The 144,179-nt window shown below is 42.8% G+C and overlaps 1 protein-coding gene across 4 annotated transcripts; it reads left to right on the forward strand.

Moving 5' to 3' along the window:
• The first annotated feature begins 49,020 nt into the window (after positions 1-49,020).
• LOC143782664 (uncharacterized) lies at positions 49,021-114,003 on the forward strand. 4 transcript variants are annotated; one of them, XR_013217016.1, is made up of 10 exons: positions 49,021-49,157; positions 49,244-49,329; positions 49,420-49,496; positions 58,452-58,527; positions 58,768-58,915; positions 85,840-85,971; positions 86,255-86,320; positions 86,653-86,707; positions 108,136-108,296; positions 110,040-114,003. XR_013217016.1 is itself a non-coding variant. In XM_077270380.1 (9 exons), the coding sequence occupies exons 6-9, from the start codon at positions 85,961-85,963 to the stop codon at positions 110,120-110,122; spliced, it is 336 nt and encodes a 111-aa protein (XP_077126495.1). In that variant the 5' UTR covers positions 49,021-49,157; positions 49,244-49,329; positions 49,420-49,496; positions 58,452-58,527; positions 58,768-58,915; positions 85,840-85,960; the 3' UTR covers positions 110,123-114,003. The 4 variants fall into 4 exon arrangements, 2 of the variants coding, with proteins under 2 accessions (XP_077126495.1, XP_077126496.1); XM_077270380.1 differs by lacking the exon at positions 86,653-86,707 and having other exon boundaries at positions 85,840-85,986; XM_077270381.1 differs by lacking the exon at positions 86,653-86,707.
• The last annotated feature ends 30,176 nt before the right edge of the window (positions 114,004-144,179 follow it).

Consider the following 144,179-nt stretch of genomic DNA (forward strand, 5'->3'; position numbering starts at 1 on the left):
AATGTGAGAAAATGTGGAAAAGTTCACGGGTTTGAACACTCTTTCAAAGCACTGTATATTTACAGTCTGAAGATTCAAAGATTTTTAGTCAAGGATCATGGCCATTATTACATTTTAAAGGGGACAATGTATACTTCATTCATCTGCTGGGGGAATGTGCTATGTTTTCTTAATTGGGTAGCCCTTTAGAGTTCAAGATAGATAAGCAGCATCATTGGTAGGAAATTTAGTAATATAAATTATTTCCAGATGCAAAAGAGCACAATCTGTAAAAATATAATCTTGTTATGAAGGTAGTTATCCTCAATGTAATTCAGCCCCATCTAATTATATGAATTGAGAAAGCAAAATTAGTTTATTAAAAAAAAAAAAGTAAAAAAGTAAGACAGAATATTGCAATTCTACTACACATGACAGTTTAATTTAGCTAAGAATGTGAATAGCAGACAGACTTGTGTCTTTATTTAACATAAAGATACAGAATACCGACCTGGAGGTGCTGTGCACTGAGCAAGTGATTTATTTGCCTGAGGGGTAAATTTCATAGCAACTTTATGGGTTTTCCTCTGTTCATGAATTAAACAATTTTGTATCTTGTGGGATGAATAAAGAACATACATATAACCCATTTCCACAGTTTTTTTTTTCATACACATAGCTTTATTCCTCAATATATAAACTGACTGCCATCACATTGGAGAGCATTACAGTCCAGGAACATAAATATATACAGTGTGATTTGCAATGTTGTTATTGTCTGTTGGGGAGTTCAGTATAGAAGTTTTGTCGATACCTTGCTTTTCTTGGAATGCCTTCTTGTACTAGGTGTAAGCCTTGAAATTTCAAGAGTTATATCAGCGACAAAAATAAAATAATCTAGTAATCCGAAAGTAGTCTTTCTATGGAAATAGCATAGATATGTCCGTTCAGCACCCAAAGGTTCCGAGGTAGAAAAAAATGAATTAATTTTAGCAATATTTTTACACGACTGTACGCCCTAGTATGAACAGCGTCTGACATGACACTTACAGAGCCTTTATGCTCATAACGGGCCTGAGTCGGGACTTGTTTTTGTGGGTTGAGTAAAAGAATTATTGGTGGCATTTTAAAGTACAGAACATTTTGGATCACATTTATCCTGTGCTCTATGCTGAGCACTTACATTGGGATTTCCAGCTAAATGTACAAAATATATGATTCAGGATGAAAGCCCCAGGGATCTATTCACTAATAAGGCAACAGAGTTACTATGAACTCCATCTGGCTTCTGTTCCACAGTATCCAACTTTTCAGAGGTACACAAAACTATGACGGACTGCGCTTTTATGCATGCCTAAAAAGACAGGCACCGCTGCCGGATCATAGGCCAGATGGTGTCCACAGTGTCTGCCTCATTATAGGGGATCTTCTATCGGGGGTTCTGTCTGAATCACATATTTCAGAGATTTACCTGGAAACCCCAGTGTAAGAGCTCAGCGCAGAAAAAATGTGTGCCGAGCCTTACTGTGATCAAGAAATAAATGAACAGCAGGTGAAAAATTGGTTTTATGTATTTCTTACGCCGTTCCACAAGTGATTAGATGACTTTATTATTCGAGTAGTGCGATTACAGCAATACCAGATTTATATCTTTATTTTTTTACATTTGGGTGCTGTCACACACTAAAGCCCTTTCACATGTCTGTTTTTTAAGGACCGCAAATAAGAACATATGCTCACCCATTGTATTCACTGGTGATAGGCACATGTCCGGTTTTTCATATGGACCGTGTGTCCATATGAAAAACCCGCAGACATGTCCTTTTTTGTCACGCACGATGGATGTAATGCATGCTGCACACGTGCACATTGATGACACACGGATGACGTTCATGTGTCATCAGTGTGACACATACTGACACCTGGGAAAAAGCAGTACAGTTATTGCTCTTCCCTGACACCGACTGCTGAATTAAACTCATCATTGTCATTTGGTCTCCCTGCAAGCAGCGAAACTAGGCGATGCTGATGGGAGTTGGAGTCAGCACCCACTGTGTGTGTATATCATGTATTAAAATAAAAAGGCGTAGTGCTCTTCATTTTCCTAACCAGCTGAGGAAAATTCCACAGCTGGGGGCTAGGGTTAGCCTAAAATTAATACAGTGAGAAGGGGAGATGGATATTGGCCTCCTCACAGACTAAGAACATCAGCCCTCAGCCACTAGAGAAATTGTGCATCTATTAGATGAGCCAATTCTGGTGCTAAACCTCCGCTCTTCCCACTTGCTCTGGTGCAGCGGCAAGTGGGGTAATAGTGTGAGGTTGATGTCAGCTTTGTAATGTCAGCTGACAATCAAGCCCTGGAGTTGATAATGGAGAGGCATTTATAAGATACTTCCATTACTAACCTCATAGTCAAATTTAATAAAGACACAGACAGTCTAAAGTCCTTTAATTTAAATAAACACTTGGTGGTCCTGTGTATTCATTTATTCATAAAAAAAGCAAAGTTATATTCACCTTTCTGCCGATAATCCATAATGCTCATGTCCCACGAAGATCCCAAACTCAGCTACATCCTGATGGTGTGCTGAGTGGTGACATCAGTGATGTGACTACTCACCATGCCAGCCTGAACACACTGAGATAAGCTTGATAACGCACCTTCCTGTGACCGGTGGTGACATCATTAAGGTTACCGCCGGTCACAGTGACAGTTTTAGATCATGGCAGACAGCCGAAATAACTGACACCCGCTCATGACATGCTATGTCCATCATTGGTCGTAAAGGGGTAAAATGAAAAGGGAAGAGGAGAAGTGACAGACAGGTAGGTAGTATTTAATACATCCTATCAGGTATTCAACCTAATTGTATATTTCTTAAAATCCACAGCCTACTAGTTCTACCATTGGGCACTGATTCTCATAGGGGAAGGCTTGGAGAACATCCAGGAAAAGGGAGAATTATTTCTCCTCTGTAGAATTTGGAAATTACTGTATGTGCAAATAACATATGATAAAAATATAGAAAAAAGGAAAAGGGCATTAATGTCAGTTCTCTCACTTTGTGCCTTTGAGAGTTAAAATGATGCATACAGTATGCGATTTTGGTGATAACAATGAATCTTTGCCTTTCCAATCGTGTTTTCTGGTCTGCATTGCTTTTACATTTTATATTGGCATTTAACTCTTTTAGCAACCTTTTGTCTGTGTCGTGCTTTATTATTATGATGGGAAGAGGTATTATCAGCAGCTTATGGGAGAGGTGACAGCAGCATTGAGTAGCATTAGGGGCCACTGTTCATAGCTATTTACTCCCAGCGTGCAGTGTTGTTGTCATGACAACTCCACAAAACATGCTGTTATCACCTCAGATGCATGGGGAGGGAAGGTAACTGCCTTTTGACTTCAGACATCTGATCATTCCTAAAGCCAAATATCTTTCTCTCAGCCTCCTGCAACAGAACAAGACAAACATGATAACAAATATTATCTGTAACATGCCCAAACTCAGCCCTAGAAAATGACTATACATCTGAGAAAAGTTGAAAAATGGATTTTCACCTTTGAATATTATTTCCTAATATTCAAAGTAATACCATTGTGCTTATCCAAATACAACTCCTACGTGTGCAAAGACTCTGCAGTAAGATGATATCTTAGGATGTCTATTTATTTCATAGCAGAGACTGACAAATATTGTGCATCTTTGAGCTGGAGAATTGGTAACTGAAGGCTAGACCAGAAAATGTGTAACCCTTCTATCTATAATCACATTTCAAAGAACACCGCTCATGACAATGACACTCACTTAGCCACAGGTTGTGTGGAGCCGTAGTGTGGCACCCATCAGTGTAGCCCATGGGCTCAATGCAAAATCCGTAAGGGCCCCTCAATTATCACATACCTTTAATAGGACTAATTTAAGGCAGGGGGATCTTCCTTAGACTGTATTCAACATTTGCACCTTCTTTGGCTACGCTTGTGGAAATCATTTATATGTATGCTTCTGATTACAGGCACATATAGTCTTTTTATCATGGATTATCTATCTATCTATCTATCTATCTATCTATCTATCTATATATACACTGCTCAAAAAAATAAAGGGAACACTTAAACAACAGAATATAACTCCAAGTAAATCAAACTTCTGTGAAATCAAATTGTCCACTTAGGAAGCAACACTGTTTGACAATCAATTTCACATGCTGTTGTGCAAATGAAATAGACAACAGATAGAAATTATTGGGAATTATCAAGCCATATTCAATAAAGGAGTGGTTCTGCAGGTGGGGACCACAGACCACATCTCAATACCAATGCTTTCTGCTGATGTTTTGGTCACTTTTGAATGCTGGTTGTGCTTTCACACTCGTGGTAGCATGAGACGGACTCTACAACCCACACAAGTGGCTCAGGTAGTGCAGCTCATCCAGGATGGCACATGAATGTGAACTGTGGCAAGAAGGTTTGCTGTGTCTGACAGCTTAGTGTCCAGAGGCTGGAGGCGCTACCAGGTGACAGACCAGTTCACCAGGAGATGTGGAGGGGGCCGTAGGAGGGTAACAACCCAGCAGTAGGACCGCTACCTCAGCCTTTGTGCAAGGAGGAACAGGAGGAGCACTGCCAGAGCCCTGCAAAAGGACCTCCAGCAGGCCACAAATTTGCAAGTGCCTGCACAAACGGTTAGAAACCGACTCCATGAGGATGGTCTGAGTGCCCGACATCCACAGATGGGGGTTGTGCTCACAGCCCAACACCGTGCAGGACGCTTGGCATTTGCCACAGAACACCAGGATTGGCAAATTCGCCACTGGCACCCTATGCTCTTCACAGATGAAAGCAGGTTCACACTGAGCACATGTGACAGATGTGACAGAGTCTGGAGACACCATGGAGAGCGATCTGCTGCCTGAAACATTCTTCAGCATAACCTGTTTGGTAGTGGGTCAGTAATGGTGTGGGATGGCATTTCTTTGGAGGGCCGCACAGCCCTCCATGTGCTCGCCAGAAGTGGCCTGACTGCCATTAGGTACCGAGATGAGATCCTCAGACCCCTTGTGAGACCATATGCTGGTGTAGGTGGCCCTGGTTCCTCCTAATGCAGGACAATGCCAGACCTCATGTGGCTGGAGTGTGTTGCAGTTCCTGCAAGATGAAGGCATTGAAGCTATGGACTGGCCCGCCTGTTCCCCAGACCTGAATCCCATTGAACACATCTGGGACATCATGTCTCGTACTCGCAGGAGTTGGCGGATGCTTTAGTCCAGGTCTGGGAGGAGATCCCTCAGGAGACCATCCGCCGCCTCATCAGGAGCATGCTCAGGCGTTGATTTTCATTGATGATTTTAGTGTGACTTTGTTGTCAGCACATTCAGCTTTGTACAGAACAAAGTATTCAATTAGAAAATTTCGTTCATTCAGATCTAGGATGTGGTATTTGAGTGTTCTATATATATATATATATATATATATATATATATATATATATATATATATTGTGACGAAACACTCCGGGATCGCCTTTGCTGGGGTCAAAGGTCACGTGGTTTGTGCATTGAACTCTGAGGCGACAGCAGGTTTCTGAGTAGACTGACCTCCGGTCAGATTTATTAAAGTGAAAGCAAATACAGAAAACAAAACATAAAAATAAATCCTTGCCTGTCCGGCGCTAACTATACAAATACGTTCCTATCTAACAACTGGGGGGGCTTCTCCCACCCAGCTAACATTACACAGATCACGAGCACAGCTCTCACTCACGTTGTCTCACACAGACAGGCATTCTGTGTGCCCCAGGCTGACACCTGAAACCTCCAGCTGGTCAGCCTTTATTCCTGCACTTATTAACCCCTCGGTATCCTGAAGATACTGAGCGGCCTAATTCACATAGGACAAATACCTGGGCGAGATATACCTGCCCCCGACTACCAGACCGACATGACTCTTACATATCCTCCCCCCCTGCTCAGACCACTCCGGTCGAGCAAAGACACTCCTGAAACAGTGCACTCGGGACAGGGCATCAGCATTCCCCATCTGTACCCCGGGGCGGTGCTCCACCGTGAACGAGTAAGCCTGCAGGGCAAGGAACCACCGGGTTACCCGACTATTATGGTCCTTGTGGAGGTGCATCCATTTGAGAGGGGCATGGTCCGTGACCAGCCTAAACTTCCTACCTGCCAGGTAATATTTGATGGAGTCGAGAGCCCATTTGATGGCTAGGCACTCTTTTTCAACCACGGCATACCTCTGCTCATGCACATTCAGTTTCCGACTGAGGTAGAGGACCGGGTGTTCGACTCCGTCCCTGACCTGGGAAAGTACAGCTCCGATACCAGTATCAGAAGCATCCGTTTGCACCACAAACTCGCTGCTGAAATCAGGAGTCACTAGTACGGGCTGAGAGCACAAAGCCCGTTTCAGACTGTGAAAGGCCTCTTCAGCCGCTGAGGTCCATTTTACCATGACGGAATCCCTGCCTTTGGTAAGATCCGTCAAGGGGGTAGCCATGGCCGCAAAGTTGGGTATGAACCGGCGATAATAGCCGGCAATGCCCAGGAAAGCTTGAACTTGTTTCTTGTTCACTGGTTGCGGCCAGCCCTGAATTGCCTGTATTTTGTCGATCTGGGGTTTAACCACTCCTCTGCCAATCACATAGCCCAAGTATCGGGCTTCTTCAAGGTCGATGTGACATTTCTTGGGATTCGCCGTTAAGCCTGCGTCTCTCAGGTCATCAATCACCGCCTGTACCTTCCGGAGGTGAGCTTCCCAGTCCACGCTGTAAATTATGATGTCGTCTAGGTAGGCAGAGGCGTACTGCCTGTGGGGCCTCAAGACTCGATCCATCAATCTCTGGAACGTTGCTGGGGCTCCGTGAAGTCCAAACGGCATGTAGATATACTGGAACAGCCCTTCTGGTGTAGCAAATGCCGTCTTCTCTCTGGCCACCTCGGCCAGAGGGATTTGCCAGCACCCCTTTGTTAGATCCAGGGTCGTAATATATCGGGCTTTACCGAGCCGATCGATCAACTCATCGACCCGGGGCATAGGGTAGGCATCAAATTTAGAGACCGCATTCAGTTTCCTAAAGTCATTGCAAAACCATATAGAGCCATCCGGCTTAGGTATCAATACGATTGGACTGGACCAGGCGCTGTGTGACTCTTCAATGACTCCTAAGTCCAACATTGCCTTCACCTCCCGGGAGACGGCTTCACGGCGTGCTTCCGGAATCCGGTATGGCTTCACATGAACTGTGACACCAGGCTCTGTGACAATCTCATGTTTCACTAGCCTAGTCTGGCCAGGTTTTTCCGAGAAAAACTGTTGGTTCTGTAACAAAAACTGCTTAACCTCAGATTTTTGTCGTTCAGAGAGAGTCTTGGCAATCTGCACCTCCGGTACGGTAGGTGAGCAAACCGGACGGGGCAGATCCGCTGTTAGGGCAGCGCGGTCTTTCCAGGGTTTTATCAGATTCACATGATAAATCTGTTCTGGTTTTCTCTTACCAGGCTGGTGCACTTTATAGTTCACTTCTCCAACTCGTTCCATGACCTCAAAGGGGCCCTGCCATTTTGCCAGAAATTTACTATCCACCGTAGGTATTAGGATCAACACCCTATCCCCGGGTGCAAACGTACGGACCTTGGCGCCTCTATCATAACTTTGCCTCTGGGCTCCCTGGGCCTGTAACATATGTTCCCTAACAAGGGGCATGACAGCAGCAATCCGGTCCTGCATTTGCGTTACATGGTCTATCACCGTTTTAAAGGGAGTGACTTGACCTTCCCAGGTTTCTTTTGCGACGTCCAACATTCCACAGGGACGACGGGCATATAATAGCTCGAAAGGCGAGAATCCTGTGGAAGACTGGGGAACTTCCCTAATGGCAAACAGCAAATAGGGTAACAAGTAATCCCAGTTCTTCCCATCTTTGTCTATCGCCTTCCGGAGCATCTGTTTTAAGGTTTTATTGAACTGCTCAACCAGGCCATCTGTTTGAGGGTGATAGACAGACATACGCAACTGGTCTATTTGCAAGAGTCTGCAGAGCTCCTTCATCACCCTTGACATAAAAGGAGTCCCCTGGTCGGTGAGTATCTGTTTTGGAATTCCCACCCGACTAAACACTTGTACCAACTCTTTGGCGATCGTTTTGGTAGCAGTGTTACGCAAAGGGATGGCTTCTGGGTAACGAGTGGCATAGTCCATGATGACGAGGATATGTTGGTGCCCACGTGCGGACCGGGGAAGGGGCCTAACCAGATCCATCCCAATTCTCTCAAAAGGGACTCCAATGATAGGGAGGGGTACCAAAGGGCTACAGAACCGAGGTTTAGGTGCCGAGACTTGGCACTCTGAACAGGACTCACAATAATTACGCACATCATTGTGTATTCCAGGCCACACAAAACAATGCAATATCCTCTCTATGGTTTTTTGTACCCCCAGATGTCCCCCCATTATATGTCCGTGGGCCAGGTCCAGTACCTTCCGCCGATAATGTTTGGGTACCACTAACTGTTGCACAGTGTCTTCCCCTTTTTTTTCTACCTGGTAGAGTAAATCATTTTCAAGAACCATGTACGGGTACGATAGCCTAGTGTCAGGTTCTACGGGTACCCCATCTATCATTTTTACATTTTTCCTAGCCTGCGTCAGGGTAGGATCTTTCATTTGTTTGCTGTGGAAGTCATCCAACTGGACTCCCAAATCTGGCAGGCCGGGTGCCGGATGGCTGTCTGCCTCCGCCTCTCGCTGAGTTTCCTCAGTTTCCTCAGTTTCCCCCGCCATAACTGAGAAGGGGAACTGAAGGTTAGATTCAATAACCTCCCCAGCAACATCTTCCTGTGGGGTCTCCTCTAGGAACTCGGGACCTCCAGATGGCATGGGGGAAGGTTCACAGCTACCGTGAAGGAGCAACTGACTTTCCCACAACTGCCAGAAATGGGGAAAATCCCTGCCCAGAATTACATCATGTAACAATGCGGGAACGAGTCCCACTTTGTGTTGCACAGACCCATAGGGAGTGGAAATCAGTATGACCGCTGTTAGGTACGAGCAGGTGTCAGCATGCACACACGTCACAGAGAATTTGTCAGACGAACCAGACGGAAGTGCCACCAGACTAGCTTTCACCAGAGTCACCACACTTCCAGAGTCTAGTAACGCCACAACACTTTTCCCATCAACAGATAATTCACACAGGTGTTTTGCTATATCATTTTGGCCCGCATTCACATTCACCAGCTGTGTAACCAAAGACATGCGTTTCTTAGAGTCTATACCATCGCACTGCATGGGTTCAGTGGTAACAGGACAGTTCGCAGAAACATGGCCCTTCTCACGGCAACGAAAACACCTAACAGGCCCCCTACTGAGACCACCGTCCCATACTCTCGGTCTCGGAGCGTGAGCAGTCCCGGGTTCCTCCCCCACAGTTTTTGGTGATTTTCCTTCACCCGTAATCGCTGGAACAGTCTTACCGGTTCCACGAGGAGGAGGCACAGACCGGGTGCTGGCGGTGTCATCGGGAAGTCCTTCTGCCACGGAATAACGCTCGACCAACTCCACAAGTTGATCCGCTGTCGTGGGATTTCCTTGGCTTACCCACTTTTTCAGCGCTGGTGGTAGTACCCTCAGGTACTTGTCCAAGACAATCCGCTGGATTATTTCGGGCGTTGTCAGTTCCTCGGGTTGCAGCCATTTCTTTGTCAAGTAGATCAGGTCGAACATCTGAGACCGCGCCGGTTTATCTTGCTGGTATGTCCACTGGTGTACCCTCTGTGCACGGACAGCCGTCGTCACACCGAGCCGGGCCAGGATCTCAGCTCTCAGCTTCTCAAAGTCCTGCGCGACTTCCGGGTCCAAGTCATGGTAAGCTTTTTGGGCCTCGCCGGAGAGAAACGGAGCAATTAAATCGGCCCATCGTTCCTTCGGCCACTTCTCTCTCAACGCTGTCCGCTCAAACGTTGTCAGGTACGCCTCAACGTCATCTTCTGCGGTCAGCTTTTGCCAGTATCGACTCACATGGATCCTCCTGGACTCTGCTTCCGGGTTAGCCTCAGGCATGCTCACCAAGCGCTGCGCCACCTGTTGGAGAAGCTGGCGGTCTGCAGCCGTCATGTCCAGTAACTCCTTCAGCTGTGCGGCCATCAAACGATTAGCTTCCTGCTGTACGGCAGCGGACTGTACCAGGGCTTTCACCACGTCTTCCATACTGTCGCCTGTGCCACGGAGTGCCCGCGTTCTCCACCACAATGTGACGAAACACTCTGGGATCGCCTTTGCTGGGGTCAAAGGTCACGTGGTTTGTGCATTGAACTCTGAGGCGACAGCAGGTTTCTGAGTAGACTGACCTCCGGTCAGATTTATTAAAGTGAAAGCAAATACAGAAAACAAAACATAAAAATAAATCCTTGCCTGTCCGGCGCTAACTATACAAATACGTTCCTATCTAACAACTGGGGGGGCTTCTCCCACCCAGCTAACATTACACAGATCACGAGCACAGCTCTCACTCATGTTGTCTCACACAGACAGGCATTCTGTGTGCCCCAGGCTGACACCTGAAACCTCCAGCTGGTCAGCCTTTATTCCTGCACTTATTAACCCCTCGGTATCCTGAAGATACTGAGTGGCCTAATTCACATAGGACAAATACCTGGGCGAGATATACCTGCCCACGACTACCAGACCGACATGACTCTTACAATATATATATATATATATATACATATATATATATACATATATATATATATATACATATATATATATATATATATATATATATATATATATATATATATATATATACAGTCATATGAAAAAGTTTGGGCACCCCTATTAATCTTAAGTTTAATGTTTTATAAAAATTGTTTTTTTTGCAACAGCTATTTCAGTTTCATATATCTAATAACTGGACACAGTAATGTTTCTGCCTTGAAATGAGGTTTATTGTAGTAACAGAAAATGTGCAATCTGCATTCAAACTAAATTTGACAGGTGCATAAGTATGGGCACCCTTATCATTTTCTTGTTTTAAATACTCCTACCTACTTTTTACTGACTTACTAAAGCACTTTTTTTGGTTTTGTAACCTCATTGAGTTTTGAACTTCATAGCCAGGTGTATGCAATCATGAGAAAAGCTACTTAAAGTGGCCACTTGCAAGTTGTTCTCCTGTTTGAATCTCCTCTGAAGAGTGGCATCATGGGCTCCTCAAAACAACTGTCAAATGATCGGAAAACAAAGATTATTCAACATAGTTGTTCAGGGGAAGGATACAAAAAGCTGTCTCAGAGATTCAACCTGTCAATTTCCACTGTGAGGAACATAGTAAGGAAATGGAAGAACACAGGTACAGTTCTTGTTAAGGCCAGAAGTGGCAGGCCAAGAAAAACATCAGAAAGGCAGAGAAGAAGAATGGTGAGATCAGTCAAGGACAATCATCAGACCATCTCCAGAGAGCTGCAGCATCAACTTGCTGCAGATGGTGTCACTGTTAGTGTTGAGCGATACCGTCCGATACTTGAAAGTATCGGTATCGGATAGTATTGGTGGATACCCGAAAAGTATCGGAAATCGCCGATACCGATACCCGATACCAATACAAGTCAATGGGACACCAAGTATCGGAAAGTATCCTGTAGGTTCCCAGGGTCTGAAGGAGAGGAAACTCTCCTTCAGGCCCTGGCAGCCCTGGCAGCGGCATATTAATGTGTAAAATAAAGAATTAAAATAAAAATTACTGATATACTCACCTCTCCGGAGGCCCCTGCACCTCACCGCTGTTAACCGGCAGCCTTCTTTGCTTAAAATGAGCGCGTTTAGGGCCTTCCATGACGTCACGGCTTCTGATTGGTCGCGTGCCGCTCATGTGACCGCCACGCGACCAATCACAAGCCGTGACATCATTCTCAGGTCCTAAATTCCTAATTCTAGGAATTTAGGACCTGAGAATGACGTCACGGCTTGTGATTGGTCCCAATCAGAAGCCGTGACGTCATGGAAGGTGCTGAACGCGCTCATTTTAAGCAAAGCAGGCTGCCGGTTACTACCAGGGCGCGTCAGAGGGTGAGTATATCCCTATTTTTTATTTTAATTCTTTATTTTTTACATGGATATGGATCCCAGGGCCTGAAGGAGAGTTTCCTCTCCTTCAGACCCTGGGAACCATACACTGGGAACTTCCGATTCCGATTCCCGATACCACAAAAGTATCGGATCTCGGTATTGGAATTCCGATACAGCAAATATTGGCCGATACCCGATACTTGCGGTATCGGAATGCTCAACACTAGTCACTGTGCATCGGTCAACTATACAACGCACTGTGTTTTTTTGCTGCCATGCATAACGCCTTTTTGTATTACTTACCAAACAACTCAATCTTGGTTTCATGAGTCCACAGGACCTTCTTCCAAAAATAAATTGGCTTCTCCAAATGTCCTTTTGCATACCTCAGCCGACTCTGTTTGTGGCGTGCTTGCAGAAACGGCTTCTTTCGCATCACTCTCCCATACAGCTTCTCTTTGTGCAAAGTGCGTTGTATAGTTGACCTATGCACAGTGACACCATCTGCAGCAAGTTGATGCTGCAGATCTCTGGATGTGGCCTGAGGATTGTCCTTGACTGATCTCACCATTCTTCTTCTCTGCCTTTCTGATGTTTTTCTTGGCCTGCCACTTCTGGCCTTAACAAGAACTGTACCTGTGTTCTTCCATTCTTACTTATGCACCTGTCAAATTTAGTTTGAATGCAGATTGCACATTTTCTGTTAGTAAAATAAACCTCATTTCAAGGCAGAAACATTACTGTGTCCAACAGTTATTACCGTATTTTTCGGACTATAAGACGCACCGGACTATAAGGCGCACCCAGGTTTTAGAGGTGGAAAATAGGGAAAAAAATAATTGAAGCAAAAAAAATGTGGTAAAATATTTAATAACATAAATAACATACTATTATATGTGGTGTTATTATGTATAATAGTATGTTATTATGTTGGAAGCTGCGGGACCAGTGTGGTGTCTGTGAAGTACGATATGAAGACGCTGGAGGGTGAGTATAAGGGCTCATTTCCACATGCGAGGCACACATCCGTATCTCGCATGTGGAAACCAAGCTCTGGCGCCGGCACTTTGGAGCGGAGCTGTGCAGCTCCATGTGTTCCTATGCGGCCGCACGCTCCGCTCTGGAGTGCCGGCTCCACAGCTTGGTTTCCACATGCGAGATACGGACGTGTGCCTCGCATGTGGAAATGAGCCCTAAGAATGGGTGCACAGGGCTTATAGTGAAAGCACCACTCCAGCACTGCAAAATAACACTGGAGTGCTGCTTTAAAATCCCATGGGAGAACTATAACTCCCAGCATGTCCTGCAGATCCTATGACATGCTGGGAGTTATAGTTCACCAAAGGAGTGGCAGAGTGCTTTATTGTGTTTTGTAAAGACTGACCTCTTAATTGTGGCAGCCAGCCACACTGTTGTGAGGTAAAAGCTGGAGCATCCCATGGCTGCACACACACAGAGCCCTCCCTGTTGTTGTTGCCTTTCCACAGCACAGGACATAAGAGGAAGCTGCAGATTCTAGGTGGGAGTCTGAAGGACCTGTGATGATGTCAGAAGAGGGAGGGCTCTGAGCTGCCATGTGATGCTCCAGCCCGCCCACTTCTGACATCACACAGGTCCTCCCTGTGCACCAGACAGCTCAGCGTCCAGCACAGGCAGGTAGACAGCGATCTCCTGGCCCCTGCTGCTGCCTCCTCCTCCCCCGGACACACAGATTCTCCTCGGAATCAGTGCTGGGGAAACTGTGTGTCCCTGCTTAAGTGCAGCATTCATTTGCTGCTCCCGGCTCACCGCTCAGCTGATCGGTGGGCGGGGAGCAGCTAATAAATATTCACTGCACTTAATCAGCGGGGCCATGTGCTTTCCCCAGCAGCTGATTCCGGGCAGCGGGGACATCCTGAAATGGGATAACAGTGCGATCCCACTCGCTGCTGCCCCCCTCCCCACATGCTATATCCATACTATAAGACACACCCACACTTTCCTCCCATATTTGGAGGAAAAAAAGTGCGTCTTACAGTCCGAAAAATACGGTAGATATATGAAACTGAAATAGCTGTTGCAAAAAAAAACATTTTTATAAAACATTAAGCTTAAGATTAATAGGGGTGCCCAAACTTTTTCATATGACTGTGTATATATATATATATATATATATATATATATATATATAATTCAGCACAGAACACCACTCTTTGGCACATGGATTTGACGTGTACTGTAGGGAGCTATGCAGTCTTTTAGGAAGCCCGCAAAGTGCAGGAGGGGAACCTGTAATGCTTATATAAGATGAACACCCAACTGACATAAAGTCAGCCATCAGTGATTCCTACAGCCAACACTTCCTTGTCTCCACGATAATGACTAGAGATGAGCGACCTTATTGGGAAACATCTGCCAATCTCTAATTTGCACAAACAGAGCTCATTCGGATTCCTGTATGGATTCCTGAGCACTTTCCCTCAAAATCTGCAAAATTCAGGAAACAGCACAGTTCAGGACATGATCGTGTTTTCACTAATGCTTTTGTCAGTACTTTGGCTAGGACAGTGGTGCTATATGGTGACCGGGGGGAGGGGACTAACTTAGTGTGTATATTCCAGCAACCAATCAGGGTGTAGAAACCATCCACAACATCCAGACAAAATGGCTTCTGCTATTGACTGCCAAAGTCACATATCCCTCGACATATAAAAAGTGTATATGTTATTTTGCAGTGGCCATTTTGTCATTGTAACAGCGAGGGAGGCAGCTCCTGCAGCTGCTGCAAGTTGTCATATATTTAGATAGGATCCTGTCCTGTGTGAAATTGACCTTCCAGCGTATTACTAGTTGCTATTAGTGTTATGCAGGCAGGGGTCCACATTTCCTAATCCAAATCGTTTGGGCTAATACTGTGTTGCAGTCAGGACTCATGAGGTCACATTTACTAATCACAATCATTTAGGCTAATATTGGAGTCCAGGCACCAGGCCCCATTTCTTATTCTAAATTGTTATGTCTAATATTGGTGTGTATGCACCAGGCTCTATTTCCTAATCAAAATTTTGATCATAAGACTTGATTAGATCCAACTTTTCCACATCAACAGATGACAGCAGCACATAAAGTGTTTTTAATATTTGAATGATGCTCACCAGTTGTTGCTTTCTATAGTCTATGGATGACTGGATGACCATACTTATATTTTTTAAATGGCTTTGCATTTTGTGGAAAGCGTTTATGAGTGTAGGATTAACTCAGCTATACTTTGTTCACAATATTTGTAATATTTTTAATTTTTTCCAGGATTTGCTTTTAGTGCATAGACTTTAAGAGTCTAGGATCAGCACTACATTACAATTTGAAAAGAATGTGTATGAGACCCTCCTTTATGTCTAATACAGGATGTATCTGAGTCCTTCTGAGTCCCTATATATTTTTTCAAATCTTTTTTGCATTTTGCCTTATATACAAGTTATTACACAGGTAAAATGTTTCTTAACTTTTTTCCTGTAAACTCCAATTTGTCATCGATTTTGACTGCTTTATCGTCAGTCCTTAAAGTGGAGTAAAAGTGTGACACCTTTGTTCTCAGCAGCGAACTGGGAGTCAGAAATGGTTCCAGGGATCTTCCCAATGCTGTTCTCATTCCATTCAGTGCATTTCCCATCAATTTCAGCATTTTCCATGCTCCCCCTGACCTCCTTGTAGGGTCTGTTGGAAAAATGCTTGAATTTCCCATTGACTCCCATTATACTCGTTACTCGAAATGAGGATCTGAGCATTAGATATTGCTTTGTTCAAGTAACGAGCATCCAAGCATTTTAGTGCTTACTCCTCTCTAGTCACAGTCAGTGGGCATGGGAAAATGCAGAGAAGCTGGAGAGCTGTAAGTGCAGGGGCCGCCAACTGCACTTGCAGCTCATTAGCATACAATTTCAATGATGGATTTATCTAAAATAGCTAATTGGATTTCTGCAAGAGTGGTAAGGATTCAGTCAGCATGAAAGTGCCTTTACATGCATGCCATTAGTTTTGGGAGTATAAAATCCTGATGACAGCATCTCTTTAAGCCCTGTCTAAATCTTCTGTGAGAAATAGGTAAAGAAAGAGAAAAATATTGCTCTTTCTTAGTAATTTTCCAACATAATGAAATATTGATGAATTAATTAAATTTAAACAACAAAGTTTACAGTGAAGAGCAAAAGGGTAGCAATGTTTTGAACTTTTGACTTTCAGGCTCCATGCCTCAACATCCATTACTGATTTGATCGTGAGACTACTATCATTTTATAGACAATCATCTTCTCTATCTAACATATCATACATAAATTTGACTTGCAACTATTTATCATATGATTAGTTATGCAGATGCTTGTCATGCCACTGCATTGTTTCTGTTTTGCTCCTTTGCTCCTGGTGATGGAAAAATATTTTTCTTCCTGAATACTACAAAATACAACTGGTTCTCACATTCCCTACTAGCTCAGCATATTACTAGGTTGATTCCCAAGTGAAAGGTCATTGGTTTGAATCGAGGAGCAGCCATGAATACAATTTCCCAAGAAAAGAGAAGCTGCATCATCCAGCTCATCGATATCGGTCTCTTGGCCAAGAAAATTGCCAAACTGCATCATGTGAGTGCCATGACAGTTGGAAGTATATGAAATAAAGTCCATCCATCTATTCAGAAGCCAAAATGTGGACATCCAGGCAAAATATCAGAGTCAACAAGTCAGCTCATCCCAAGGTCTATCGGTTTTGGTGTGACAAACACGGCAGTGGAGGTGGCTTGTTTGCTTCTTTATAGTGATATCACAAATGTCGATGAAAGCACCATGCGATGCATATTACACAAGTCTGGAATAGTGGCCAGAAAAAAGGTGAAGAAGCTTCAACTTCAATATTGTCATAAGAAGAGTTGGTTCGAGTTTGCAAATAAGTATGGAAATTGGACATTTAAAGATTTGAAATGGGTGATTTGGAGCGAAGACACAAAAGTCATTAGACTAGTCTCTGATAGGTGCAAATGGGTCTGAAAGAAACAAGGGAAAATGGGACTAGTGGATTGGGAAATTGAAGGAAATGTCAAGTTTGGTGCAAGAGCCTGATGATATGGGGTTGTTTCAAAGCCAAAGGCATTGGATAATTAACCAGGATCATTGGTGGTCTCAATGGTGCGCTATATGTGAGTATCCTACAAGATGAGTTGCTTCATACACACAAGTACTATGGGTATGGACAACATAGTGTTCCAAGAGAACGATAACATGAAGCATATGTCAAGACTGGCGAAGAACTGGTTCAATAACAATTAAGTAGAGGTGCTGGAATGGTCCCCATAGTCCCCAAACCTCAACCCAAACACTTGTGGGTAGAATTTAAAAAAGAACCTGTATTCATACCCAAGTGAGTTAACCAGTATGTACCAACTTTGGGGACGTGTAGATGAGACCTGAGAGCAAATTTTGGTTGACAAATGTTTGAATCTGATCAAGAGCATGCCCAGAAGGATTCAGGCAGTGTTGAAAGCCAAAGGTGGATTTACAAAATACTAACAAAATAATAAAAATTAAAATGTAGATCTTTCGGAGCAAAACATTAATGCAGTGACATGAAAAGAATCTGCATAACTAGTCATATCCTAAATAGTTGCAAGTCAAATTTTAGTATGAGATATCCAAAATGATTGTCTATAAAATAATGGCAGTCCGAAGTTCAAAGCAGAAGTGGATAATGAGACATGGAGCCTGAAAGTCAAAAGTTCAAAACACTGTCACCCTTTTGCTTTTCACTGTATTTCTCTAATTTGGAAGTTTATAGTAATACCATATAATACTTGTGTATAAGACGACCCGAGTATAAACTGAAGCATCTAATTTTGCCACGAAAAACTAGGAAAACGTATTGACTTGAATATATCCCGGATATGCATTGTTCCCTCATCCTCATCCTTGTCTGCATAGTTCCTTAGTCCAATCCTTGTCTGTATGGCTCCTTATTCCCATCCTTGTCTGCATTGCTCCTTATTCCCATCCTTGTCTGCATGGCTTCTTATTCCCATCCTTGTCTGCATGGCTCCTTATCCCCATCCTTGTCTGCATGGCTCCTTATCCCCATCCTTGTCTGCATGGCTCCTTATTCCCATCCTTGTCTGCATGGCTCCTGATTCCCATCCTTGTCTGCATGGCTCTTTATTATTATTATTATTATTATTTATTTATATAGCACCATTGATTCCATGGTGCTGTACATGAAAAGGGGTTACATTACATACAAATTACAGATATCACTTACAGTAAGCCAAACTAACAATTACAGACTGATACAAAGGTGCGAGGGCCCTGCCCTTGCGGGCTTACATTCTACCGGATGGTGGGGATGGAGACAATAGGTTGAGGGTTGCAGGAGCTCTGGTGTTGGTGAGCGGGTAGCTTCGGTAGTGGTGAGGAGGCAGCAGGGTCAGTGCGGGCTGTAGGCTTTCCTGAAGAGGTGGGTTTTCAAGTTCTGTCTGAAGGATACGAATGTGGTTAATAGTAGTCTGAGGTGTTGGGGCAAAGAATTCCAGAGGATGGGGGATATTCGGGAGAAGTCTTGGAGGCGGTTGGGTGAGGAGCGAATAAGTGTGGAGGAGAGAAGGAGGTCTTGGGAGGACCATAGATTACATGAGGGAAGATATCGGGAGATTAGTTCAGAGATATATGGAGGAGACAGGTTATGAATGGCTTTGTAGGTCAGTATTAGTAATTTGAACTGGATACGCTAAGGGAATGGAAGCCAGTGAAGAGATTTGCAGAGGGGGAAGCAGAGGAGTAGCGAGGAGAGAGATCAATTAGTTGGGCAGCAGAGTTAAGGATGGACTAGAGAGGTGCAAGGGTGTTAGCAGGGAGGCCACAGAAAAGGATGTTGCAGTAGTCAAGCCGGGAGATGATGAGGGCATGCACAAGTATTTTAGTAGGTTGACGGTTGAGAAAAGGAAGGATTATGGAGATATTTTTGAGCTGGAGGCAACAGGAGGTGGAAAGATCTTGGATGTGTGGTTTGAAGGACAGTACAGAGTCAAGGGTTACTCCGAGGCAGCGAACTTCCGGTATGGGGGAAAGCGTGATGTCCTTTACTGCAATAGATAGGTCAGGTAACGAAGATCTATGAGATGGAGGAAATATGATGAGTTCAGATTTGTCCACATTGAGTTTGAGGAAGCGAGAGGAGAAGAAGGAGGATATGGCTGATAGACACTTCAGGATTCTGGACAGCAGGGAGGTGATGTCTGGGCCAGAAAGGTAGATCTGAGTGTCATCAGCATACAGGTGGTACTGGAATCCATGAGACTTTGAGTTGTCCCAGGCCGAGTGTATAGATTGAGAAGAGTAGGAGTCCTAGAACAGCACCTTGGGGGACTCCAACAGAGAGAGGGTGGGATGAGGAGGTAGTGTGGGAGTGGGAGATGCTGAATGTGCGGTTGGAAAGGTATGAGGAGATCCATGATAGGGCGAGGTCTTTGATGCCAAAGGAGGAGAGGATCTGTAGTAGGAGGCAGTGGTCAACTGTGTCGAAAGCAGAGGACAGGTTTAGGAGGAGGAGTACAGAGTATTGTCCATTAGCTTTGGCTGTAAGTAAGTCATTAGCGATTTTGGTCAGGGCTGTCTCAGTTGAGTGATGGGGCAAAAACCAGATTGTAGATTGTCAAAGAGCAAGTTTGATGAGAGGTGGGAGGAAAGTTCAGCGTGGACCTGCTGCTCCAGGAGTTTGGAAGCGAATGGGAGCAGCGATATTTGTCAATAGCTGGACATAGCTGTTGGATTGAGGGTTGGCTTTTTAAGGATAGGCCTGATTGTGGCATGTTTGAAAGCAGAAGGGAAGGTGCCAGAAGTTAGTAATAGACTGAAGAGGTGGGTTAGGGATGGGATAAGAGTGTTGGTGAGGTTGGGGAGGAGGTGAGATGGGATGAGGTCGAGCGCACAGGTGGTGAGTTGCGATTTGGAGAGGAGACAATCAAGCCCCCCTTCAATGATGTTGGATAGGGAGGTTATGGGGTTTGGGCATTGGTCTGGTATACAAAGGGGTTGTGGTGGTTGAACAATGAAGACTTGCCTTGTTTGGTCGATCTTATTTTTAAAGTGTGTGGCAAAGTCCGCAGCAGAGATGAGGGAGGTTGGAGGGGGCAGTAGGGGGCGGAGGAGGGAGTTAAAGGTTTTGAATAACTGTTTGGGGTTGTTGTATAGGGAAGATACGAAGTTGTGAAGTAGGCCTGTTTAGCAGAGGTGAGAACAGATTTAAAAGCGGGTTTTGCCTGTTTGAATGCAGTGAAGTCATCTTGTAAATGTGTTTTCTTCCAATGCCGCTCTGCAACCCTGGACACTTGCCGGAGCTTTTCAGTGGTGTTATTGTGCCATGGTTGTCTATTGATATGTTGCACTCTGCCATGACTGAGAGGGGCAACCGTGTAAATAGCTGATGTGAGAGTGTCATTGTAGAAAGCAGTGGCACTGTCTGTGTTGTGGAGTAAGGATATGGACACCAGTGGTAGGATAGAGTCAGAGAGTGTGTGGGTGTCTAGGTATGCAAGGTTTCTGCGGGGGTGCGCATGTTGCTGGACATGGGTGACCGGTGAGAAGGACAGGGATGAGAAGGTGAGGAGATGGTGGTCGGATAGAGGGAGAGGGGAGGTGGTGAAGTTAGATACAGTGCAGAGATGGGTGAAGACCAGGTCTAGTGTATGTCTGTCTGTGTGGGTGGCTGCGGAGGACCACTGAGTAAGTCCAAAAGATGAAGTAAGGGACAGAAGTTTGGAGGCTGTTGACTGAAGGGTATCAGTGGGGATGTTGAAGTCACCCATGATGATGGTGGGAATGTCAACAGAGAGAAAGTGAAGAAGCCAGGTGGAGAATTGGTCAATAAAGGCAGTGGCCTGCCCGGAGGTCGGTATATGATGGCCACTTGAAGGTTGGAGGGAGAGTGGATAAGGACAGAGTGGACTTCAAAAGAGGGGAGGATAAGGGAGGGTAGAGGTGGGATTGGGTTAAAGGTGCAGTTTGAAGAAAGGAGAAGACCAACTCCTCCACCACGTCTGTTGCCGGGACGAGTGGTGTGGGTGAATTGGAGGCCGCCATAACACAGCGCAGCAGGGGAGGTGGTGTCAGATTGTGTTAGCCATGTTTCTGTGAGGCCGAGGAAGGTAACCTTGTGAGAGAGAAAAAGGTCATCATGAATCACATGAAGCTTATTGGAGATTGAGCGGGCATTCCAGAGTGCTCCAGAGAGAGGGAGCAGGGGGGTGCGTGTCAAGGGCATGGGTTTTATGTTGGAAAGATTGCGGTAGTTCATATTAGATAGGGAGCGGTAGGAGGGGGTAGTAATGGGAGGTATGAGCTGTGGGGGTTCAGGGTTGGGAGATATGTCGCCAGCAGTAAGGAGAAGCAGAGAAAGGGAGAGCAAGAGGGAGAAAGAGAGTGGCCGACTTGTTTTATGTTTTATTAGGACAGATTTGAGGTTGAGGAGCAGGTCAGCAGAGTTGGACAGATGGGGAGGAAAGAGGGAAGGGAAGATGATTATTTGGTTAGAGGGTGCTGGGGTTTGTGGATAGTGAAGAAGAGTGAGGATTAGTGGAGCAAACACTGTAAGGGCATATGCAAACATGGTGAAGGAGCAAGATGGGTTAATAGAAAAGCTAGATCCAAGTAATATGAAATTCAAGGGAAAAGAAAGCGGTCACTGGGGAGCGCTGTGAGGGTCACAGTTAAAATTAAAATTAAAAGCAAAGAGTCCACCGCAGCTTCAGCCGTTAGCCTTCTAGGAGGAAACAAAATGCAGTAAAAAATGGTAATAACGGTCCTAGGAGCGCTGGAAATGAGACCAAAACAAGGATTTTAGTGTTGAACCACAACGCGTTTCAACGGTTAAACCGTCTTCATCAGGTGGAAGTTTATTAATGGAGAACAGGAAGGGGTATTTAAACAAATAGCAACCAATAAAATTCAAAGTCAGCAGGTCACATGATAAGAACAAGTCACATGATAAAATAGTAAGGTCACATGGTAAAAACACAATAGGAACAAAATTATGTAAATATAAAAACAGATTAAATAAAGCCCCTAGACCTGATTAAAATATAAAACATGATAAAAAGCAGAAATAAGACAACATGTAATAAAATGACACTATAAAAACGACTTAAAAACAGAGAGATCACTTATTAACCCTTTCAATGGTAAGATTTAACCCTTCAGGCGCCAGAGTCCCCAACTTAAAAATCCAGAAACTTTCCCTATTAATCAAGCTCCCATACCGATCAGATACATTGTCTGGTATAAAATCTATAATCGTTAGTTTAAGAGATTCTAAATTTTTTTGGTGCTTGGTTAAAAAATGCTTTGATAGGCTATGCAACATAAAACCTTTCCTAATATTATGGCGATGCTTGTTCAGTCTTGCATGCATGGTCTGTATAGTCCGTCCAACGTATTGGAGCCCACATCCGCACTCTATTAGATATACTACAAATGAAGATTGACAGTTAACATGGTAGTTGATTCTGTAATTAATATTAGTAGTATTGGATGTGAATTTTTTAACACCATTTCTGATGGAGTTACAACATAGACATTTTGCAGATCTGCAAGCAAAACAGCCGGGATTTTTTGTTAGCTGGGTCATGGATATGGCACTGGTGCTAATAACTGTATTGCTGGGTGCAACTAGGTTGTGGAGTGTGCGATTCCGCCTATAAATTATTCTGGGGTGGGTAGGGATGTGACCTGAGAATATAGGGTCACCTTCCAATATGAACCAATATTTTTTCAAAAGTCTTTGGATAGTAGCATGAGATTGATTAAAAGTTGTAACCAAACTCCACTTGGCAAATTCAGAGGTCATGGATTTAGCATCCCTACTAGTTTTACTTTTAATTTTCTGTATGCATTCATATTGGGACAATATTCTTGTTTTAGAAAGGGCGTCTTGAACCAGTTTTTTAGGGTAGCCTTTTTGTAAAAAACGTTGCTCTAAGACTTTGGCTTCTTCAAAAAAATCCTTGTCTCTTGTGCAATTTTTTCTTATGCGCCAATACTGCCCATACGGGATGTTACGGATCCATTTGGGAAGGTGTCCACTATTAAAATTCAAGTAACTATTCACATCCACCTTTTTAAAGTGTGTAGTGGTGGAGAAACAGCCCTCAGTGTCAACAAGCTTACCAGCAGTCAGATGGGACTGCGCGATGAATGGGGGCTTTTGAGTCCGTCTTCATCGCGCAGTCCCATCTGACTGCTGGTAAGCTTGTTTTTTATCGTCGCTTCATAGACGATCTCTTTTTAATTTGGACAGGCACTGAATTGGAAGCCCTTGAATTTGTTCACAGTCTCAACTCTAATTCTTGGGGTCTTACCTTTACAGCTAATTTGTCACGCTCCTCAATTCAATTTTTAGATCTAGTGGTACATGTTGACACTGAGGGCTGTTTCTCCACCACTACACACTTTAAAAAGGTGGATGTGAATAGTTACTTGAATTTTAATAGTGGACACCTTCCCAAATGGATCCGTAACATCCCGTATGGGCAGTATTGGCGCATAAGAAAAAATTGCACAAGAAACAAGGATTTTTTTTGAAGAAGCCAAAGTCTTAGAGCAACGTTTTTTACAAAAAGGCTACCCTAAAAAACTGGTTCAAGACGCCCTTTCTAAAACAAGAATATTGTCCCAATATGAATGCATACAGAAAATTAAAAGTAAAACTAGTAGGGATGCTAAATCCATGACCTCTGAATTTGCCAAGTGGAGTTTGGTTACAACTTTTAATCAATCTCATGCTACTATCCAAAGACTTTTGAAAAAATATTGGTTCATATTGGAAGGTGACCCTATATTCTCAGGTCACATCCCTACCCACCCCAGAATAATTTATAGGCGGAATCGCACACTCCACAACCTAGTTGAACCCAGCAATACAGTTATTAGCACCAGTGCCATATCCATGACCCAGCTAACAAAAAATCCCGGCTGTTTTGCTTGCAGATCTGCAAAATGTCTATGTTGTAACTCCATCAGAAATGGTGTTAAAGAATTCACATCCAATACTACTAATATTAATTACAGAATCAACTACCATGTTAACTGTCAATCTTCATTTGTAGTATATCTAATAGAGTGCGGATGTGGGCTCCAATACGTTGGACGGACTATACAGACCATGCATGCAAGACTGAACAAGCATCGCCATAATATTAGGAAAGGTTTTATGTTGCATAGCCTATCAAAGCATTTTTTAACCAAGCACCAAAAAAATTTAGAATCTCTTAAACTAACGATTATAGATTTTATACCAGACAATGTATCTGATCGGTATGGGAGCTTGATTAATAGGGAAAGTTTCTGGATTTTTAAGTTGGGGACTCTGGCGCCTGAAGGGTTAAATCTTACCATTGAAAGGGTTAATAAGTGATCTCTCTGTTTTTAAGTCGTTTTTATAGTGTCATTTTATTACATGTTGTCTTATTTCTGCTTTTTATCATGTTTTATATTTTAATCAGGTCTAGGGGCTTTATTTAATCTGTTTTTATATTTACATAATTTTGTTCCTATTGTGTTTTTACCATGTGACCTTACTATTTTATCATGTGACTTGTTCTTATCATGTGACCTGCTGACTTTGAATTTTATTGGTTGCTATTTGTTTAAATACCCCTTCCTGTTCTCCATTAATAAACTTCCACCTGATGAAGACGGTTTAACCGTTGAAACGCGTTGTGGTTCAACACTAAAATCCTTGTTTTGGTCTCATTTCCAGCGCTCCTAGGACCGTTATTACCATTTTTTACTGCAGATCCAAGTAATAAGTGCTTACTCGGCAGACATACCCAAAAGAGACAGATACATAGAATGGGGTCCTGACTCCTGCCGCGACTAACTGCCGTTGAAATAACTGTGGCGTCCTGATGCTTAGCTGCGTGATGCTTTGCTGCAGGGATACGCATGCCTGACCCCACACCCTTCACCCTTTAAGATGCTACTAAGGGGTGAATGCGTCTTGTCTGCATGGCTCCTCATCCCTATCTTTCTATATGTGGTTCCTCATCCCTATCCTTGTATGCGTGGCCCCCACGAGAAAAGCATTAAAAAAATCCTCCTTCTCTTCCCTGCGCGCCCTTGCAGCATCTTGTTCTGGTGCCAGCAGCTCCTGCGGCTGGGTGATCACATGTCCCTGCTCAATAAGGGAATTAATATTCACCTCTCTCCATGCCTATGGGAGTGGAGGGAAGTGAATATTCATTACCTTAATGAGCGGGGATACGTGATCGCCCGGCAGCTTCTGGAAGCTGGTGGCTGCGGCTGTAACTGTGCGTGCTATAGGACAAAATGAATATTCATTGCCAGTGCAGTAAATATTCATTTCTCTTTAGCAGTGGGCACTTACAGCCACAGCTGCCGTCTCCTGCCTCCTGTGACCCACTGCTCCTCGGCTTCCCTCCCCCACCATCTTCTGTCACAATGACTCGTGTATAAGCTGAGGGGGGCGTTTTCAGCACAAAACAAAGTGCGTAAAAATTTGGCTTATACAAATTAGTAAATTAGACATATGCACATGTTGATGAAATAATTATAGCTCATTGGTAGCCATATTACTTATTATAACACATCTGTACAGATTTAAAGATTTCTAGTAGTGAGTTAAAGAGGACCAGTCACCAGGTCGAAAGTGGCAAGTGGTTACTTTTATTTGACTCCAGCTGCTCTCATACGTGTTCTGTTTTTTGCTGTTAATTTTAAATCCGCCATACAGTTCTAATGATACGGGCCCTTTTTTTAGCTTTAATTTTTATCACCTTTAAAAATATTAAATAAAAAAAGGGTGTCCAAGTATGGTGGTACCATAAAAAATGCAAATCAACATGTATTGTCTCTAATCAATCTACATAATGGGGTAAGGTATACAAAGATAGCCACTTTAAGAGAATTATTAAGAACGGAATACTTTATTTCATTAATATTAAAATCAGCAAAACATTTGGTAGTAATAAAACAAAACAGAAGGTGTCTCTTGTGTGAGGGGCTGCGCATCAGATAATCTCTAAATAAATTAGTAATAATAAAATGCATTAATCAGTAAGTGGATCATGACAGAGGATTCTTTTTTACATTCAATAGGTTACAGTATATATATATATATATATATATATATATATATATATATATATATATATATATATATAATATGCATAGTCACATGCTTGTTGAAATTAGCTGTATTGATAGTTCACAATGATTGGAGAGTGCAAGTGCGTATACTCCAATTGGCATTTTTGTGCTCATGTCCAAATGCCTAGAGTACCATGTCAAAAAATAGAGTGAAGGGTTTTTACCTATAGAAGTCCAGAATCGTGAAGATCCTTTGTAGTACTATGGGTTCTGACTATGCTTTCCTGTGCCCCAACGCACGTTTCGTGAATACTTCCTGAGGAACAACTCAACAAGCCTGTGACTATGCATATTATATATATATATATATATATATATATATATATATATAAACTCTTGAATGTAAAAAAGAATCATCTGACATCATCCACTCACTGAACAATGCATTTTATTGTTACTAATTTATTTAGGGATTATCTGATGTACAGTCCGTCACACAAGAGGCACCTTCTGCTTTGTTTCATTACTACCAAATGTTTTGCTGTTTTTAATATTATTGAAATAAAGTATACTGTTCTTAATAATTCTCCCTAAGTGGTTATCCTTGTATGCCTTTTCCCTTATGTGGATTGATTAGAGGCAATACATGTTGATTTGCACCCTTAAAAAATAGACTGTTGCTCATGGGATTCTCTGGGGTGTGTCTTTTGGATGCTCTGCATTATTACCATGTAAGAAATGCCCTCTTGGTGCTTGGCTTTTACTGGCATGAAGAGTGAATATAGTGGGGGCATGTAAACCTCACAACCACTTCATATAAATCAAACTCTGCAAAGCCCCATTCCCAGGATCAATGGAAGTCCCCACAGTTGATCCACCTAGGATTTGCAAATTGTCACCTATCAGTTGGATAGATGACAACTTCTACAATTAGAACACACCTTTGATTGAAGGATTGAGCTCAGCTTATCAGGTGTGGATTAGTATGATCTATTCAATGGACCATCTATATATATAATTGTCTAAGGTCCACTTCTGACTGTTTGTCTGTCTGTCTGTCTGTTTCTCTGTCACGGAAATCCTGTGTCGCTGATTGGTCGCAACCAATCAGCGACAGGCACAGTCCGGCCGTGAATTGGCCCCTCCCTACTCCCCTCCAGTCAGTGCCCCATCCATACTCCCCTCCAGTCAGCACACACATGGCATTTCAGAAATCCGTTAAATGGACTGCATTACACCGCGGCATAACGCAGTGTAACACAGTCCATTAACGGTGCCATTAACCCTGTAAGTGTGACCACCTCTGCAGAATCAATATTAAAAACATATAATGTTAAAAATAATAATAAAAAAATCATTATATTCTCACCTTCCGTCGTCCGCACCAGCCTTTCCCGCTCCTCGCGACGCTCTGGTCCTAAGAATGCAATGCGGCACCGACCCGGTCTCATGAGACCACACATCACGGGTTATTGCCGCAAGGCATTACTGGGAGCGAAGCGATACGAGGAGCATCGCTTAAGGCCTGGGCTGGATCCGGGGGCCGCCGGAAGGTGAGTATATAACTTTTTTTATTTTAATTCTTTTTTTTAACAGGGATATGGTGCCCACATTGCTATATACTACGTGGGCTGTTTTATATACTACATGGGCTGTGTTACATACTGTGTGGGCTATGTTATATACTACGTGGCTGTGCTCTACACTACGTGGGCTGTGCTATATACTTCGTGGCTGTGCAATATACTATGTGGCTGTGCTATATACTACGTGGCTGTGTTATATACCACGTGCGCTGTGTTATATACTGCGTGGGCTGTGCTATATACTGCGTGGACTGTGTTATATACTCCGTGCGCTGTGTTATATACTGCATGAGCTGTGCTATATACTACGTGGGCTGTGCTATATACTATGTGGGCTGTGTTATATACTGCATGGGCTGTGCTATATACTACGTGGCTGTGCTATATACTACGTGGCTGCGTTATATACTACGTGGCTGTGCTATATACTACATGTCTGTGCTATATAGTATGTGGCTGGGCTATATACTATGCGGCTGCTGTATACTACGTGGCTGTGCTATATACTATGTGCCTGTGCTATATACTACGTTGGCTGTGTTATATGCTACCTGGGCTGTGAGACTCTTTCGCCCAGGGCCCTCAAAAACTTGCAGCTGGCCCTGTCTTCACTGAATGGTCACGGCCGGCCGCGAACAATCAGCGACAAGCGCAGTCCGCCCGCGAATTGGCGCAGGATTTGAACCACGCTTCGCTAATTGGTCACGCCCGGCCGGCCGAATCCTGTGTATTCATTGCATTATTGTGAAATCTTCATAAATAAACTACATACATATTCTAGAATACCCGATGCGTTAGAATCGGGCCACCATCTAGTAGAATTTAATCAGTAATCACAGAACAATAGTGTTATGTTTGCTATGCAATAAATTATTTTTCCTATAAGACATTGCTAGTAAAAAAAATCAAATCATATTGAACACACATATATCTCAAAAAATAACTGATCACTTCTTCATTTTATTATCATGGACTTTACAGAAAGAAACATATATGAGTATCATGTTACTGGATATAGTTATGTAAGGAAACTGAAATGAATCCCTTTTTGGTCTAAGCCTTGGAAAGAGAGGAAAATATTTTTTTTAAAGAATTTACCTCTGTTTCTTTTTTGAATTAATGAAAGTTATTCATAAAAATGAGTTTTCATATAAATATACAACTGACAATTCTTTAAAAATGTAAATATTTAGAAAAGTAAGCATGTTTACTTTAAGGCCATGTTCACACTTTGCGGTTTTTACCGCGGAACCGCCGCGATTTTGATGCTGCGGGTCCGCAGCAGTTTCCATAGCGTTTCCATTTACATGTAAACGCTATGGAAACAGCAAACCGCTGTGCACATGCTGCGGGAAAAACCGCGCAGAAATGCAGCGGTTTAAAACCCGCAGCATGTCACTTCTTTGTGCAGAATCGCTGCGATTCTGCACCCATAGGAATGCATTGAACCGCTTACTTCCCGCATGGGGCTGTGCCCACGTTGCGGGAAGTAAGCGGCTAATGTGCGGGTGGTAACCGGGGTGGAGGAGAGGAGACTCTCCTCCAGGCCCTGGGAACCATATTTGGGGTAAAAAAAAAGAATAAAAATAAAAAATCATGTTATACTCACCTCTCAGCGCTGCACGCGGCCGGCCGGTCAGAGTTGCTGTGCAAGCAGGACCTGCGGTGACGTCGCGGTCACATGACCGTGACGTCGCGGTCACATGACCGTGACGTCACGAAGGGTCCTTCTCGCACATCATCTTTGGAACCGGACCGCCGGGTGCAGCGCCGAGGAGATCCAGACATCAGAGGGTGAGTATAACCAATTTTTATTATTTTTAACATTACTATTGATGCTGCATATTGCTGCATATGCAGCATCAATAGTATAGGCGCAAACCCGCAGCGGAAACCGCGGAACAACCGCGATAAATCTGCAGGGATAACCGCAGCGGTTTTGCCCTGCAGATTTATCAAATCCGCTGCGGGAGAACCCGCAGAGGGACGCCGCAAAGTTGGGCAACTTCCCTTTTTTTTCAATTTTACAGAGTAGCAAAATTACAACATAAGCTATATGGGTAAGATATACACAATTTTATATAAATATACCGGAATAATTTAATATGCATAAAATCTTAAATAAAGAATATATCCATGCTATGATATGTATTTTTTTTTTGTTTTCTGTATTTATCCGAGAAGAATCTAATTGTGTAAATTTTCTAGTGATAACATGTTTATGGTAACCTATTTATATTATGAAATTCCCATGTTTGTTAAATAATTCTTCTTTGTGCTGTTTTCTTCTTAGTTTGATGCTAGCAGCTGATATTGCTCCCAGCTTTTTCTTTCTATTTCCCTTTTCCTTTCTTGTCCATATCTAACAAAGAAGTAGTTACATTAACAGGACCCAGTGGGCTTTTTCTCTTCAGGCTCCTGGCAAAGCAATTCGAACAGAGCGCCGATCACTCAACTTTCTTTCCTACTAGACAATCTATCATAAAGAATGTGTGAGGAGAGTGTGGTTTAGCTTCACTTCTTGGATTTTTGCAGCTTAAAGTAACTTCTATCATCATTTTCCAGGGTGACAGTATTCTTATGAAAGCCACAAAAGAGACTTTTGCTGTAGCACAAAGTCATTCCATCAGGTTACATCATGACACTTTTGTTCGGAAAATAAATTCTTTTGTCTTCTTCTGAAAAGTGTATGACAATTGCATACTTTTATGCAATTTCTGTTACCACTTTCGGATGACCAAAGACATTGCTGAAGGTCTGAAAATATGTACAAAAATAATATAATATAATACAACAATGTTTAGTTATTGGTACACTTTATGAAAAGCTAAAATCTATATTTAAACAAAAAACTATAGGCGAAGAGGAAGCGCACATAGTGTCTTATCCGACAATTTCAGAATCTGTTATTCAGAAAACTGCTCACCTGCAGCCGCAGATCCACGGGTCAAGGATTGACCATATCAGGAATCATAAATAAAATAAATAAATAATAAAATCTATATTTAAGACACGATTTGGGGGATTTATGGATGCTCTCCACCAGAAACAGTGCAATACTTGTCCAAAATAAGTGAGTAAATTAATACGATGCAAATCAAATTCATGTCACATTTTTGAAAATTTGCCGCCCAGGCAAATCGAACAATTTGCGTTTTGTTTCTCTTCAATTGCCCAAAAAAAGTACACTGTGATTTTACACACAGAAAAAGATTGCATGAATCAGAGAATTAACAGCATATAAGTCAGCACATTAACGGAAGTGTGGCAGAGCAAATATCCCCTTATGCCTTGCAGCTATCACATCACATGATATGGCATAGCCAATCAAAGGGAACTATCATAGCTTGTATAAAAGACAAGGCAGAGAATGCAGCAGTAATTTCAGGGTGATAGTGAGATGACATCAGAACTTGCAGTTCTGCTATATTGATAGGGAGAGAAAGCCATAAAACATGGGACAAATGCTACAGTGTGTGCTGTACAAATGCAGTGGTGTAGATCATTACGCCGTTTATCAATCGGGTGAATTCTTTTTTGTATTGATAGATTGGGCAATTGTGAACACAGCAATACCAAATATGTGTATTTTTTATTTTTTATCGTTTTATTTTGAACAGGGTGAAAAGGGGGTGATTTGAACTTTTCTATTTTTTTTAATTTTTTTAACATTTTTTTAGAAACTTTTTTTTACTTTTGGCATCCTTCAAAAGTCTCCATGGGAGACTAGACACTGCCATAATCTGATCGGCTCTGCCACATACAGGCGATGATCAGATCCCCTGTATGTAGTAGAATTGCTCACTTGCTATGAGCGTCAATCACTGGGTGGCACTCATAAATATCCAGCAGTGACAACCATGGAGGTCTGCTAGAGACCTCTGGTTGTCATACAAACCCATCGGCGACTCGTAGTCATGTGACATGGGTGCCGATGGGTGAGATTTCAGTGCGCTTGCCATAAGCGCAAGTTAAATGCCACTGTCATAGCTTGACAGTGGCATTCAACTAGTTAACAGCTGCGGGTAGATCACGATTCCACCCACGACTGTTAGATGCACATGTCAGCATTTCAAAACCGCTGACATGTGCCGGAAAAGATGTGGGCTCAGCGGCGGAGCCCACATCAAGGGGAGAGAGTCTGACATCGGCGTACTATTACGCCCAATGTCGGAAAGGGGTTAAAAAAATACAAAAGAAAATTAACCCAAATTTTGATTTTAATTGCCTATCTCACATAGTCTACGTGTCACAAAATATTTGGCCTACTTGACCTACAACAAGTGTCTTAGAGGGGAGGAAATGGAGGATATTATGGAATGCATGGCATATTACTCATCTCAGTCACAGCGGGATGATGCTGCCATCAGTTTCAGTCGGTGTTCTGCTCAGTCTTTTCCTGCTCACAAACAGTTGGGCTAGTTTCACACTAGCGTTCGTCAGGGCTGCAGAGGGCTGTGGACGTCCTCCGTGAAACCCCGCCCACTGCCATGCCTCTTCATTCAGCTCCGCCTATGGCTGCATGCGTCCTGCGTACCCTATCTTTAACATTGGGTACGCAGGCCATGCCGATGTATGCGTAAGCCTCCGCATGCGCCATCTTGATGCTGCGCTCAACTGCATCAAACGCAACATGTTAGGATTTGTTGCGGTCAGCCCAGCTACAAAATTACACATGCGGAGGCATCTGCATACATCCGCATGGCCTGCATACCCAATGTTGAAGATAGGGTACGCATGACGCATGCAGCTGTAGGTGGAGCTGAATGAAGAGGTGTGGCAGTGGGCGGGGCTTCACTAAGAAGTCCACAGCCCTGCCGAACGTTAGTGTGAAACTAGCCTTAATCTGTTACATTGCAGACTTACAGTTCCATCAATGACATCTCTATCTTTTTTCCCATTAGTACACTGAGCCATAGCAGTCTGGAGAGTAAGCAAGATATTTCACAAGAAGAACTTTTGCAGTTGATATTCTGAATGTGATGAACAGCACTTGTACTTGGATGAGCTTGGTGTAAAGAAGCTGGAGGACATGGTTCAAATGTGTACCTGTTTTGGTGGTGGTGGCACTGGCAGTGGAAGCTGATGAGCACAGGACATATCCTACACTGAGATAACAGTCAGCTGAGTTAGGGATGATAATATTGATGAAAATATGATGGACAGTGCTTGGGATCTAGATCGAGATGACATGAAAATAAACTGCAGGAATTGGAAGAAAAGTGTTAAAATTGACTGGTTCGAATCCTTGTGTTTCTAGGTACTCTTGATCATTGAGTCACATGATGTTTTCACTGGTTGAAGACAACGATTGTAAGGATATACTTCTTGACATGTTTCTCCCAGATAGTGATTTCCATGTTTGCCAACTAAAGATCCTATTGGTTTCAAAATCTATGAGATCCCTTTGGTATTTTTTAATTTTATCAAGACTGATTTCTTTTCTCATTTTTCGAAATTAGACTAGTTATAAGTTCTTAGAAAATTTCAGTTTTCATATCTTGCTGTATAGTTTTCAAGCTTTCAATTTCTTCTATTTTTGTTAAAGGATAATGTGTTTTTATCAATAATGATTTGTATAAATTTCAACGAACATGTGTTGGCTGCTGTTCTCTGTCTTTTGGTGAGTATGTCATCTTCTAGATCAAATAATACAATTATTAGAAAATGAAAGAAGCACAAGATGATTGTCAATCTTCCTTGATCTTGAGCTCCGTTTAAGGACTGTTAAGCGAGCATGTGTATCGTGTACCATCTGTGCCATGGACCAAGGAGAGCCTGGTGGGGCATGGCTAAGCGAACACTCGACTCTTCACTAGAGCCTCTGATGTGGAGTTAGACTTAACTCCAGATGGACGCCAGCTGCTACTCCAGAGCAGACCTCGAATGCTCGGCAGCTGACCCCCAAAGGGACAGGAAGGCGTAATGACAGGTGCTGGCAGGAAACACAGGAATACTGGCAGGCATGGCAGGTGCAGGAAGGTGTAGCAGGTATACTGACTGGCACAACTGATTCACAGACAGGCAGGTACTGGTAGACATGGATGGTATACAGACAAGCAGGCATGGCTTCAGCAACAGGAAGGGACAGAATCCAGTTTAGATGGGAAGGACTGGGGCAGCTTCAGGGAGATCTAGGTCACTGGTAGAAAATGTTCCAGTCCGCAACATCTTCAAAATTTTGGAAAAATTTCCATTTTTTTCGTAAATGAATGCAAGTCATATAAAAGAAATTTTACTACTACAACCCCTGGCAAATTATGGAATCACCGGACTTGGAGGATGTTCATTCAGTTGTTTAATTTTGTAGAAAAAAAAGCAGATCACAGACATGGCACAAAACTAAAGTAATTTCAAATGGCAACTTTCTGGCTTTAAGAAACACTAAAAGAAATCAAGAACAAAAAATGTGGTAGTCAGTAATGGTTACTTTTTTAATCAAGCCTAGAGGAAAAATTATGGAATCACTCAATTCTCAACAAAGAAGAGATGTGGCACTCACCCAGTTTGCAATGAAATTAATGTCTTTAATTTACCATATTCCGGTTACAGACATTCACTTGGAAGCGGCAGGTAAAAGTGAGGGTGCAGGGAGTGAGGAGAGGACAGCGCTTCTATGGGTCCAGGCCGTCGTCCTCTCCTCACTCCCCGCACCCTCAATTTTCTGGGTGCAAACTGGGTGAGTTCCACATGTCTTCTTTATTATCTTTTTTGCTTTTGGGGCCACGGCACTGCCACATTTCTGTCGCCGGCATCCTGAAGAGGGGACCCTGCTCATGTGCACTCACTCTAACTGCTTTCTGCTGCAGAATCGCTACACCTCTGCCACAACCCCCCCGGTAAGCCTGCGTGCGCACTATAAGACGCACCCCCCAATTACCTCCCAAAGCTTTGGGGGGGAAAGTGCGTCTTATAGTCTGAAAAATACGGTAGTTTTTCTGTAGTACGTATAGTTTCCATGGAGCAGCATCATTATTCTATGGTATAGGAAATACTGTATACTGGTGACATTAAGAATACAGTAATCTACATATCAGAAAAAAATGCTTCGCCTTACAAAACTGTTTTTATTGAACCAAAATAATTTCACATGCAAAATAGAAACCAAAATATGAGCAGAAATTAAAAGTGCTTGACATTAGACTATCATTGATATGATTTTTCAGGGTTGTCCCTATATAACATCCAACTGTAATCTGGCATCATTGAGTCACTCCAAAAACCCTGGTGGTGGTGTTCCATTACTTTAATATCCTGATGAAAGTGCTCACCTTGTTCATCGCTTACATCCCCAAGATTTGGAGGGAAGAAATCTAAATGTGAATGCAAATAGTGCATTTTCAGAGACATGCAAAATCCAAGACACTGGTATGCATTTAACAGTTCCTCAACACCTTCAACATATTCTGGAGATTTTTGTTTTCTTAACGTTTTCACAGATCCACTTGAAACTTTTCCAAGATCTAAATTCCTTATCATTTAGACTTCCTTCAAACACATCATCTCTCATAAGCTCTCTGATCTGAGGACCAACAAATCACCCTTCATTCAGTTTTGCTGATGAAATGCTGGAGAATTTCTGTGAAATATACTGGAACCCTCGTGAATTTGTCTTTGCTTTCACATAGTTTTTAATTAATCCCAACTTTATATATAGTGGAGGATGAAAGATTTTTGTTGGAACAACTAAAGCAGCATAGATGTTTCTCTGTCCCCAATAACGACAAACATAATGCTCTACTGTGTTTCTATTGTCCCATAAACACAAGAAGTAAAAATATTTTATGAAACCTCCTTGCTTTCCCAGTAGCATACCAATCACTTTCAAATCGCCACAGATATTCCATTAATAATGTTTATATTGTATAGCATCCAAAAACAACTGACCGATTATCATAACTTTCATTTAGATGACATGAGTGAGCAATAGGGATTGATGGTTTCATATTTCCATTGCGAAGCAACACTGCTTTCAAACTTCTCTGGGATGAGTCAATAAACAATCACCAATCTGCAACAAAATACTCTTGATTCATTTCTTCAAAGAGGCCATTCACATTGTTACAGTACACCATTTGCCCATCAACTGTGAAAAATTGTGTTAAAGTGTTACTTTTGTTTCGGTAATAACACACTTTGACATCATCATGAAGAAGATTCTTCTGTTTCAACCTAGATGCAAGAAGTGCAGCTTTATCTTTTCACAATGAAAGGTCTTTGATGAAATCATTTAATTCATGTTGAGTAAACCGTTCTGGCTTGACTTGAGGTCTCCATGTCTTCGCAAGTAGCTTCAGCTCCATAGTCTTCGTATTCTACTTCATTTTCATCCAATCCAGACAACGGTGGTACAGGAACTGGCAAGGTAACATCATGTGGAACTGTCCTAATTGCAGATTGAAGTTCAGGTAATTAATCTTATGTTTGTTCTTTGTAGAAAAGCCCCTCAGTTTGACAAAACAAAAGTAGCAGTCATCACTATGATTTTTGGGCTCTCTCCAAATCATGCGAACAGCAAATGGCATAGCCACTTTCCTCATATTCAACCAGTCATGAAGACCATTTGAACAGCTTGAGCACATCACATGAGGGACCCAGCTTTTGTCTTGATCACCAAGTGGACACCACTTAAAGCACATCTGGTACATCTTTTTAATATCATGAGTGATTGAACGTACTTGGCCTTTTGGTATAAAAGAACCACACACATAACAGAATCTGTTCAGATGATTGATATACTGTTGAGGCAGTTTTCTCCTTTAAATCAGATCAAACAGTAGAGTAAGTTCAGTTCAATGGTGGTGACAAACTAAAAAAAATGTGATGTGCCGACCGACTATATGTAGATATTTCCCCAGAGATAACAGAGGCAGCTTGTATTTAGAACTGATTTTACTGATGGTAATCTGGTAGATAGCTATATGCAGTTGTGAGGTAAATAATGGATCAGCCTATTCCTTACAGATGAATATTTGCAGATAGGCAGTTTCTCAGTGTGATATTGGCTGCTTTCAGGTTCCCTCTCTGTGGAGACCCTCACTCAGTTACACCTCAGTGTTTGAGCTGTTTTCTTCCCTCTGAGGCAACTTGCCCTACCAGAAATGCTGTGAAAATCCCTCACAATGGCGACTGTCCACTGCCTTCTCTTCTATCTCCCTGTGACAAGGCTCAGATCCCTGTAGAGGCCTGTCTCCTGTCAGAGTCTCACATACCAGTCCTTACTGCCATCACCATCCTTTTCTGACTGACTCAAATCATACCGCCTCATAACAGATAGCTCCTCCCCATATCATGTGACTTTCCGAGAAGCAGTTATTGGTTGACTGCACTGTCAATGCTCCTTCCCTTAAAACTCAGTAAAACCTTTACTGATGTTGTATCTGCAAGAAAATTCACAATTAAGTAAGACAAGCAAAGAAATGGGAATAACGTAGGAAAAACCACATACATTGGAAATGCAGAAATAACGTAATAACAAAAATAATTCTATCTCAGAACTTTATGTGATAGAGCAAAACTAAGCATATTTTTGGAATTAGCACATCAAATTCCATAAAACAGACATATTACCTTTGCTGATAATTTTTTGTGTTGACCAGTGTAATAGCGAAAAGAACACATATCCCATATAAATGATATTCCCTAAGCTTTATAGGGAATATAACACACACCGGTTTATATGGAATCTACATTCATTCCCCTATTATCTACTAATATATTTGTTTAATCTCTACCTACCCAGCACAGGGAATGTAATATACACCTGTTTACATGGGATATGTCTTAATTATCCTATTATCCACATATATTTCATGTTCATTCCCAACTTATAAAGCTCATGGAATATAATATACACCTGTTTATATTGGATATGTGTTCATTTCTCTATTATCTACATATATTTCATGTTCATTCCCCACTTACCAAGTACAGGAAATATAATATGCACCTGTTTATATGGGTTATGTGATCATTACCCTATTACCTACATATATATAATGTTCATTCCCCACCTATAAAGCACTGGGAATATAATATACACCTGTTTATATGGGATATGTGTTCATTCCCCTATTATCTGCATATATTTCATGTTCATTCCCCACCTACCAAGCTCAGGGAAGATAATATACACTTGTTTATATGGATATCTGTTCATTCCCCTATTATCTACATATATTTCATGTTCATTCCCCACCTATCAAGCTCAGATCAGATAATATAATATACACCTGTTTATATGGGATATATGTTCATTCCCCTTTTATCTACATATATTTTATGGTCATTTTCCCCCTATCTAGATCATATAATATATGTTTATATGGGATACGTGTTCATTCCAGTATTATCTACATATATTTCATGTTCATTCCCCACCTACCAAGCACAGAGAATATAATATACACCTGTTTAAATGGAATATCATATATACTCGAGTATAAGTCGACCTGAGTATAAGCCGAGGCACCTAATTTTGCCATGAAAAACTGGAAAAACTTATTGACTCAAGTATAAGCTGGGTATGCATTGTCCCCTCATCCCTATCCTGGTATGCATTGTCCCCTCATCCCCGTCTTTGTATGCATGGCTCCCCATCCTTGAATGCATGGCTCTCCATCCCTGTAAGCATGGCTCCTTATCCCCTATCCTTGTATGCATGGTTTCTATTAAAAAAATCCTACTAACCTTTCCTGCGTGCCCTCACTGCATGTTGTTCCAGCGCCAACAACTCTTCCGGCCGTGCGATCACGTGTCCCTGTTCATTAAGGTAATTAATATTCACTTCACGCCTATGGGAGTGTAAAGGGGTGAATATTCATTGCATTAATGAGCAGGGGACATGTGATCGCTCGGCCAGAAGACTGGCACTGGAAGTAGATGCAGCGAGGATGCGCAGGGAAAGTATCTAAGCTTCGGCTGTAACTGTGTACGCTATAAGAGAAATTAATATTCACTGCCAGCGCAGTGAATATTAATTTCTCTTTAGCAGCTGGCACAGTTACAGCCGCAGCTGCCAGCTCCTGTCTCTGTCACCTGCTGCTCTGCCGCTCCCCCTTCCCCACCGTCTTTCTGGGACAATGACTCGTGTATAAGCCGAGGGGGCGTTTTCAGTGCAAAAAAAGTACTGAAAAACTCAGCTTACACACGAGTATATACAGTATGTGTTCATTCTCCTATTATATACATATATTTCATGTTCATTCCATATCCAAGATATATAAGAAATTTATAATTTTTCCATATTTCTGGACCTATAAGTTATTATGTTCATTCTTTTTATTTATTCCTTTTCTCATTCTTTTTAGTTTGTTCCACATTTTTCCCCTTTTTCTCCCTCATCCACCTGAGTGGGGCATGGTCTGACACTAATTTTAATTTTTGCCCTGGATAGTATCGCAATGTGTCCATCACCCACTTTATGGCCAAGCATTCTTTTTCTACAAAGGAATAATTTTTCTCACATAAAAGTTTCCTACTGATGTAGAGAACAGGATGTTCCTCTCCGTATATCTCCTCAGAAAGGAATACTCCTAATCCGACTTCAGAGGCATCTATTTGGAGTACAAATTCCTTATTAAATTTGGGGGCTACCCGCACACAAAGTGAAACATAAAGTAAACGGTCCATGTAATAGTGCAGGTTCGCCTGCTTGGCTTAGAGTCCAGATTCTTAGTCATTTTGCAAAGCCACACAATCCAAGAGGTCTACACACTTCCATACACAGAACCATGTGTCAAATAAACAGGTCTCATTTTACAATGTGAACCATATTCAGGGGGGTAGGTATGGTAAGCAGCCATCCCGCCCTAACTCTTCAGCTGCTTACTATAGGACATGGCCCAAACATGGCCAATTAACCCCTCTTACATAGGAGTATAAACAGTTGTTGCATGGCTCCCCAAACTACAGCACCAAGAAAATGAATAACTTTAAAATTAATTTGATCAAAATCTTAAAAATCTTGGGCAATTTTATACAATTTTTATCCAGAGAAAATCCCTTTTAATAGTCACTAATTTACAGTCATGTAACAGTAAAACATCTTATTGAAATAATTATCAAGAAGTATAAATGGAGTCCATTACAAGAATTATAAAGGTTGGGAATTTCTTTGCAGTTCTGTTCCAGTAATGAGGTAAGATAAATAGCTCATGCAGGTGAACAAAATATGATTCTCTATAGCACAAAACAGAAAGGAATAACATGGCCAGCCCAGGCAGAAAATGGCACTTATTCATACTATACAATCCATTAAATTAGGTCAATGTGCTTTAAAACTGAAGTGTAGCTCAGAATTATTTCTATACCACTGACAATGACATCAGTATAAGGCAGAAAAAGAACTTTATTTGTCTTACTTAAAATGATATATAGAGCACTTGTCTGTTTATTCCACAGCAAACAGCTCTGCAAAAACACCATCAATACCCCAGAGAGCTGCCAGTGATAGCAATAAGTTTCTTAAGTAGATCTCTCAAGTGAGCTAATGCCTACCAGGTATCCATTATTCTAAATTCAAAGAGCTTTCTTTAAATAATGTTACACAGAGTACGGCTCATTCTAACATAAATTGTGTCATAATAATGGCATTTTTGAAATAGGTAAGCATGTATTTCTAATACAAAGGGAAACTTTCTGAAAAGAAAAGCAATCGGTAAATTGGCTTCATAATCAAATGGGACCCCAGTTAAGATGAACTTTGATGGATTCAGCAGAGATCAGGTAAATCCCAGTTAACAGTATACTGGATAATAATGCTAGACTGGAATCAGCATCCCTAAAGTAGCAATTACCTTGTTTTTTAGATAAGTTCAGCTTATGTGGTGTCAACCTATGTATTACTTTGTGATGTCATTTTATCATATGGAGTCTTTTTATGTCTTGCAGTCTCTAGCTTTTATAAAGAAAATACCCATTCCTCTGTTACCTGTATGAAATAAATAAATGAAGCCGTATCAGTGAGTACTTGGGACACCATGTGCTTTATTAAAGTCACATAGAGAATACATTGATTTATGAATAGATTCCAAAGAGATGGACATGTTTTTATAAGAGCAAAATAACCTTTTATTTCACTACTTAAATACTTTATTTTCAGTTTCAGCATCCTGTTTTTCTTTAGTTTCAGAGTAGTTTACTTTCTTGGCATCCATTTCTTTCACAAGATCTGTTACAAAGCCATACATTTAGATGGAGATATTTAAAGATCAAGCCACTTTGTACGTTAATAACCCGGCCTCATTTTCCAAATCTGTCCAGCATCACTTTATGTGGTGATAACTCTGGAACGCTTCAACATATCTCAGTGATTCTGAGAATGACTTTTCATGACATTTTGTATTTCATATTAGTGGTAATTTTTGCTCACTATGAATTGTTTTATTTATGAAAATATCGAAAATTTGACAAAACAAATGGAATATGTCATAATTTTCAAACTTTTCTTTTCATGACCTTAAATCAGACAGTTATACCACACAAAATAGTTAATCAATAGCATTTCTTTTGTGTCCACTTTACATTATTAACATTTTTTAAACACTTTTTTTTGTTAGGAAGTTAGAAGGGTTTAAATTTATCAGCAACGTTCTTATTTTTCCAAGAAAATTTACAAAACCAATTTTTTTAACCGACCACAGCCTATTTTTAAGTGACTTTGAGGGGCTATATGACAGAAAATATCCAAAAATGACACCATTTTAAAAACTGCACCCCTCAAAGTGGTAAAAACCACATTCAAGAAGTATACTTACCCTTTAGATGCATCACAGGAATTAAAACAAAGTGTAAGGAAAAATAATGAAAATTTTACAATCAAGTTTTCAATTTCACAAAGGTAACCGGGGAAAATGGACCATACAATTTGTTGCTCAATTTCTTCTGAGTGCATCTATACCCCATATGTTGTGGAAATTACTATTTGCGTGCACGGCAGGGCTCAGAAGGGAAGGAGCATCATTTAACTTATGGAGTGTAAAATTGTCAGTGGGGTGCCATGTCGCATTTGCAAAGCCTCTGATGTGCCTAAAAAGTGGAAACCCCCAAAAGTTACCCCATTATGCAAACTACACTCCTAAAGGCATTTATCTAGAGGTGTGGTGAAAACCTTGAACCCCAATGTCCTTCACAGAATTTTATAATGTTGAGCCGTGAAAATGGAAAAATACATTTTTCCCCTAAACTGCTGCTCTAGCACCAAATGTTTCATTTTCACAAGGGTAACAGGAGAAATTGGACCACACAATTTGTTGTGCAATTTCTGCTGAGTAGACAGATACCCCATATGTGGTGAAAAACTACTGTTTGGGCGCATGGCAGGGCTCAGAAAGGAAGGAGCACTATTTGACTTTCGGAGTGTAAAATTGCCAGGAATAGATAATGGACGCCATATCGTGTTAGACGAGAGACCCTTATGTGCCTAAACAATAGAAACCCTCCCCCACAAGTGTTCCAGGTTTATAAACTACTTCCCTGAAGGAATTTTTTCTAGAGGTGTGTGAAGCATCTTGAACCTGCAGGCGTTTCACCGAATTTTAAAACATTGGACTGTAAAAATTAAAAATGATGTTTTTTCCCCCAGAAATGTTGTTCTATCCCCAAATTTTACATTTTCACAAAGGTAAAAGGAGAAAATGGACCACATAATTTGTTGTGCAATTTCACTTGGCTATAGGGATATCCCATATGTACGCAGAAACTCTTGTGTGTGCAAACTGCAGAGCTTGGAAGGGAAAGAGCACTATTTGATATTTGAAGTGTGGAATTGTTTGGAATTGATGGTGGATGCCATGTCATATTTGGAGAACCGCCAAGGTCCCAAAACAACAGAAACCCCCACAAGTGACCCTATTTTGGAAAATACACCGCTCGAAGAATTCCTCTAGGGGTGTAATGAGCATTTTAAACCCACATGTTTTTCACAGAATTGTATAACGTTGGCCTATGAAAATCAAAAGGCAATTTTTTCCAACAAAGATGTTTAAATCCAAGTTTTTACTTTTCAAAAGGAATATTAAGGGAAAATGGACAACAAAATTTGTTATGCAATGCAGTATGGCAATGCCCCATATCTAGTCAAAAACTACTTTTTAGGCACAGTGCAAAGCTCAGAAGGGAAAGTGCTACATACAGTGCCTTGCGAAAGTATTCGGCTCCCTGGAACTTTTCAACATTTTCCCACATATCATGCTTCAAACATAAAGATACCAAATGTAAATTTTTGGTGAAGAATCAACAACAAGTGGAACACAACTGTGAAGTTGAATGAAATTTATTGGTTATTTTAACTTTTTGTGAAAATTCAAAAGCTGAAAAGTGGGGCGTGCAATATTATTCGGCCCCTTTAACTTAATACTTTGTTGCGCCACCTTTTGCTGCGATTACAGCTGCAAGTTGCTTGGGGTATGTCTCTATCAGTTTTGTACATCGAGAGACTGAAATTCTTGCCCATTCTTCCTTGGCAAACAGCTCGAGCTCAGTGAGGCTTGATGGAGATCGTGTGTGAACAGCAGTTTTCAGCTCTTTCCACAGATGGATTGAGGTCTGGACTTTGACTTTGCAATTCTAACACCTGGATACATTTATTTGTGAGCCATTCCATTGTAGATTTTGCTTTATGTTTGGGATCATTGTCTTGTGGAAGACAAATCTCCGTCCCAGTCTCAGGTCTTTTGTAGACTCAAATAGGTTTTCTTCAAGAATGGTCCTGTATTTGGCTCCATCCATCTTCCCATCAATTTTAACCATTTTCCCTGTCCCTGCTGAAGAAAAGCAGGCCCAAACCATGATGTTGCCACATGATGTTTGACAGTGGGGATGGTGTATTCAGGGTGATGAGCTGTGTTGCCTTTACACCAAACATCATTTGGCATTGTTGCCAAAAAGTTCTATTTTTGGTTTCATCTGACTAGAGCACCTTTTTCCACATGTTTGGTATGTCTCCCAGGTTGCTTTGTGCAAAGTTTAAATTACACTTTTTATGGATATCTTTGAGAAATGGCTTTCTTCTTGCCACTCTTCCATAAAGGCCAGATTTGTGCAGTGTACGACTGATTGTTGTCCTATGGACAGACTGTCCCAATTCAAATAGATGACAGGGAATAGACAAAGAACTCTGTTCCGAAACGCGCATCGGGGCACTTGTCTGCCCATACTTACCCAATCGCACAGGTAACCATGTCTTAGGACATCATTCATTCTATTCCCTGACATCTATTTGAATTTGGTATACAGTGGACATACTAGCATTACCGGCTTGATGGTTTAGTAATTTCATTTTGTATTTAGGCCATTTCAGTCAGTATTTGGGACAACTCACAGTGCATGTACCTGAGATTTATTGCAGCGCTGCATACCGTCTTCTTAGGTCCTTATTTCTCTATACATTTCTTGTCCTTTTATGCCATATATATGTATCTTTACACCACTTTCCTTAGATATCATTATGATTACAATGGTTATCTGTTTTTTTGACCATTTGATCACTTGCTCTATTTTTGGATAAACTGTCACATATATATATATACATATATATATATATATATATATATATATATATATATATATATATTTCTCTATTTTAGGCATTTGCCAGTCATACCATTTATTCCAACTACTTGACAGTGCACTTGCTATACCCACTATTTAGTGCACTTTGCACTGCTATTTAGATATATACTCATACCAAAGTGTCTCATGCTACCATTGGATGTTATGTATAATTGTATCTACATTCATATCTACATGCTATATTTATTATTGGGACACATTCACTTATTGCATGGCGTACAGTCTTTTGAGTATTTTCTGTATAATACATAACTTCTTGGATACTTACCATATAGTGCACTTTTTTGATACTCTCATCGCTTTTGTGCATGATTTGTTTATTCAGTATCATGTTCAGTTGTCCATTATTTTATTATTTTATCTCTTGAGTGGGTTTGCATGGGCGGATACACACTGTGTGTGACCAGCACCGTTTTGCTAGCTTCTGTTTCCTTCGGTTGTTCTTATCATTAATAAACTATTTTTTGTACTGCCTATTTTTTCTATTGTTTATTTACTTTTTGACCCTTCAGTTCGGTGTTTTCTTCTCCTTTGCTTCGTGTATTTATCGAATGGGCTGCCATTCTCTCCACAGCAAGCTTTGTAGTATATATTTCTGAACTCTTACATGGGATATGTATACATATTCTCTTTGCTTATGAAGTGTGTAATCTTTCATTGTAGTGCCCAGTAGATTGCAGTTCCCGACCGTTGTGCCCAGCTTGTGCTTCTGGAGACACACACCCCGGAAATTAAGTGGGCTCTCCTCACTACAGGAATTCCAAAGATATGGATGCTAACTGCGGTTAATGCATACTATGAGGCTAAGGAGGGAGGGGGCATTTGTATTTGGTAGCAGAGATTTCTCTGGATTTCTTTTGGTGGGAGCTACGCCATTTTTGTAGAGCCTTTGTGCTACCAGTAATGTGGACACCTCCTATATTTCTGTTAACAGATGAAGAACCTGAAAAGGGATTTGTTTTTTTGTGGGTTGAGAAGAAGCTTTTAATAGTGGCATTTTGGGATACAGAACATTTTGATAAGTTCACATTTATCCTGTGCTTTACTCTGAGCACTTACATCAGCATTTCTATCTAAATCTACAAAATACGTAATTCGGATGAAACCCCTGAGGCTAAGTGTGAACAGGTGCTGAACCTAGAGTGGCTACCAGGTACACATAAAATTGGCCATTTTTATGTGCTAAACGCTCTCATTTTTCATATTTCTAGTGCAGTAATGCAGTTCAGTTTTCATGTTTGCATGTTTTAGCGCTGCAGTTGTACAGACAATAGACATTACAGCATAACAGAAATCACAGTTCAAAACAGATACCAGTAGGAATGAGGGCCCTGCTCGCAAGCTTACAAACTATGAGGAAAAGGGGAGACACGAGAGGTGGATGGTAACAATTGCTTTAGTTATTTAGACCAGCCATAGTGTAAGGCTCGGGTGTTCATGTAAAGCTGCATGAACCAGTTAACTGCCTAAGTATGTAGCAGTACAGACATAGAATGCTATTAACTGCATAAAGTGTATGAGAACATGATGAGAGGAACCTGATTATGTTTTTATTTTATTTTTTATTTTTTTGAATGGGCCACACAGGGATGGTTAGGTTAATGCATTGAGGCGGTAGGCCAGTCTGAACAAATGAGTTTTTAGGGCACGCTTAAAACTGTGGGGATTGGGGATTAATCATATTAACCTAGGTAATGCATTCCAAAGAATCGGCGCAGCACGTGTAAAGTCTTGGAGACGGGAGTGGGAGGTTCTGATTATTGAGGATGCTAACCTGAGGTCATTAGCGGAGCGGAGGGCACGGGTAGGGTGGTAGACTGAGACCAGAGAGGAGATGTAGGGTGGTGCTGAGCCATGGAGTGCTTTTTGGATGAGGGTAGTAGTTTTGTACTGGATTCTGGAGTGGATGGGTAGCCAATGTAATGACTGGCATAAGGTAGAGGCATCGGTGTAATGGTTGGTGGCATTGCTTTCCTCTTGGGGAAGGTGATGCCATGCTTGGAAGCGAGGTAACAAGTACATGCAATGCTGTTCTGACTCCAGGCCAGAAGGAGGAGCTCGAGACCTAGATTCAGGGGAACTTCCCTATATATTCTGGCCTGGGGGAAGAGTTAGATTGTGAGAGGAGAGAGGAAGCAGAGAGAATGTGAGAGAGGAAAGCTGGGGCCATGCAGACAAGTGGATATGCAGCTTCTGGAAGGAGAGAGAAACAGAGCAGTCTGTAGAAGACTCATAGGGAAGAGAAGCAGAGGAGAGCGAAGACCTGGAGGGGGGCTGCGACTGAGCTTCCTGCACGCTGAGGCATTTAAGAAAGTGTTAGTCCTTAATATTGCTAGAGAAGTTAACCCGTAAGGGAATTGAATAGTAGTTTATATATCAGACAGTTAATATATGCATAAGTAATATTTTGTATAACAGGGAGTCCTATATTTTTGGTAAAGTTAATGTTTTGCACTTTATATATAGTCATGCAAGTTTAAAGCAAAATAACCTCCCATAAAGGGAAGCAAACATTTTAGAATACCTGTTACAGTTTAAGTGCACTTCAAAAATTTTGTATGTCTTTAACCTGTTGTTGTTTTTTGCTTTCCCAGTCTGGGAGTACTGGATTTAATGGGGGGGGGTGTTTCACCCCCGGTAATCGGTTGTTACAGTGGCATTGCTTTCCTTCTGGGGAGGGTGGTGCCATGTCTGGAAGTGAGGAAGGACCCCTTTAACAGGTAACAAGTACATGCAACACTGTTCTGGCTCCAGGCCAGAAGGGGGAGCTCGAGACTCAGATTCAGGGGAACTTCCTTATATATTCTGGCCTGGGGAAGAAGTTATAGAGATTGTGAGAGGAGAGAGGAAGCAGACAGAGAGAGTCTGAGAGAGGAAAGCTGGGGCCGTGCAGGCAAGTGGATCTGCAGCTCCTGGAAGGAGAGAGAAACAGAGCAGTCTGTAGGAGACAGCTAGGGGAAGAGAAGCACAGGAGAGCGAAGAGCTGTAGGGGAGCTGTGACTGAGCTTCCTCCATGTTGAAATCCAGAATACCAGTGGCCGGAAGACCGAGGTTGTGGGTGTAACTGTATGCCCCACAGCAGAAACCGGCGGACAGGAGATTGCAGGTTGCCTGCCCACCATTAACACCCGAAGGCACAGCAGCACATAGAACCCGGAGTCATACTGAGAGACACCTGTAAAAAGGCTCGTGCTGCCTGCCATGCAGGTAGTGTCCTTCTAAAAGGAACAGAGAGAAAGTGAGGACCTTGTGTGGCTTGACTCGCGGCCGGGGTGCCGTTCTTGTCGCATGACCGCGATGTTCTCCCTGCCACTTGTTAGAGCGGGATGTGCCGAAATAGAGGGGCATAGCAAGATCCCTATATAGATTCAGCATATGGGACAAAAACAATATGTGCTAGGAAGAACTTTTTTTGTTAAATGAAGGGCCGTTACTAATGGGTGTTATGGTAACGTCTTAAATATAGATAACAAGCTTTTCCATTGGATAATGAATCTAAATATTGAATATTCATATCTCTTTTAATAATGTCCCCCCTATATACAGTTGGTTCTTCCACTTTGTAGTCTATCCTTCTATTTTGGATATGTAGTTCCGAATATGTCTATGGATATCTGACCATTTAGAAATGCTGTTAATGAAGTGCTTTGTGTTACCCATTCACTGATTGGTACCTGTGGATTATACAATCTTGATCTTGTTGGTGTGATGCCACCCCCAGAGGAAGGCGGATGTCAAAACGTGTGTTGGGGCTGGCACCATCACCCACAGGAGGTAATGTTTTTTTGCACTTGTTTATTTGGTTTATAGACTGTGTATGCACTTTCTGATAGGATACACCATGACCACACGGTGTTTCTGTTATTAGTGTTTAGAAAGAAACTATTGGATGTATTTATTATGCGCAAGCTCCTTATTATCCCATTGTGGGTATTGGTGCCTTTTGTGGTTTCCCACTTTTTAAACCTTGTCTGTTTGTTAAGTGTTTTTCATGTGTGATTTTTTTCTATTTAGTAAAAATAAATTATATGTTTTTCTTTATTTTGGTTTTCATGTGCAATTTTTTTGTTTGGATTATAGAGTAATGTGAGGGCCTACTTTTGGCGGGACGAGTTTACAATTTTATTTGTACCATTTTTGGGCACTTAACATATTTTAATTGTTTTCTATTCAGATTTTTGATAGGCAGAATGAACAAAAACCAGCAGCTCAGAGATTGTTTTTTGGATTTTTTTTTATGCCGTTCATCATACGGTAAAAGCGGTAAGACTGTTTTATCCTTGAGGTCAGTACAATAACAGCAATATCTCATTTATATATATATTTGTAATGTTTTGTCGCTTATACACAATAAAAACAATTTTCTAAAAAAAAATGTTTTGCATCGCTATATTTTGAGAGCTATATCTTTGTATATCTTTGTACTAAGTTCCTCTTTTCCCACTACATTGCCCATCTCATCAGGCATATGTATGTAAAACTACACCAGGAACAATCAGTGCGCTCTGTGCAAGCGCCGGTTCTTTGGGCTGCACGTACCAAGCATGAACAGCGCTGCCTTCCTATCCCCAACACGCACTGCGCGTGCGCAGACACACGCTGCGCTTCAGTAAACTCTGTACTCTCCTCCGATCGGCGCGTACTGCGCAGGCGCTGGCGTTTCACCGCATATCCGGTCATATGACCGGCTCGAGCCCTATGACAGCGAGATCGCTGTATTCAGTACAAGCTCCTTCATTGCCTAGACACAGTTTGTGTCGGCTCTTTCCACTTATCCACCAACGCCGGCTCCACATGCAGGAAATACAGCTACCTACGGATGTGAGATCACAGCACTTTAACAGATAAGTCACCCAACCTATTGTCTTGCATTACATCATAGCTCCATACTATTCTCTTCTTTGCAGCTCTATCCTCTCCTGTTACCTTGAGGACACACAAAACATCACAGGGATCTTACAACCTGATTTTGATTGACTCCATAGATAGACAGGTAGTATATGGCCACATAATACCTATACATTGGCAGTCGAGGGCACTTTACCTTTGGCATTTTATACTCTGAACATTGTTTTCATTACAGCCATATCTTCCAACCCTACATTACTGCAGGCCTTTAATTGTTATATACCTGGCTTCGGCTACATCAACAGTATACTGGCAAGTATAGTGCGACCTTTATGCTATTGGGTTATGACACTAAAGATTGTATGGCCTGGTTCAGACTTGATGACGATGTGATCTCACTATACCATTACATTGTTGCTCAGGTCAGATTGTAATAATTGCAATTCGCTATGCACACCCATATCTCAGGCACCTCTATGGCACCGTAACACCATTTACAGGGTGCAACAATAGCCAGTTATATAGTAACTAACTATTGTAAATATAGTGTGATTTTTTATTCTATTGGGTAATGAAAATAAAGATTGTATGGCCTGGTTCACACTGGATGACAATGTGATCTCACTATACCATTATATTAATCATATAGCAGGAAACTGGCCTATATATATGACAATTCCAAAAGCCATAGAGAAAATCTCAAAAATAGAATGGAAGCCAATGTCATAAGTACAAATTACAAAAAAACTTTATTAGATGATTCTTTAAAACAATTTTAAAAGAAGAACTCTCTTTCCTGTATCCACAATGGAGACACACATGCAAATAGGCTGCACATGCAGATCAAGTATCACATGCCATTTATATGTCCACAAGTTCTGATATACAAAGGGGTAAAATGACCATTCAAACGGATCAATAGTAAGGTTACTCACAGAGCAATCAACAGTGGTCAGAATATATTAGTACATTGACGGCTCACCAGGGAGCCATACCCCAAATCACTTACATAAAAATATCAAGGAAATGGAGGCAATACATAACCTGCACGTGCAGTCCTGAGCCCCAACGCGCGTTTCGGGTTAGCTTCTTCCGGGGGAACTGTATGTGTAAGTGTTAGTGTTGGAGCTATTTATAGCCCTATCCTTCATAGTTGTCAGCGGCGTGGTAATGGCGCTCACATCGCTGAGCCGGGCCCCAGCGTATGCGCAGGTCGGCGTCCCACGTCACTGTTCCACTTCCCCGTCCGACGCATCAGGACGGGGGGTGGAGTCAGCGACGTTACGGACGCGTTGCCACGGTAACGCGGTAACCTGGACAGCGATGGAGCGCTCTCACCACAGAAGGTGCAGTCAAGGAGAAGAGGGACAGGGGGACGGAGAGGGCAGGAAGGGGTAAGGGAAGAGGATGAAAGGCTAATAAAAGGAAAGAAAGAGAAAATAGCAAAATGTACGGGGATGGACAAGTATCAACTAAATATTTAAATTGTGATATATATTCAATACTTTCTTGTGATGATATGCAAAAAATCTTATTTAAGAACATATAAACGGGTAACTTAAAAGGACTGTGCTTAGAACTAAATACAGGACGTGCAGGCCATGCATGCCCTCTGCAGAAAGTCAAGTGAAACATACAGTAAAAATACATTAATTACAGTGACCATTAATAATATATATATAGAAGCCAGTAAACACTTACTATTAGTGTTGAGCATTCTGATACCGCAAGTATCGGGTATCGGCTGATACTTGCGGGTATTGGAATTCCGATACCGAGATCCGATACTTTTGTGGTATCGGGTATCGGTATCGAAACAACATTAATGTGTAAAATAAAGAATTAAAATAAAAAATATTGCTATACTCACCTCTCCGACGCAGCCTGGACCTCACCGAGGGAACCGGCAGAGTTCTTTGCTTTCCTCTCCTTCAGACCCTGGGAACCATCAGGAATACCGTCCGATACTTGAGTCCCATTGACTTGTATTGGTATCGGGTATCGGTATCGGATTAGATCCGATACTTTGCCGGTATCGGCCGATACTTTCCGATACCGATACCTTCAAGTATCGGACGGTATCGCTCAACACTACTTACTATTGTTACGTGTAAAACATAAGAATTCTTGTTACAATAAGTGAATCCAAAACTACCTGAGGTTCAGGTGTATCAAACACCGTGACAAATATTACAGTGGGTTGCATAAGTATATAGAGTAGGTCCAGAAGTGTTGAAATATACCTAGAAAAAGTGTATTACATACATGCTTATTTCTCTATATATAGACAGTTAACGATAAAAGATTTGGGTCTTTATAATTTCTTTTTCTTAGTTATATTCATTTATTTTCCTTAGATTAGGAAGGCTCCTCATCCACCAGTGTGGGTCCCCGACCAAAAACCACCGACTCCCTCGAAACCTACCAACACGCATAATCCTCCAAAGAATCCAGAACTCGGACCACCAAACAGACCATCACCAATCAGTAAGTATACTCAATCTAAATAGATCTGAAAGAGATCAGGGTTAAAAATAGACAACATATACTGTATATAACAACAGATTATATAAATAAAAAAGTTAAAAACAAACACAAAACACATATAATTAAAGAAAGGGGGCAAAACTCAACTTTTCATTTAACCCTTTTGGCTGAACACAGTCAATCTTCTTGATCCATCTGGTGTCCAACTGAGCTAAGGTCTTTTTCCAATTCCCACCTCTTTGATCTATAAAGACCTTGTCAATCCCTGATACCATTAGAAGTTTGGCATTACAATAATGGGTTCGCTTGAAGTGCCTGGGTATTGGTTTTAATACTGATATGTCAGTTACCTCTCGTGCATTTATAATGTCTCTATAATGTTGCCTGACCCGGATTTTCAGTGGCCTTGATGTTAAACCCACATAAATTTTGCCACAAGGGCAGTTAGCGTAGTATATCATGCCTACCGTATTGCATGTTATATGTTGTGTGATGGTAAAGTTTTTTGTTCCATCACTAGATTTAAATGTTGAGGCTTTCTGCATGTTTGGACAAGCAATACAGTCATTGCATGGGTACAAACCCCCATTTGGGTCCTTTTGAGCCAAAAGTTTTACTTGGATCTTCACCAGGGTAATATCTGTGCACCAACATATCTTTTAAATTCTGTGATCTTCTGTAGGTAATGGATGACGTGTTACTGATATGTTTAGTCAGAATTTGATCGGTTTTTAATATTGCCCAATATTTGTTAAGGGCCTGCTTCATATCAACCCATTTCTCATTGTATGTTGATATAAACCTGATCATATTGTCCTGTCTAGTTGTTTTAGTTTTTGGTTGGAGAAGGTTAGTCCGATTTTCAGCTGCTGCTCTTCTACGACCTCTGTTGTGGATTCTGTTTGTGGGCTCCCTCTGGTGGTTACTGCTGGTACTGGGTGACTTTGGTGGGTTGCGGCCTTTGGTTTCCACCTGTCCATCAGAGGCTGGGTGTTTCCTATTTTACCTGGTCTTTCTGTCATTCCCTTGCCGGCTATCAATGTATTCAGATGTGCTCTGTTTGGTTCCTGCCTACCTGCTCCCAGATCTTTCAGGATAAGCTAAGTGCTGATTTTCAGTTGTTTGGTTTTTTGTCCAGCTTGCTTATTATGTCTCTATGCTAGCTGGTAGCTCTAGTGGACTGAGGTTCTCCCCATGTGCCATGAGTTGGCACATGGGTTCTTGTAATCTCAGGATGGTTTTTTTAATTAGGGTTTTTTGCTGACCGCTCAGACCCCTTTTGTATCGTTCTGCTTTCTAGTTTACAGCGGGCCTCTATTTGCTGAACCTATATATCATCTCTATGTGTGTGCCTTCCTCTCATTTCACCGTCAATACATGTAGGGGGCAACTGTACCTTTTGGGGTTCATTCCTCTGGAGGCAAGTGAGGTCTTTATTTTCTCTGCAGTACTAGTTAGCTCTTAGGCTGGTGCGTGGCGTCTAGAACCAACGTAGGCACGCTCCCTGGCTATCTCTAGTTGCGTTTGTCAGGCGTAGGGCAGCGGTCAGCCCAGGTTCCATCACCCTAGAGCTCGTCCGATATTTTGTATTACTTTGCTTGTCCCTTGCTATCCCTAGCCATTGGGATTCATGACAGACCTCTTTTGATGCATCTGTTGGAGTATCCCCGATTTTTGAATTTTTCAGCTAAATCATCAGCTTGTTTATTGAATAGGTAGTCAATAGAGCAAATTCTTTTAATTCGCAAGAATTGACCCTTTGATATAGCGTTCACTACTTGCTGCAGGTGGGAGGAGAATGCATGAAGAAGAGAATTTACAGCGTTTTTTTTTGCGAAACACATCAGTTTCTAGGGAATTTGAAGGTCCCTTTGAGATGAGAATATCCAAGAATTCAATGTTGTTTTGACTGTACTTACATGTTTTCTTCACATTGATACTGTTGCTGTTCAATGTATCAACAAAATGTGATGAGATCTTGTTCCGTGTCCTGCCAAATCATGAGAATGTCGTCAATAAATCTAGCCCAAAATAAGACTTTTTCAATGTCCGCTATTGGGTTGGTAAAGAAAATTTTCCTTTCCCACGCCCCCAAAAATAAATTTGCATATGAGGGGGCGAAAACCCTAGAAACTGATGTGTTTCACAAAAAAACCGCTGTAAATTCTCTTCTTCATGCATCCTCCTCCCACCTGCAGCAAGTAGTGAATGCTATACCAACAGGTCATTTCTTGCAAATTAAAAGAATTTGCTCTAATGACTACCTATTCAATAAACAAGCTGATGATTTAGCTGAAAGATTCAAAAATCGGGGATTCTCCAACAGATGCATCAAAAGAAGTCGTAGGAGAGCAGCAGCTGAAAATCGAACTAACCTTCTCCAACCAAAAACTAAAACAACTAGACAGGACAATATGATCAGGTTTATATCAACATACAATGAGAAATGGGTAGATATGAAGCAGGCCCTTAACAAATATTGGGCAATATTAAAAACCGATCAAATTCTGACTAAACACATCAGTAACACGTCATCCATTACCTACAGAAGATCACAGAATTTAAAAGATATGTTGGTGCACAGCTATTACCCTGGTGAAGATCCAAGTAAAACTTTTGGCTCAAAAGGACCCAAATGGGGTTTTGTACCCATGCAATGACTGTATAGCTTGTCCAAACATGCAGAAAGCCTCAACATTTAAATCTAGTGATGGAACAAAAAACTTTACCATCACACAACATATAACATGCAATACGGTAGGCGTGATATACTACGCTAACTGCCCTTGTGGCAAAATTTATGTGGGTTTAACATCAAGGCCACTGAAAATCCGGGTCAGGGAACATTATAGAGACATTATAAATGCACGAGAGGTAACTGACATATCAGTATTAAAACCAATACCCAGGCACTTCAAGCGAACCCATGATTGTAATGCCAAACTTCTAATGGTATCAGGGATTGACAAGGTCTTTATAGATCAAAGAGGTGGGAATTGGAAAAAGACCTTAGCTCAGTTGGACACCAGATGGATCAAGAAGATTGACTGTGTTCAGCCAAAAGGGTTAAATGAAAAGTTGAGTTTTGCCCCCTTTCTTTAATTATATGTGTGTTTTGTGTTTGTTTTTAACTTTTTTTATTTATATAATCTGTTGTTATATACATGTTGTCTATTTTTAACCCAGATCTCTTTCAGTTCTATTTAGATTGAGTATACTTACTGATTGGTGATGGTCTGTTTGGTGGTCCGAGTTCTGGATTCTTTAGAGGATTATGCGTGTTGGTGGGTTTCGAGGGAGTCGATGGTTTTTGGTCGGGGACCCACACTGGTGGATGAGGAGCCTTCCTAATCTAAGGAATAGAAATGAATATAACAAAGAAAAAAGAAATTATGAAGACCCAAATCTTTTATCGTTTACTGTCTATATATAGAGAAATAAGCATGTATGTAATACACTTTTTCAAGGTATATTTCAACACTTCTGGACCTACTCTATATACTTATGCAACTCACTGTAATATTTGTCACGGTGTTTGATACACCTGAACCTCAGGTAGTTTTGGATTCACTTATTGTAACAAGAATTCTTATGTTTTACACGTAACAATAGTAAGTGATTACTGGCTTTTAGATATATATAATGGTCACTGTAATTAATGTATTTTTACTGTATGTATGTTGTCCATAATAACAGGGTCTGTACCACAGGACTGGCGTATAGCAAATGTGGTGCCAATATTCAAAAAGGGGACAAAAACTGAACTCGGAAATTATAGGCCAGTAAGTTTAACCTCTACTGTGGGTAAAATCCTGGAGGGCATTCTAAGGGATGCTATACTGGAGTATCTGAAGAGGAATAACCTCATGACCCAGTATCAGCACGGGTTTACTAGGGACCGTTCATGTCAGACTAATTTGATCAGCTTCTATGAAGAGGTAAGTTCCGGACTGGACCAAGGGAGCCCAGTGGATGTAGTGTATATGGACTTTTCAAAAGCTTTTGATACGGTGCCACACAAAAGGTTGTTACATAAAATGAGAATAATGGGGATAGGGAAAAATATGTGTAAGTGGATTGAGAGCTGGCTTAGGGATAGGAAACAAAGGGTGGTTATTAATGGAGCACATTCGGACTGGGTCGCGGTTAGCAGTGGGGTACCACAGGGGTCAGTATTAGGCCCTCTTCTTTTTAACATATTTATTAATGACCTTGTAGGGGGCATTCAGAGTAGAATTTCAATATTTGCAGATGACACTAAACTCTGCAGGGTAATCAATACAGAGGAGGACAATTTTATATTACAGGATGATTTATGTAAACTAGAAGCTTGGGCTGATAAATGGCAAATGAGCTCTAATGGGGATAAATGTAAGGTCATGCACTTGGGTAGAAGTAATAAGATGCACAACTATGTGCTTAATTCTAAAACTCTGGGCAAAACCGTCAATGAAAAAGACCTGGGTGTATGGGTGGATGACAAACTCAGATTCAGTGGCCAGTGTCAGGCAGCTGCTACAAAGGCAAATAAAATAATGGGATGCATTAAAAGAGGAATAGATGCTCATGAGGAGAACATAATTTTACCTCTATACAAGTCACTAGTTCGACCACACTTAGAATACTGTGCACAGTTCTGGTCTCCGGTGTATAAGAAAGACGTAGCTGAACTGGAGCGGGTGCAGAGAAGAGCGACCAAGGTTATTAGAGGACTGGGGGGTCTGCAATACCAAGATAGGTTATTACACTTGGGGCTATTTAGTTTGGAAAAACGAAGGCTAAGGGGTGATCTTATGTTAATGTATAAATATATGAGGGGACAGTACAAAGACCTTTCTGATGATCTTTTTAATCATAGACCGGTGACAGGGACAAGGGGGCATCCTCTACGTCTGGAGGAAAAAAGGTTTAAGCATAATAACAGACGCGGATTCTTTACTGTAAGAGCAGTGAGACTATGGAACTCTCTGCCGTATGATGTTGTAATGAGTGATTCATTACTTAAATTTAAGAGGGGACTGGATACCTTCCTGGAAAAGTATAATATTACAGGGTATATATATTAGATTCTTTGATAGGGCGTTGATCCAGGGAACTAGTCTGATTGCCGTATGTGGGGTCGGGAAGGAATTTTTTTCCCCATGGTGGAGCTTACTCTTGCCACATGGGTTTTTTTTGCCTTCCCCTGGATCAACATGTTAGGTCATGTTAGGTTAGGCTATGGGTTGAGCTAGATGGACTTAAAGTCTTCCTTCAACCTTAATAACTATGTTACTATGTTTCTCTTCACTTTTTGCATGGGGCAATGCATGGCCTGCACGTCCTGTATTTAGTTCTAAGCACAGTCCTTTAAGTTACCCGTTTATATGTTCTTAAATAAGATTTTTTTGCATATTATCACAAGTAAGTTATTGAATATATATCACAATTTAAATATTTAGTTGATACTTGTCCATCCCCATACATTTTGCTATTTTCTCTTGCTTTCCTTTCATTAGCCTTTCATCCTCTTCCCTTACCCCTTCCTCCCCTCTCCGTCCCCCCATCCCTCTTCTCCTTGACTGGACCTCCTGCAGTGAGAGCGCTCCATCGCTGTCCGGGTTACCGCGTTACCGTGGCAACGCGTCCGTGACGTCACTGACTCCACCCCCCATCCTGACGTGTTGGACGGGGAAGTGGAACAGTGACGTGGAACGCCGACCTGCACATGCGCTGGGGCCCGGCTCAGCGATGCGAGTGCCATTACCACGCCGCTGCCACCTATGAAGGACAGGGCTATAAATAGCTCCAACACTGACACTTACACATACAGTTCCCCCGGAAGAAGCTAACGCGAAACGCTCGTTGGGGCTCAGGACTGCACGTGCAGGTTATGTATTTCCTCCATTTCCTTGATATTTTTATGTACGTGATTTGGGGTATGGCTCCCTGGTGAGCCGTCAATGTACTAATATATTCTGACCACTATTGATTGCTCTGTGACCAGTACTTAGGACTCTTTACTGAAAGCTTTTTTTATGTGACTTCTTGAATACAGTTAGCTCTAGGACTCATTGTGTGGTGGACATAAATTATTATGCACTTTGCAAAGAGATAGCACTTAGCACTTTTTTGTCTCCAACTCGGGATCAGTCCTATTTACTGGGTATTGGGTGTAGAAACCCTTATCAGAAGTGACATTTGATCTAACAGTAACCTTACTATTGATCCGTTTGAATGGTCATTTTACCCCTTTGTATATCAGAACTTGTGGACAAATAAATGGCATGTGATACTTGATCTGCATGTGCAGCCTATTTGCATGTGTGTCTCCATTGTGGATATAGGAAAGAGAGTTCTTCTTTTAAAATTGTTTTAAAGAATCATCTAATAAAGTTTTTATGTAATTTGTACTTGTGACATTGGCTTCCGTTCTATTTTTTGGATTTTCTTTATACCATTATATTGTTGTTCAGGTCAAGTTGTATTAAGTGCAATTCGCTATGCACACCCATATCTCTGGCACCTCTATGGCACTGTAACACCATTTACAGGGTGCAACAATAGCCAGTTGTGGTCATTACCATAGGAACTTGGGGTATTATTTCATTGACTGCATGCCTTCCCAATGATCTATGTCTTCCCTGTATTGTATATACATCACCCACTATTACTCCTTTTCACCCTGTACAGGGGTATTCTTCCATTGACTGCATGGCCCTTCAATGATATGTGCTGTTCACGTATATGCTCTTCTATATATTTGATACACATCTCTTACTGTACATTACTTTTTTACAGGTATATAAAACTGTGCCCCTAATCAAATTCCCTCAGCCACACAGTATACCTTCTCTAGAAAAACTGCTGTATTAGGGTATGTGCATTTGTCCTACCAGTCTGAATGTCATATGTTCTGCCTTTGTAAACCATTTTCTCCAAATTATGTCCTTGTATAATGTAATCTCCAGAGACCGCATTAGTATGTATCTGTATTCTTGGATATTATCTTATCCTGGCAATTATCTTGACATGTATTCATAAATGTATATATGCTTAGGCAATTGTATGTATGTATGTGTTTAATTTTTTTAATTAATTTCTCTGTCTGTTACAGCGATATTTTGATCAAGGCCACGGGTTGGCCGAAACATTTTTGCCTATCGCTCCACTACAATTATTGTTTGAATAAACTTTTCATTTGGAATAAGCAACTTTCATGATACGAGTGCAGTGATTACTTTACTCTATGCTTTATCCTTCAGGTCAGTACAATAACAGCAATATCTCATTTATATATATTGTTAATGTTTTGTCTCTTATACACAATAAAAAAATTTTTATAAAAAATTTTTTTTGCATCGCTATATTTTGAGAGCTATATCTTTTGTTTTTGCATTGATGGAGCTGTGTTGCATCTTGTTTGTTGTGGGACAAGATGACATTTTTATTTATATATGTAATTAATCACTGTTTATTCCACTTTTTTCCAGCGGACTAGTAAAAAAGCAGTTATTTTTACACTTTTTTTATGGTGTTCACTGTAAGGGTCAATTAGTGTGATAGTTTTACAGACTGGGTCATTCTGGACGTGGCAAATCCAAATATGTGTATTTATTTTGTTTATGTTTGTTTTTACATAAATATATGTATTTTATGTTTTTTTGTTGTTTTGTGTAATTCATTCAATCTTCTTCTTTACTTTTTCTATTTTTTTACTTAGACCCTCTATGGCACATTAATTTTTATAAGTCTGATCACTGGTCTCATGCATTGCAATGTAGATATACTGTAGTGCATTAGACTAGACCTGTGATATTACAAAGGCATATCATCTGATAAACCCTGCCTATGGCTGGGTTTAACAGGCTGCCATACATGGTGCACCAGGAGGTCATTGTATGCCATGACAACCGGGTGCTATGACAGCCATCATCACTCCATGATTTTGTCCCAGGGGTGCCGATGGGAGTGAGAGAGAGAGCCCCCTCACTCTTACAACCTTCAAAATGTCGTTAATGATTGCGGAATCTGGAAGGTTGTTCAGCCAAAGGCGATGTGGGCACTGGCTGTTACCGCAGGAGCTCGATTGTCAACTTAGGCAATCTCCCGATGATGATCGTGCAGGTAACTGTTCATTTTTCAGCACCTCCCGCACAATCATTCTGTGATTCATCAGTTAGACTGACTGACCTATTACAGCAATCAGAGAGTGTGGATCTCTGAAATGGGTTCCTGCATTTCTGTCCATGCTGATCAGCTTTCAGTGACCTGTAACGCTGAGTCATTTCTCACAGACAAGCCATGAGTTGGGAAGTAAAAGGAGTCCGAGGTCAATAGCCATACGTCATAAAGAGAGGAAAGAGACAAAGGCGTAGTAAGGTAAAAGTCCAAGGTCAGAATACAAGGAAGATGGTGGATCAGAGCAGAACACGTAATACAAATGGGTAGTCAATAGGAAAGTCCAGAGTCCAGCAACAAAGAGAAAGTCAGAATGCTGAGAACTAGGCACAAAGGAACAAGTCACACAGAGCCAAAAGCTATGATTAGCAGCTAGCTGGGCCAGAAAGCTCAGTTAAGTAGTCAAGTAATCACTGAAACAGGGAACACCTGAAGGCCACTCAGCACCTCCCAGACTCAGATTGGACAGCTGAAATGTCAACAAAGACACAAACAACTCAGCACACCCTGGCATCTCACTGGACAATGGAGCTGTCAATCATAGCACAGACAGCTCAGCAAGCAACTGCACCAAACTGGATGACTGAGCTGTCAATTCCGGCACAAAAAGCTCAGCACACCCCTGCACCAGACTGGATGACTGAGTTGTCAATTACTGTTCCTAAGACACACTAGGAGTTATATCGTAACAGACTGTTGTTGGCACAGATCTGTCACTTTGCACTTTCACACAGTGACAGTTTAAATCCATGACAAACAGCACATCATGATGCGGGAACTGACATACAATATTGTTAAGGGGTTAAAGTATTCTTAGGAGTGGGGTCATTATTATTATATCTGGGAGGGACTCAGGGTTATTATTAGTATATATGGGGGGGACTCAGAAAATAATTGTCATGTCGGATGCTGTTCAGACCAGGTCGTTCGACAGATAGCGGTAATTCTGCTTTTGACCACTATGTGCTCATTGGCGTCGGCTAGATTTTATCTAACTGGTCCGGGGTTAATTTACCTGATGCTCGGATTAGATGCTGGGCCATGCCCATTGCCTTTAAATAGTTCTCCTGAACATTAGGCATCGCCGATTATAGCTTCTGTCTTGTGCGTTGTTATCTCGATCTGGAGTGGTGAGCTAGTAGTTGGAATATCGTTGCTGGTGGTGTATTTCCCTTTGACTTATTTTCTCCTTCCTATATTTGTATTTATTTTGCCCTGCGCATTTATAGTGTATTCCTGAGTGACTGCGGCGTGGTGTATATTTTCCGTTATCCTTGTCTGTGCTAACTGTGGGTATTGGCGTATTATCTTTTCACTGGGTGGTGGGCGGTGGTTTCAGCCTAGGGTTGAAACAGGAGACAGGGCAAGGGTCGAGGCCTAGACATGCACACCATCAGTGTAAACTCTAGGTAGAGGGTCAGTCAGGATTTCCCTAGTCTGAGGGAAATTACAGGGGCCCGGTTTATTAGCTCTTGCCCACCTAGTCTCCCCGTGACATTATAATAGGCCTTTAAAACAAAAAAAAAAGGGTTTCCTTTTTTTTGTTTTGTCATGGATCCCATGACTTCCATAACCCGCCAGTTGGAGGCGCTGTCCCTACAGGTCACTGAGTTGAGGGGGGCAGTGCAGCAACAGGGACTAGCAGTATCTAATGTGCAAGCTGGAGCGACAGGTAGAGTTGCTGAGCCTAAGTTTCCTTTGCCTGAAAAATTTGCTGGGGAACGCAGTAAATTTGTTTCTTTTCGTGAAGCTTGCAAACTATATTTCCATATGCGCCCGATCTCCTCAGGTAATGAGGCTCAGCATGTGGGCCTGGTGTTGTCATTGTTAAGCGGGGATCCTGTCATGATCTCCATGGCCAGAGAACTAGCATAAGCCTCTATAGGAACAAGCTCTTGGAAGATGTAACTGTACTGACCATGAACTAAACCTACCGCATCATCTAGAAGTAGCCAGGTAGCATGTCCTACTTTTTATCCCTATATGCCCAGCGCCGGCCGGAGAACTAAATAATGCTAGCAGAGGGAAATATAAGACCTGACTCACCTCTAGAGAAATGCCCAAAAGGAGACAGAAGCCCCCCACATATATTGGCGGTGATATGAGATGAAACAACAAACGCAGCAGGAAAATAGTTTTAGCAAATTTGAGGTCCGCTTTCTAGATAGCAGAAGACAGAAAGCATACTTTCATGGTCAGTAGAAAACCCTAACAAAACACATCCAGAAATTACTTTAGGACTCTGGCATTAACTCATAATACCAGAGTGGCAATTCCTGATCAACAAGAGCTTTCCAGACACAGTAACGAAACTGCAGCTGTGAACTGGAACCAAAATACAAAAACAAAACATGGACGAATGTCCAACTTATCTAGTAGATGTCTGGGAGCAGGAACAAGCACAGAGAGGCTTCTGATAACATTGTTGACCGGCAAGCATCTAACAGAGAAGCCAGGTTATATAGCGACACCCAGATCTAATCAGAACAGGTGAACAGGGAAGATGATGTCACAAGTTCAATTCCACCAGTAGCCACCGGGGGAGCCCAGAATCCAAATTCACAACAGTACCCCCCCCTCAAGGAGGGGGCACCGAACCCTCACCAGAACCACCAGGGCGATCAGGATGGGCCCTATGAAAGGCACGAACCAGATCAGAGGCATGAACATCAGATGCAGTGACCCAAGAATTATCCTCCTGGCCGTATCCCTTCCACTTGACCAGATACTGGAGTCTCCGTCTGGAAACACGGGAGTCTAGGATTTTTTCCACAACGTACTCCAACTCACCCTCAACCAACACCGGAGCAGGAGGCTCAACGGAAGGCACAACCGGTGCCTCATACCTGCGCAATAACGACCGATGAAAAACGTTATGAATAGAAAAGGATGCAGGGAGGTCCAAACGGAAGGAAACAGGGTTAAGAATCTCCAATATTTTATACGGACCGATGAACCGAGGCTTAAACTTAGGAGATGAGACCCTCATAGGGACAAAACGAGAAGACAACCACACCAAATCTCCAACACAAAGCCGAGGACCAACACGACGGTGACGGTTGGCAAAAAGCTGAGTCTTCTCCTGGGACAACTTTAAATTGTCCATCACCTGCCCCCAGATATGATGCAATCTCTCCACCACCGCATCCACTCCAGGACAATCCGAGGATTCCATCTGACCGGAGGAAAATCGAGGATGGAACCCCGAATTACAGAAAAACGGGGAAACCAAGGTGGCAGAGCTGGCCCGATTATTGAGGGCGAACTCCGCCAATGGCAAAAAAGCAACCCAATCATCCTGGTCAGCAGACACAAAACACCTCAGATATGTCTCCAGGGTCTGATTAGTCCGCTCGGTCTGGCCATTAGTCTGAGGGTGAAAAGCAGACGAAAAAGACAAATCTATGCCCATCCTAGCACAAAATGCCCGCCAAAATCTAGACACAAATTGGGTTCCTCTGTCAGAAACGATATTCTCAGGAATACCATGCAAACGAACAACATTTTGAAAAAACAGGGGCACCAACTCGGAAGAAGAAGGCAATTTGGGCAGGGGAACCAAATGAACCATCTTAGAAAAACGGTCACACACCACCCAGATGACAGACATCTTCTGAGAAACAGGCAGATCTGAAATAAAATCCATCGAGATGTGTGTCCAAGGCCTCTTAGGAATAGGCAAGGGCAACAATAATCCACTAGCCCGAGAACAACAAGGCTTGGCCCGAGCACAAACGTCACAAGACTGCACAAAGCCTCGCACATCTCGTGACAGGGAAGGCCACCAGAAGGATCTTGCCACCAAATCCCTGGTACCAAAAATTCCAGGATGACCTGCCAACGCAGAAGAATGCACCTCAGAGATGACTTTACTGGTCCAATCATCAGGAACAAACAGCCTATCAGGCGGACAACGATCCGGTCTATCCGCCTGAAACTCCTGCAAGGCCCGCCGCAGGTCTGGAGAAACGGCTGACAAGATAACTCCCTCCTTAAGAATACCTGTGGGGTCAGAGTTGCCAGGTGAATCAGGCTCAAAACTCCTAGAAAGGGCATCCGCCTTAACATTCTTAGAACCTGGTAGGTACGATACCACAAAATTAAACCGAGAAAAAAATAATGACCAGCGCGCCTGTCTAGGATTCAGGCGCCTGGCGGTCTCAAGATAAATCAAATTTTTGTGGTCAGTCAATACCACCACCTGATGTCTGGCCCCCTCGAGCCAATGGCGCCACTCCTCAAACGCCCACTTCATGGCCAAAAGCTCCCGATTCCCAACATCATAATTCCGCTCAGCGGGCGAAAATTTACGGGAAAAGAAGGCACAAGGCCTCATCACGGCGCAGTCAGAACTTTTCTGCGACAACACTGCCCCAGCTCCGATCTCAGAAGCGTCGACCTCAACCTGAAAAGGAAGAGTCACATCAGGCTGACGCAACACAGGGGCAGAAGAAAAACGGCGCTTAAGCTCCTGAAAGGCCTCCACAGCATCAGGGGACCAATTAGCAACATCAGCACCCTGTCTAGTCAAATCGGTCAATGGCTTAACGACATCCGAAAAACCAGAAATAAATCGACGATAAAAGTTGGCAAAGCCCAAAAATTTCTGAAGACTTTTAAGAGAAGAGGGCTGCGTCCAATCACAAATAGCTTGAACCTTAACAGGATCCATCTCAATGGAAGAGGGAGAAAAAATATATCCCAAAAAGGAAATTCTCTGAACCCCAAAAACGCACTTAGAACCCTTGACACACAGAGAATTAGACCGCAAAACCTGAAAAACCCTCTTAACTTGCCGGACATGAGAGTCCCAGTCATCCGAAAAAATCAGAATATCATCCAGATACACTATCATAAATTTATCCAAAAAATCGCGGAAAATATCATGCATAAAGGACTGGAAGACTGAAGGGGCATTAGAAAGACCAAAAGGCATCACCAAATACTCAAAGTGGCCCTCGGGCGTATTAAATGCGGTTTTCCACTCATCCCCCTGCCTGATCCGCACCAAATTATACGCCCCACGGAGATCAATCTTAGAGAACCACTTGGCCCCCTTTATGCGAGCAAACAAATCAGTCAGCAACGGCAATGGGTATTGATATTTAACCGTGATTTTATTCAAAAGCCGATAATCAATACATGGTCTCAAAGAGCCGTCTTTTTTTGACACAAAGAAAAAACCGGCTCCTAAGGGAGATGACGATGGACGAATATGTCCCTTTTCCAAGGACTCCTTTATATATTCTCGCATAGCAGTATGTTCAGGCACAGACAGATTAAATAAACGACCCTTTGGGTATTTACTACCCGGAATTAAATCTATAGCACAATCGCACTCACGGTGCGGAGGTAGTGAACCCAGCTTGGGTTCTTCAAAGACGTCACGATAATCAGACAGGAACTCAGGGATTTCAGAGGGAATAGATGATGAAATGGACACCAAAGGTACGTCCCCATGAGTCCCCTTACATCCCCAGCTCAACACAGACATAGCTCTCCAGTCAAGGACTGGGTTGTGAGATTGCAGCCATGGCAATCCTAGCACCAAATCCTCATGTAGATTATACAGCACTAGAAAACGAATAGTCTCCTGGTGATCCGGATTAATACACATAGTCACTTGTGTCCAGTATTGTGGTTTATTATTAGCCAATGGGGTGGAGTCAATCCCCTTCAGAGGAATAAGAGTTTCCAAAGGCTCTAAATCATACCCACAACGATTGGCAAAGGACCAATCCATAAGACTCAAAGCGGCGCCAGAGTCGATATAGGCGTCAGTAGTAATAGATGACAAAGAGCAAATCAGGGTCACAGACAAAATAAATTTAGACTGTAAAGTGCCAATGGAAACGGATTTATCAAGCTTTTTAGTACGCTTAGAGCATGCTGATATAACATGAGTAGAATCCCCACAATAGAAACACAACCCATTTTTCCGTCTAAAATTCTGCCGCTCGCTTCTGGACAGAATTCTATCACACTGCATGCTTTCTGGCGTCTTCTCAGTGGACACAGCCAGATAGTGCACAGGTTTGCGCTCCCGCAGACGCCTATCGATCTGAATGGCCATTGTCATGGACTCATTCAGACCCGCAGGCACAGGGAACCCCACCATAACATCCTTAATGGCATCAGAGAGACCCTCTCTGAAAGTAGCCGCCAAGGCACACTCATTCCACTGAGTAAGCACAGACCATTTACGGAATCTTTGGCAGTAAATTTCAGCTTCATCTTGCCCCTGCGATAGGGACATCAAAGTTTTTTCTGCCTGAAGTTCCAAATGAGGTTCCTCATACAGCAAGCCCAAGGCCAAAAAAAACGCATCCACATTGCGCAACGCAGGATCCCCTGGTGCCAATGCAAAAGCCCAGTCTTGAGGGTCGCCGCGGAGCAAGGAAATCACAATCCCAACCTGCTGTGCAGGGTCTCCAGCAGAACGAGATTTCAGGGACAAAAATAGCTTACAATTATTTCTAAAATTCTGAAAGCTAGATCTATTCCCTGAGAAGAATTCCGGCAAGGGAATTCTCGGCTCAGATACCGGAGCATGAATAATAAAATCTTGCAAATTTTGTACTTTCGTGGTGAGATTATTCAAACCTGCAGTTACACTCTGAAGATCCATTATTAACAGGTGAACACAAAGCCATTCAAAGATTATAAGGAGAGAGAAAAAAAAGAAAGACTGCAGCATAGACAGACTGGCAAGTGATCCAATTAAGAGCACAGAGAAAAAAAAAAAAAAAAAAAAAAAACTCTCAGCAGACTTCTTATTTCTCTCCTTTCTCAGCCAAGGATTTTAACCCTTTAGTGGGCCGGTCAAACTGTCATGATCTCCATGGCCAGAGAACTAGCATAAGCCTCTATAGGAACAAGCTCTTGGAAGATGTAACTGTACTGACCATGAACTAAACCTACCGCATCATCTAGAAGTAGCCAGGTAGCATGTCCTACTTTTTATCCCTATATGCCCAGCGCCGGCCGGAGAACTAAATAATGCTAGCAGAGGGAAATATAAGACCTGACTCACCTCTAGAGAAATGCCCAAAAGGAGACAGAAGCCCCCCACATATATTGGCGGTGATATGAGATGAAACAACAAACGCAGCAGGAAAATAGTTTTAGCAAATTTGAGGTCCGCTTTCTAGATAGCAGAAGACAGAAAGCATACTTTCATGGTCAGTAGAAAACCCTAACAAAACACATCCAGAAATTACTTTAGGACTCTGGCATTAACTCATAATACCAGAGTGGCAATTCCTGATCAACAAGAGCTTTCCAGACACAGTAACGAAACTGCAGCTGTGAACTGGAACCAAAATACAAAAACAAAACATGGACGAATGTCCAACTTATCTAGTAGATGTCTGGGAGCAGGAACAAGCACAGAGAGGCTTCTGATAACATTGTTGACCGGCAAGCATCTAACAGAGAAGCCAGGTTATATAGCGACACCCAGATCTAATCAGAACAGGTGAACAGGGAAGATGATGTCACAAGTTCAATTCCACCAGTAGCCACCGGGGGAGCCCAGAATCCAAATTCACAACAGGATCCCCAAGCATGGGCGTTTTCTTTGCCATCTGATTCTGCTGCATTTGACTCTGTGGAGAGTTTTGTTTCCTTTCTTGGAAACATTTACGATAAGCCAGACAGAATGGCTCTAGCAGAATCTAAGATACGCACTATTCGCCAGGGGGAGCGAGTTGCAGAGGATTACTGTTCTGAATTTCGTCGCTGGGCGATCGATACACAGTGGAATGATCCAGCGCTGCGGAGTCAGCTTATTCATTGGGTTTCTGGAAGGGTCAAAAAAGCCCTTCCGATGTACGAGACTCCTACTTCTCTAGATTCCGCTATGAGTCTGGTTGTCCGCATTGATCGCCGTTTGCGTCAGGGGGAGCATGAGACACCGCCTATGGGAGAGGGTTTAGGTTCACGTGAGGTTGCTGCAGATGAGCCCACGGAGCCTATGCAAATCGCAGGGGTGTCACATGTGAAGCATCGAGCCCCTGAGCTCAGGAAGCAGGGAGCCCGTTTTTACTGCGGTAAGACTGGTCATTTTATTAACATCTGTCCTCTGCTGTCTAAGAAAAATGCAACGGCGGAAAACTTCTAAGCTCAGAGGGTGTGGAGGAGACCAATCTGAGCTTATGTATATCCTCCATGGTGGTTTCTCAATGCATGCTCCCTGCTAAGGTTATAATCGCTGGCAGTGATCTGCCAATTACTGTTTTTGTGGATAGTGGTTCAGCCACAAATCTCATTGATGAGGAGTTTGCGCGCACAGCAGGTTTTAGGATTGAAAAACTGCCTCATCCTATCCGCGTGGTCACCATCAATGCTGCTCCTCTCTCGCAGGGGGAGATTACTGAATTTGTGGCTGAGGTGAAACTCCACATTGGGGTTCTACATTCTGAGCAGATTACATGTAAGGTGCTCAGGAATCTTCCTGCTCAGGTGGTTTTGGGTTTTCCATGGTTGTCTATGCACAACCCGGTAATTGACTGGAAAACTCAGGACATAATTCAGTGGAGCGAATTCTGCCAGGGGAATTGCCTGGCCACATGTGTGTCTGCTGTGACTTCAAGCGTTCCGGAGTCACTTCTGGATTTTGTGGATGTGTTCTCTGAGAAGGGTTGTTCAGAGTTGCCACCACATCGCCCCTATGACTGTACTATCAGGTTTAAACCAGGGGCCAAATTGCCTAAAGCAAGGATGTTTAACATCTCCGTTCCGGAGAGAAAAGCATTAAAGGATTACATTGCTGAAAGTTTGAGCAAAGGGCACATCAGGCCTTCATCCTCACCTGTGGCAGCAGGGTTCTTCTTCGTGAAGAAGAAAGATGGCGGATTACGCCCGTGTTTGGATTTCAGGGAATTGAACCAGATTACGGTTCGTGATCCATACCCTATGCCACTAATACCAGATTTGTTCAACCAGGTGGCAGGTGCTAAGTGGTTTACCAAGCTTGACCTCAGGGGGGCGTACAACCTCATAAGAGTCCGTCAAGGTGATGAATGGAAGACGGCTTTTAATACCCCTGAGGGTCATTTTGAAAATTTGGTGATGCCATTTGGGTTGACTAACGCACCTGCAGTGTTCCAACATTTCATTAATCATGTGTTTTCGCATGCTTTGGGGAAATTCGTTATCGTGTACCTAGATGACATTCTCATATATTCTTGCGACCGTGATACTCATTTAGATCATGTCAGGCAGGTGTTACAGCTTCTCAGAGAGAATAAGCTGTATGCTAAACTTGAGAAATGTGTATTTTCTGTTCAAGAGTTGCCTTTCTTGGGTTATATTGTGTCTGCTTCTGGTTTTAAAATGGACGCCGCTAAGATGCAAGCGGTGCTGCATTGGGAACGGCCTGATAACCTGAAAGCACTTCAGCGGTTCCTTGGGTTTTCTAACTACTATAGGAAATTTATCAAGGATTTTTCCATCATTGCTAAACCGCTAACTGACATGACTAAAAAGGGTACCAATTTCTCCGTTTGGCCTGAGGCTGCTGTGCGCGCATTTGAATTTCTTAAGAACAGTTTTGTTTCAGCCCCCATTCTTGTGCAGCCAGATGTATCAAAACCTTTTGTTGTGGAAGTCGATGTGTCTGAGGTTGGTGTGGGGCGGTTCTGTCACAAGGCTCATCTTTGAGTGATTTGCGTCCATGCGCCTATTTCTCCAAGAAACTGTCATCCGCCGAACGTAACTACGATATCGGCAACAGGGAGTTGTTGGCAATCAAGTTGGCCTTTGAGGAATGGCGACACTTCTTGGAGGGGTCGGTACATCAGATTACTGTTATAACCGATCATAAGAATCTGCTGTATTTGGAGTCAGCCAAGCGTCTGTCCCCCAGGTAGGCTCGCTGGGCATTGTTTTTCACACGGTTCTATTTTGTTGTCACTTACAGACCGGGGTCTAAAAACACTAAGGCGGATGCTCTGTCCAGGTGTTTTCCGGGGGGAGAACCTCGGGAAGATCCAGTACCCATCCTCCAAAAGGGTGGTTTCGGCTCTCACTACCGAGGTTGAGGCTGAGATTGCCGAGGCTCAGGAGGATGTACCATCTGAGCTTCCCATCAACAAATCTTTTGTACCGCTTCATCTCCGCTTAAAGGTTTTGGCGGAGCATCATGATGCTGCCCTGGCTGGCCACCCAGGGGTTAGAGGTACCTTGGAGTTGGTGTCACGTCGGTTTTGGTGGCCCAAGATCCAACAGGACGTGGTCTCATACGTGTCAGCTTGTACCACGTGCGCTAGGGCTAAGACGCCCCGCTCCCATCCTGTTGGCACACTACTTCCTCTTGAGGTACCTAGTAAGCCATGGACGGAAATCTCCATGGATTTCATCACTGATTTGCCGTCCTCAGCTGGGAACACGGTCATCTTGGTGATTGTTGATCGGTTTTCTAAAATGTCGCACTTTGTGTCTTTGCCTTCATTGCCTAACGCTAAGTCTCTGGCTCAGGTATTTGTGCAGGAGGTGGTCAGACTTCATGGGGTTACATCTGACATCGTGTCTGATAGGGGTACTCAGTTTGTGGCAAAATTTTGGAAAGCATTTTGCTCACGGCTGGGGATCAAGTTGTCTCATTCTTCGGTGTTTCATCCTCAGTCAAATGGTCAGACTGAGCGTATGAACCAAAATTTGGAACAGTACTTACGCTGCTTTGTCTCTGATAACCAGGAGGAGTGGTCTACCTTTCTTCCTTTGGCTGAGTTTGCCATCAATAATCACCGCCAGGAGTCGTCTGGGGAGTCTCCGTTTTTTTGTGTTTATGGGCTACATCCTCAATTTTGTACTTTGAGTCAGAGGGGCTCTTCCGGCGTTCCGGAGGAAGACCAGTTAGGAGCACAATTGTCATCAGTCTGGAGGAGAGTTCAACAGCGCCTGTTGAGTGTGGGTGCTAGGTACAAATGTGTGGCTGACAGTAGGCGTGTGCCAGGTCCGGACCTGAGTGTGGATGACTGGGTGTGGTTATCCACAAAAAACATAAGACTCAAAATACCATCCCTTAAATTGGGTCCACGGTTTATTGGTCCTTTTAGGGTCACCGCCGTCATTAACCCAGTAGCGTACCGATTGGAGCTTCCTACGGTGTATAAGATACACAACGTGTTCCACAGGTCTCTTTTAAAGAAGGTGGTGGGTTCTGTGGACGTGGCGCCTATGCCACCTCCAGTCTTGGTGGATGGTAATTTGGAATTTGAAGTCTCCAAGGTTGTTGACTCTCGTGTAGTGCGCCGCACTTTACAGTACTTGGTACACTGGCATGGTTATGGGCCTGAGGAGAGGTCCTGGGTACCAGCCTCGGACATTCATGCGGATCGGCTGGTCAGGTTTTTTCACCGCCGCCATCCGGACAAGCCAGGTCCTATAAGCCGTGAGGGCCTTGGGGTCCCTCATAGAAGGCGGGGTACTGTCATGTCGGACGCTGTTCAGACCAGGTCGTTCGACAGACAGCGGTAATTCCGCTTTTGACCACTATGTGCTCATTGGCGTCGGCTAGATTTTATCTAGCTGGTCCGGGGTTAATTTACCTGATGCTCGGATTGGAAGCTGGGCCATGCTCATTGCCTTTAAATAGTTCTCCTGAACATTGGGCGTCGCTGATTATAGCTTCTGTCTTGTGCTTTGTTATCTCGGTCTGGAGTGGTGAGCTAGTAGTTGGAGTATCGTTGCTGGTGGTGTATTTCCCTTTGTCTTATTTTCTCCTTCCTATATTTGTATTTATTTTGCCCTGCGCATTTATAGTGTATTCCTGAGTGACTGCGGCGTGGTGTATATTTTCCGTTATCCTTGTCTGTGCTAACTGTGGGTATTGGTGTATTATCTTTTCACTGGGTGGTGTGCGGTGGTTTCAGCCTAGGGTTGAAACAGGAGACAGGGCAAGGGTCGAGGCCTAGACATGCACACCATCAGTGTAAACTCTAAGTAGAGGGTCAGTCAAGGTTTCCCTAGTCTGAGGGAAATTGCAGGGGCCCGGGTTATTAGCTCTTGCCCACCTAGTCTCCCCGCGACAATAATATTATATATGAAGGAATTCAGCAGGCATTATTACCGTACCTGAGTGTTGTGGATTCTGTTTTTGGGCTCCCTCTGGTGGTTACAACTGGTACTGGGTGACTTTGGTGGGTTGCGGTCTCTGGTTTCCACCTGTCCATCAGAGGCTGGGTGTTTCCTATTTAACCTGGCTTTCCTGTCATTCCCTTGCCGGCTATCAATGTATCAGTGTGTCTCTGTTACCTTTGCTACCTGCTCCTAGGCCTTCAAGACAAGCTAAGTCTGGATTTCCCTGTTTCATGTTTGCTTTCATGTTTTTTTTGTCCAGCTTGCAGATATGTAATTCTCTGCTGCTGGTTGCTCTAGTGGGCTGAAATTACCACTCATGTACCATGAGTTGGCACATGAGTTCAAGTAATTTCAGGATGATATTTTGAAGGGTTTTAAGCTGACCGCGCAGTTCACCTTTTGTATCCTCTGCTATCTAGCTTTAGCGGGCCTCATTTTGCTGAATCTGTTTTCATAACTACGTTTGTGCCTTCCTCTCATTTCACCGTCATTATATGTGGGGGGCTGCTATTTCTGTGGGAATATTTCTCTGGAGGCAAGATAGGTCTGTGATTCTTCTGATAGGGGTAGCTAGATCTCCGGCTGGCGCGAGACGTCTAGAGTCCCCCCAGGAACGTTCCCCGGCTGCTGTTAGTTGAGTGTTGAGGTTCAGGATCGCGGTCAGCTCAGGTTCCATCACCCTAGAGCTCGTCCTGTTTTTGCCCGTGTTATGTGTTTAATTCCCTGCCATTGGGACCATGACACCTGAGGTAATAAGGGCCATTATTGCTGTAGGTGGAGGGAATCAATAGCATTATTACAATTATCGCCGAAAGTGTTGGCACCCTTGAAATTGTTTCAGAAAATTATTTCTCCCAGAAAATTATTGCAATTTTACATGTTTTGTTATACACATTTATTTCCTTTTGTGTGTATTGGAACAAAACTAAAAAACAGAGAAAAAAGGAAAATTAGACATAATTTCACACATCCAAATTTAGCAGGAGAAAATTGTTGGCACCTTTCCAAAATTGTGGGTAAGCAACTTTGTTTCAAGAATGTGATGTACGTTCAAACTCACCTGTGGCAAGTAACAGGTGTAGGAAAATCACACCTAAGGCTACTTTCACACTAGCGTCGTGCACTGCACATCGCTATGCGTCGTTTTGTAGAAAAAATGCATCCTGCAAAAGTGCTTGCAGGATGCGTTTTTTCTCCATTGACTTGCATTAGCGACGCAGTGCGACGCATTGCCACACGTCGCAACTGTCATGCGATGGTTGCGTCATGTTGCGTCGAACCGTCGCCACCAAAAAACTTTGCTTGTAACATTTTTTGTTGCATCGTTCCCGTCTTTTCCGACCGCGCATGCGCGGCCGGAACTCCGCCCCCGCCTCCCCGCACCTCACAATGGGGCAGCAGATGCGTTGAAAAACAGCATCCGCTGCCCCGTTGTGCGGCGCATTCACTGCTAGCGTCGGTACGTCGCAATGACGCAATTCGTCGTGCATCGTCCGACGCTAGTGTGAAAGTAGCCTTAAACAAATTAAAAGGGGAGAAGTTGACTCAATCTTTGCATTGTGTGTCTGTGTGTACCACACTAAACATGGAGAATAGAAAGACAAGAAGAACTGTCTGAGGACAGTCTGAGGACAAATTATTGAACAATATCAACAATTTCAAGTCCTTCTACAGAGACCTTGATATTCCTTTGTCCACAGTGGGCAACATAATCAAGAAGTTTACAACCCATGGCACTGCAGCTAATCTCCCTGGATGTGGACTGCAGAGAAAATTTGATGAAAGGTTACAATGCAGGATAGTCTAGAGAGTGGATGAGCAGCCCAAATCAAGTTTCAAAGAAATTCAAGCTGTCCTGCAGTCTCACAGTGTAGCATTATCAATGCGAACTATCCATTGATATTTGAATGAAATTAAACGCTCTGGCAGGAGACACAAGAGACCGCACTGCTGACACAGGAACATAAAATGCTATGCTGCAAAAACTATCCAAAAATATCCAAAACTTACGTGAGTAATCCAAAATCCTTCTGGTAAAGCATCTTGTGGACAAATGAGACCAAGACAGAGCTTCTTCGTAAGGCACATCATTTTACTGTTTATTGAAAATGTAATGAGGCCTACAAAGAAAATAACACAGTACCTATAGTAAAACATGGTGGCAATTCAAAAAGTTTTTTTGCTGCCTCTGGCACTGGATGCCTTGACTCTGTCCAAGGCATCATGAAATCTGAAGATAACTAAAGGATTTTGCATTGCAATGTAGTTCAAGGAGTCAGAAAGCTGGGTTTTCATCCTACAGGGTGGGCCATTTATATGATACACCTAAGTAAAATGGGAATGGTTGGTGATATCAACTTCCTGTTTGTGGCACATTAGTATATGGGAGGGGGAAAATTTTTCAAGATGGGTGGTGACCATGCTGGCCATTTTGAAGTCAGCCATTTTGGATCCAACTTTAATTTTTTTCAATGGGAAGAGGGTCTTGTGACACATCAAACGTATTGAGAATTTCACAAAAAAATCAATGGTGTGCTTGGTTTTTATGTATCTTTAATCTTTCATGAGTTATTTACAAGTTTATGACCACTTATAAAATGTGTTCAAAGTGCTGCCCATTGTATTGGATTGAGAAAGGAGTCCGAAACGTGCGTCGGGGCGGACGCGCTGTTGCGGGTATCAGCGGCATTTTTCCACCACGGTTTCCTTAAGGTAATTGTACTGAAGTGTCATTAATAAGCATGGTCTCTTAGGGTGTTATATTACTCATAGATAGTAGGGTGAAGCCATGGGTGTGTGGATATTCACAGGGACAAGCAATGTGTCAGTTACATATGAGTATTCTTTATGTACTTAAGTGATACTTTGTAGCTAAAGAGATCGATTGTTGGTCTATCTTGTTTCCTGTACTGTTATATATCATTAGCCACCCACCAAGATACAGTAGATCTATATGTGGTAGCTGTCTGTCATCTGCAGCTGCGCGTTGATTATGGGTGATTTTGACAAATGGGTTTGTCTGTCTTTTCTAACCTTGGTAGTATGGTTTTAAATGATGTCTTTTCTAATAGAAATGTTCTTCTTTTGATATTTCAACAATGGCATTGTGATCATCTTTTTTGCCCTGATCTATTATTATATGTGGTGGATAGAGATGGGCGGACACCTGGACGTTCGGGTCTGGTGGGTTCAATCGAACAGTTACAAAAAGTTTGGGTTTGGGTCCCAGAACAGTATCTGGACCTGGACCCCATTCACTCAAATGGGGGGCCATACATCCAGTGTTTGCCACGCTGTCATGTGCATGTCATGTGCACAGTATAACGAATCGGAGGCCTTTAGTGTTGATACTGGTGCGGAAGCTGAACTAAAAGCCCTTCTAAGGGCTAATCTTTTGCTTTGCTATTTGTATCACATACATACATACTGCATTTAGTTTATGGAGAGAGAGAGAGCCGGGAAAGTGGCTGAACACAATCAGTAGACAGGGATTAGGGTTGTTCAATTCATTGCCAAATATATAGCTGCATTTTTTTTTTTTGGGGGGGGGGGTTAATAATGGAATATATTTTGATCCATCCAGTATTACGTGTTGTGTGTTACTTTTTTGTGTTGTATAATACTAAAAAATATCATTGCGAAATTTTCCTGGATTAAATTTCTTTCCCAAACAGTATTTTGCGTTCTAGGGTAATTTTTTTGTATATACATTATAAGGACAAAATCATCCATGAAACAGACAACATACATATGCAAAAAATGTTAATAGGAGGAAATAGGATATTTTAACCAATGCCCTACACTATGCCTTATACTGCCACCTGCCTACCGGCGTCGCCCCCGTTCCTCAGCAGCTCTCCCTGTTGCCCTAGATGACCCTTCCAAAACTCGGGGAAGGAAAGAAAGGATGGAGGGAGAAGAAGGTATGTTTGTTTTATCCCCCAGGCCACCTGTGTAGCACCTGAATCTAGATGTCCTCACAGATAAGCGCATCCGACTGTCCCTTGAAATTGTAGACCACCTAACTTTTATGAAAATTAACAAGTCATGGATTTCTAATGATTTTTGCACCCCAGTCACAGACTTGACACACTAGGTAAACTAGCTGATGTTGCTCCTGCTGATTTTACAAACTTTTTTTGAAATGTGGAGACTCCAAGTTGGATCTCCATGTGGTGGGTTGCCTGTAGTGGAAGGTGTGTCAAAGGCTTATTAGACAGTTTATACTCTGTGGACATTTATGCCACTTTAGTGGTATGTGACAATTATTTTTGAAATGTGGAGACTCAATCTGGTTCTCAATCTGGTGGGAGGCCTGTAGTCGAAGGTGTGTCAGAGGCCTATTATATTATTTCTACTCTGCAGAGGCCTGCAGCTTACAAATGAGAATGATGCACCCCACAACAGACAGCACACTGTGAGATGAGCACTCTTTGTCTGTAAAGTGCCAGAGCATAACCGGACAGCAACTTGGTCATGACTATCTCTCTGCAGCACTTTACAACTGTGTGGCACTTTTTGCTCTTATTTTATACACACTGGTTGTAACGCTCGTGCCCTGACTGGTTGGCATGAGCGTGGGGGTGGGGCCCCACTGTGCCAGAAACCAGACTACCCTGGAAGAGGTGTGACTAAGCAGCTACTTTGGTGTTCACTGAAGCCTCTGATGGTGAGGTCAGGCTTGTGCAGCAGGTAGCTGCCAGGTACCACTCTAGGGTGGTGTCTGGCTGTGGCTGCTGATCCCCCTGGGGGAACGGAACACTGACAGGCAGGCGGGTATGACTGAGACACTGGCAGGCAGGTGGGAATGGCAGAGACACTGGCAGACAGGCAGGCACGGCTGAGACACTGGCAGGCGAGCACGGCCGAGACTCTGACAGGCAGTCAAGGCTGGCACTCTGGCAGGTGGGCACAGCCCGAGACACTGACAGGCGAGCACGACTGACACGCTGGCAGGACAGGTACTGACTAGGTAGAGACCGGAATACAGTCAGGTGTATGGAAACATGTAAGGACCAGTTCGGACAGGAGGGTATATAGGGACAGGTAGGAACCTGACCCGTACGTTGCAGAATGGAAGTAGAGCAGGACCACAAGGAGCTAATGCAAGGCAGAACCAGAGGAGGCGGAGCTAAGAGCAGAAACATAGGAGACGGAGCTAAGAACACAAACACAGGACGCAGAGCTAAGAGCCAAGCTGAGGGAGGAGGGGCAAAGAGCAGAAATGTAGGAGGCGGAGCTAAGAGAACCACAGGAGGCTGAGCCAAGAGTAGAGCTGAGGGAGGTGGAGCCAAGAGCAGAACCTCTGGAGGCGGAGCCACGAGCAGAACTGCTGGAGGCGGAGCCAAGAGCAGAACCGCTAGAGGGGGAGCTAAGAGCAGAAAGGAGCAGAGCCACAGGTTGCAGCAAGCAGAGCAGAGAGGCACAGAGCCACAGGTTGCGGCAAGCAGAGCAGAGAGGTGCAGAGCCACAGGTTGCGGTGGGCAGAGCGGAGGCACAAAGTGAGCAGCAGGGCAGAACAGAGAAGAGCTGTGGGTTTGCGGTGAGCAGAGCAGGAAGGCACAGAACCACAGGTTGAGGTGAGCAGGGCAGAGAGGAGCAGAGCCACAGGTTGAGGTGAGCGGAGCAGGAAGGAATGGACACAAGGGTATGTACAGTTGAGTGGGAAAGGCAACAGACAAGGAAACAACAGGAACAGACATAGATCAGAGTACAGACAGGGACAGGAATGGGACAAGGCACAAAGACTAGGATTCAGACCAGGGTACAAAGCCCCACTGGGTGGCTGAGACAAGACACACAGGTTCAGGCCAGGGTACAAAGCCCCACTGGGTGGCTGAGACAGGACAGGACCTGGCAGCTCAGTAGCAAGGCACTAACTGAGGGAGAAAGTTGCTCAGGCATCCTCCAATGGGTGGGGATGCCTTAAGTATCAGAGGCCTCTTAGCAATTGGCAGGGGACACCATAGGAAGATGCACACAGTCTCAATAAGAATCCGGAATTGTCAGCGCCGCCCCCCTGTGCACACAGCCAGAAAGCATGCACAGAGCAGGCAGGAGACATGAGGCACACAGCATGGAACTGGCAGAAGACAGAACTCACAGCATGGTCTGGAGTAGTGAGTAAGTTGATGTGTAAGGCAGGTGGGGGATGACAAATCTGATTTTTTTACTCTTTTAAATTCCACCATACAATTCCATAGATATAGGCTTTTTTATTTACCACTAATTTCTATGGTCTTTACAAAGGGGTATAGCTCGTCGGTTTCTGTAAGGAAATGTCTTTAGGCTGTTTGTATTATTACTTAGTGAGCACCACCCTCTTAGTAAAGACCATAAAAAATACCATTAAAGAAAAAGGCCCATATCATGAGAGCACAGAGGAGGAGTTTTATTAGGCAACAAACACAATGATGGGCATTATTACTATGTGGCACTCTAAGAGGAGTAATGTTACCATGCCATACAGCAACAGCCATATCCTCCTTCTTCTTCTCTTGCTTCCTCAAACTCAGTGTAGACAAATCTGAACTCACCGTCATCATCTTTCCTCCATCTCACAGATCTTCCTTACCTGATCTATCTATCACCATTAATGACATCACACTTTCCCCTGTACTGGAAGTCCGCTGCCTCGGAGTAACCCTTGACTCTGCCCTGTCCTTCCAACCACACATCCAAGATCTTTCCACCTCCTGTCCTCTCCAGCTCAAAAGTATCTCCAGAATCCATCCTTTCCTCAACCCTCAATCTACTAAAATGCTTGTGCATGCCCTTATCATCTCCCGCCTCGACTACTGCAACATCCTTTTCTGTGGCCTCCCTGCTAACACTCTCGCACCTCTCCAGTCCATCCTTAACTCTGCTGCCTGACTAATTAATCTCTCTCCTCGCTACTCCACCGCTTCTCCCCTCTACAAATCTCTTCTCTGGTTCCCATTCCCTCAGCGTATCCAGTTCAAATTAATAATAATGACCTACAAAGCCATCCACAACCTGTGTCATCCATATATCTCTGACCTAATCTCCCGATATCTTCCCTCTCGTAATCTCTGGTCCTCCCAAGACCTCCTTCTCTCCTCCACACTTATTCGCTCCTCACCTAATCGCCTCCAAGACTTCTCCTGAATATCCCCCATCCTCTGGAACTCTGTGCCTCAACACGTCCGACTATCAACCACATTCATATCCTTCAGACTGAACCTGAAAACCCTCCTCTTCAAGAAAACCTACAGCCTGTCATGACCCCGCTGCCTCCACACCATCACTGGAGCTACCCCCTCACCAACACCAGAGCTGCAACCCCCCAACCCATTGTCTCCTTCCCCATCATCCTGTAAAATGTAAGCATTGAGAAAGGCACCAGTCTCAAGCAAAAATGAGTTGGTATTAATAAAAACCTATTCTAATAATGCTCCTGAGCAGGGGCATATATGTAAATAACAAGCACCCCATAGCATGGAGCTGGCAGTAGACAGAACTCACAGCGTGGCCCGGAGTAGTGAGTAAGTTGGTGTATAAGGCATGTGGGGGATGGGAGGCCATGCAGTGATGCCAGCAGGGTTGTTACAGTATGCTGATCCCCCAATAGCCCCCTCTATAGTATGCTGGTCCACCCCACAGTCTCCTATATAGTATGCTGGTGAACCCCACAGTCCCTTATATAGTATGGTGGTCCAACCCTTAGCACCCTATATAGTATGATGGTCCACCCCACAGCACCCTATATAGTATGATGGTCCCCACATCACCAATATAGAATGATGGTCCACCACGCAGACCCCTCTATAGTATGATGGCCCACCTCACAGCACCCTATATAAAATGATGGTCCCCCACAGGCCCGCCAAAATAGAAAACCTTATACTCACTTAAATCTGACACCTAATCCTCTGCAGCCTCTGTCTACTTTTCTATCTTGTCTTGCAGTTGACGCTAGGGCACAATACAGTGACATCATTGAATCACCAACGTCCCCTGGGTGGCGCTGGCCTCCTGCAAGTCAAAGTCTGAAAGGAAGCCTGCTGGGGTAAGTGATGGAGTCAGTGACTCTGTGCTCCATCACAACTGTTAACAGTATCAGCGTCCTGAGGATGTATGCCAGTTTTGTTAGCAGCGTAGCACACAATGCAGCCCATGGTTCGACAGGCCCTTCTGGCATTTGCCAAATTTGCCAGATGGCAAGCCCAGCCTTGTGAGAGATACATTAGAGTCTAGAGTTCCAAATAATGACTAGAGTAATCATCTAAAGTTATAGATACACAAAATAGCACAATGCTATGAATAATGACATACATTGTGCTCGACTTTCTCCAGCAGTCCAATTGAAAATGGAAGCAGCATTCAAGAAAGGGGTTCCCAGGTTCACAGGATTGCTGAATGTCAAAGTGATTTGACTTCCAGCGATTAGTAACTTAGGATAGGGTATAACATACTGATTCTTGAGGACACCCACTGGGATCCCTAGCTTACTTGGAAGTAACTTTTTAAGTAAAAAATAACAATGTCTTTTGTATCACCTACATTTGAAACAGTAGATCCCAGTGGTGAACCAACACTAGGATATACGCACAACATTAACTCAAATGACTTGCACCTCTGAAACCAATATAACTGACAGGGCATAAATACGTTATCTTATAGATATGTCATCACCAGGAAGTATGCTATATAAGTAGCACGTATTTAGGCACTATGTCCTCAATTCATTGAGAGTGGCATTCTACCTGCCAGTCTTTATAAAGAGTGAGTTGGAATAAGATGCACAAAATTCATTAAGAGGCAGGCAACGTTTAATGAATTTGGTGCATTTTTCAGCCGCCATGCACCAGTGGAAGAAATGTACTCCAGTCAGGGACTGGACTTACCTTTCTTTTATAATCTATGACAAAAATTGTGTAATTTATGTAAAAATGTTGATGGAGCTGGCTAGAGTTAGCGAAAACATGGCAAAATCCTCAACAATTTGGTGCAACTATGAGTTGAGCATAAATCTGTGACATTTTAAACAGTTTTACACCGGAAACCTGGCACAAACTGCTTGATGAATTGGAGCCTAAAGCCATATATATACGATACCTTTCTGTTCATGCAGTGCATTTACTGTAGGTAAACTTCAACTATTTATATGAATAAGAATCTAGCCAACATTTGGTGCTACAGATGGTATGTAGGAGGAAGAGGTAGGTTCTATATAACTAAACAGAAACAATAGAATTAATGGAAAAATGATAAAAACAGATGAATTCTATATGCATTTTGGAAAGTTTCTTTAGTATTTTGATTTTCGTCTAAAATGAACCAATAAAGCTTATGTGTAAATTGTTATTTTGTTAAGCAATTCAGCAAATGACAGGAGGTGATAAGTATCATGATTGGAATTCCCGTTTTCTAAAAAATTTCTACAGTGGTCAAACAAAACAAAAAATGTGTTAACATTTTATTTTACTAAATTTTATCTATGCTATCATTCTCACTCTTCCTTTATTAGAACATGGCAAGTTTTTGCATTTCAGTTGCCATGTCGGTATGTCAAAATCTAAAAGCTTGAAAATAGCAAAATCAGCAATGCTCACCACTAGACTTGTCTATGGTAGTGATGCTCCTGTCTTCAGCACAAGATGGTATACGCAAATCACTGACCTCAATGGTGGGATACATGACACAAGACCACCATACTCAGTGATTAATTCAGCTGTATCATGTGTTGTAGATGTGCCATCACCGCTGAGGCCAAGTCAATCAATGCTGACAGCTAGCAATGGAAGGGTAAGCGATGCTTGCTTTGTTATTTTTAAGCAGAACAAGCTTTTAAGGAATTTAATTGTGGAATGAGAAAACCCTATTAATAAAAGTGGTTTAAAGCCCACCCACTTGCTAAGCTCCGCAAGCGACCTTCAACTAACATCTGCACAAATACGTACCTCCTACTCCTGGCTCCAAGACTTCTTCCGAGGGGGAACTAGGTAAAGGGTGTGGGTGGAGGAAGTAGGGAGACAGCTGGGAGTGAGGTGTTGTTATGGAAACAGGAGGGAGGAGGAGTCAGTTGGAGAGAGATAGAGAGAGAGGAATAAGAGGAGCCATGGTGAGAGAGGAGCTCCAGAGAGAAGGGGTCCTAGGGGCCAGGGAAGTGAAGAATCTACCTGTGGTGCCCGAATCCATGCCGACCTTAGTCAGGTGGAGGGACCAGGTCGCAGTGGGGACCAGCCCCAGACTAGTGGAGAGACTGTAGGATTCAGCTAGCAAATCGGAAGCTGTGATGGCTGTATGTGCGACAGCCAAATCTACATGCCATCACTGAAAAGGCAGCCACATAGTGTCAAGGGGACCAGGAGGTCATCTCCTGGCAGGACCTGAGGCTGCTGGCTTAGGACACTGTGTGTAAGGCGCAGGGCAGGAGGGTGTGAGCCAGCACAGAGAGATGACCTGGGCAGGTACACAAGAAGGGGGTCTCAGAAAAGTGCACCCAAACTACCCAAGAGCTGGCTGGACCACAGACCCGGAGGACACAGCATGCAGCTGTTGTCATCTAAGAAACTGTGAGTAAAGTGTGAAGACTGCACCCCGCTGTGTCCTCAGATTTATTTACTATGTCACCTGCCCTGTATTACAACAGCTACCATCATCAAAGTTCCCTTATAACTGCCCTGGGGCCCCGCTCTACCCGTGGGGAGCTGTACCATCTCTGCTACGTCACCATCGGCCCCAGTGGACCTGAACCGCAATGTCAGCCATCCCTTGCCGAACACCACGGGTGGCGTCACAAATCAATCCCATATAAATTTTCCCCTTGCATTTTTTTTTAATGCCCAGGGCCATGGAGTCGGGTCACGGCTCCGTGACTTCCCCAAAGAACTGCCCAACCCGGTTCCGAGTACACCACGGCCCTGGTGGGCATCGCAATAACACGATATTCCAGTTTATCCTGTTGATTAGGAAAATCAAAATAATGGAGTGAAGAGAGATTCAGTTTGTCATCACTAGAAATTTATGCTTGTCCCTCACAAGAGTTGCCCCCAGATACCTTTATTAGATTGTGATATTTCAAACCTGTAAAAGAGAATAATAATATGGGTGTAATGTATGGGTGCTATATCTTTTTATACTATGTTCACTTGCAACCATTGACACCATTCTTCAAGCATTTGACAATGCTCTGTGATTAAAGTCTTTATCCAACTGCACTGCTTATCGTGGATGCCTTCCACTTATTAAATCTGTAAATCAAATGGAATTACTCAAGTTAATTTCATTAGAAATATCTCTAATAGACATGGAGAAAAGTTGGATCGGGTCGATAATAGTCTTCTAGATTCAAATCAAAAGGACAGGTGAATTTAAAGGGTTAATTAGAGTAATCCATAAGTGGCTCCCAACAGCAGGATTTATTTCTCTTCCTATTGTATTTTATTCTCTAAAGTGTTGTTCTCTTTCTCTTTTTGTTAACCTAACCTCTTATTGTCAAAGGATTCTTATTGAACACACCATCCTTTGTGCAATACAAGACCGAGATTACCAAAAGAGCAAGAAAATCCTTTTCATCAACTAGTGTAACAGCAAAGAATAGCTTCATAGAAACCATTTGTTTCGCTGTAAATAAATTACATACATAAAAGCAGGAACTATTGATCTGATAGAGTAACATGACAGTCTAGACAGGCACATTCTGAGGGGTATGAATCTTTATAGGGTGCATTGAATACATGAGATAGGGGATAACTTCAAATTCATTGTTGGTCTGACCACTGGGACCCCCACCGATCCCAAAAATCAGCTCTCTGAATAGCCCCGCGTGAATAGAGCGGAGGTCGATCATGCGCAATGTCACTCCATTTGTACATAATGGAACTACTGAAGACAAGGGATGAGCGAACTCAAACTTGGCCATCATACTATATGGGAGTCAGGCTCGGACTGGCCCATAGGGGAACAGGGGAATTCCTCAGTGGGCCCCTGTGCAGATCTTGGCCTCCAACCCCACTTGTATAGGCAGTACTTGTCATAATTCACTTGATTCACTCTGTACAGAAAAAATCAGCCTCTCATTCATTAACCAAACTACCCAGTTTATTATATAGAGATATAGGTACCTTTATGAACAAGAGTTGTGTAATATTTGCATGCAGGTGAAAAGTGGGCCCCCAAAGTCAATGCTACTGGTTGGCCCTTGGCACACCAGTCCAACACTGATGGCAGCACTGTCATTTAAGCTGCAGTGTGTGTACTCTGCACCACCCACATGTGAGAGCACTGTCCTTTAAGCTGCTGTATGTACTCTGCACCCCCCACCTATGGGAGTACTGTCCTTTAGGCTATGTTCACATGTTGCAATTTTTCAGCTTTTTTATGCACATTTTAAGCTGTGTTTAAGTTGCTTACAAAAAGCAGGTTTCCTACTGCGTTTTTGCTGTCTCTTGTGCATGTTAATAAAGTTTAGTGGCCCAAATAAAGCATTATTTAACCTCTTTAGGTTTTTTGCACCAAAAACACAGCAAAAACTGATACCTGCATTTTTCAAACTTTTCCTTGCACACATAGGTTCCTATGGGTGAAAAAAACACTGCAAATAAGCTGAAAAAGCTCTGAAAGAAGTGACATGCTGCAGTTTTCAAAAACAGTAGTTTTCCAAGTCAGTCAGGAAAATAAAGCCAATGTGTGTGCATGAGATTTATGAAATCTCAAAAACTTTGCTTTTACTGTAAAACGCAGCTTAAAATTTGCATTAAAAAACTCAGCAAAAATGCAACGTGTGAACATAGCCTTAGGCTGCTGTGTGTACTCAGCACCTCCCACCTTTGTGAATACTGTCCTTTAAGCTGCTGTGTGTACTCTGCACCCCTCACCTGTGGGAGTACTATCCTTTAAGCCGCAGTGGATACTCTGCCACATGGTCTGTGGGTAAAATTTGCAAGCTGCTTCTGAAGCGGTACTCTGCCCAATGGTCTATGGGTGAGATTTGTAAGCTGCTAATGTGAGGGTACTGTGCCACATGCTCTGTGGGTAAAATTTTAGCTGGACTGGAAGTAGCTAGCCTCAGTCTCTGTGAGGGCACTATTAAAATTTTTGTTATTTATTTACTTTCTATTTTTCCAGTGATTGCTGTGGTGACAGAACCACTTTTTTTGCAGTGCATTTATTATTATTATTATTATTATTATTATTAATATACATTTTTATAGCACCATTTATTCCGTGGCGCTTTACATGTGAACGGGGCAAATTTAGACAAGTACAATAAACATGAGTAAAACAAGGCACACACAAGTACAGGAGGACTTACCCCCATCTAGCTTTCTGTTGCAGTCCTCTAGCCCTCACTATAACCATTTTGTAGCCATTTTAAAGCACGAGTCCCCATTGACTATTATTGGGTTCGGGTACAGGGTCAAGTTTGAGGTAAAGTTTGGACCCAAACCAAACTTTTTGATGTATGTAAGGAGGGTGATATAATCATCCATAGACCCTTGAAGGCAACAACTTTTGGGCCTCACTCGAATATTTTGAAAGTGTAGTTGATGTACTCCTACACTCATAATGGCTATGCAAAAACTGCAAAGCCAGGAAAAGATTATAACAGGTTTAATACAGTCATCCATTGATGCTTGAAGGCAACAACTTGAGGGCTTCATTAAAATATATTGAAAGTGTGGGTCATGTACTCCAACACTCAAGAAGCTTTTGCACAAAGTGCAAAGCCAGGAAAAAAATATAAGGAGGGTAATACAGTTATACCATTATAAATTGGAAGCCCAATGGATCATCTGCACTGATTGTATTCATCCTAAGGGCCTCAATGAGGTCCTCAGCTTTGTCCCATTTTTATAAATATTTATACTATTTATAAATATTTTTAATGTGTTTTGTCTGTGGTTTTAAAATTATGTTCTTTTCTTTTTTACTCATTCTCACTTCTTTATTTATGTAGGTTCTTATGTTCTTTTTGCCCTCTTCTTTACCACTGAAATTTCTGGATGTGCAGATGGACTTCCCTTTTTTGAGAAAAGGAAAATGAAGAAATTTAATGAATTTAATGAGAGAAGAATTATATGCATGTATTGTATGTATTTCTTGGGTGTGTGTTTTTTAAACCTGGATAATGCTTATATTTATATAATATTAATATATTTTTATATTAGTTATTTTAACTACGCCTGTGTTTATATCTCACATTTTCTCATGGTCACATTCCCATGTATATGCCCCTTTTATTTTGTTTGTATCTGGGTATATACACTTTATAGTCATTTTTATATTTTTTATATTTTATCTGCTTCGTACACATGGGTCTTGGACTCATTTATATTAATAACTTTTTCTAATTTCTTTTTCTTTCCTTTTAGTCATTTAGTCACCTCCGAGCACGGCACTCTTTCTCGCTACTCTTCTTCTTTCTATTTCACTCTCAGGTATGTGCATTATCTCCTTATTAAGTTAAAATGATGTCTTCCTATAAGAATCCCTCTACTTCCCTTTTCTCCTGTTACATCCTGACTTACATCCTATAGTGGAGTGCGCTCCTCTTGGCCAATGTGGCCTGGTTGCTATGGATACGCATCCAGCCTACATCGCACTTCAGGCCCCTCCCACTGACGCGTCAGTGGAGGGCGTGAACCTGTGACGTGGGACGCCGACTCCTCTGCTTCCAGTCAGTGCGGCGCCATGGGAAGCGCCGCTTCTAAACAGTTTAGTATCGGCTATATAAGTTGGTTTTTCTGACCCTGACATTACGCCCCCCTAGGAAGCAAGTGTGCGAAACGCACGTCGGGGCTTCCCCTTTCCACGTTCAGCAGCAGGTTGGTTCATTTGTATCATATCATTTCCCTTTACTTTGTCTGTCTGTTCTCATATCCTGCCACATTTGCAGGCCTTTAACCTGATAGGATTTTTTCCTGAATACCCCTGTATATGTTACATCACATTAATTTAATTTTACGCATGGTATTTATAGACTATATTCGCCTTTGTGGCTAGGGGCTACAGTATATTACTTGTCTGCACAGTTGGTTGCACTTTGCATCCCTCTGCACTTTGCACTTTATTATGATCTTATCTGGCTATGTGAACTGATTGAATCTTTTCAGCAGTTATCACTATATTAATCATTCAGTAGTAGTGTATGAGACCTATTAGTTAGTAGAACAACCACATTGCTTATTGTATGCTTTCAACAGGTTATCTAATTAGCGCTATAGCCATTGTGGCTTTATTGTATGGTTACACTTACCATTCTGCTGGCATCTTGTACTTCCTTATCAATTGGCTTGTTCAATGGATTTGATTTGATACTCTGAACCTCTAGTCTATATATACACTTGTGATTTACTACAATAATCCTACAGAGAGTGATTTAGAGATTAATCATTTGCTTTTGTAGTTCATCTGTAATATGTAATGGCTATTTTTGATTAATCCTGCAAAATTCTTTTTTTGTACGTGGTACTAGTTTGTTACCTGTCTCTTCTTATTGCGTCTTCAATTATTTATAATTCATTATTGTTGTTTGACAATTTTTAGAATATTTCTAATAAACTTTCAATATTTTTAGCTCAAGTGTCCATTGTTCTTTTTGGGTTTTCAGTTATACATAGAGCCTTGAAGGCAATAACTTGCGAGCCTCATTCAAATATTTTGAAACAGTAATTGATGTGGTCTCTCGCCGCAGAAACTCCACTTGTTTACCCACTACAGTCGGGGTGAGTGAGAGCCCATCAGCTGTTATGGCAGTGGGCACGACTGCTGATTTTTGTCACCTAGCACAACACATCTTTCTCAATCCACTATAATATATGGTCCTCACTCACTCACGGTCCCGCAGTTTGTCTTTTTCTTCATACTCCACCCTCTCTCAGCACAGCAGCCAACCCTCGGTCTCGCAGTTGTGGTAAGGTAAAAGAATGTTTGCTCCTACACATGCTAAAGCTAAGAGCTTGAACTCTACCATCTCCAATCTGTTCACCACAGAAATGCTGCCTTTCTGCCTGGTGGATACAGACGGTTTCAGAAAGTTGATGGCAGTTGCAGTCATTCAGTACCAGTTGCCGAGTCGCCATTACTTTTCTAAGAAAGCTGTACCGGTGCTACACCAGCTTGTTGCAGACAATGTCACCCATTAATATGCCTTGGAGATTGCAGTCACACAGCTCAAGAGTTGTGAACAGGTATTCATGCCATGTTAGAGCAATGGCTGTCTCCACTGAACCTGGAGCCAGGGAAGGCCGTTGTGAATTCTGCTTTTGGGCTCCCTCCGATGGTTGTAGGTGGAAATGCAGTTGCCCCTGAGTTGCAGTCCTGGTCAGTTGTATCTGCTGATTGCAGTTCTGACTGGGGTATTTAGGCGTGCAGGATTCATTAGTCCTTGCCTGTTGTCAATTGTTGTTGGGAGGTGTTGGACCTCTGCTTGGTTCCTCCTGCCTTTCTGCCAAATCAGCAAAGATAAGTGTCTGTTTTTTTTTCCTGTGGCACACATGCTATGTGCTTCACAATTCAGTGCTATTCTTTGTGTTTTCTTGTCCAGCTTAGATTGTGTCAGTATTTTCTCAGTCTTGTTGGATTCTCTGGAGTGGCAGATATACATTCCATGTCTTTAGTTAGATTGTGGAACTTTTTGTATTATCTGCTGTGGATATTTTTGGAAGGGTTTTAATACTGACCGCCTAGTAATCTGTCCTATCCTTTCCTATTTAGCTAGTGGCCTCTTTTGCTAAATCCTGTTTTCTACCTGCGTGTGTCTATTCTTCTCCTACTCACAGTCATTATTCGTGGGGGGCTGCCTATCATTTGGGGGTCTGCTCTGAGGCAAGGTAGCATTCCTATTTCCATCTATAGGGGTATTTAGTCCTCCGGCTGTGTCGAGGTGTCTAGGGTCCGTTAGGCACACCCCACGGCTACTTCTAGTTGCGGTGTTAGTTCAGGATTTGCGGTCAGTACAGGTTCCACCGACTCCAGAGAAAGTTTCATGCGGCTCCAAGGTCACCAGATCATAACAGTACAACTGGCCATTAATGAGTTAAATGCATCTCAGAAGAAGGGAAGAAAGGTGTTGAGCCATTTTTTTTTTCTGTAGTCTGTTTTGTCTTTTCTTCCCTCTTTATTTATGGGTGGCTGAGGAGTCTTGTGCCAGCATGGATGTTCAGGAATTAGCTTCTCGTGTAGACCAGCTTGCTGCTAGGGTACAGGGTATTTCTGATTATATTGTTCAGACTCCTGCTTTAGTGCCGAAGATTCCTACTCCTGATTTGTTTTTTGGTGATAGGTCCAAATTTTTGGGTTTTAAAAACAATTGTAAACTGTTTATTGCTCTGAGACCGTGATCCTCTGGTGATTCCATTCAGCAGGTTAAAATTGTCATCTCCATGCTGCGTGGTGATCCACAGGATTGGGCATTTTCCCTGGAATCTGGGAATCCGGCCATGCTTAATGTAGATTCCTTTTTTCAGGCTTTAGGATTATTATATGATGAACCAAATTCTGTGGATCAAGCGGAGAAAACCTTGTTGGCCCTGTCTCAGGGTCAAGAGGCGGCAGAATTGTATTGTCAGAAATTTAGAAAATGGTCTGTGTTGACTAAATGGAATGATGATGCTTTGGCAGCAATTTTCAGAAAGGGTCTTTCTGAATCCGTTAAAGATGTTATGGTGGGGTTCCCCACGCCTTCCGGTCGGAGTGATTCTATGTCTCTGGCCATTCAGATTGATCGGCGCTTGCGGGAGCGTCAAATTGTGCGCGCTGTGGCGTCGTCCTTAGAGCAAAGTCATTGTGGCGACGCTTCTCATGTCATTTCAGTCTGCCCTAAGTGGACAAAAAGGATCGCTAGTTCATTTACTATCAGTACTGTACAACCTAAATTTCTGTTATCGGTGTCCTTGATCTGCTCATTGTCATCATTTTCTGTCATGGCGTTTGTGGATTCAGGCGCCGCCTTGAACTTAATGGATTTTGAGTTTGCCAGGCGTTGTGGTTTTCCCTTGCAGCCTTTGCAGAACCCTATTCCTTTAAGGGGGATTGATGCTACACCTTTGGCTAAAAATAAGCCCCAGTTTTGGACACAGGTGACCATGCACATGGCGCCAGCCCATCAGGAAGATTGTCGATTTCTGGTGTTGCATAATTTGCATGATGTTATCGTGCTGGGTTTCCCGTGGTTGCAGGTACATAATCCTGTGTTGGATTGGAAATCTATGTCTGTGACTAGTTGGGGTTGTCAGGGGGTTCATAATGATGTTCCTTTGATGTCAATCTCCTCTTCTTCCTCTTCTGAAATTCCAGAGTTTTTTTCTGATTTTCAGGATGTATTCGATGAGCCCAAGTCCAGTTCCCTTCCACCGCACAGGGACTGTGATTGTGCGATTGACTTGATTCCAGGCAGTAAGTTTCCTAAAGGCCGACTTTTCAACCTGTCTGTGCCTGAACATACCGCCATGCAGAGTTATGTTAAGGAGTCTTTGGAGAAAGGGCATATTCGGCCATCTTCTTCACCGTTGGGAGCAGGGTTTTTTTTGTTGCTAAGAAGGATGGCTCCTTGAGACCTTGTATTGATTATCGCCTCTTGAATAAGATCATGGTCAAGTTTCAATACTCTTTACCTTTGCTTTCCGATTTGTTTGCTAGGATTAAGGGGGCTAGTTGGTTTACGAAGATTGACCTTCGGGGGGCATATAATCTTGTTCGTATTAAGCAGGGTGATGAATGGAAAACTGCGTTTAATACGCCCGAAGGCCATTTTGAATACCTTGTGATGCCATTCGGACTCACTAACGCTCCATCTGTTTTTCAATCCTTCATGCATGATATCTTCCGGACTTATATTGATACAGGAAAGAAATATATCTTGGTACCGTGTTAGCCAGTAGATAGAAAAATATTTAGAATTGAGAGACCTCAGTGGTTGATACCTTTTAATGGCTAACTGAAAAGATGGTAACAAATTGCAAGCTTTCAAGACTACATACGTCTCTTCATCAGGCAAAGACTAAAACAAATTCTGAAGAATTTGAGGACTCTCAATTTTCTTCAGAATTTGTTTTAGTCTTTGCCTGATGAAGAGACATATGTAGTCTCGAAAGCTTGCAATTTGTTACCATCTTTTCAGTTAGCCATTAAAAGGTATCAACCACTGAGGACTCTCAATTCTAAATATTTTTCTATCTACTGGCTAACACGGTACTAAGATATATTTCTTTCCTGTATCAAAATGGAGGATACCAGAATGTACCGCATCTTTATGGAACTACAAGCGCAAGAAAGACAAACAGTATCAGATCGGCACTGAACGAGCTGTCATAAAACAATCCAGCTGCGAGGCTAATAGCTTCAGACGGAGTCAGCTACTATTGAAGTGGGGGCGGTGCTCTGCAGCTAGAGTCAATGATTCACATGAAAATGAAGATAAAGAAAGAATGCGGCACTCACCCGGTTCCTTCCACTGTAGTTCATTCTTTATTAAGCGTGGCATTCCATGTTAAACACGGCACAATACAGGCTATGGCATGAGGAGGGAGCAGTGAGGGAGTGTGCAGAGACAAGACGGACTTCTTGTGCAGAGAAACGTGCTTCTTCAGAATTTGTTTTAGTCTTTGCCTGATGAAGAGACGTATGTAGTCTCGAAAGCTTGCAATTTGTTACTATCTTTTCAGTTAACCATTAAAAGGTATCAACCACTGAGGACTTATATTGATAAATTCTTGATTGTATATTTGGACGATATTTTGATTTTTTCCGATGATTGGAAGTCTCATGTGGAACAGGTCAGGATGGTATTTCAGATCCTTCGTGACAATGCTTTGTTTGTGAAGGGGTCTAAGTGTCTCTTTGGGGTGCAGAAGGTTTCTTTTTTGGGCTTTATTTTTTCTCCCTCATCTATTGAGATGGATCCGGTTAAGGTTCAGGCCATTCATGATTGGATTCAACCCACATCCGTGAAGAGCCTTCAGAAATTGTTGGGTTTTGCAAATTTTTATCGCCGTTTCATTGCTAACTTCTCCAGCGTGGTTAAACCCTTGACTGATTTGACGAAAAAAGGCGCTGATGTGGCGAATTGGTCCTCTGCGGCTGTCTCTGCCTTTCAGGAGCTTAAATGCCGATTTACTTCTGCTCCGGTGTTGCGCCAACCAGATGTTTAACTTCTGTTTCAGGTTGAGATTGATGCTTCTGAGATTGGGGCAGGGGCCGTTTTGTCTCAGAGGGATTCTGTTGGTTCTTTGATGAAACCGTGTGCCTTCTTCTCCCGCAAGTTTTCGCCTGCTGAACGCAATTATGATGTCAGCAATCGGGAGTTGTTGGCTATGAAGTGGGCGTTTGAGGAGTGGCGACATTGGCTTGAGGGAGCTAAGCACCGTATTGTGGTCCTGACCGATCATAAGAATTTGATTTACCTCGAGTCTGCCAAACAGCTGAGTCCTAGACAGGCTCGATGGTCCTTGCTTTTTTCCCATTTTGATTTCGTGGTTTCGTATCTTCCGGGTTCTAAGAATATTAAGGCTGATGCCCTTTCTAGGAGGTTTTTGCCTGATTCTCCTGAGGTCCTTGAACCGGTCGGCATTCTGAAAGAAGGGGTGGTCCTTTCTGCCATTTCCCCTGATTTACGGCGGGTTCTTCAGGAATTTCAGGCTGATAGACCTGACCGCTGTCCTGTGGGGAAATTGTTTGTTCCTGACAGATGGATTAGTAGAGTGATTTCTGAGGTTCACTGTTCTGTGTTGGCTGGTCATCCTGGTATTTTTGGTACCAGAGATTTGGTTGGTAGGTCCTTTTGGTGGCCTTCGCTGTCACGTGATGTGCGTTCTTTTGTGCAGTCTTGTGGGACTTGTGCACGGGCCAAGCCTTGTTGTTCCCGTGCTAGTGGGTTACTTTTACCATTGCCAGTCCCTAAGAGGCCCTGGACGCATATTTCTATGGATTTTATTTCTGATCTTCCGGTTTCCCAGAGGATGTCGGTTATCTGGGTTGTTTGTGACCGGTTTTCTAAGACGGTTCATTTGGTGCCTTTGCCTAAATTGCCTTCCTCTTCAGAGTTGGTTCCGTTGTTTTTTCAGCATGTGGTTCGTTTGCATGGTATTCCGGAGAATATTGTGTCCGACAGAGGTTCCCAGTTTGTATCTAGGTTTTGGCGGGCCTTTTGTGCTAGGCTGGGCATTGATTTGTCTTTTTCTTCTGCATTTCATCCTCAGACAAATGGCCAGACCGAGCGAACTAATCAGACTTTGGAGACTTATTTGAGATGCTTTGTGTCTGCCGATCAGGATGATTGGGTGGCCTTTTTGCCATTGGCCGAGTTTGCCCTTAATATTCGGGCTAGTTCGGCTACTTTGGTTTGCCTTTTTTTTGTAATTTTGGTTTTCATCCTCGTTTTTCTTCTGGGCAGGTTGAGCCTTCTGACTGTCCTGGTGTGGATTCTGTGGTTGACAGGTTGCAGCAGATTTGGGCTCATGTGGTGGACAATTTGGTGTTGTCTCAGGAGGAGGCTCAACGTTTTGCTAACCGTCGTCGGTGTGTTGGTTCCCGGCTTCGGGTTGGGGATTTGGTTTGATTGTATTCCCGTCATGTTCCTATGAAGGTCTCTTCCCCTAAGTTTAAGCCTCGGTTTATTGGTCCTTATAGGATTTCTGAGATTATTAATCTGGTGTCTTTTTGATTGGCGCTTCCGGCCTCTTTTGCTATCCGAAATGTCTTCCATAGATCTTTATTGTGGAAATATGTGGTGCCCGTTGTTCCCTCTGTTGATCCTCCGGCCCCTGTTTTGGTTGATGGGGAGTTGGAGTATGTGGTTGAGAAGATTTTGGATTCTCGTTTTTCGAGGCGGAGGCTTCAGTACCTTGTCAAATGGAAGGGTTATGGCCAGGAGGATAATTCTTGGGTTTTTGCTTCTGATGTCCATGCTGCTGATTTGGTTCATGCTTTTCATCTGGCTCGTCCTGATCGGCCTGGGGGCTCTGGTGAGGGTTCGGTGACTGTTGTGAATTCTGCTTTTGGGCTCCCTCCGGTGGTTGTAGGTGGTAATGCAGTTGCCCCTGAGTTGCAGTCCTGGTCAGGTGTATCTGCTGATTGCAGTTCTGACTGGGGTATTTAGGCGTGCAGGATTCATTTGTCCTTGCCAGTTGTCAATTGTAGTTGGGAGGTGTTGGACCTCTGCTTGGTTCCTCCTGCCTTTCTGACAAATCAGCAAAGATAAGTGTCTGGTTTTTTTTCCTGTGGCACACATGCTATGTGCTTCACAATTCAGTGCTATTCTTTGTGTTTTCTTGTCCAGCTTAGATTGTGTCAGTATTTTCTCAGTCTTGTTGGATTCTCTGGAGTGGCAGATATACATTCCATGTCTTTAGTTAGATTGTGGAACTTTTTGTATTATCTGCTGTGGATATTTTTGGAAGGGTTTTAATACTGACTGCCTAGTAATCTGTCCTATCCTTTCCTATTTTAGCTAGAGTGGCCTCTTTTGCTAAATCCTGTTTTCTACCTGCGTGTGTCTATTCTTCTCCTACTCACAGTCATTATTCGTGGGGGGCTGCCTATCCTTTGGGGGTCTGCTCTGAGGCAAGGTAGCATTCCTATTTCCATCTATAGGGGTATTTAGTCCTCCGGCTGTGTCGAGGTGTCTAGGGTCCGTTAGGCACACCCCACGGCTACTTCTAGTTGTGGTGTTAGTTCAGGATTTGCGGTCAGTACAGGTTCCACCGACTCTAGAGAAAGTTTCATTCGGCTCCAAGGTCACCAGATCATAACAGAAGGCCATGTGCCATAACAGTGCAAACCTGGTGGAGACCCTATGCCATGGAAATCTCACACACGTGCCTTGTATGGCTCACATCCTCAACCTGGTGGTACTGCAATTTCTCCGCCAGTATCCCAGCCTGGATGCGCTGCTGCAGAAAGCACAGCTGCTGTGTGCTCACAGACGAGTGCCATGGAAGGGTGGATTACAGCGAGAGTGGGGCTCATTGTACCAGACAAACTATTAGTGAAGGTGCTGGAGCCAAGGAACAAATGGGGGAGGAAGAGGTGATGGCAGTCAGGAGATGATGAGGATAATGATCCCCTCTCTGTTGTCCATGGTTGGAGAGTGGGTACAGAGGAGAAAACCTTGATTGTTACCCTGCCACCAACACACCATGGAAACATGAGCACCTTCTTGCTGCACTATCTTTTTAGGGTGAGAATTAGTACTGACTACTGTTAGATCCACGGTACAAGAGTAAATTTAGCCAGATGCTAGAAAGGGATAGGTGCATGCTGGGGTACCAAAACACACTTGTAGACAATCTTAAGAGTGGTTTTCCCCAATATAGCAGTGAGGCACACTGTGTTCATCCCAGTTCTAGACATTCAACCCTTGGAACATCAAGGCATCATCGCAAAACCATTAGCAGCAGGATCAGTGTAAGTGAAATTTCTGTGAGTCCTTTAACATATTTTTTAGACCAGACTGTGCACCAGCAGAACAGAGTACAACTTGACATGATATGAATGACTGTAGAGGATGGTGCACGCGTATCTGGAGCTCAATATCAATGCCATCAGGGAGGGGTTGGACCCTTTTGCATTTTGGTCTTCAAAAATGGAACAGTGGCCTGAGCTCGTTTGTCAAGCCTTCGAAGTTTTGTCATGCTCGGCAGCCAGCATTCTCTCAGCGCTGCTGGTGGTGTCCTGACAAAATAAGCACATCCGCCTGTCCCTTGTAAGTGTAAACTGCCTAACTTTCATCAAAATGAACAAGTCATACATTTACAATGACTTTTGTACCCCAGCCGCAGAATGGGCAGACTATACAATGGTGTAGTTTTTAGTGTCATGCATTGATCTTGCATTATTGCAGTCTGTGACACCTTTGTGGTGACGTATGTGCCCTGCTGTTGGCAATGCTGCTGATGTTACAAACAATTTTTTGAAATGTGGAGACTCCAAGTTGGGTCTCCTTCTGGTGGGTTGCCTATAGTGGAAGGTGTGTCAGAGGCCTATTATACTGTTTCTATTCTGTGGAAATTGATGCCATTTTAGGGGTGTGTCACAATAATTTTTTGAAATGTAGAGACTCCAAGTTGGGTCTCCATCTGGTGGGTTGCCTGTGTAAGTAGGACTCCCAGACAGACAAGCCTGTACATACTTTCAGTCAACTACCTGTGCCACTCTCCTTAAATTTTTCTACCAATAGTACTGCAGAAAACTGATATTTGTGCCATCTAAATGTGGCTGTAAATAAAAAAATTGGAGGTGTTACATGAGGTATCAGGGCTCCCAGCTAAGAAGGATTACACCGCTTCCTTAACCACCAGGTCCTCATTGAAACTTGAAATCAAAGCTCTAAATGCTGGCCCACACCCTGATACCTCATTTTGGAAAGCTTTTTGTCACCCTTTACGGTATATCTAGTGTATATGTTTACTTTGGCCTCCCATAGAAATTAATGGGGTTCGAGTGCATTCGTCAAACATGTTCGGCAAACGTCTAAACATTCAGCAAATCAAACCGAACCAAGCCTTCAAAGATTTGCTCATATCTACTCCTCATCCTCCATCTCTGATGTGCTATCTCACAGCACGTCGTCCACATCCATTGGGATCTGGAAGTTCTGCAGCACTGCGAAGCAGCAACAGTTTCTGCTGTAGCTAATTTGTCTAGGAGGCAAACCGCACACCGTACCGTAGCAGAGTTATTGAAAGGAATAACAGACCACACAGATCTGTGGCTCTCGTTGCTGAACCTACAATCATGCATGATCATCTATAATAATGACCGTAACCTAGTGGCAGCTGTGAAGCTTAGCAAGCTATGAAAATATATGCACTCTGGATTGTTTAGAATGTTACATCTAGAAAATTGGAACTGCATTACTGCCATAGAACATGGGTTAAGTGCTATATTATGTACTTGTGAAATTTTGGAAAATGGGAAATGCAATATTGCTATAGGAAAATTTACAGTAAAAAGATGGCTCTTAGCACATAAATTGGCCAATGTATATGAGCCCAACTGCAACGTCAATGCGTACCTTATAGTTGGGTCCCTGTCCTGATAAGATACCTCTCTTGGACTAAAAAGCCTACAATATATTGGGCAGGAAGGAACCAGCTAGTTAAAACCACCTGAATCTGATGGGATTGGGTGTGGGAGTGTACATGTCACATGTGTTTGCTACAAACAGAAAACACTGACGAGCACATCCCAGCTAGTGTGAATAGGAGCCCGCTAAAATAACAATTCTAAGAAAATATGAAGTTGCGCTCTAGATTGTTTAGAATGGTACATCTAGAAAATTGGAACTGCTTTACTGCCATAGAACATTGCTTGGCAAGCTCACACATTTACCATGCTTGGCCCACATGCTCAACTTGGTAGATCAGTGGTTTCTGAAACCTACTCAGATTTTCCAGAGTTTCTGGTCAAGCTATGCCACATCAGCACCCATTTCCTCAAGTCAACTACAGCTGCCGCACTGGCATTGCAGCAGCAGTGCATGCAAATGCCAGCTCAAAAATTGGTGTACGAGGTCAACATGCACTGGAACTCCACATTGCACATGTTGGAAAGGCTTTGTGAGCAGCAGAGGCCCGTTGTGGAATACCTGCTGCAAAACGCCCATTGGTATTCTGGTCAGCCTCCTCAAATAACAACTAATGAGTGAGCATGGATATCTTACATTTGTGTGGTTTTCCAAGACTTTGAGGACTCCACAAAGAAGGTGAGAGGTGTTGACACCATCATCAGCACAACAATCCTTCTTCTTTGCCTACTTAAACAGTCACTGCTGATAAATAAACATGAAAAAATGATGCTTTGCATGCGTACCAGAAGGAGATGGAGGAAGACATGAGGCCATGTCATCTCATATGCTCATCCCTGGTTGGGTAACAATGAAGAGGTGGAGGCTGAGGAAGAGGAGGGTGAACAGGAGCTGGCAACAGAGGCTAGTACTCACACAAGCTTCATCCCTCCTCTCCTATGTTGATGTACTGATGAGAGGAATGAAGAAGAGATGGAGGTGGAGGAGAAGATGGAGAGTAGTCAGACTTTATGTATCACTGCCTTTCCTGTGACTCTCGTGTTACATTCATCTTGGCCAAAAAAGAGTACTATTGTTAGCCATGCTAGACCCACACTACAAGGAGAACTTTCCATCTTTTGTTCCTGAGGCGTAGAGGTCTGCTAGAATGGTGCCATACCAGAAGACCATTGTGGAAAATATGTTGAAAAAATTCCAATCAGACAACCCTTGCCGCAGGGGGCAAGCTTCCTTGCACAACCAAGCAGGAGAGGTGAAGGAGACACACATCATGTACCACAAAGGCAGGGTACACTGTCGAAAGCCTGGGCCAATTTCATGACACCCTCTCAGTGTCCAGGGCCTGATAAACAGGTATTTTTGACAAGGAATGAAAAGTTTTTAAAGATGGTCAAGCAATACCTGGCTGAGAAAACCAGTGTACTGCAAAATTCCTCATCAACCTTCAGCTATTGGGTCTCAAAGCTGGACACCTGGCATAAGCTGTCCCTCTATGCATTGGAGGTGCTGTTCTGCCCTGCCGCTAGCATCTTGTCTGAGCGAGTTTTTAGTTCCACCAGGGTGGTTCGGCATCATTGCCTTTGTCCAGGATATCTGTAGATGAGTCGGTCGGCAGAAACCCGGTGCTTCAGTACAGCACTGAAGCACCGGGATCCTGCCGACTGACTCATCTACAGATATCCTTGGCAAAGGCAATTTTGCCGAAACATTGGATGGATTTAATATCTGAAATATCCTAAAAAGTCAGCTGTGAATTAAACTGCAACTTTTTGAAATACAATTGTACCTGTCTTATTGAGTGCTGAAGGTTATCATTCTGTATGAGTATAGAAGCTGAGCTGTGTAGCTAATCTTCTTCTGTGTGATACTGTTTGTGATTTTTCGAAATGACACTATGTTCGTCTATTAGCTCCAATAATCGGTTGCCTAATATTACTGATGCAACTTTGTATTATGAAGGTACAAATATGACACTGCTGTATATCCACTAGTGTCTGTTACACTCTTGTTTCTCTAATTATTGCACACGTGTGTAGTTTCTGCTCTTTCATGATTGGTCAGCACTTGTTTTAAATATTTTATCATGGGGTTTGTTTTCCATACTCAGTTATCAAGGGCAGTGCATGCCTGAAACGCATTTCAGCATTACCTTATCTACCACAATAAATTTTAATTTTATGTTTTGAAATAAAGCTTTGAACATTTTATTCAGTTGTCGACACTTGGAATTTTTCTTCATATTTTACCGTGGGTCAGTGGTTCTCCTTACAGCAGCAACACCATATAGTGAATGGTCCAGATATTGAACAACATGGTTAGGTTTTAAACTTTTTTCTCATTATATAAATGTGACTTCAATTATACTCATTACTCGAAACGAGCATCTGAGCATTAGGAATTGCTTGGTTTAAGTAACGAGCATCTGAGCATTTTACTGTTCGCACATCCCTACTAACCACATTAAGCTCTATGGGTGACTAATTAAATCCAGATAAATCTTTGAACTTTTTTTTGAGTTTTATATACCACCATATAAGCACGTTAAACTGTATGGATGACAACATAGTAAATTTTTTCACCTTCCCCCACCCGAAAAAAAGAATGTGGTCATGTGCAGAAGCTATATATTTAGCAACCGACAGTAAAGCCCTAAGCCCTGCCTAGAGGCTGTATTCTGCCACTCCCACTGATCCTGAAACTGTCAATATGCTAAATGCAGAATGTACTGTATCTAATAGCAAAGCACAGGATTAGCCTTTAGAAGGACTGGTAGTATGATGCAGCATCAGCACCATTTTCAACACTAGAGGACTCTAGTAAACTGTGCACACACAGGCCTGGATAACTGCAATCTCCATCCAAGCACAACTGTCCCTGAGCTGTACAATGATGTTAGTGTGCCAAGCGTGGCGGCACCTGTCCTTCTATAACTTCTCATGAGGTAATGCGGCCAGCCCATCACAGTAATGCCACTACCAAGATGGCTACGACATTACAGTGACTGGCAGGCAATCCCCGCATGGTTATTGACTGTGTAACAGGCACCAAACATGTGGGGAGGGGATTTACGATTCAAACCCGATCACCAGCTAATGCTCGTTGAGGCATAAACTCCCTCCAAAAAATCCTGAATTGCTGGTTTTGTTAATTCTGCCTCACAAAAATTGGATTAGAAAGCGATCAAAAAATGTCATGTGTCTGAAAATGGTACCAATAAAAACTTCAACACGTCCCGCAAAAAACAAGCCCTCACAAGACTCTGTTCGCTGAAATATCGAAAAATTATAGCTCTCTATAAATGGTGTTGCGAAAACTGTTTTTTTTTTTTTGCAATAAAAAGCATCTTTTATTGTGTGACAGCAGGCAAACATAAAAGCCAGATATAAATCTGGAATCGCTGTAATCACATTGACCCAGATAATAAAGTTGCCTAATCACTTATACCGCATCAATTTCCACAGAGTAGAAACAGTATAATAGGCCTCTGGTACAACTTCTACTACAGTCAACAAACAAGATGGAGATCCGACTTTGAGTCTTCACATTTGAAAAAATTGTTTGTAACATCAGCAGCAGCAGTAACAGCAGGCACAGAAGACACCACAAAGATGGTACAGGCTGCAATAACGCAAGATCAATGAATGACACTAAAAACTACACTATTGCCTAGTCAGCCCAATCTGCGACTGAAGTTCAAAAGTCATTGGAGATCCATGACTTGTTCATCTTGATGAAAGTTAGCTGGTCTACTATTTAAGGGGACAGCTGGATGCACTTAATCCTTCAGGACACCATCAGCAACGCTGAAGACACGTTCTGAGAGAATGCTGGCAGCCGGGCATGACAAAACCTCCAAGACATGACAGGATTGTTTTTCCCACAAGCCTTGGGGATTCCAAAACTTGTGAAGCAGCTCCTTGACTGCCTGCCCCTACAGGCACCATAGTCACCCAGTGCCCAGTCAGCGAGATGTAATGCCCCTACCCAGGTTTGTTCGTCCTGGTGTCAGTGTTGAAATGCACCCTGGCAGACCCAGATTTTTTCAGGGAATGGGTGATGTTGTCGGCGACATGCTGGTGTAGTGCAGACACAGCTTTCTTAGAGAAGTAATGCCGATTTGGCAACTGGTACTGGGGACTGCGACGGCCATCAACTTCCTGAAACTGTCTGTATCCACAAGGTGGAAAGGCAGCATTTCCATGGCCAACAGATTGGAGATGTGGATTTCAAATACTTAGCTTTGCCATGTGTAAGAGGTAACAATCTTTTACGTGACCACAACTGTGGGACTGAGGGCTGGCTGCTGTGCTGAGAGAGGGTGGAGTATGGAGGAGAGGAAAATCTTCTGGACTGTGAGTGAGGTGCAGGCAGAGACACAAAAGCAGCAGTCATGTCCACTTCCGTAACAGCTGATGAGTTCTCACTCATCCCGACTGTGGTGGGTAAGCAATTGTAGTTTCTGCGACCAGAGAGCTGTGTGAGAAGACTTGGAATGGTGATGGAGGAGGAAGAAGCAGCAGATGGTGTTGATGAGACAGCAGTGGTTGGCGAGGCCCTCTAGTCCACATTTTAGCACAGTGATATTACCACGCTAATGCATGTTGATTACGTATGTGCCGGTTCTTGTATGTAGTTGTCAAATTATTGCAATTTTCGTCTCTACTGAGTTTATTTTTGCAAATTTGATGGATAACGTGTGTTGGATCACCCTTTATGGTCTCAAGAAACTCCCAGGCTAGGCAACCCTTCTCACCCCTGCGAACTGCACACTTGCGACCAGTGCTGGCCACAGCCAAAGTAGGGGCTGAGGATGCAGTGCTTGTCATGGTTGCATTACTTCGCATCTGTGTGGGAAACTGCAATGTATTTTCCTCTAAGTGAGATCTAAAACCTCTGCAGAATGGCCCATATGAGGTTCCCCACAGTCAGTTGGGCGTTTGGAAATTTTTGATGCTGGGGAAAACAAGGGTGATTTGGGTGCCACCTCTGAGGATTGTACTGTGTGTGATGTTAAGGTGGAAGAAGAGGAGGAGAGGCCGCTGTACCACATGCACTTTCTGAGCCTCATCTACAAGGTGTACCGCTGTGCAACTGCCAAAGAAAGGAAGTCGAGTAGCCAGGCCTGTAGCAGATGTTGTCAGTGCTCTTTGGATAGGACAAAATGGAGCTTGTTCAGTTGAGCTTTTACTCACACTAAGGGTATGTGTCCACGTTCAGTTTTGCTTCAGGCTTTGGTCAGGATTTTATGCAGGTAAAATCCTGACCAAAACTGCACCTGAGGTCACTGGCAGGTCACCTGCGTTGTTCCTGCGTGTTTTGCTCATAGTAGCAACATGCTGCGTTTTGAAAAAACGCACCACATGTGCGTTTTCGCGGCAAAAACGCATGCGTTTTTTAACGCATAGTGGAGTCAGGATTTCATGAAATCCTTGTAAAAATTAAATATTTGGGGATAAAGGAACATTTTTATGATAAATATGTATTTTTTTTTTCATTTTCCTGGCTCAACAATATAAAATTCTGTGACGCACCTGTGGGGGTTCTGCAAACATGGCACAGTGTCCACTATCTACTTCAGCTAATGTTGCATTCCAAACGTCAATGGAAGCTCCTTCCCTTCCGAGCCCTGTCGTGTGCCCAAGCAGTAGTTTTATCCCATGTATGGTGTATCGACATACTCAGGAGAAAATGAACAACAAAGTTTGGGGACCATTTTCTCCTGTTACCCTTGTGAAAATAAGAAAAATGGGGCTAAAGTAAAATTTAGAAAAAAAGTAAAATATACATTTTTTACTTCCACATTGCATTAATTCCTGTGAAGCACCTGAAGGGTTAATATACTTCTTGAATGAGGTTTTGAGGACTTTAAAGGGTACAGTTTTTAAAATTTGGGGTATTTTCTCTCATATACAGTGCCTACAAGTAGTGTTCAACCCCCTGCAGATTTAGCAGGTTTAATAAGATGCAAATAAGTTAGAGCCTTCAAACTTCAAACAAGAGCAGGATTTATTAATAGATGCATAAATCTTACAAACCAAAAAGTTTTGTTGCTCAGTTAAATTTTTATAAATTTTAAACATAAAAGTGTGGGTCAATTATTATTCAACCCATAGGTTTAATATTTTGTGGAATAACCTTTGTTTGCAATTACAGCTAATAATCGTCTTTTATAAGACCTGATCAGGCCGGCACAGGTCTCTGGAGTTATCTTGGCCCACTCCTCCATGCAGATCTTCTTCAAGTTATCTAGGTTCTTTGGGTGTCTCATGTGGACTTTAATCTTGAGCTCCTTCCACAAGTTTTCAATTGGGTTAAGGTCAGGAGACTGACTAGGCCACTGCAACACCTTGATTTTTTGCCTCTTGAACCAGGCCTTGGTTTTCTTGGATGTGTGCTTTGGGTCGTTGTCTTGTTGGAAGATGAAATGACGACCCATCTTAAGATCCTTGATGGAGGAGCGGAGGTTCTTGGCCAAAATCTCCAGGTAGGCCGTGCTATCCATCTTCCTATGGATGCGGACCAGATGGCCAGGCCCCTTGGCTGAGAAACAGCCCCACAGCATGATGCTGCCACCACCATGCTTGACTGTAGGGATAGTATTCTTGGGGTCGTATGCAGTGCCATCCAGTCTCCAAACGTCACGTGTGTGGTTGGCACCAAAGATCTCGATCTTGGTCTCATCAGACCAGAGAACCTTGAACCAGTCAGTCTCAGAGTCCTCCAAGTGATCATGAGCAAACTGTAGACGAGCCTTGACATGACGCTTTGAAAGTAAAGGTACCTTACGGGCTCGTCTGGAACGGAGACCATTGCGGTGGAGTACGTTACTTTTTGTATTGACTGAAACCAATGTCCCCACTGCCATGAGATCTTCCCGGAGCTCCTTCCTTGTTGTCCTTGGTTTAGTCTTGACTCTTCGGACAAGCCTGGCCTCGGCACGGGAGGAAACTTTCAAAGGCTGTCCAGGCCATGGAAGGCTAACAGTAGTTCCATAAGCCTTCCACTTCCGGATGATGCTCCCAACAGTGGAGACAGGTAGGCCCAACTCCTTGGAAAGGGTTTTGTACCCCTTGCCAGCCTTGTGACCCTCCTCGATCTTGTCTCTGATGGCCTTGGAATGCTCCTTTGTCTTTCCCATGTTGACCATGTATGAGTGCTGTTTACAAGTTTGGGGAGGGTCTTAAATAGTCAGAAAAGGCTGGAAAAAGAGATAATTAATCCAAACATGTGAAGCTCATTGTTCTTTGTGCCTGAACTACTTCTTAATACTTTAGGGGAACCAAACAGAATTCTGGTGGGTTGAGGGGTTGAATAATAAATGACCCTCTGAAAAGACTTTTCACAATTTAAAAAAAAAAATAAACAAAGAAATAACATTCTATTTTGCTGCAGTGCATTTCACACTTCCAGGCTGATCTACAGTCCAAATGTCACAATGCCAAGTTAATTCCAAATGTGTAAACCTGCTAAATCTGCAGGGGGTTGAATACTACTTGTAGGCACTGTAGGTCCCTAAATTCACTTCAAATGTGATATGGTCCCTAAAAAAATAGTTTTGTCAATTTTGTTGGAAAAATGAGAAATTGCTGGTCAGCTTTTAACCCTTCTAACTATCTGACAAAAAAAAATTAAGTTTCAAAAATTGTGCTGATCTAAAGTAGACGTGTAGTAAATATTATTTATCAACTATTTTCTGTGAGATAACTCTCTGGTTTAAGGACATAAAATGAAAAGTTTGAAAATTGCAACATTTTCAAAATGTTTGCCAAATTTCTGACATTTTCACAAATAAATGCAATTCATATCGAGCAAATTTTACCATTATCATAAAGTACAATATGCCACGAGAAAACATTCTCAGAATCACTATGTTTTGTTGAAGCGTTCCAAAATTATTAACTCATGAATTTACTTTGGTCGCAATTGAAATAATTGGCCCAGTCAGGAAGGTGAAAACAGGCTTCGGGGTGAAGGGGTTAAAATAAATTATTTATTTATTTTTTTTAAATTGTTTTTTTGTTGCCATATTCTGAGAACTGCTTGTGATCTGTAGTTTTTATTAGCACTCCTTAGGGTATATTCCTTCTTTGTTGGGGAGACAAGGTAACCAGAAACAACATTTATGCCATTTTTCTTTTCTCTGTGCAGGATTTATAAAGTCATATTTTAATAGTTTAGACTTTTACAGAAGCAGTAATGCCATAAATGTTTATGTTTTTTCACACCTTTTTTTCATTTAGCAAATGATTTAAAGGATTTAAAGTTGCATTTTTTAACTGTACTGGACTGGAATTTTTAGCCTGAGTACTAAGTATAGGCATGAGTACTAACAGTAATAATAGTTTTAACGTGGTAGACACAGTAGCCTTCATTTGGCCGGCACCTCATTGTCAACTTTCTTTTGGGGGCAGTGAAGAGGTGACAAAGAGCTCCCCATCTAACCACGCTGATGCTGCTGATGCTAATGACCATGGCATTCAAAAACATGAAACGACTCCATCAGTGATTTCTGCTTTTGTGGTCACTGCAAGCAGTTGTCAGTTATTTAACATAGCCAACACTTTCTATGTATTGAGTAGGTTCGGTTCTTTATCCCTACTCTATGCACAAGCTCCCAACATATAATGTATTTGTAACGAGTTAAAGGTCCTGTGTTCATACACTGTATATAGAGCATGACTGGGCATGTTTGACTGTTGCTTTATACAAATTTCATGCAGGTGAGGTGGACAGGGACCTTGGGATACCCATTCTAATGACATGTAGAGCCTTTTATGATCAATTTACTGAAGACTTACTGATTATATTTACTTATTATTAAATATCAATTTTTTTTTTAATTAATACCAATATAATATGCCTAAAATTGACTCAGTTTAATGGGCCTTAGGATCCTCATAACCACATTTGCGGTTATAATTCCAACCTAGGAACATTTACTAAGAAGCCTCTGGGACTCTGTGTGCTGTTATTTCATGATCTATTGGACGTTGAATGTGAGGTATTCTCTGTGTTATGAATGAGCCCTAACACTCGCATGGGGATGGACAAAACAGGGGAGATGTTACACCTGACCTGCACACTACAGATTCCATTACAGACTATTCGAATGACCTCTGTCACTAGACACGCCCGAACGTGCATGCTGCTGTTGGTCCCTAGTCTCTGTGACCTCCAGGGACAAGGTGTGTAGCTGTGCAGCCAAGGCGAAAACCAGATCCATATGGCCAGAACACACTAAATGGGCTGGCTATAATGTTATGACTGAGCCATAACACTCACACATGGATGGACAAACCAGGGGAGATGGAACATCTGCACATCACATGTTCGTTTACAGACAACACAAGTCCCTAACCTGACAAATGATTTGTCCTGTCTGATTGCGCCCCCACTGAATGTCGGACCCTGAGTGTCCTTAACTGTACCCTCAACTATACACAGAGTGTAACTCAAAACAACAACAGAACATAGAGCACACAGACAGAGTGTGAGACACAAGTATAAGAACATGTTCACACAGCCATACATGAAAGACAGAAGACAAAGGAACCCAAATCCAGATAAGACTGCATATGCCAGGAGAGTATAAATAACCACTCCCAAGATATGATAGGACAAACCAAACGAGGAAGTGAAAACACCAGCACCAAAGCAAAAGAAAGACAAGAGCATTATCAGCAGTTGGACAAGGACAACACAGGCTGTGGTCCATCAGAGAAGGAAACTGACCACACAGCCAGATGTCACTGGATCGAGCCCTGAATTCGAGCCATGAAACTTTACTTAAAGGAATCTCACTGTACTATGCAAAAGAGATTACAATCTAAATGCACTTGACTTTACATGAATCCAAATAAAAATGCATTTTCATCTTCGGGATAATATTAGCTATTAATGTAGTTATATACATGTGGCTATATAGCTGACAGAATTTCACACCAAACTTATTTTCTGATATATGCAAATATTTTCCAACTAGTACAACATATTGCCAGTCTCTAGATCTTTATTGCATAACACTAATCTAATAGAAATGTATTTTACTCCACTTTCTTTAATGAATGTGAGAAGTGTCACAGTGAAATTGCACCATTAATTTGATAAATAGGACATGGAGGTATCATTGTTTCCAGTATTGCAGACTAATGAAGCTAAAAGCATATATAATAACAAGTGTAAATAATAAATTATTCTTAGGAGTAAAACAATGTAATTAGATTATTCCACTGATTATTTCTCTGTATCAAAGTCACCACGCTACTCACACTTTTGACTTTCAAACTTGATAAAATGATCTTCATATAAGGAGTTTATTGCCTTACCCGTAGTGTTTGACTTTATTGTATCGCTACTATTACTAATGAGTGTCTCTGATGAATCTGCATAGAAAATCTGATTCGATGGAAGGCATTTGCAGTGAATTGAAAGTACTCCAAAGCCACCAATTGCACTACAAAGACATTTACAACACTATGAGTCCTCCTAGGAGTGTTGTATCAAATTCCTTTCTAGATGCACAATGCAAACACAGCCTTAGAAATGTAAAATCATAAAGACCAAAAATTACGAGATAAACAACTGATGTGGTGTAACTTGAACATGTCAATTTAAACTAATAAGCAAGATGTGTAAAAAATTAGTACTGTGTGTGATACACACTCTTCGTGATGCATTCACAAAGTTAAAGGGAACCTGTTAGGCGATTCATGCAGGTCAAACCTTGAACAGCGTGAATTGCAGGCAGGTATATTATTCTCTGAAGCACTCCTGTATTTCAGAGAAAATATAGTTTAAAGATCCAGTGCTCCCTGCTAGATTTTCTCAGCACTGCTGCAGCTTATTGGCAGGTCTCTCACTTGCATGTACTGTACATAGGGAGAAACTTATCAATCTACTGTAGTAGCAATGGTAAGGTCCGGCCAGGGTGAATCAAAACTTCTGCAACACTATAATGGCACTGATCATAGGCCCTAGCTCACAGACACAACAACTCTCTTATATTTCTCTCACTATCAATTAAAACTGTATTATTCTTATTTCTTCACAAACTAATCTTCTTCACTGCTGTGCTGCCATGTACTATTTTTAAAGCTTCTACATTCTTTTTGGGCTTTCTCTCCCTATCTCTATACCTAAGTTGTAAGCTGTGACATCCTTTCACTACCCAGATTCATCACTAAATGGCTCCTGCATTCCCTACTTCTGTTTTTATACATGCTTTGATAGCTTCCTGATTGGCTGTGGTATGCCATGTGATGTGATGGCGACAAGGTATGACCGGAAATCAAGAGAAGAAAATGTCCAGCTTCACCGAATCTGTGAAAAAAAGTTTTCTTTATTCACAAACTTAAACATGGAGGATACAAACTTCAGCACAAACCATATGGGTAAGAATCTCAATGTGTTTCTGGAGACTAAGCTCCCTTAATCATGATGGGAAACCATGTGTGGCAGAACCCAAGGTCATGCTTTCCTTATCTGTCTGATGCAATCTGCTGCAATATGTAAAATGAGATTTGCACAAAATTAGTTTTATATTACATAGTTACATAGTTACATAGTTATTAAGGTTGAAGGAAGACTGTAAGTCCATCTAGTTCAACCCATAGCCTAACCTAACAAAAATATTGTTCAAATTCACCATATTTCATGGCTACCCATCCTGGTATGCATAGCTCCTCATCCCTATACTTGTACAGTATGCATGGTTCCTCATCCCTATCCTTGTATGCATGGTTCCTCATCCCTATCCTTGTATGCATGGTTCCTCATCCATATCCTTGTATGCAGGGCCCCCATGAGAAAAGCATTAAAGAATCCTACTTACCTTCCCTGCGCGCCCTCGTTGCATCTTGTTCCGGTGCCAGCAGTCGTGCGATCACGTGCCCCCGCTCAATAAGGTAATGAGTATTCACCTCTCTCCACGCTTATGGGAGTGGAGAGAGGTGAATATTCATAGCTCTTAAGTAGCGTGCCCCTGTGATTGCTCAGCAGCTGCTGGAAGCCGGCGACTGCGGTTGACACTGTGCGCGCTATAAGAGAAATTAATATTTAGTGCCAGTGCAGTGAATATTCATTTCTCTTTAGCAGCGGGCGCAAGCTTTAGCTGCAGCCACCGGCTCCTGCATTCTGTGACCGACTGCTACCCCACTCCCCTCCCCCGCTGTCTCCTGGAACAATGACACGTGTATAAGCCAAGGATGGCGTTTTGATCACAAAACAATGTGCTGAAAAACTCGGCTTACACTCGAGTTTATACGGTATATACAGCTCTGGCAAAAATTAACAGACCACCACATCAAAACCCTGCCATGGGCAACCCAATCCTCTGGAATGTAATCAAAAGGATGATGGATAGTCACAAGCCATCAAGCAAAGAAGAACTGCTTACATTTTTGCACCAGAAGCAGTGTTAAAGACTGGTGGAAAGCATGCCAAGACGCATGAAAGCTGTGATTAAAAATCATGGTTATTCCACAAAATATTGATTTCTGAACTCTTCCTGAGTTAAAACTTTAGTATTGTTGTTTCTAGATGATTATGAATTTGTTTTCTTTACAATATCTGAGGTCTGAAAGCACTGCTTTTTTTTATTTTGACCATTTTTCTCTATCAGAAAAAAAAAATTATTGCTTGGAAATTCGGAGTCATGTTGTCAGAAGTTTATAGAATAAAAGAACAATTTACATTTTACTCAAAAATATACCTATAAAGGGAAAAATCAGACAAACTGAACATTTTGCAGTGGTCTCTTAATTTTTGCCAGAGCTATATATGTTTATAATTCATCAAATTATCTCCAAAATATTTATTACTTCAGATAAAACAATATCTGGTTACATACATTTCCATGTAAATAGGCATAGCTTTTCATAAATCAATAATCCTCCCTCAAACTAATTACTTTCCTCCCTACCCCCTGGGTCTATATCTAGTAAAGTTCAACGGAATATGTTGGCTCTATATAAATAAGATTATTATTATTATCTTGTTTACGGTATATCATGCATGGCTTTTATTAATAAACTCTTAGATATCTATTAGTAAACTAGAAAATTTTGTGTTTCAGGGTTAGTGAGAACCAATGTTCTAATTTTTCTATTAATCTTAAGATTTTTGTATTTTGACAGTTGTAAAATTTCACATGGTCATAAGTCAAAAAAGAAGAGTTCAGAAGAAGAAGAATAAAAGAGAACGATTCACCTTGGCTTGAAGAAAAGCTTTTTGGAGTGAAATACAGCATATATTTGATGCATCTTTCTGGGATGCTGTGGACCAGAATCAAATACCTGCTCCAGCAATTACATCTGCTATAATGTACAGTCATGGCGGAAAATGTCGGCACCCTTGAATTGTCTAGTCTGTGGATTGGGCTATCTCAGCTCACATGGGAACCACTAGGCCTATAGGATCAGAAATTCTGGTCTGTACAGGGTAATTTGCAGGTTTTAATGTGTTACCTGCAGGGTCGCCGCTATCATGAGGCAAGTTGAGTACTTTGCCTCAGGCAGCAGAGCATCCCTAAAGACAGGGGGTGGCAGAGCGGCAATCAGAACACGTGTTGCCGACTCTCCCTGTAATCCCTGCTGACACTGTCCGACTCACAACAACCTAATGTGCCCGGCAGGTGACTTACCACTTACCCAGGCTGAGGTGCAGAGGCGGTGCCCAGTCTCCTGACCTGCTGGGACACACACATTGCTGGGACTAGTCACACAGAACAATAACCAGCAGTAAGTAACTGTAAACATCTCACGCAAGCCCCACCCTGCTGCTGCATGGCTCCGTCACAGTTCACTGCTTCCCTCCATTAGACTGTTATAAGTAGTAGAAGTAGATAAGCTTTGTGAACCAGCTGGGGTTTTCAGATCTGAAAGCAGTAAAGATGTAGCAGAGTTGGTGCTACCCTATGTGGATGAGCTGAGGTTGTCAGATATGGTCCTGCTAAGACTGTGTGAGGTTGTCAGATCCAGCAGGCTGGAGTTTGTTGGATCGAGCAAAGGTGAGGTCAGATGTAGCAGAGCTGCGGTTATCATATACCCGATGAGCTGAGGTTTCACAGATAAAGATTTTGCCTGTAATATAGAGCAAACCTGAGGTTGTCAGGAAGCTGTTTTTAGTCGTATTTAGCTTGTTGTCAGAATAAATAAAGATGAGATTGTCAGATGTAATAAAATCTCAATTTGTCAGATATCCCAAACTGAGAATATCAAATGCGGGTAAGGTTACTATTTCAGAAGAAGCTGCAATGAGTTTGTTGAGTGTAGTAGAGCTGAGGGCGATAGAATTGACAGAGGGTGTCAGATATAGCAGAATGGTATCAAGTAAAAAAAAGGTTGTTAAATCTGCAAGAGCTGAGGATGTGAAATGTAAGATGTGAGGATTGTAGGCTGCAGAGCTGAAGGTGTAAAATGCAGCATAGCTGAGGCTGTCACCTGCAATGAACCCATAGTGCAGATCAAATCTTTTCTGTTTTTAAGGTGGCCAAATAAGTGGCGTAACTAGAGTCTGATGGGCCCCAGTGTAAGATTGGGACAGAGCCCACACCCATCCAGAATTATATGTATATATGTCCCTCATCCTGGTGTATATGTCCCTCATCCTGGCCCCATCCTGGTATATATCCGCATCCTGATATATGTCCACCGTTCTGCCAATGTTCTTTAATGTATAGAAAAAATAAACCATTATACTAACCAAGGAGTACATAGAGGTCATGGGGCTCCATAGAAGATGCATAATGCACCCCCACAGTCCTCCTTACAGTATAATGCACTCCCCATAGTCCTCCATACAGTATATTGCACCTTCATAGGCCTCCATATAGTATAATGCACCATAATAGTCCTCCATACAGTATAATGCATAGCCCATAGACCTCCATACAGTATAATGCACCCCATAGTCCTCCATATTGTATAATGCACTCACATAGTCCTCCATATAGTATAATGCACCCCATAGACCTCGATACAGTATAATGCACTCCCCATAGTCCTCCATACGGTATAATGCACTCCCAATAGTCAACCATGTAGTAGTATGGCCACCTTGTACCCACTGATTAAAAAAACAAACAAAAAAACAACTCCACCCATTCACTCCTTCACCATGCATCCTTTGACTTCAGCATGCAACTGACGGGAGTGCATGATGTCACAGCCTTGCACCCCCAGTTACATGCACACCAGCTTCAGCTACTGGCTTCTGATTGGTCGGCAGCATGTACTGCTACCCACGGGCCCGAAGGGTCTGAGCAGCAATATGTGTCCAAGGACACACATCTAGCTGGAGTACTTGCTGGCATCAGCGGGCCCCTCACCCACTTGGCCTGGTCGCAGTGGCAACATCGATTGTTACACCCCTGCTAAACACCTTAGAGAGAGAGAGTCACAAAGAAATTAGCTGGTGGTTATTTAATAGCCTGTTTAGACTGGAATACCACGCTATCCATGCGCACAGAACAATCTTGGCAGCACGTGTTCTCGGCAGCACGTGTTCAGTGGTCAAAGGACAATTGAACCATTCTATACAAACAGTAGAAGAGATTGATTTACTGCTCATTGAAATTCTGCTCGGCGGGTCACTATACACAGCCTCGTCTCTGCCTGTGTGCAGACACTCAGCAGGCAATGTTTGCTCCCAGATAGAGTCGGTGTAAAAATATATCTCTGGACATTATATATTATACATTTGCCTGGACATTATATATTTTAGATCTCTGGACATTATATATTATAAATCTCTCTGGACATTATCTATATAATCATCTAAGGAGTACTTCCGTCTGTTTGTCTGTCTGTAACGGAAATCCCGTGTCGCTGATTGGTCACGGCCAGCAGGCCGTGACAAATCAGTGACAGGCTTAGTCCAGCCGCGAATTGGCCCCTCCCTACTCTCCTCCAGTCAGTGCTCCCTCCCTACTCCCCTCCAGTCAGTGCCAGTGTGTATATACTGCATGGGCTGTGTTATATACTACATGTCCTGTGTTATATACTGTGTGGGCTATGCTATATATTACGTAGGCTCTACTATATACTATGCGGCTGCTATATACTATGTGGCTGCTATATACTATATGGCTGTGCTATATACTATGTGGCTGTGCTATATACTATGTGGCTGTCTGTGTTACGTGGGCTGTGCTGTATACTATGTGGCTGCTATATAATATGTGGCTGCTATATACTATGTGGCTGTGCTATATACTACGTGGCTATGCTATATACTACGTGACTGTGCTATATACTACATGGCTGTGCTATATACTACGTGGCTGTGTTATATACTACGTGGCTGTGCTATATACTGCGTGGCTGTGCTAAGTGTGATGTACATACATACATACATATTCTGGAATACCCTATGCATGCTATATACTACGTGGGCTGAGCTATATATTACGTGGGCTTTGTTATATACTGCCTGGCTGCTATATACTACGTGGGCAGCTTTATACACTCACTGGCCACTTTATTAGGTACACCTGTCCAACTTCTTGTTAACACTTAATTTCTAATCAGCCAATCACATGGCGGCAACTCAGTGCATTTAGGCATGTAGACATGGTCAAGACAATCTCCTGCAGTTCAAACCGAGCATCAGTATGGGGAAGAAAGGTGATTTGAGTGCCTTTGAACGTGGCATGGTTGTTGGTGCCAGAAGGGCTGGTCTGAGTATTTCAGAAGCTGCTGATCTACTGGGATTTTCACGCACAACCATCTCTAGGGTTTACAGAGAATGGTCCGAAAAAGAAAAAAAATCCAGTGAGCGGCAGTTCTGTGGGCGGAAATGCCTTGTTGATGCCAGAGGTCAGAGGAGAATGGGCAGACTGGTACGAGCTGATAGAAAGGCAACAGTGACTCAAATCGCCACCCGTTACAACCAAGGTAGGCCTAAGAGCATCTCTGAACGCACAGTGCGTCGAACTTTGAGGCAGATGGGCTACAGCAGCAGAAGACCACACCGGGTACCACTCCTTTCAGCAAAGAACAGGAAACTGAGGCTACAATTTGTACAAGCTCATCGAAATTGGACAGTAGAAGATTGGAAAAACGTTGCTTGGTCTGATGAGTCTCGATTTCTGCTGCGACATTCGGATGGTAGGGTCAGAATTTGGCGTAAACAACATGAAAGCATGGATCCATCCTGCCTTGTATGGAGCATCTTTGGGATGTGCAGCCGACAAATCTGCGGCAACTGTGTGATGCCATCATGTCAATATGGACCAAAATCTCTGAGGAATGCTTCCAGCACCTTGTTGAATCTATGCCACGAAGAATTGAGGCAGTTCTGAAGTCAAAAGGGGGTCCAACCCGTTACTAGCATGGTGTACCTAATAAAGTGGCCGGTGAGTGTATACTGCGTGGGCTGTGTTACATAATACGTTGCCTGTGTTATATACTGCGTGGGCTGTGCTATATATTACGTGGGCTGTGCTATATACTAAGTGGCTGCTATATACTATGTTGCTGCTATATACTATGTGACTGTGCTATATACTACGTGGCTGTCTGTGTTAGGTGGGCTGTGCTATATAGCATGTGGCTGCTATATACTATGTGGCTGCTATATACTATGTGGCTGTGCTATATACTATGTGGCTGTGCTATATACTATGTGGCTGTGCTATATACTATGTGGCTGCTATATACTATGTGGCTGTGCTATATACTATGTGGCTGTGCTATATACTATGTGGCTGTGCTATATACTATGTGGCTGTGTTATATGCTATGTGGCTGTGCTTTATACTACGTGGCTGTGCTAAGCGTAACGTACATACATACATACATATTCTAGAATACCTGATGCGTTAGAATTGGGCCACCATCTAGTATATTATATATATCTCCGGACATTATATATTTTAGATCTCTGGACATTATATATTATAGATCTCTCTGGACATTACATATTATATATAGCTCTGGACATTATATATTTTAGATTTTAAAAAAACTGACCTTCACATCTAAACACAGAATAAGTGTGAACAGGTGCTGAGCCTAGAGTCACCAACTCACATACAGTCAAATAAATAAGGCAGCACACTGCGGTGCTAAAACATGCAAACATGAAACATGAAAATTGAACTGCATTACTGCATTAGAAATATGAAAAAATGAGGGCGTTTAGCGCATAAATTGGCCAATTCATGTGTACCTGGTAGCCACATTAGGGCATCTCTCGTATACCAGGACATAGACATTCCTTTCCTCACTGAGAACAAACGTCTTCATCTGAATGGGAACCTACTGTGAATCCTCTTCTTAGACTATAATCTCTCTCTCTGTGGAGGGGAAATGGTCTTGCTGTGATTAAAACACCTGTGGCTAAAAGGTGGAGTGCTCAGTCAGAAGGCTAATGAATACAAATTTAAAAAAACTGACCAGTCAAGACGCTTATTCTCAGTGAGGAAAGGAATGTCTAGGTCCTGGTATACGAGAAATGCCTTAATGTGGCTACCAGGTACACATAAATTGGCCAATTTATGCGCTAAATGCTCTCATTTTTTCATATTTCTAATGCAGTAATGCAGCTCAATTTTCATGTTTCATGTTTGCATGTTTTAGCGCTGCAGTGTGCTGCCTTGTTTGTTTGACTGTATACAAGTTGGTGACTCTAGGTTCAGCACCTGTTCACGCTTATTCTTTGTTTAGATTTGACGGTCAGTTTTCCCCTCCACAGGATTCACAGTAGGTTTCCATTCAGATGAAGACGTTTATTCTCAGTGAGGAAAGGAATGTCTAGGTCCTGGTATACTAGAGATGCCTCATTGTGGCTACTATCTACACATGAATTGGCCAATTTATGTGCTAAATGCTCAAATTTTTTCATATTTCTAATGCAGTAATGCAGTTCAATTTTCATGTTTCATGTTTGCATGTTTTAGCGCCGCAGTGTGCTGCCTTATTTGATCATATATTTTAGATCTGTGTGTGTGGGTGTCTGTGTGTATCTGTGTCTGTGTGTGTGTACGGGTCTGTGTGTTTCTGTCTGTGTAGCCAGGCATCGTCTGATGGGACTACTCTACTACTCCCATCTGTCTATGTCTGCTGTACAGTGAGAAGTATTCTTAATCCTTTGTTTTCTACTACTTAAGCAGAAATTTAACAAGTGTAAAGATCGATATTTCAAATACATACACTTTTAAATAGGAATATATTTTACATGTGCGTCAGGTTAGGCGAGTAATGAGTAAACCAGATTTATTTGTACTGATTTTACTATGTGTGGTGGGGGGGGGGGGGGGGGGGGCGTTTTGCAGTTCGCCTCAGGCAGCAGGGAGGCTAGGTTCACCCCTGGTTACCTGTTTTTGCAGAGTGAGTTTCTACACTATCATAACAGTAAGGCTGATAGCACCATTCACTGTAGAAACAATTCCCTGTATTTTTACATCACCAATATTGGGAGAAATGCTTGTTTCCCATGTACAGTATAGGTGATGGAAGAATAATGGACATTTTGATGTACAGTAAATGCTGACATCATCCTTACCTGTCGATTAGATGCCCCATTGCAGGGAGCAGCGCTCTTTTCTAAAACGTAGTGGGGCCAATGCAGAAACTCAATTTTTTTTTTTAATTTATATGTCAGAAAAGAGGAATAAATGAATTCCCTCCAAAGATTTACAAAGCCTACCCTCAGAATAGTCACACTGACTGATTCACAATTAACTCAATATGCAGTCTGATATGTACAGTGAAAGATACAGGTTGCAGAAGCAAACTGCTTAACATTTTTAATGAAGGCCAATGACAAAAATTATTGTTAGTCAAAAATGTATACATCTAGTTGAAAAAAAAATGCCCTATGAAAGTATAATTTGGTGTAAGCTACAGTGCCCAAACAAAAAGTGTACAAATAACACCATTAGTCTCTTTGCTATATACAGTAGTGTGTCGTAATATACAATTAACTTATGAGGCTGCATTAAGTGGCCACCAAGTGTTAGATGGTGGTGCAAGCTTTAGGTGCCCATGTCATCAGGGTCAGCAGTGCTCCCTTGAGTAATGACAGGTTGCAGATACCCTTAAGGTAAGGGAGTCTTGAAAATAGGAATCTATTTTATAAAGTGATATAAAAAATATGCTTCAAATATGTTGTTAATGCATTGAAAATATGCCATACAACCATGTCCTAACTCACCATGGCTTAGTCCTGGCCTCACTGGAGATTCTTGGTAACGGAATTTCTATCCGTTCGCAACATGACTCGTACAAAAGGTGGAATGTTTTCAGCAGAGCAATTTGGCTTTATTATCAATGTTCTGCCGAAAAGTCTCACATTTTGTATGAGCGATATTGCAATTTCTTACTCAAGAGTCTCCTGCAATGTTGAGATCTTCCTTGCATAGTGCAGACTTTATAGAACTGACACCCCGATGTTCACAAGCGTGGACCTCAATGCTGCCTCCTTGTTTCCGACTCTGGGTCTGTCCTAGTTACCTTAGAATAAACGGCCACATTGAACTGAGATTACATCTATTCTGATTTCAGTACTTTATTTTTTACCTTCCCTGTGGGTAATTTCATACAACGGTTGGGTTTGAGTAGTTTGATTCACAGCCAAGGTTCTGATGTGAGATCCAATTTTGGTTGCCAGGTAATGCATTAACCCTGACTGAGGGGTAAAACTTAATGACCTTCATTAAACTCTGTAAATGAACCCACCTCCTGCTTCTGCAGGTAGAGCGAAGCATTAAGATGGAATTCTGTGGAAAGTCTCACAGCTTTTCCTTCTCCGTGTCAGAAGGAGGGAGAGCTGAGTGGCAGCTTTTTTTTAAAAATGCTCGGAACACATACAGTAAGAGGTATTCTAAGATTTTCTTGTCTAATGGCAGTCTTTTATAGCAATAAATAACAATTTAGTGAATGCCATTAGTTTGGGGGCATTGTATCCCCTCATTACAGTGCATAAACAATTATATTTATGAAGGTAATGTGCTGTGTAGTGCATTATAACGACACTCATTAACATATGTAATCATCGTTTGAACAGACTTTACTACATTGTAACCTGATAATGGCATGATTACCCACTGTGCTATTAGCTTTTCAGGTCTCAAATAATACAGAGGGGGATTCAGAAACTTTATAAAAAGCATATGTATGTTTCTGTAAGCAAGTGAGTCAGCATGGAGCGCTCAATCCTCCAGCAACACTACTTGTCTGAGTTCATTAGTTATTGTGCAGAACAATCATTTATTTTGTCATGCTGAAACCATTGGAAAGCAAATGCTGTCCACCCGTAACCAGTTCTCTAGCTAATGCTTAAATCAAGATGACCCTTGTTGGATTTTTATGCAAATGACTTAAGCCAATTTGTCACATGAAAATAATACAACACAATCTGTATACGCTGCATACATTTCATGTACAGATTGTAAGTGCAACTGATTTTATCTAGTGAGAAGTGTATTAAAAGAATGTCAAGCCCAGACCAATGTATACCAGTCTATTAAATGCAAGGAGTCATTCACTGCACAAGAGAAGCATTCTGCCTACTGAGGCATTGGGAAGATAGAAGGACCTTGTATGTGAGCTTCCGGTGTAAGTGATGGCATTTCTATCACAGCTGGGAATTAGAGCAAATTTAGCTGCCTGCAAAATCACACATTTGCTTTTTCTATAAGGCTACGTTCACATTTGCGGTCAGCGCCGCAGCGTCGGGCGCCGCAGCGGCGCCGCATGCGTCATGCGCCCCTATATTTAACATGGGGGCGCATGGACATGCGTTGTGCTGCGTTTTGCGCCGCATGGCCGCAAGCGTTGGACGCAAGAAACGCATCAAGTTGCATTTTTTTTGCGTCCAACTTTCGGCCAAAAACAACGCATGCGGCGCAAAACGCAGCGTTTTAGCGTGCGTTTTGCCGCGTTTTTGTTTGCGTTGTGCGCTGCGGCGCCGACGCTGCGGCGCACAACGCAAATGTGAACGTAGCCTAAGAGCACAATAGTTCACTACTGTACCATCGTCTAGACCACAGGTGCACATGATCTTTTGGTCTAATGGCTACATTGACATATTGAACCAATCTTAAGGGTCACAAAAAAATGTAAAGGGGTATTTACATGAATACATCAGCTGAACCAAGTTTTGAGTATTTGAAAAGGATTTGGAGAGTTTCTGCTGCACAAAAATCAATGTGAACACAACCAAACTTATACAAAGTGTTTGGAGCAGAAATTCAACCAAATCCTCATCATAATCTCAATACTAAGTTTTGAGGATTTTTAGTTTTAACATGAAGAGTGGATTGCTAGTGCTACATGATCAGAACCACCATCAGTGCATGAAAACAGAACCAGAACCACCGTCAGCACATGATAGCAGCTCCAGAACCACTGTCAGTTCAGGAATACATCATCAAGCTTAGTACAATGATCAACTGCAGTTTCAGGTCAGCCCCATATACAGTTGTATCCCGTAAACCTGCAACTCCAAGTATGTCCTTAACAATGGGAAGGAGATACTATGAGTTGTTGTTACCAGCTATCATCAGACTCGTCTAGACTATATAGGAACCACAGCACTGATGAGACACAGGAAGGAATACAAATAAACTTTTATATCCAGATACCTTATAGGTGACATCTTCTCTGATCATTCTCATCCCTTTAGTCTCCACATAGTACAGACGCCATGATGAGATTTCATGCCCAGTGCTGATCTCTGCAGACTTCCCTCCTCTCCATCTTCAGCAGCACTTCCAACATGGAAAGTGCTTAAACATAAAATCAGTATCATTATACAGGCCCATAAATCTAAATATAAATATCCTCCCCACATTGCCCCTCTCCATACTGTCCCACTCACTGCCCCTTTCTGTAATATTCCCCCACACAGCTCCTTCTGTCATATTCCCCCCACACCTCTCCTCTCCATCATATTCTCCCTCACACTGCTCCACTATGTCATATTCCCCCCATACTGCTCATTCCGTAATATTCCCCTCCACAGCCGCTCTCTGTTAAATCCACCCCACACCGCTCATCTCCAAAATATTCACCCCCAAATCGCTCCTCTCCATAATATTCACTCACACAAATGCCCCTCTGCAAACTCAACATCCTTCACAATCTTCTCCCCTTTTGCCCCATAATGCGGCTCCATAGTAACAGCAACCCCCAGACTTCCTCCTATTACAGCATATTTAATCATCCGCTTCTCCAGGAGCGCTTACTTTTTCTGGCACACCCTTGCCTCCTCTGCTCTCATGAGGTCACAGCTCCACATTGGTGTGTGGGGGTTGATAAACGCTGCTCTGCCCTGTCCCTTGCCCAGTGCCAAAGTATTTAACTGTATTCACAAATACAGCTGAACACAGGAAGATGAGAATCTAGGTCTCCCAGTTCTCTGTGGGCCGCACAATATCCTTTGGCGAGCCATATGTGGCCTGCAGATCGTATGTTGTGCAGGCCTGGTCTAATCATTGGAATCACTGATTTGACCTTTATTGTAAGACTGTAGACTCTTCTGTCCTGTAGAGTAGCCTATAGAAATGAACATACTGGGATACCAAATCCTGTAGTCCTATAACTAGGGTTGAGCGAAACGGGTCGATCATTTTCAAAAGTCGCCGACTTTTGGCTAAGTCGGCGTCTCATGAAACCCGATCCGACCCCTGTGCTTGTCGGCCATGCGGTACGCGACTTTCGCGCCAAAGTCGCGTTTCAATGACGCGGAAAGCGCCATTTCTCAGCCAATGAAGGTGAACGCAGAGTGTGGGCAGCGTGATGACATAGATCCTGGTCCCCACCATCTTAGAGAAGGGCATTGCAGTGATTGGCTTGCTGTCTGCGGCGTCACAGGGGCTATAAAGGGGCGTTCCCGCCGACCGCCATCTTACTGCTGCTGATCTGAGCTTAGGGAGAGGTTGCTGCCGCTTCGTCAGAAGCAGGGAGAGCGTTAGGCAGGGTCCACTAACCACCAAACCGCTTGTGCTGTAGCGATTTCCACTGTCCAACACCACCTTCGGTGTGCAGGAACAGTGGAAGCTATTTTATTTTTTTTTTTCCTCAGCGCTGTAGCTCATTGGGCTGCCCTAGAAGGCTCCGTGATAGCTGTATTGCTGTGTGTACGCCACTGTGGAAACCAACTGCTTTTTTCAAAGCACATATCCTCTTGTTCCTTTCTGCACAGCTATCTTTTTTGTTTGTCCACACTTTTTATTTAATTTGTGCATCAGTCCACTCCTATTGCTGCCTGCCATACCTGGCTTAGATTACTGCAGGGAGATAGTAATTGTAGGACAGTCCCTGTTTTTTGTTTTTTTTTTGTGGGAGATTAAGATTGGCATTTCTGCTACAGTGCCATCCCTGTGTGTGCCATCTCTCACTGAGTGGGCCATAGAAAGCCTATTTATTTTTTCCGTGATTTGTGTTCTAAATTCTACCTCAACACAAAAACACTACATCAATCAGTGGTAGAAAAATATTGGCCTCAGTCAGGGCTTGTGTGCCACTGCTGTGTGTGCTATCTCTTATTCAGTGGGCTATAGAAAGCCTATTTATTTATTTTTTTTCTTATTATTTGGTTTCTAAAGTCTCCCTGAAAAAAATAAAAATAAATAAAAAAACAGTGGGAGAGTAATATTGCCCTTTCAGCTTGACTCCTGGGTGTGCCACCTCTCTCTCTAATTGTGGGCCATAGAAAGCCTTTTTTTTTTTTAAATATTATTGGGTTTCTAAAGTCTCCCTTAAAAAACAAAAAATACATAAAAAAAACAGTGGGAGAGTAATATTGCCCTTTCAGCTTGTGTGCCAGTCTTGACTCCTGTGTGTGCCACCTCTCTCTCTAATTGTGGGCCATGGAAAGCCTTTTTTTTTTTAATATTATTGGGTTTCTAAAGTCTCCCTTAAAAAACAAAAAATACATAAAAAAACAGTGGGAGAGTAATATTGCCCTTTCAGCTTGTGTGCCAGTCTTGACTCCTGGGTGTGCCACCTCTCTCTCTCATTCAGTGGGCCATAGAAAGGCTATTTATTTTTTTGGTTTTTTTAATATTATTTGGTTTCTAAAGTCTCCCTGAAAATAAAAAAAAAAAAACTTAAAAAAACAGTGGGAGAGTAATATTGCCCTTTCAGCTTGTGCGCCAGTCTTGACTCCTGGGTGTGCCACCTCTCTCTCTCTAATTGTGGGCCATAGAAAGCCTTTTTTGTTTGTTTTTTTTTTAATATTATTTGGTTTCTAAAGTCTCCCTTAAAAAACAAAAAATACATAAAAAAACAGTGGGAGAGTAATATTGCCCTTTCAGCTTGTGTGCCAGTCTTGACTCCTGGGTGTGCCACCTCTCTCTCTCTCATTCAGTGGGCCATAGAAAGGCTATTTATTTTTTTGTTTTTTTTAATATTATTTGGTTTCTAAAGTCTCCCTGAAAAAAAAAAAAAAAAAAAAAAAACAGTGGGAGAGTAATATTGCCCTTTCAGCTTGACTCCTGGGTGTGCCACCTCTCTCTCTAATTGTGGGCCATAGAAAGCCTTTTTTTTTTTTTTTTTTTTAATATTATTGGGTTTCTAAAGTCTCCCTTAAAAAACAAAAAATACATAAAAAAACAGTGGGAGAGTAATATTGCCCTTTCAGCTTGTGCGCCAGTCTTGACTCCTGGGTGTGCCACCTCTCTCTCTCTAATTGTGGGCCATAGAAAGCCTTTTTTTTTTTGTTTTTTTTTAAATATTATTTGGTTTCTAAAGTCTCCCTTAAAAAACAAAAAATACATAAAAAAACAGTGGGAGAGTATTATTGCCCTTTCAGCTTGTGTGCCAGTCTTGACTCCTGGGTGTGCCACCTCTCTCTCTCATTCAGTGGGCCATAGAAAGGCTATTTATTTTTTTGGTTTTTTTAATATTATTTGGTTTCTAAAGTCTCCCTGAAAATAAAAAAAAAAAAACTTAAAAAAACAGTGGGAGAGTAATATTGCCCTTTCAGCTTGTGCGCCAGTCTTGACTCCTGGGTGTGCCACCTCTCTCTCTCTAATTGTGGGCCATAGAAAGCCTTTTTTTTTGTTTTTTTTTTAATATTATTTGGTTTCTAAAGTCTCCCTTAAAAAACAAAAAATACATAAAAAAACAGTGGGAGAGTAATATTGCCCTTTCAGCTTGTGTGCCAGTCTTGACTCCTGGGTGTGCCACCTCTCTCTCTCATTCAGTGGGCCATAGAAAGGCTATTTATTTTTTTGGTTTTTTTAATATTATTTGGTTTCTAAAGTCTCCCTGAAAAAAAAAAAAAAACATAAAAAAACAGTGGGAGAGTAATATTGCCCTTTCAGCTTGTGTGCCAGTCTTGACTCCTGGGTGTGCCACCTCTCTCCCTCTCATTCAGTGGGCCATAGAAAGCCTATTTATTTTTTTTTTTAAATATTATTGGGTTTCTAAAGTCTCCCTTAAAAAACAAAAAATACATAAAAAAACAGTGGGAGAGTAATATTGCCCTTTCAGCTTGTGTGCCAGTCTTGACTCCTGGGTGTGCCACCTCTCTCTCATTCAGTGGGCCATAGAAAGCATTTTTTTTTTTCCTTGATTTGTGTTATTTGTGTTCTAAAATCTACCTCAACACAAAAACACTACATCAATCAGTGGGAGAAAAATATTGGCCTCAGTCAGGGCTTGTGTGCCACTGCTGTGTGTGCTATCTCTCATTCAGTGGGCTATAGAAAGCCTATTTATTTATTTATTTTTTTTCTTATTATTTGGTTTCTAAAGTCTCCCTGAAAAAAAAAAAATACCTAAAAAAACAGTGGGAGAGTAATATTGCCCTTTCAGCTTGTGTGCCAGTCTTGACTCCTGGGTGTGCCACCTCTCTCTCTCATTCAGTGGGCCATAGAAAGGCTATTTATTTTTTTGTTTTTTTTAATATTATTTGGTTTCTAAAGTCTCCCTGAAAAAAAAAAAAACATAAAAAAACAGTGGGAGAGTAATATTGCCCTTTCAGCTTGTGTGCCAGTCTTGACTCCTGGGTGTGCCACCTCTCTCTCTCATTCAGTGGGCCATAGAAAGGCTATTTATTTTTTTGGTTTTTTTAATATTATTTGGTTTCTAAAGTCTCCCTGAAAAAAAAAAAAAAAAAAACAGTGGGAGAGTAATATTGCCCTTTCAGCTTGACTCCTGGGTGTGCCACCTCTCTCTCTAATTGTGGGCCATAGAAAGCCTTTTTTTTTTTTTTTAAATATTATTGGGTTTCTAAAGTCTCCCTTAAAAAACAAAAAATACATAAAAAAAACAGTGGGAGAGTAATATTGCCCTTTCAGCTTGTGTGCCAGTCTTGACTCCTGGGTGTGCCACCTCTCTCCCTCTCATTCAGTGGGCCATAGAAAGCCTATTTATTTTTTTTAAAAAATATTATTGGGTTTCTAAAGTCTCCCTTAAAAAACAAAAAATACATAAAAAAACAGTGGGAGAGTAATATTGCCCTTTCAGCTTGTGTGCCAGTCTTGACTCCTGGGTGTGCCACCTCTCTCTCTCATTCAGTGGGCCATAGAAAGGCTATTTATTTTTTTGGTTTTTTTAATATTATTTGGTTTCTAAAGTCTCCCTGAAAAAAAAAAAAAACATAAAAAAACAGTGGGAGAGTAATATTGCCCTTTCAGCTTGTGTGCCAGTCTTGACTCCTGGGTGTGCCACCTCTCTCCCTCTCATTCAGTGGGCCATAGAAAGCCTATTTATTTTTTTTAAAAAATATTATTGGGTTTCTAAAGTCTCCCTTAAAAAACAAAAAATACATAAAAAAACAGTGGGAGAGTAATATTGCCCTTTCAGCTTGTGTGCCAGTCTTGACTCCTGGGTGTGCCACCTCTCTCTCATTCAGTGGGCCATAGAAAGCATTTATTTTTTTTTTCCTTGATTTGTGTTCTAAAATCTACCTCAACACAAAAACACTACATCAATCAGTGGGAGAAAAATATTGGCCTCAGTCAGGGCTTGTGTGCCACTGCTGTGTGTGCTATCTCTCATTCAGTGGGCTATAGAAAGCCTATTTATTTATTTATTTTTTTTCTTATTATTTGGTTTCTAAAGTCTCCCTGAAAAAAAAAATACCTAAAAAAACAGTGGGAGAGTAATATTGCCCTTTCAGCTTGTGTGCCAGTCTTGACTCCTGGGTGTGCCACCTCTCTCTCATTCAGTGGGCCATAGAAAGGCTATTTATTTTTTTGTTTTTTTTAATATTATTTGGTTTCTAAAGTCTCCCTGAAAATAAAAGAAAAAAAACTTAAAAAAACAGTGGGAGAGTAATATTGCCCTTTCAGCTTGTGCGCCAGTCTTGACTCCTGGGTGTGCCACCTCTCTCTCTCTAATTGTGGGCCATAGAAAGCCTTTTTTTTTTTTTTTTTTTTTTAAATATTATTTGGTTTCTAAAGTCTCCCTGAGAAAAAAAATAAATAAATTAGGTGGGAGATTAATATTGACATTAGTGCTTGAGTGACAGTCCTGCGTGTGTGTCATCTCTGTGATTTTGTGCCACAGAAAACAGAGTGTGTAACATTGTGCCTGATTTTCCTTGTGGTCTCACCAACCTGTTAAGGGATATTGAAATCATACTGAAGTTATAGCTCACCGTGTAAGTTGTTTGACAGCAACAAATAAAGTTACTTTGGTTAAGATTTTAAAACAATGAGGAAGTCTGGTGCAAGAGGTCGTCGTGGGCGTTCATTGTCAGCTGGTAATGATGGTAGTGGTAGTGGAGCATCAGGTGGTCGTGGGGATAAAAATATTCCACCTAAGTCTGGAGCTGTGGAGCCAGTTTCGTCGTCAGGCTACACAAGGCCTCGAACGCTCTCTTTTCTGGGAGTAGGAAAACCGCTTTTAAAGGCGGAGCAGCAACAGCAAGTTTTGGCTTACATTGCAGACTCAGCCTCTAGCTCTTTTGCCTCCTCTTCCGAAACTGGTAAATGTAAAAGCAGCGCGTCGCTTGTGGATGTTCACGGTCAGGGACAAGTCGCTTCCTTGTCCTCCTCAGCAAAAACTACAACAAGAGAGAAGGATGCAGCAGGCGACACAACGGGTCACTCCATGGAGCTCTTTACACATACCGTCCCTGGCTTAGAAAGTGAAACATTTAACAGGCCATGCCCATTACAAGTAGATTCTGACATTGAGTGCACTGATGCACAGCCACAGCCAGAGTACTATGCTGCTCCTTTGACTCAGACCACCACATTGCCCTCTCAGGGTACAGATCCACAATCAGACCCTGATGAGACTATGTTGCCCCGCCACGAACGCTATACCACCGACCGACACAGTGACACAGACGAAGTTGCACACGAGCTCGAAGAGGAGGTAATAGATGACCCAGTTATTGACCCCGATTGGCAGCCATTGGGGGAACAGGGTGCAGGCGGCAGTAGTTCAGAAGCGGAGGTGGAGGAGGGGCCGCAGCAGGCATCAACATCGCAACAGGTTCCATCTGCCGGGCCCGTATCTGGCCCAAAACGCGTGTCAAAGCCAAAACCTGTTGGAGGACAGCGTGGCCATCCGGTTAAAGCTCAGTCTGCAATCCCTGAAAAGGGATCCGAGTCTAGGAAGAGTGCAGTCTGGCATTTTTTTAAACAACATCCAACTGATCAGCGCAAAGTCATCTGTCAAAAATGTTCAACTAGCTTAAGCAGAGGTCAGAATCTGAAAAGTCTAAATACTAGTTGCATGCATAGACACTTAACCACCATGCATTTTCAAGCCTGGACTAACTACCAAACGTCCCTTAAGGTTGTAGCACCCTCGGCCAATGAAGCTAGTCAGCAACGCAACATCCCTTCCGTCACTGTAAGGCCACCATTTTCCGCACCACCGGCAGTATCTGTGCAGGTTTCTTTGCCAGCCAAAAGCAGTCAGGGTCAGGGAACCACCAGTTTTGTAGGAGGAAATATTGCATCTAGGGCACCGGCGGAAACAATACCGTCTCCAACCGTCTCTCAGTCTGCCATGTACACCGGCACACCCGAAAGTTCCACGATCTCCAGCTCTCCAGTCCAGCTCACCCTACATGATACTCTGGTTAGAAAAAGGAAGTACTTATCCTCGCATCCGCGTACACAGGGTTTTAACGCCCACATAGCTAGACTAATCTCGTTAGAGATGATGCCCTACCGGTTAGTTGAAAGCGAAGCTTTCAAAGCCCTGATGGAGTACGCTGAACCACGATACGAGCTACCCAGTCGACACTTTTTTTCCAGAAAAGCCATCCCAGCCCTGCACCAGCATGTTAAACAGCGCATCGTCCATGCACTCAGGCAATCTGTGAGTACAAAGGTGCACCTGACTACAGATGCATGGACCAGTAGGCATGGCCAGGGACGTTATGTGTCCATCACGGCACACTGGGTGAATGTGGTGGATGCAGGGTCCACAGGCGACATCAATTTAGGGACAGTTGTGCCTAGCCCACGGTCTAGGAAACAGTTGGCTGTAGGCGTTCGCACCCCCTCCTCCTCCTCCTCCTCGTCCTCCTGCAGAAGCTACAGCTCTTCCACAGAACGCAGTCTGCCAACCACTCCATCGGCAGATGACACTGTTGCACACCAGTTGTCCCATTATGGGCCAGCTACTGCCAAGCGTCAGCAGGCTGTATTGGCTATGAAGTGTTTGGGCGACAACAGACACACCGCGGAAGTTCTGTCCGAGTTCTTGCAACAAGAAACGCAGTCGTGGCTGGGCACAGTAGATCTTGAGGCAGGCAAGGTAGTGAGTGATAACGGAAGGAATTTCATGGCTGCCATCTCCCTTTCCCAACTGAAACACATTCCTTGCCTGGCTCACACCTTAAACCTGGTGGTGCAGTGCTTATTGAAAACTTATCCTGGGTTCTCCGACCTGCTCCTCAAAGTGCGTGCACTTTGCTCACATATCCGACGTTCGCCTGTACACACCAGCCGTATGCAGACCTATCAGCGGTCTTTGAACTTTCCCCAGCATCGCCTAATCATAGACGTTGCAACAAGGTGGAACTCAACACTGCACATGCTTCAGAGACTGTGCGAACAGAGGCGTGCTGTTATTTATTTGTGGGAGGATACACGGGCAGGCAGTAGGATGGCAGACATGGAGTTGTCAGGTGTGCAGTGGTCTAAGATACAAGACATGTGTCAAGTCCTTCAGTGTTTTGAGGAATGCACACGGCTGGTTAGTGCAGACAACGCCGTAATAAGCATGAGCATCCCCCTAATGCGTCTGCTGATGCAAAGTTTGACGCACATAAAGGAGCAGGCGTCTGCACCAGAGGAAGAGGAAAGCCTTGATGACAGTCAGCCATTGTCTGGTCAGGGCAGTGTACAGGACGAGGTAGCGGGCGAAGAGGAGGTGGAGGACGAGGAGGATGATGGGGATGAGTATATTTTTAATGCCGAACCTTTCCCGGGGGCACAGGAAATTGGTTGCGTGTCACGGCCGGGTTCTGGTTTTTTGAGGGACACAAGTGACGTAGATTTGCCTGCAACTGCCCCTCAACCAATCACAACCGGAGATTTGACAACTGGAACTTTGGCCCACATGGCGGATTATGCCTTACGTATCCTAAAAAGGGACACACGCATTACGAAAATGATGAACGATGACGATTACTGGTTGGCCTGCCTCCTTGATCCACGCTATAAAGGCAAATTGCAAAATATTATGCCACATGAGAACTTGGAACTAATATTAGCAACCAAACAATCAACTCTTGTTGACCGTTTGCTTCAGGCATTCCCAGCACACAGCGCACGTGATCGTTCTCACACGAGCTCCAGGGGGCAGCAGACTAGGAGTGTTAGGGGTGCACACATCAGAAGTGGCGTTGGACAGAGGGGTTTTCTGACCAGGTTGTGGAGTGATTTTGCTATGACCGCAGACAGGACAGGTACTGCTGCATCAATTGAAAGTGACAGGAGACAACATTTGTCCAGTATGGTTACTAACTATTTTTCATCCCTTATCGATGTTCTCCCTCAACCGTCATTCCCATTTGATTACTGGGCCTCCAAATTAGACACCTGGCCAGAATTGGCAGAATATGCATTGCAGGAGCTTGCTTGCCCGGCAGCAAGTGTCCTATCAGAAAGAGTATTCAGTGCTGCAGGTTCAATATTAACCGAAAAAAGGACTCGTCTGGCTACCCAAAATGTTGACGATCTAACATTCATTAAAATGAACCACAACTGGATTTCGAAATCTTTTGCCCCACCTTGCCCGGCCGACACCTAGCTTTCCTATGAAAAGCTCTTGCCTGTGAATTACTTTTCTAATGTCTAATTTGCTGCAGCTGATTGTACAGCATACGACATGTTTACACCTCCCTAAATGGCAAAACTCCCCACACGGGGCCGTGGTATCGCGACTTGGCGCAAGCACCCGTGAGACTGCTGTTTGTCTGAAGAGGTGGGTGTGCTCGCTTTTGGTTGACGGCATTGCTACTGGGTCCCTCATAGTACAATGTAGTGTCTCTGGCGGTGGTGGTGCGCACCCAACGTCAGACACACCGTTGTAACATGAGGGGCCCTGGGGCGGTCCCGCCGGCCTCAAGAGAGTTCCCCCCTACCCCAGCTCAAAATGTGCTCTACCACGTGCAAAATTATGTCGCACAGCTCCACCAATCTTTAGTCTATTCGCTGACATCATTCAATGTCTGGCACTGACAATACAAATTTGTAGACATCTATGATGCAACTTAAAGTAGTCTGTGTCTGTGTCCTATATTGGCACCATTAAATAGTTACTGCCAAATTACTATGTCAGAAACTCAGTAGATGAGCCCACCCCTGTACCTAAGTATGCCACCTTTTTTTTTGTTTTGGTTGTTTTGCGAAACATTAACATCTATTTATATTTTGGGAGTACTGGGACAGACACTCCTTGCACTACTCCTCCACTCACCACCAAGCTGCCTGTGTATCCATGTAACCGCTGTAAAGCTGCCATGAGCCTATTGTTTGTTATTTTAGGCCTTTGATAGCCTGTCTGCGGTCCCTACTTTAAATACTCCTCCACTCATCACCAGCTGCCTGCCCGTGTATCCATGTAACCGCTGTAAAACTGCCATGAGCCTATTGTTTGTTATTTTAGGCCTTTGATAGCCTGTCTGCGGTCCTTACTTTAAATACTCCTCCACTCATCACCAGCTGCCTGCCCGTGTATCCATGTAACCGCTGTAAAACTGCCATGAGCCTATTGTTTGTTATTTTAGGCCTTTGATAGCCTGTCTGCGGTCCCTACTTTAAATACTCCTCCACTCACCACCAAGCTGCCTGTGTATCCATGTAACCGCTGTAAAACTGCCATGAGCCTATTGTTTGTTATTTTAGGCCTTTGATAGCCTGTCTGCGGTCCCTACTTTAAATACTCCTCCACTCACCACCAAGCTGCCTGCCCATGTATCCATGTAACCGCTGTAAAACTGCCATGAGCCTATTGTTTGTTATTTTAGGCCTTTGATAGCCTGTCTGCGGTCCCTACTTTAAATACTCCTCCACTCACCACCAAGCTGCCTGCCCATGTATCCATGTAACCGCTGTAAAACTGCCATGAGCCTATTGTTTGTTATTTTAGGCCTTTGATAGCCTGTCTGCGGTCCCTACTTTAAATACTCCTCCACTCACCACCAAGCTGCCTGTGTATCCATGTAACCGCTGTAAAACTGCCATGAGCCTATTGTTTGTTATTTTAGGCCTTTGATAGCCTGTCTGCGGTCCCTACTTTAAATACTCCTCCACTCACCACCAAGCTGCCTGCCCATGTATCCATGTAACCGCTGTAAAACTGTCATGAGCCTATTGTTTGTTATTTTAGGCCTTTGATAGCCTGTCTGCGGTCCCTACTTTAAATACTCCTCCACTCACCACCAAGCTGCCTGTGTATCCATGTAACCGCTGTAAAACTGCCATGAGCCTATTGTTTGTTATTTTAGGCCTTTGATAGCCTGTCTGCGGTCCCTACTTTAAATACTCCTCCACTCACCACCAAGCTGCCTGCCCGTGTATCCATGTAACCGCTGTAAAACTGCCATGAGCCTATTGTTTGTTATTTTAGGCCTTTGATAGCCTGTCTGCGGTCCCTACTTTAAATACTCCTCCACTCATCACCAGCTGCCTGCCCGTGTATCCATGTAACCGCTGTAAAACTGCCATGAGCCTATTGTTTGTTATTTTAGGCCTTTGATAGCCTGTCTGCGGTCCCTACTTTAAATACTCCTCCACTCACCACCAAGCTGCCTGCCCGTGTATCCATGTAACCGCTGTAAAACTGCCATGAGCCTATTGTTTGTTATTTTAGACCTTTGATAGCCTGTCTGCGGTCCCTACTTTAAATACTCCTCCACTCACCACCAAGCTGCCTGTGTATCCATGTAACCGCTGTAAAACTGCCATGAGCCTATTGTTTGTTATTTTAGGCCTTTGATAGCCTGTCTGCGGTCCCTACTTTAAATACTCCTCCACTCATCACCAGCTGCCTGCCCGTGTATCCATGTAACCGCTGTAAAACTGCCATGAGCCTATTGTTTGTTATTTTAGGCCTTTGATAGCCTGTCTGCGGTCCCTACTTTAAATACTCCTCCACTCATCACCAGCTGCCTGCCCGTGTATCCATGTAACCGCTGTAAAACTGCCATGAGCCTATTGTTTGTTATTTTAGGCCTTTGATAGCCTGTCTGCGGTCCCTACTTTAAATACTCCTCCACTCACCACCAAGCTGCCTGCCCGTGTATCCATGTAACCGCTGTAAAACTGCCATGAGCCTATTGTTTGTTATTTTAGGCCTTTGATAGCCTGTCTGCGGTCCCTACTTTAAATACTCCTCCACTCACCACCAAGCTGCCTGCCCGTGTATCCATGTAACCGCTGTAAAACTGCCATGAGCCTATTGTTTGTTATTTTAGGCCTTCGAAGCCTGTCTGCGGTCCCTCCTTCCACTAGGCCTCCACTGACCAGACCACTGCTGCCCGTGTACCCCTGGAACCAATTTTAAAGTGCCTACAGCCAGCCCATTTTATTGTGTTAGGCCTTCGAAGCCTGTCTGCGGTCCCTCCTTCCAATAGGCCTACACTGACAAAGGTACACCTGACAACAGACACATGGACCTGTAGGCATGGCCACGGAAGGTTACGTGTCCTTTGTGGCTCAATGGGTTAATGTATTGGATGCATGGTCCACACAGGGGACAGCCTGCTAAGTCTGTATGCAGTCCCTAATTCAAGTTGTCCTCAACTGAATAAAGCTGAGCTTCTACCTTCTGGCTCTCATTAAGTGTTTTTTAAAAAACAAAATGGTGGTTAGGGCCTACTAACGGCTTCTGCCCCTCCCTGGTGTTGCCCTCAACTGAATAAAGCTGAGCTTCTACCTTCCGGCTCTGATTAACTGCTGTTTTTAAACACATTGCTGGTTCCGGCCTACTAACGGTGTCTGCCCCTGCCTGGTGTTGCCCTCAACTGAATAAAGCTGAGCTTCAACCTTCTGGCTCTCATTAAGTGTTTTTTAAAAAACAAAATGGTGGTTCCGGCCTACTAACGGTGTCTGCCCCTGCCTGGTGTTGCCCTCAACTGAATAAAGCTGAGCTTCAACCTTCTGGCTCTCATTAAGTGTTTTTTAAAAAACAAAATGGTGGTTAGGGCCTACTAACGGCTTCTGCCCCTCCCTGGTGTTGCCCTCAACTGAATAAAGCTGAGCTTCTACCTTCCGGCTCTGATTAACTGCTGTTTTTAAACACATTGCTGGTTCCGGCCTACTAACGGTGTCTGCCCCTGCCTGGTGTTGCCCTCAACTGAATAAAGCTGAGCTTCAACCTTCTGGCTCTCATTAAGTGTTTTTTAAAAAACAAAATGGTGGTTAGGGCCTACTAACGGCTTCTGCCCCTCCCTGGTGTTGCCCTCAACTGAATAAAGCTGAGCTTCTACCTTCCGGCTCTGATTAACTGCTGTTTTTAAACACATTGCTGGTTCCGGCCTACTAACGGTGTCTGCCCCTGCCTGGTGTTGCCCTCAACTGAATAAAGCTGAGCTTCAACCTTCTGGCTCTCATTAAGTGTTTTTTAAAAAACAAAATGGTGGTTAGGGCCTACTAACGGCTTCTGCCCCTCCCTGGTGTTGCCCTCAACTGAATAAAGCTGAGCTTCTACCTTCCGGCTCTGATTAACTGCTGTTTTTAAACACATTGCTGGTTCCGGCCTACTAACGGTGTCTGCCCCTGCCTGGTGTTGCCCTCAACTGAATAAAGCTGAGCTTCAACCTTCTGGCTCTCATTAAGTGTTTTTTAAAAAACAAAATGGTGGTTCCGGCCTACTAACGGTGTCTGCCCCTGCCTGGTGTTGCCCTCAACTGAATAAAGCTGAGCTTCAACCTTCTGGCTCTCATTAAGTGTTTTTTAAAAAACAAAATGGTGTTTAGGGCCTACTAACGGTGTCTGCCCCTCCCTGGTGTTGCCCTCAACTGAATAAAGCTGAGCTTCAACCTTCTGGCTCTCATTAAGTGTTTTTTAAAAAACAAAATGGTGGTTAGGGCCTACTAACGGTGTCTGCCCCTCCCTGGTGTTGTCCTCAACTGAACAAAGCTGAGCTTCCACATTCTGGCTTTCGGCCTATACTATCAGATATTAAACTGCATTTGGCCTACTAGTGTGGTTAGGCCCTTGAAACAGTGTCTGCTGCTCCACTGAACAAAGCAATGCCGCCTGTTTAGTCCTGTTACCAATTTTGATCTGCATTTAGCCTACTTTATTCTTTGGCCCTATATCTGTTTCCTCATCATCCTGCCCATTGCCCAGCCACTGCTAGATGAGTCTGCTGGTACATTGACCTAGACCACTACATTCCCCTTGTACTCTACACAGCCAGAATCTGACCCTGCTGAAAGTAAGGTTCCCCTTCCCGCATATTATACCACCTTACACAGGGACAAAGAGGAAGGTGCAGATGAAAGTGCAGGTTCCTTCATCAGGTGGGGGGGCATACTCGTTGGCGACGTCACTGGCACAGGGCCACTCAGAGTACGCAAAAGTGTCGCTGCTGGTGGGAGGCGCCCCCGCCATGCAAACACACCGCCGTACTTTGAGGGGCCCTGTGCCAGTGCCAATGCGAACGAGTGGGCCCCCCCTGCTTGCTCAGGATCACAGCACTTGCAACGTTGAAATACTTACCTCTCCCTGCTCCACCGCCATGACGTAGTCCATGTTTCCTGGGCCCACTAAAACCTTGAACCAGCCCTACCCCCACAACTTTTGCCAAATGACCCCCAATTTCCAGTGCCCAACTATTATTATAAAGTTAATTAAGATTGACAAGCTTCAGAAAACAAGAATGGATGTTTTTGGCAGTAAAATGTGCACTGTAGGTGTTTTCCTGGCCTCCACTCACTGCCGGCTATGCTTCCCCATTGACTTGCATTGGGTTTCGTGTTTCGGTCGATCCCCGACTTTTAGCGATAATCGGCCGACTTCACTCGACTCGACTCTGGACTAAATCGGGTTTCACAAAACCAGACTCGATCTTAAAAAAATGAAAGTCGCTCAACCCTACCTATAACAGTAATAAAAGTAAATGCTACCAAGTGTATTGCAACATTGATTTCATAACTGCTTTACTGTGCTATGCTACGCCATAATGAACTAATAGACTGTTTTCTCATGGGAAACAGCAAACATAATTTGATAGAACTTTTAAAGAAATTTCAATGCAGAGAATGCCCCTCAAAAGACCACCACTCATGCAGATGCCCCTGCACAAATCCCCTTCCCTCCTCCCTGCAGGGACATCGGAGTGGTCACTTACCAGTCCATACTCCTTCAGCATATGCTTCCTCTCAGGATCTGCACACGCCATGCAGGTCTCATTGGAGTGTGCTTAGGGCATGTTCCGTGCCTTTTAAAGGGCCAGAACGTTCTTCTGATAATGTTCCCAGCCATTTGCTGGGAGACATCTGAAATTTAAAGCGCCCTCACCTATTGGGAGGTGCCTTAGCAACTTCAGTATTCAGAACCTGAGACTGTTCATCCTGCCTGCCTTGTCTGAACTGGTACCTGTATGCCCTGCTGTATGCTGTTCCTTAGTCCACACTCCCTTAGTTCCTTAGTCACACACAAGTCCTGAGCATGATCCATCTTCTCCACACATTTAAGGTTACCTTCACCAAACCAGTCTGAATCTGCACCTGTGATCCTGTACCTTTTCGTCCTGTCCATTCTTGATCCATTACCTGTTCTGTCCACCAGCTACACATTCCCTTGTGCTCTAGTTCCTTGCTGGTACTGCTCCCCTGCCCCTTTGGGAGTAAGCTTCCATGGCTCTGGAGTCTGTCCTGGAGCAGCAGCTGCCATTCACCTGGACTCTAACTTTACCATTAGGGGCTCTAATGAAGAACCAGGGTTTTGCTTAGCCACGCCCCTGAAGGCTCTACCCAGACCGTGGCACAGTGGTTCCACAACCACATGAGTAACAACCTTGAGACCAGATTTCCTATGACACATCTTAAGTCCATAGTATATTATGCATTGTGGTCAGCTTCTTTGAGAAAGACACTTCTCTAAAACACCACTATTCAATAAAATTTTAGATGGTCATCTCAAAGCAGTATCACAATATTTATACACTTTTCTTACACTGTATTTTTGGAGAAATAGTTAGAAATTCTCTAGTTAAAGGGAACCTGTCACCTGAATTTGGCGGGACTGGTTTTGGGTCATATGGGCGGGGTTTTTGGGTGTTTGATTCACCCTTTCCTTACCCGCTGGCTGCATGCTGGCCGCAATATTGCATTGATGTTCATGCTGTGTCCTCCGTAGTACACGCCAGCGCAAGGCAATATTGCCTTGCGCAGGCGTGTACTCCGAAGGACAGAAAATTAACTTCAATCCAATATTGCGGCCAGCATGCAGCCAGCGGGTAAGGAAAGGGTGAATCAAACACCCAAAAACCCCGCCCATATGACCCAAAACTGGTCCCGCCAAATTCAGGTGACAGGTTCCCTTTAAAGGGAACCTGTCACCATTAAAATGCAGTCCTATCTGCCGGAATCTTGTTGTAGAGCAAGGGGTTTGGGTTCATTGATATAAAGTTTTGTGATAAAAGATTCAGTGTAACCTATGTTTAATTTAATGCTCTCTTTTTCTGGGATTTCCCGTTCAGTGGGTGGTCCTATCAGTGATTGACTACTATCTCTGTATGCATTCCTATACAAAGAAAGCTGTCAGCCATTGAAAGGATTGCCCACAGGACTGAAAATCTCAGAAAAAGAGAGATTTAAATTATTAAAATTCAGGTTAATAACCACTTCACTTCCAGACAATTTCCTGTTTTTCATTTTTGTTTTTTGCTTATCTTCTTCGTAGAGCCAAAACATTTTTATTTTTCCGTCAATATGTTGGCATGAGGGCTTTTTTTTGTTTTGCTGGACAAGTTGTGCTTTTGAATGATCACATTTATTTTACGATATAATGTACTGGAATACATGAAAAAAATCCAAGTTCAGTGAAATTGCAAAAGAAGTTAAATTCCACAATTGTTTTTTGGGTCTTTTATTTACCATGTTCACTAAATGCTAAAACTGACCTGCCTTTATGACTCTCCAGGTCAGTACGAGTATGAAGATATCAATTATGTTTAGTTTTTTTTTATTTAAATGGAGAAAAAAAATCCAAAGTTTGCAAGAAAAAAAGTTGCCATTTTTCAAAACCTGAAAAAGGAAAGATGGTAGGAGTAATTGTCCACTAACAAATACAAATATCCCACTATGTTAGATCAAATATAGCAATTGTGAGAATTATAATAAAACTTAGCTTTTAATAATCCAGATTTAAAACTGCGTAAAAAAGAAAGGGCAGGTACTGTATGGGGCTGCATTATACTGTATGGGGCTGCATTATACTCTATGTGGCTGCATTATACTATTATGAGGCTACATTATACTATATGCGGTTGCATTATCCTCTATGGGGATGAATTAAACTCTATGGAGGCTACATTATACTCTGTGGAGGCTGCATTATACTCTATGAGGGCTGCAGTATACTCTATCAAGGACTGTGGGGAGTGCATTATACTATGTGTACTATATGGGGGCTGCATTATACTCTATCATAGACTTTTGGGAGTACATTATACTATATGAGGGCTGCATTATTTTGTATGGAGGACTGTGGGGAATGTGTTATACTATATGAAGGACTGTGGGGTGCAGTATTCTATGAGAACTGTATTGTACTAAATGGAGGACTATTGGAGTATATTATACTATAGGGAAGACTATGGGATGCATTATACTATATTGAGGACTATACTGAATTGGTGCCAAAGATTTGACAAGTCAAAACAAATTGTATTAGAAATTTACACACACATGTGTTAAAAATGCATAGAAACATCGGGCAAAGAGTAAAAATGAGGGCAAAGGATAGTGACAATAATCCCAGTGATTAAACGGTCAGTGGCACTGATTAGAAAGCTCAATGGTTTTTAACAATCATTTAGTATATATTCATAATGTTCATACAAGTATGTCCTAGGCAGGTGGAACCATTATTGGATAATGTCCCTGGTATATACTGTCCTATACCAACATACACTGTAGGTCTCCATAGGTGAAGTCTGCACTGAGGCCACAGTATAGCGGAGCTCAACAAATGCATAGCACAGTGGCATACAAAAGACTCAGTGGTTGGCATTAGGAGATCTACCCCAGGGTGCATGCATGTATCCAACAAGCAGTAAGATGGACCAAGTGACGGACACATAGATGGTAAAAAAAGGTATATTAGTAATTACCCATAGCTAACAGCAGTGTGCGCTGTGTCCGCAGTCCTCAATGCACGTTTCACTGGTGAGTCGCATCTTTAAGGGACCCCTGACGAAGAAGCAAAATGTGTGTCGGGGCAGCGGGGACGACATATAATATACTACACACTCATGTTAGTGCCTCTTTGTCATTTACTCTGCCATTCAAATAGTGCAATTTGGAACTCTATATCCTTTTATTCTTACCTACACTGGTTTCACTTTACATAGGTCCTACATGCACTTTACTTTTGTCATTATATATGGTCCTCTGTCCCTGCTTGGTTAGCAGTTCACCTTGTTTATATTACAGTTATATTTATTTAATCTTATATTTATAATGAATTAATAAGAAAATGGTTTTACTGCCAATGTATACTTATGTTCTCTTTGTTATATATCATACAAGTAATGTAAAATGTGCTATGGGAGTAGTGCACAGTGCAGAGTAAGCACAGGGTTAGACTTGGGATAGTATAAGTACTGTTCATATAGCTAAGTGGCTTAGCATCGGTATAGGACATAAGGTAAGGGCAATAGGTTTAGTCTATAGCATATGATAAAGATAGTGGATAGATCTAGCCCAGTGAGTGGGGACTAGTGTTAGTAAAATGTTTACACTTCCTGGTAGTGACAGAGATAAGGAAGTGCAGTGACAAGGTCAAGCTCAAGTGCAGGGGGCTGCTAGGGCCAGCATCTGCTAATCGTTTGAGGCATTGTGAAGTCGTACTGATATCCCTTGTGGACATTCATGCAATGTCCAGAGCCTAGGGCTTGGTCCAGGTACTAGGGAGAGTGCCTTGTCTAATGACATATAGAGGTCGATGTATGCAGCTTCACGTGAAGGGCAGGTGTCTGATCCCAGGTGCACTGCTGAAGAGGACAGGAAATTCCTGAGACTGACAGAGTCAGTGGGTTTAGAGATAGTCCAGGATGAATGAATGGTAGGGATGCATTGTACTAAAGAAATAAGAAGTTTTAAGTTCTGGGACCTATCCCACATGTTATAAGTAGGGTTGAGCGAAACGGATCGTTCATTTTCATAAGTCGACGACTTTTGGCAAAGTCGGCGTCTCATGAAACCGACCCAATCCCTGTGTGGGGTCTGCCATGCGATACGCGACTTTCGCGCCAAAGTCGCGTTTCAATGACGCTAAAAGTGCCATTTCTCAGCCAATGAAGGTGGACGCAGAGTGTGGGCAGCGTGATGACATAGATCTCAGTCCCCACCATCTTAGAGAAGGGCATTGCAGTGATTGGCTTGCTTTCTGCCGCGTCACAGGGGCTATAAAGGGGCGTTCCCGCCGACCGCCATCTTACTGCTGCTGATCTGAGCGTAGGGAGAGGTTGCTGCCGCTTTGTCAGAAGCAGGGATAGTGATAGGCAGGGTACATAAAGCCACAAACCGCTTGTGCTGTAGCGATTTCCACTGTCCAACACCACCTTTTGTTCGCAGGGACAGTGGAAGCTACATTATTTTTTCCTCAGCGCTGTAGCTCATTGGGCTGCCCTAGAAGGCTCCCTGATAGCTGCGTTGCTGTGTGTGTACGCCGTGCGCTGTGCAAACCAACTGCTTTTTTCAAAGCACAAATCCTGTTGTTTCTTCCTTTCTGCACAGCTATCTTGTGTGTTTGTCCCCACTTTTGTGTGCAGCAGTCCTTTTTATAGCTGCCTGCCATACTTTCCTGAGATTACTGCAGGGAGATAAAGATTGGCAAGTCTGCCTCTGTGCCAGTCCTGTGTGTGGCATCTGTCTCTCATTGTGTGCCACCGAAAACCACTGTGTAATACTGGCCTTTTTTTTTTTTTTCTAAATTCTCCCTTTTAAAAAAAAAAAATTAGTGGTAGATAAAGATTGGCAAGTCTGCCTCTGTGCCAGTCCTGTGTGTGGCATCTGTCTCTCATTGTGTGCCACCGAAAACCACTGTGTAATACTGGTCTTTTTTTTTTTTTTTTCTAAATTCTCCCTTTAAAAAAAAAAAAAATTAGTGGGAGATAAAGATTGGCAAGTCTGCCGCTGTGCGAGCCCTGTGTGTGGCATCTGTCTCTCATTGTGTGCCACCGAAAACCACTGTGTAATACTTGGCCATTTTTTTGGGGGGGGGTTAATTCTCCCTGTAAAAAAAAAAAATTAGTGGGAGATAAAGATTGGCAAGTCTGCCTCTGTGCCAGTCCTGTGTATGGCATCTTTCTCTCATTGTGTGCCACCGAAAACCACTGTGTAATACTTGGCCATTTATTTTTTGGGGTAAATTCTCCCTTTTAAAAAAAAAATAATTAGTGGGAGATAAAGATTGGCAAGTCTGCTGCTGTGCCAGTCCTGTGTGTGGCATCTGTCTCTCATTGTGTGCCACTGAAAACCACTGTGTAATACTTGGCCATTTTTTTTTTCTAAATTCTCCCTTTTAAAAAAAAAAAATTAGTGGGAGAGAAAGATTGGCAAGTCTGCCGCTGTGCCAGTCCTGTGTGTGGCATCTGTCTCTCATTGTGTGCCACCAAAAACCACTGTGTAATACTTGGCCATTTTTTTTGGGGGGGTAAATTCTCCCTGTAAAAAAAAAAAAATTAGTGGGAGATAAAGATTGGCAAGTCTGCCGCTGTGCCAGTCCTGTGTGTGGCATCTGTCTCTCATTGTGTGCCACCGAAAACCTAGTGTGTAATACTGGCCTTTTTTTTTTCCTAAATTCTCCCTTTTAAAAAAAAAATAATTAGTGGGAGAGAAAGATTGGCAAGTCTGCCGCTGTGCCAGTCCTGTGTGTGGCATCTGTCTCTCATTGTGTGCCACCGAAAACCACTGTGTAATACTTGGCCATTTATTTTTTTGGGTAAATTCTCCCTTTTAAAAAAAAAATAATTAGTGGGAGATAAAGATTGGCAAGTCTGCCTCTGTGCCAGTCCTGTGTGTGGCATCTGTCTCTCATTGTGTGCCACCGAAAACCACTGTGTAATACTTGGCCATTTTTTTGGGGGGGGGTAAATTCTCCATGTAAAAAAAAAAATTAGTGGGAGATAAAGATTGGCAAGTCTGCCGCTGTGCCAGTCCTGTGTGTGGCATCTGTCTCTCATTGTGTGCCACTGAAAACCTAGTGTGTAATTTTTTTTTTTTTAACCTTCTCCCATAAAAAAAAAAATAGTGGGAGATTAAGATTGGCATTTCTGCTTGAGTGCTGGTCCTGTGTGTGCCATCTGTCTCAAATTATTGGGGCACAGAAAACCTAGTGTGTAACATTGGGCCTGATTTTCCTTTCAGTGTCAGGCACCTATAAAGGTATATATAAATCCAACAGAAGTTTGAGTTCACCTTATAAGTTGTTTTACAGTAACAAATACCGTTACTTTGGTTACGTTTTGCAAACAATGAGGAAGTCTAGTGGTAGAGGTCGTGTGTTGTGAACTCTATTTTTGGCCTCCCTCTAGTGGTCACAAGCGGTACTGTGTAGTGTTGTCTTTCTGCAGGTTGGCAGCATCAGCTGGTTCGTTATCCTTGGTTGGTTTCCTATTTAGCTCACCTGGATACTCAGTTCTTTGCCTGCTATCAATGTATTCAGTGCTCTTCAGATTCCTTGTGACTACCTTGCTCCCAGTCTCTCCAAGACAAGCTAAGTTTTTGTTTGTTCATTTTTGATTATCAGCATTCATCATGTTTCTTGTCCAGCTTGCTAAAATGTGATTTCCTCGTTGGCTGGTTGCTCTAGGGGACTGAGTTTCTCCCCCCACACCATTAGTTGGTGCGGGGGTTCTTGAAATCTCAGTGTGGATATTTTGTAAGGGTTTTTTACTGACCGCATAGACCCCTTTTCTATTCTCTGCTATCTAGTATTAGTGGGCCTCATTTTCTGAATCTGTTTTCACCCCTGTGTATGTGCCTTCCTCTTACCTCACCGTTATTATTTGTTGGGGGCTTCTATATCTTTGGGGATTATTTCTCTGGAGGCAAGAGAGGTCTTTCTTTCTCTCTAGGGGTAGTTAGTTCCTCAGGCTGGCTGGAGACATCTAGGATTTTTAGGCACGTTCACCGGCTACTTCTAGTGTGTTTGGATAGGTTCAGATTTGCGGTCAGTCCAGTTTGCCACCTCCCTAGAGCTTGTCCTATGTTTGTTACTTAGCTGGAGTAATTTGTGATCCTCAACCACTAAGGATCATAACAGTATAGCAGGCCAAAAAGTGTTTAATGCATCGCAGAAGTGGGATAAAAAGAAGACCTGAGTACATTTTTTTTTTCTCCTCCCGCTTTTCCTTTGCCGCAGTCTGTTCAGCTTCTTTCATCCCCTTGAACTCTGGGTGGTTTTGAGCTCAGCTGCAGACATGAATGTTCAGACTCTGACTTCTTGTGTGGATCATCTTACTGCATGGGTGCAAAGTATTCAGGATTTTGTTATTCATAGCCCTATGTCAGAACCAAAGATACCCATTCCTGAGTTGTTTTCTGGAGATAGATCTAGGTTTCTAAATTTTAAGAATAATTGTAAGTTATTTCTATCTCTGAGACCTCGTTCCTCTGGTGATTCCGCTCAGCAAGTTAAAATTGTTATCTCTTTGTTGCGTGGCGACCCTCAAGATTGGGCTTTCTCTCTGGCGCCAGGAGATCCTGCATTGCTTAATGTAGATGCATTTTTTCTGGCTCTTGGACTGCTTTATGAGGAGCCTAATCTTGAGAATCAGGCAGAAAAAGCGTTGCTGGCTATCTCTCAAGGTCAGGATGAAGCAGAGGTGTATTGTCAAAAATTTCGGAAATGGTCGGTGCTTACTCAATGGAATGAGTGTGCCCTGGCTGCAAATTTCAGAGAAGGTCTTTCTGAGGCCGTTAAGAATGTTAAGGTGGGGTTTCCCACCCCTACAAGTCTGAGTGATTCTATGGCTTTAGCCATTCAGGTTGAACGGCGTTTGCGGGAGCGCAAATCTGCTCATCCTTTGGCGGTATTTTCTGAGCAGAGACCTGAGTCTATGCAATGTGACCGAACTCTGACCAGAATTGAGTGACAAAGTCATAGACGTCAAAATGGGTTGTGCTTTTACTGTGGTGATTCTACTCATGTTATCTCAGCATGCTCTAAACGCTTAAAAAAATTCGCTAAACCTGTCACCATTGGTACTATACAGCCTAAATTTATTTTGTCTGTTACTTTGATTTGTTCTTTGTCGTCCTACCCGGTTATGGCTTTTGTGGATTCAGGTGCTGCCCTGAATCTGATGGATTTGTCGTTTGCCAGGCACTGTGGTTTTGTTCTGGAGCCTTTGGAATTTCCTATTCCTCTGAGGGGAATTGATGCTACGCCATTGGCTGAGAATAAGCCTCAGTATTGGACGCAAATGACCATGTGCATGACTCCCGTACATCAGGAGGTGATTCGCTTTCTTGTTCTGCATAATTTGCATGATGTTGTCGTTTTGGGTCTGCCATGGCTGCAGGCTCATAATCCAGTTTTAGATTGGAAAGCTATGTCTGTGTCAAGTTGGGTTTTTCAGGGAATTCATGGCGATACTCCGTTGGTGTCTATTGCTTCTTCCACTCCTTCTGAAGTCCCTGAGTTTTTGTCTGACTACCAGGATGTATTTGATGAGCCCAGGTCCAGTGCCCTGCCCCCTCATAGGGATTGTGACTGTGCTATAAATTTAATTCCTGGTAGTAAATTCCCTAAGGGACGACTTTTTAATTTGTCTATACCAGAGCATGCCGCGATGCGGAGTTATATAAAGGAGTCTTTGGAGAAGGGACATATTCGCCCATCCTCTTCCCCTCTTGGTGCAGGATTTTTTTTTGTGGCCAAGAAGGACGGTTCTTTGAGACCTTGTATAGATTATCGTCTTCTGAATAAAATCACAGTCAAATTTCAGTATCCTTTGCCACTATTGTCTGATTTGTTTGCTCGGATTAAGGGTGCCAGTTGGTTCACCAAGATAGATCTCCATGGTGCGTATAACCTTGTGCGCATTAAGCAGGGAGATGAATGGAAAACAGCAGTTAATACGCCCGAAGGCCATTTTGAGTACTTAGTGATGCATTTTGGACTCTCTAATGCTCCTTCTGTGTTTCAGTCCTTCATGCATGACATCTTCCGAGAATATCTGGATAAATTTATGATTGTTTATCTGGATGACATTTTGGTCTTTTCTGATGATTGGGAGTCCCATGTGAAGCAGGTCAGGATGGTGTTTCAGGTCCTGCGTGCTAATGCTTTATTTGTGAAGGGCTCAAAATGCCTCTTCAGAGTACAGAAGGTCTCCTTTTTGGGTTTTATTTTTTCTCCTTCTACTGTGGAGATGGACCCAGTCAAGGTCCAGGCTATTCATGACTGGACTCAGCCCACGTCTGTTAAGAGTCTTCAGAAGTTCTTGGGTTTTGCTAATTTTTACCGTCGTTTCATCGCTAATTTTTCTAGCGTGGTTAAACCTTTGACGGATTTGACCAAGAAGGGTTCTGATGTGACTAATTGGTCTCCTGCGGCCGTGGAGGCCTTTCGGGAGCTGAAGCACCGGTTTTCTTCAGCTCCAGTCTTATGTCAGCCAGATGTATCTCTCCCCTTCCAGGTCGAGGTTGATGCTTCTGAG

The sequence above is a fragment of the Ranitomeya variabilis genome, chromosome 6 (genome assembly GCF_051348905.1).
Source record: "Ranitomeya variabilis isolate aRanVar5 chromosome 6, aRanVar5.hap1, whole genome shotgun sequence".
NCBI classification, from domain to species: domain Eukaryota; kingdom Metazoa; phylum Chordata; class Amphibia; order Anura; family Dendrobatidae; genus Ranitomeya; species Ranitomeya variabilis.

Excerpts from the sequence above, each read along its gene's own strand:
- LOC143782664 (XM_077270380.1), top strand. The coding sequence starts at position 85,961 with ATGCATGTATTGTATGTATTTCTTGG. Across the intron at positions 85,987-86,254 it reads GTATTGTATGTATTTCTTGG|TCATTTAGTCACCTCCGAGC; the intron begins GTGTGTGTTTTT and ends CTTTCCTTTTAG. Across the intron at positions 108,297-110,039 it reads CTTCAGCACAAACCATATGG|TTGTAAAATTTCACATGGTC; the intron begins GTAAGAATCTCA and ends GTATTTTGACAG.